This window comes from Zootoca vivipara, chromosome Z1, assembly GCF_965207765.1.
Source record: "Zootoca vivipara chromosome Z1, rZooViv2.hap1.1, whole genome shotgun sequence".
In the NCBI taxonomy this organism is placed as follows: domain Eukaryota; kingdom Metazoa; phylum Chordata; class Lepidosauria; order Squamata; family Lacertidae; genus Zootoca; species Zootoca vivipara.
Genome location: NC_142583.1, coordinates 72,957,961 through 73,099,272, shown reverse-complemented (window position 1 = coordinate 73,099,272; position 141,312 = coordinate 72,957,961). Strand labels below are relative to the sequence as shown.

At 48.2% G+C, this 141,312-nt stretch overlaps 4 protein-coding genes across 10 annotated transcripts; 1 reads left to right on the top strand and 3 right to left on the bottom strand.

Annotated features, from left to right (window-relative positions):
* The first annotated feature begins 19,617 nt into the window (after window positions 1–19,617).
* TEX261 (testis expressed 261) lies at window positions 19,618–26,491 on the top strand. 3 transcript variants are annotated; one of them, XM_035103732.3, is made up of 6 exons: window positions 19,618–19,761; window positions 21,166–21,245; window positions 22,342–22,495; window positions 23,439–23,506; window positions 24,330–24,368; window positions 25,150–26,491. In XM_035103732.3, the coding sequence occupies exons 1-6, from the start codon at window positions 19,692–19,694 to the stop codon at window positions 25,732–25,734; spliced, it is 996 nt and encodes a 331-aa protein (XP_034959623.3). In that variant the 5' UTR covers window positions 19,618–19,691; the 3' UTR covers window positions 25,735–26,491. The 3 variants fall into 3 exon arrangements, with proteins under 3 accessions (XP_034959623.3, XP_034959624.3, XP_088516866.1); XM_035103733.3 differs by having other exon boundaries at window positions 24,266–24,368; XM_088660740.1 differs by lacking the exon at window positions 23,439–23,506 and having other exon boundaries at window positions 24,266–24,368.
* Window positions 26,492–32,433: 5,942 nt separating this feature from the next.
* ANKRD53 (ankyrin repeat domain 53) lies at window positions 32,434–43,238 on the bottom strand. Of its 2 annotated transcripts, none has more exons than XM_088660737.1 (6): window positions 41,816–41,997; window positions 40,560–40,698; window positions 38,960–39,159; window positions 35,678–35,842; window positions 33,782–33,902; window positions 32,434–33,342 (listed from the first exon to the last, which is right to left on the bottom strand). In XM_088660737.1, the coding sequence occupies exons 1-6, from the start codon at window positions 41,854–41,856 to the stop codon at window positions 32,587–32,589; spliced, it is 1,422 nt and encodes a 473-aa protein (XP_088516863.1). In that variant the 5' UTR covers window positions 41,857–41,997; the 3' UTR covers window positions 32,434–32,586. The 2 variants fall into 2 exon arrangements, with proteins under 2 accessions (XP_088516863.1, XP_088516862.1); XM_088660736.1 differs by lacking the exon at window positions 41,816–41,997 and adding an exon at window positions 43,041–43,238 and having other exon boundaries at window positions 32,478–33,342.
* A 518-nt stretch (window positions 43,239–43,756) lies between these two features.
* Window positions 43,757–70,507, bottom strand: LOC118079502 (shootin-1-like). 4 transcript variants are annotated; one of them, XM_088660734.1, is made up of 17 exons: window positions 70,328–70,507; window positions 66,191–66,243; window positions 64,951–65,011; window positions 63,696–63,790; window positions 59,898–60,054; window positions 58,723–58,820; window positions 57,864–57,945; window positions 57,222–57,316; window positions 56,228–56,374; window positions 55,294–55,447; window positions 54,355–54,475; window positions 53,404–53,453; window positions 51,152–51,264; window positions 48,452–48,505; window positions 46,415–46,688; window positions 46,078–46,233; window positions 45,250–45,528 (listed from the first exon to the last, which is right to left on the bottom strand). In XM_088660734.1, exons 1-17 carry the CDS (start codon window positions 70,362–70,364, stop codon window positions 45,389–45,391), a joined length of 1,887 nt encoding a protein of 628 aa, XP_088516860.1. In that variant the 5' UTR covers window positions 70,365–70,507; the 3' UTR covers window positions 45,250–45,388. The 4 variants fall into 4 exon arrangements, with proteins under 4 accessions (XP_034959591.3, XP_088516861.1, XP_088516860.1 ...); XM_088660733.1 differs by having other exon boundaries at window positions 51,152–51,268; window positions 53,405–53,453; XM_035103700.3 differs by lacking the exon at window positions 46,078–46,233 and having other exon boundaries at window positions 43,757–45,528.
* A 2,849-nt stretch (window positions 70,508–73,356) lies between these two features.
* Window positions 73,357–136,765, bottom strand: ATP6V1B1 (ATPase H+ transporting V1 subunit B1). Its single transcript, XM_035103697.3, has 14 exons — window positions 136,639–136,765; window positions 115,173–115,228; window positions 103,280–103,378; window positions 93,302–93,395; window positions 88,164–88,241; window positions 86,377–86,516; window positions 84,987–85,088; window positions 81,550–81,647; window positions 80,606–80,729; window positions 80,351–80,501; window positions 77,448–77,530; window positions 75,538–75,642; window positions 74,409–74,538; window positions 73,357–73,738 (listed from the first exon to the last, which is right to left on the bottom strand). The coding sequence occupies exons 1-14, from the start codon at window positions 136,748–136,750 to the stop codon at window positions 73,575–73,577; spliced, it is 1,536 nt and encodes a 511-aa protein (XP_034959588.1). The 5' UTR covers window positions 136,751–136,765; the 3' UTR covers window positions 73,357–73,574.
* Between the last annotated feature and the right edge of the window lie 4,547 nt (window positions 136,766–141,312).

Below are 141,312 nucleotides of genomic sequence, written 5' to 3'. Positions count from 1 at the left end.
TGGTAAAATCAAATGAAAATGATTTCCCAAAAAAGAGAAACAAATGCTGAACTTTCTTTCTTTCTTTCTTTCTTTCTTTCTTTCTTTCTTTCTTTCTTTCTTTCTTTCTTCTCACATCTATCCCAGAACATGCCAAGTGCTCCAGGAAATTCTGCCGCGTTTGCAGCCTCCCGGCTGTGGGGTCTGAGCTGTCGCCTATAAAGGGAATAGAAAATGTCGCGGAGCATCCTGGAGGGTCCCGTTAACATTTCAGCACCTCGGACGTCAAGATCTCAACCGACAAGTGCCGGGCGACGCGCCTGTTTGCCCCCCTCCCCGCTGAACTCCTCGCAAGGCCTCGGAAGGGGCTTCCGAGGAAAAGTGACCCGGTGGCAGCCGCCGGCTCTCTCCTGAGCCACACTTTGGGTTCCCAGAAGCTCACATGCTGCGCACAGACTTCCTAATGGTGCTGGGATTCAGGGAGTCTCATCTATCCGGAGGTGAGAGGATGGGGGACGAGACCGAGGGGAGACGGCCTACATGTTGCATCTCTGAACTGCATTAGTGGCTCCCAGAGGTCCACGCAGGGACGGAGCCCGTGGCTCTGCGGTGCAAAGTTGCAATCCAGAGAGCCAAGGTGTTTGGAACTTTTTCAGTTGAGAGAACAAGAGGAAACAAGACAAAAGTTAGACATGGCATGCAGAGAGCAGCTAGAAGGAACTTGTGCTCATCCAGTGCTGAATGAATGTTGAGTGTGTGGGAATGTTCAGGGAGGCAGGAGACGATTCTTGTTTATTAATATTCTGCCTAACTTGTGCTAGCAAGTTCTATAACTTAGCAAAGTTTTACATTCCCCTTATAAACGCACAGCGGGTAGCTGGTTGCAGGTTTGTTTAAGCCTCTCAATATCAGATTCCTGGTAAGTCCCCTTATATCCCTCCTAAAAGAATAAACACGCCAAAATCTTGTGTAAAGTATATAAAAGAAGTTTACTCACACATTCAGTTCACAGATGGATCCCTGAAGGCTGATTTAGTTACAAAGTATATACATGTGGATCTAATCTCAGTGACTGCAGACTGGCAGTCACTGTCATTCACATGACAAAAGGAAGATGGAAAAGAGGGAGGAGGGCTGTGTGCCTTGTGGTTTTGTTACCTGCACAGGTAAGGTCATGCCCACCTCTAGTCACATGCAAGAGGAAGTATGTCCCAGTCAGGAGGAAACAGGAAGTTTTCGACGGACTGGACCCAACATTCCCCCGCATTTCCACTCTAGGAAAACTGGGAATGTTGTACTTGACTGCTACTTGTGTATCACATCCCACAGAGTGAAGCTGGATGCTGCGGGATTCAGGACGGAGAAAAGAAATTCCTTCTTCACATAGCACAGAGTTGAACTGTGGAACTCCTTGCCACAGGAGGCAGCGATGGCCACCAACTTGGGTGGCTTTTAAGGAGGATTGGACAAATTCGTGGAGGAGGAGAAGGCTAGCAATGGCGACCAGCTGGCGTGGCTCTGCTGCGGCCATCACAGTTGGAGGCAGCAACGCTTCTGAGTCCCAGGTGCTGGAAACCGCAGGAGAGGATAGTTGCCCTATAGAAAGCATCCTTCTTCTTCTTCTTTTTTTTAAATATAATTTTTATTAGATTTTAACAAGAAGTACAGAAAAAAAGAAAAAGCATCCTTCTTGTGCCTGGCTCCTGCTGCAGGTTTCCCATAATGGGCACCTGGAAGACAATCTTACTCAGCTTACTCAGGAGGAGGAGGAGGAGGAGGAGGAGAAGGAGAAGGAGGAGGAGGAGGAGAAGAAGAAGGAGGAGGAGGAGGAGGAGGAGGAGAAGGAGGAGGAGGAGGAGGAGGAGGAGGAGGAGGAGGAGGAGGAGGCGGCCACTGCGGGAAGTGGGCTCTTCTGGTGGCCCAGTGTTGCAGGGTGCATGGCGGACCCAGAGTACAGGTCTGGAAGGCCCTTCGCTCCCATCTAGGGCCAGCACTCTGCGCATGGAGTGTGCACCCTTTGCTAGTTTCTCCTCAGCCGCGTTGGAGAGCATGGGTTTACTGCCTGCTCCTATTGCCACCCCAAACCCCAGTGCCCCGTGCTCAGCTCCCTCATCCCTTGACATATCTGGCTTGCAAGTTTCCCACAGGCATTTGGTTGGGTGCTAGACTAGGTAGGGCCCAGCAAACTCCATATTTTCGAAGAGCAACTGCAGGGGTTCTGGAGGAAAGGGAACAGTTGCATGGATTGCAGGAACCCCAGTGGTATGTGTGCCCAGCCCCCTGCTCTCTACTGTGGAGCAACAGCCTGGCTGCTGTGCAAGATTTGAGAGAGGAGCCCTTGAGTGTTGATTTAGGTACTTGGTGCCCGGAGAGGAGAGAGAAAGAGAGAGGATTCACATGCCCCTGGCAGACAGGTTACCTTGGAAGGAGGAGAAAGGCAGCCTTTAGCGCTGAGCTGGGATAGATCTGGGGGGTGCTGGAGTGAAGGAATCGTAGAACATCGGTGCCACTTTCTGGATCTTGATTGGTCACATGCTGGCAAACATCATAGCATCTTCAAATCGTAGAGTTGTAGGGGAACCCAAGGGTCATCCAGCCCAAAGCATCCATGGCAGGTGGCCATCCAGCCTCTGCTTAAAAATCTCCAAGGAAGGAGAGTCTACCGCCTCCGCTGTGAGCCAGTGTGGCGTAGTGGTTAAGAGCGGTGGACTCATAATCTGGGGAACCGGGTTCATGTCTCCGCTCCTCCCCATGCAGCTGCTAGGTGACCTTGGGCAAGTCACACTTCTCTGAAGTCTCTCAGCCTCACTCACTTCACAGAGTGTTTGTTGTGGGCGAGGAAGGGAAAGGAGAATGTTAGCCGCTTTGAGACTCCTTCGGGTAGTGGTAAAGAGGGATATCAAATCCAAACTCTTTTTCTACTCTTCTTCTTCTGGTGTTGAACAGCTCTTACTGTCAGAAAGCTCTTCTTGAATAGTTGGACTCTCCTTGCAAGGCATCTAGCCTGCCACTGCAAATCTCCTATACCTACCTGCTCAGAAGGAAGTCTAATTATGTCCTTACTTACCGTAAGGACTTACGGTACTCCTAAGAGCATCTGATTGTAGCTCTTCAACTCTTGATAAACCGCCTTGTGACACTGTCTTCGCCATTTCTCAAACTATTCCCGACCTGAGAGAATTGGAAGCAATGCCCTGCCCTAAGAGTCTTCTCCCTCCACCTGTTTTGGACTAGAACTCGCTTCAGCCCGGCCGAAACACACACAGAGAGTGCTGCCACATTGTACAGCCATCCTGGCCACAAGCGACGGCAGGTGTAGACCAGCCTGCTTGGAGGAGAGCAGTGTGGAGCAGCTTACGCTCTCACAACCAGCCCCAGAGGCTGAGGTACCTCCTGGCATAATGGCAGTTTATAGAATGGGAAGAGGTGTTTTGCACGGGGACCATTTCCCTTGTGGAGAAAATAAATATTTCAAGTTTAGGGGCAGGAGAAGCTTGACTCTCAGTTTCTGGGTGCAATTTCCAGCCTGCAGGAGGGGAGAGTTACTCTCGTGCTCGGATCCTGCTTGCGAGTTTCTTCCCCACCATCGCCAGACTTCTCCTCAATGGTGGTGCTGGCCGTGGGTTTAGTGCCCGCTCCTATGGCCGCCCCCCCCGGTGCCCCCTGCTTGGCTCGCTCCTGGTTTTCATCTCCTCTGCCCCCGCCAGTCCGGCTTGTTCCCATCTGCGGCGAGCTCACGTGTCCCGATCCCCAGTCGCGGTGCATTCACGGTTCATCAAGCCCGTCGAGGCTGAGCCGAGCTGACAGCGAAACCTTTAGTGGAACAAACGGGAATATAGTATCAGGCAAGGCTGACCGAGCCATGAACTGCACGCAAACACGGAGCAAATTATCGTCAACAAAAATAGCAGGCAGTTCAGATCACTTATGTGCGAGGTACCAAATGCAGCTTCCATGTCAGGCCGCATCAGGGCACGCATGCATAAAGAATGGCGACCCGGCCTTGGCCCTGCTGCACATTTCCTGGGAGGGGCATGGCAAACTTTGCCCGTCCCGGCAGGATGGAGTTCATCCCATTGATAAGGGCACAGTTGATCTCCCACACCTGTCCTTAGAGAGGACAGGTGGTCTGCAGGCTCCGTGTGTGTTCCCTGGCGTCTTTGCTTGTGCCAGGGAGCATCCTCAGGGTGCAAGGCAGCCCAAACTGCTCCTGCACATCTCCTGTGGAAACGGAGGCATCTGAGCTGGATAAAGGTCAACGTTACCAAACAACATCACTGTGGCTCCCCTTCGTAGATCGTAAAAGGGCGAGACTAGCCCGGCTGGCGCATCTCCTCCAACCTCTCACGGGGGCCAACCAGGTGCCTATTGTGGGGAACCCTCGATAAGGATCCGAGCACAAGAGCAGCTCTCCCCTCCTGTGGTCTCCAGCAACCGGCAGTCAGAAACATTGCTGCTTCTGACTAGGAAGGGCAGAGCACAGCCATTGTGGGTACTAGCCACCGACAGCCCTTTCTTCCTCTGTGAATTTCATAGAGTTGGAAGGGACCCCAGGGGTCCTCTACTCCAACCCCCTGCAATGCAGGAATCTCAGCTCAAGCATCCATGGCAGATGGCCATCCAACCGCTGCTTAAAAACCTCCAAGGAAGGAGAGGCCACCACCTCCCGAGGGAGACCGTTCCATGGCCAAACAGCTCTGGTCTAATCCTCTTTTAAAGCCATTTGGTGTTTATGTTCATTAAATTTACTATGGATCTGGTGATATTGTATCCAACCAGTTAGATGTTGTTTGATTTTCTCATAATCTTTTAATTTCAGAGTTCCATCTTTCTATTCTAGTAGGTCCAAGTAATTTCCCCATTTCCTCTCTGAATTTACCTTCTTTACTGTAATTATTTCTATGAGGGACGCCCATCTGGGGATTTTTGGTTCCAGCAGTCTCTTATGCTTATTCCAGATACCCAAAAGAGATCGCTTGATAACATGGTTATTAAAACCTTTTTAAGGTTTTAAGGACTGGCAGTGGTTTTTCCTCCTGAATGGAGTCTTGTTTTTCTGTCTGTTTTGTTCTCTTCTGCCATCTGGAAGTCCAGGAGGAGGGATTTGATTCGCCGGAGAGATTCCAAATATCTGCGCTTGTTTGTGCCACCCTTTCTGGCAGAAGCCTCTCTGGAGGGGCCTTGCTCCACACCCACACACCCACACCCAATCCAAACTGGACTGCCAGAAGGGTTGCCCAGAGGTTACATGCAGCCCAACTTTTGCAAGCTCCGTCTGAAATGGAAGGAAGTAGCCCTAGGCAGTGGCATAGCATGGGAGGCAGTAGGGGCCCCTGGTGCATTTTTTGGGGAGGGGGTGCATCTTGGGGCCCCTGCAGCCTCACAGGGTCAGGGCCAATGGGGCTCGCTCCTTCGTGCTCCGGTGACATAGTTTGCCGTGGCTAACGGAGCTTGTTTATCCCTTGGTGTGCCAAGCACACTTCACCCTCTGCCCCCCAACTCCCAGCATGTGCCCCCCCCGGTGCTGTGACCTCACACAACACCCTAGGAGAGCAAGCTCCTGGGAGCCATCCTATGGGTGTTTACTCAGAGGTAAGCCCTGCTGAGGTCAAAAGGGAGCTAGTCCAATATACCCTAAGTCTCGCAGAGGTGCTAAAAACAGCCCATTGAATTTGGTTAGATACCTGATGTGAGCCTCTGTCCTCCCCTGCGTAGGTTAGAGGGCAGATCCTCTAGCTGGGGTGGTGTTCGCCCTCACCTGTCAGGAGTAGGTCAGCAACAAAACTGCCGCTGTGAGTGAAGTTAACTCTTTATTCAAAGAAAACCAAACAGCACGGGGGTGGGTGATCCCTCCTTGCCCCAAGGAGGCAGTTGCGAGAACTGAAGGTGCCTGCCTTTCTCCTTGTCTCGCCTATTCCTCCCCCAGCAACCTGAGACTCCTTCGCCTTGTCTCTCTTTGCTCTGCGCTCTTCATCCCTCTCCGTGTTCTGGGAGACCAGGCGGGAGGGCAGCTGGTCTCACCTCTATTTCCTTCCTGCCTCTGCTTCTGGACTGCTCTTTGCCACAGACTCTTCCTGCTCCCTTGGTCCCGTTGTCTCTTCCATTTTGGACACCTTCCCCAGTCTTCTCCCTGTCCTCACTCATTGCCGTCCCCGGGCTCTGAGCCTTCTTCCCCTGGGGGTTCCCCAGCTCTCACCACTCCTCTCCATCCAGCCAGTCCGTAACATCGACCCCCTTCTGTTGGGCATTAAGTGTATTCCTCTGCAAAGTGGGGGTGAGTTGGCACCTTACGTTCTTTGGGTTCGATGGCCTCATCTTTTTGCTTTAGAAGTGGCTCCAAGTTCTACCACAAAGTTGATTTAATTCACATTCTGTTTACCTGACAATCGAGGGAACTACTTCTAGGTGTGCTTAAGAGCTTTCTGGATGTCCTTCGTAAATTTCCTTAGACAAAACTGGTTCGTTCCAAGTCCTTCAAGGGGGACAGACCACCCGGAGGAGACCCCTCTCGCTGGTTCTGCTCTGGCCAACCTGTAAGTCCAAATTGACTTGGTAAGGCCCCCCATCAGTTTGGGTTTTTGGCAGCCTGAGCTTCTCATGCATGCACACAGCGAGGGCAAAGGAAGACAGGAAGCCTAGAGAGTTGGACCATAGGGAGACAGCGGTGGCGTAGTGGTTAGAGTCCTTGAATGGACCTGGGAGAGACAAGGGTTCAAATCCTCCCACTTGGCCATAAAGCTAACTGGGTGACCTTGGGGACCAGTCACTGCCTCTCAGCCTAGCCTACCTCACAGGGTTGTTGTGGGGATTAAGAGGGGAAGAAGAATCATGGAAAAGTGGAATAATGATGGAATGAACAAAGAGGGTCTCATCTAGCCTAGCACTGTCTACTCTGGCCAGCGGTGCCTCTCCAGGGTGTGTCAAACAGTGAGCATTCCCAGCCCTACCTGGAGATGCCCCAGGATTGAACCCGGGACTTTATTTTGGTTGGAAGAGACTCCACTGGCTCAGCAGCCTTCCTGAGATGCAAGCTGCCCTCGGGGAGATCCAGGGCAGCACACAGTTTGCGTGACCCTCCAAAATGAGGGCACAGATGCGGTCATCATGTTTTATGCAGCAGCCCAAATTGAAGACAGGATGCAGAGAGGGGGAAAGAGGGAGAGAGGGAAGGAGTGCTCAGGTGTGTGCGCGCACAAAGAAAATCAGGAACAACATTACAATCCAATGACCAGACAGGAGATTCCAACTAAACATTAGGAAGACCTTCCTGGTGGGGAGAGCCATTTGGAATGGACTCTCTGGAGGTTCCCAGACGTAGATGGGAGGCCCACCCACCAGAGATCCTTTAGCTGTGATTCCTGCATTGCAGGGGGTTGGACTAGATGGCGCCTGGGGTCCCTTCCAGCTGCACGATTCTATGAAAATAAGAGGGCATCAAGAAACCACTCTGCTTCCGAATACCAGTTGCCAGAAACCACAGGAGGAGAGAGATGCTCTTGCATTTGAATCCTGCTTGTGGGCTCCTCTTTGAGGCATGTGTTTGGCCGCTGTGAGCGAAGGATGCTGGACTCGATGGGCCCCCTTTGGCCTGATCCCAGCAGTCTTTTTGTCTGCTTGGCTGAGCACAGGCGTTTCCTGGAGAGACACCCCCCCCCAATGTGTGAAGGAGGGTGTTTTGAGACAAGTGCTATCTGATGCCAGGGAGAGAGTGAGGTGTGCCACCTTTCGCTTTGCTTTTCGCTGCTCTTCCCGATGGCCTGGAGCTGCCTGGAGGGCGCCGGGGTGGGGGGAGAGGGGGCTGAGCTGCCCTGGGGCTGCCGCGCAGGGGCGTTGGCATTCAGAGCACGGTCAGTGAGCAACGGCACCGCCAGGTCAGCGCGCGGCCAGGGTGACTTTGCGTCAGGGACACAAGTGCCACCCTGCGTTATCTCCTCCGCGTCTCTGCATCACTCACACGGAGAGACGTCGCGGCCTCTGCCATCCGCCCTGGAGAAACACGAGGGCGCTGGCCCCCTCTGCCCCCACCTCAGAAGGAACGTAACAGGAGTCTGCTGGATTGGGCCACTGGCCCTTCTAACCCAGCATCCTGTTCTCACAGGGGCAAGCCAGAGGCCCATTTGGGGAAACCCGCAAGCAGAATTCAAACACAAGACCAGCCCTCTCCCCTCCTGGGGTTTCTAGCAACAGGAATTCAGAAGCATTAGGGGGCTCCAGCTGTGGAGGCAGAGCAATAGCCCACTCCGCTAGATATTGTTGTTGTTCTTTACTCATTTAGTCGTGTCCGACTCTTTGTGACCCCATGGACCAGGCACTCCTGTCTTCCCACAGTTTGGTCAGACTCATGTTCGTAGCTTCGAGAACACTGTCCAACCATCTCGTCCTCTGTTGTCCCTTTCTCCTTGTGCCCTCCATCTTTCCCAACATCAGGGTCTTTTCCAGGGAGTCTTCTCTTCTCATGAGGTGGCCAAAGTATTGGAGCCTCAGCTTCAGGATCTGTCCTTCCAGTGAGCACTCAGGGCTGATTTCCTTCAGAATGGATAGGTTTGATCTTCTTGCAGTCCATGGGACTCTCAAGAGTCTCCTCCAGCACCATAATTCAAAAGCATCCATTCTTTGGCGATCAGCCTTCTTTATGGTCCAGCTCTCACTTCCATACATCATATTTTGCTCTCTCCTCTTTCACCCTCATTAAAAGGTTCTTTAATTCCTCCTCACTTTCTACCATCAAAATTGTGTCATCTGCATATCTGAGGTTGTTGATATTTCTTCTGGCAATCTTAATTCCAGTTTGGGATTCATCCAGGCCAGCCTTTCACATGATGAATTCTGCATATAAGTTAAATAAGCAGGGAGACAATATACAGTCTTGTCGTACTCCTTTCCCAATTTTATTTATTTAGGGTTGCCATATTTCAAAAAGTAAAAACCAGGACATCCCAAAAGTTGTTTAGGAAACCACTGAAATTGTTTAGCTTTTTTAGGACAAACCCCAAAGTTGTGAAAGTTTTTTCTCTCTTTTTTAATATAAATTTTTATTAATTTTACGTAAACATTGTAAAGCATAAACATAACATTTTCAGTCCTTAAAAAAAGGTTCATTCGAACCTTAAGACCTTCCTCCCTCCCTCCATGGGTTCCAATTCTCTCTCTCATATATATATATGCATCTTTTACTGTAATCTATCTTTTATATAATCATACTATCCAAAATCCTTGTTACTTTACAAGTGTCATTATATTCCTGCCAATAATTTCAGCTGCTGAGCTTTTCTCTCGATTTACTTGCTGAAGATCCAGGACAAAGCGCTGCCTCCCGGAAATTCCCCCCGGACATCACTTCCACCTTTGACGTATGACAGCCCTGCCATATATTGGCCTCATCTTCTTTCCAAGCCATCCAGGTTGGTGGCCATCATTGCCTCTTGGAGTTTAAATATACCTGCTCCTCCCTTACACCTGTGTTCTCCTCAACAGGGGCCCTCTCCTTGTCTCTTCCCGCCATGGGCCCAGGCCAAATGGAGCCTTGTGGGCCATGCAAAGCATTCCTTGCAGCTTCCTGCCTCAGCCCAGTCCTGGCAAAGGATGTCTGCCAGCCCAGAAGGGTGCTCCTCCCTGATCCCCAAAGACTGATACGATAGCCATGTTCAAATATATAAAAGGATGTCATATAGAGGAGGGAGAAAGGTTGTTTTCTGCCGCTCCAGAGAAGCGGACACGGAGCAATGGATTCAAACTACAAGAAAGAAGATTCCACCTAAACATTAGGAAGAACTTCCTGACAGTAAGAGCTGTTCAACAGTGGAATTTGCTGCCAAGGAGTGTGGTGGAAGTCTCCTTCTTTGGAGGTCTTTAAGCGGAGGCTTGAGAGCCATCTGTCAGGAATGCTTTGATGGTGTTTCCTGCTTGGCAGGGGGTTGGACTGGATGGCCCTTGTGGTCTCTTCCAACTCTATGATTCTATGACTCGGCTCTTTTTCTCTGCTTCCAGCTCCTTTCCCAGAATGTCCACATCTGCCTTTCCCAACCTGGGCCTCCAGCAGTTGTCTTGGCCTCCGAATCCCATCAGCTTCCCCCAGCGCATCTATTTTGAGTTATTCATTTCATAAAATCCATGCACCGTTTGGTTGTGGAACCCGTAACGAAACCTCAGAGCAGTTTGCAAAAGAAGAGGCAAACTTACCGACAAGAAGAATTAGCAACACCAAGTCAAGACTTTTGAAAAGTTAAAAATAACACCTGGACAACACCATTACTGGCCCCAACAACATCCAACATACCATCTCAGGACTATTTAATTGCTCATCTTCTAACATTGTGTATGCCATCAAATGCCAACAGTGCCCTTCAGCTCTCTATATTGGACAAACAGGCCAAACCCTACGCCAAGGATAAATGGACATAAATCTGACATCAGGAATCACAAGACAGAGAAACCAGTAGGAGAACACTTCAATCTCCCAGGACATTCTATACAAGATCTCAAAGTACTGTAGCTGCTTTATTACAGAAAATTTTCAGAAATAGACTGGAAAGAGAAGTTGCTGAATTGAAATTTATTACCAAACTTAAAACTATGGAGAGACCTGGTCTGAATAGAGACATTGGATTGTTATCTCATTATACATGATAAAGCTGTTTTTAGCCATCTCATCCCTTGCTTCTTCCTGCACGATCAATTGCAGTCGTTAACAGTCGTCAACAGGTTTACCACACCTATCAGCCAATCACCCATTCCTACCACCCTTCTGAGTAATACCCCTCCCCACCCTCTCACTATATAGAAGGGTCTGGTGACTTATGTTTCAGTGTATCTGAAGAAGTGTGCATGCACACGAAAGCTCATACCAACGACAAACTTAGTTGGTCTCTAAGGGACGCGGGTGGCGCTGTGGGTTAAACCACAGAGCCTAGGGCTTGCCAATCAGAAGGTCGGCGGTTCGAATCCCCGCGACGGGGTGAGCTCCCGTTGCTCGGTCCCAGCTCCTGCCAACCTAGCAGTTCGAAAGCACGTCAAAATGCAAGTAGATAAATAGGAACCGCTACAGCGGGAAGGTAAACGGCGTTTCCATGTGCTGCTCTGGAAAGCCAGAAGCGGCTTTGTCATGCTGGCCACATGACCTGGAAGCTGTACGCCGGCTCCCTCGGCCAATAACGCGAGATGAGCGCCGCAACCCCAGAGTCAGTCACGACTGGACCTAATGGTCAGGGGTCCCTTTACCTTTTAAGGTGTTACTTGGAGGAATTTTTTTATTTTGTTAAAAATAACAGATTGAAACTTGCATCGGCTTTCCGAACATCCAGGTAGCCTTGCCGAAACAAACCTGTTTTTAGCACAGTACAGGTATCTGATTAAGTGTGCATGCACACGAAAGCTCATACCAAAATAAAAACTTAGTTGGTCTTTAAGGTGCTACTGAAGGAATTTTTTTATTCTGCTTTTAGCAGGCGTGGAAAGCGAAGGCGCCTGCTTGGTGCCAAAAGGCAAGGAATTACAAAGTGTAACAATTTTTTTGTGCGTGCTAGGGCCCTCTATAGTTGGCACCCCTGCCAAGGGTCATCTAATCTCCACCACCTTCCCTCTGAAAGGGAGCATTTGTGACTGGTCGATCGGTTCAATCTAAGACCCTCCTGCACTTCCTCGCGACCCACCTTGTCTGCAAAGCTATCTGCTGAACTCCCCACCCCACCATCAAACAAAACTCCAATTTGTGTGCACGCCTTTGTCCTCCCCTTTCTGCACCGATTCTCCCTTCCCCCCTAAAAAAACCCGCCCTGCCCAGATTCTCCCAACTGTAGGTTCCTCAGGGGCAGAGACACCCCATCTGGGCTGCCAAGTGCACAGAGAAATAGAAAGCAGGATGCTGGTTATGCAGAAGGAGGGGACTGTGTCCCTTTAAGTCCCCGGATTGGGGGGGGGGAGAGTTCATTAGGTCGCTGTGGCTTTGGATTGATCCCAGAAGGTTCCTGTTTGGAAACTCTGGCGCCATCTGCCACGCACGGCTGCTCTGCTCCGCAGGCGTGCTCCACACGAGGCCGGCTGGTGCGCTCCCTCTCTGGCGCACTCTGCCTTCCCCGAGCATCAATGGAGTCGCAGAAGGCAGAGAGCAAGCGACACTAATTGAGAGAGTGCGTGGCACTGTCTTCCCTTGAGCAGGGTGTGTGTGTGTGTGTGTGTGTGTGTGTGTGTGTGTGTGTCTTTCAGGGCAAAGTCCCGCCAGCAGCCGGCACATGCCAGAGACCTGGCGCATCCAGAAGTACCCCCTCCTTTGCCACAGGCTAGCAGCACAAGCCCAATGGCCGGTGAACAATGGCGTTAGTGCCATGCGGTTAGCTAAGTAAGCAGACGGGCCTGGCGTCCAGGGCTGTGTCGCCTCTTCCCCCGCGGCCCCGCAGCCGATTCCTTCTTCCGCCACAGCGCATGGCGCCACTTCTCCGTTGGTCATGTTATATGAAAAATGCTGCTCCCTTTTCCCTTATGGGGTACCCAAGAGCCCATATAGAGTCCTTATGTAGGTTCTCTATCGGTAGGAGAAAATAACAGAGGCCAACCAGAGAATATTGAGAAGCAAAGCAGTGAGTAAGCCTGATCTTTATTAAACTGTTGCAACAGGGTGCTCACTCACCACACACAGGAGGGAGGAGAACCCCGGACAATGGTGCGCAAGCCCCCCCTATATATACTTTTGAAATTGCCCACCTGTAGCCCAAGACCACCCCCCAAAAAACATACATCACAGGATGCGGTCTCCAGCAGAAATTTGAGAGTGTTGCTTCTCTCCTGTCTTCTCCATCTTCCATCTCTGAAATAATAAATAAATAAGCAAATCAGTGTACCTAACGTTCACATCTTGCGAGCGATCTCCTCTAATACAATGCATTTTTGTACTGTCATTTTCACAAATGCACACCCGTTTTATTGGTTTGTGCATCCTCCTCCCCAGTACATGCGTTTTTGGTTGGAGAGCTGCATTGCAACATTTGGAGCAGCGGAAGAGCATAGGAAAAGCCAGCTGGATTGAGCCAATGACCCATCAAGGTCAGCATCCTGTTCTCTCACCTCTGAGAGATTGCGGGCGGGAACATGTAACAATCTTCCATGCCAAGGCAGTTCAGGCTCTGCACACACATAGAGATGGATTATGCAACGTGTATAAATAATGCATTTTTGCACATCTCATATGGGGCATTCAGAATGCAGTCTTCTACTTCTGCTAATCATGGGATGGGGCAAGGATAAGTTCTGCAAAAGGTGTGCTATAGTGAGTCAGGCCACCCAGCTCAGTACTGCATACCCTGAATGACAGCAGCCCTCCAAAATTGCAGTGTGTGTGTGTGTGTGTGTGTGTGTGTGTGTGTGTGTGTGTGTGTGTCAGGCCTTCCCAGAGATCATGGGAGTTGAGCCATGGACCTTCTGCATGCAACACAGATGTCCCACCTCTGTGCTGTAGGCCTTCCTCTAAAAGTATGATTCTGTGGAAAGTTAAGGATAGTAGGAAAGGATATATTGAATAAGTTTTATCCTTCCTTCATACACACTAGTAAGTGATGTAGCAGAGCAGATTCCCCTCAATATAGCTGGAAGCTAGTTTGCAGATTGTTTGAATCTCTTAGTTAAGATTATTTCCTGGTGTCCCCTTTAATCCCTCTTAAAAGAATAAAGACACAAGAGTCTTTCTGAGTAAAGTAACAAAAAGTTTACAGGACGCGGGTGGTGCTGTGGTCTAAACCACAGAGCCTAGGGTTTGCCAATCAGAAGGTCGGCAGTTCGAATCCCCGCAACAGAGTGAGCTCCCGTTGCTTGGCCCCTGCTCCTGCCAACCTAGCAGTTCGAAAGCACACCAGTGCAAATAGATAAATAGGTACCATTTTGGCGGGAAGGTAAACAGCATTTCCATGCGCTGCTCTGGTTCGCCAGAAGCGGCTTAGTCATGCTGGCCACATGACCTGGAAGCTGTACGCTGGCTCCAGTAAAGCGAGATGAGCACTGCAACCCCAGGGTCATCCGCGACTGGACCTAGTGGTCAGGGGTCCCTTTACCTTTACCTAACAAAAAGTTTACTCACATTTCAGTTCACGATATGATCCCTGAAAGGCAGGCTTTACTTGGTTGTTTAACAAAGAAACTGTTGTTGTTTAGTAGTTTAGTCGTGTCCGACTCTTCGTGACCCCATGGACACCATAGCACGCCAGGCACTCCTGTCTTGCACTGCCTCCCGCAGTTTGGTCAAACTCATGTTGGTAGCTTCGAGAACACTGTCCAACCATCTCGTCCTCCGTCGTCCCCGTCTCCTTGTGCCCTCCATCTTTCCCAACATCAGGGTCTTTTCCAAGGATTCTTCTCTTCTCATGAGGTGGCCAAAGTATTGGAGCCTCAGCTTCACGATCTGTCCTTCCAGTGAGCACTTGGGGCTGATTTCCTTCAGAATGGATAGGTTTGAGTCTCCTCCAGCACCATAATTCAAAAGCATAATTCAAATTCCTTCATAATTCAAATTCAATTCCTTCATAATTCAAATTCCTTCATGGATCAATGCCTTGTCGTGGCGAAGGGGCTTGAATAACTCAGAGAAGCTATGAGCTATGCCATGCAGGGCCACCCAAGATGGACAGGTCATAGTGGAGAGTTTTGACTAAACGTGATTCACCTGGAGAAGGAACTGGCAAGCCACTCCAGTATCCCTGCCAAGAAAACTCCATGGACAAAGACAACAAAGAAACTGAGTTCATCTCATATGGAGACTGAACTCATGTGCTGCTGGCTGAGAGCAGCAAAATTACATTAAGATAATAAAAGGGCTGCATGAGAGAAGCATGGTAGCAAAAGATAGAACAAGAGAGCAAGTGAAGCAAGAATAGATGGAACTGGACTGAGAAAATGGCTGCGTGACCCAGCTCTTTTATGCAGTTAGCCAGAGCCATGCCCATCTCCCAGGTCACATGCAGGGGGAGGATGCTCCAGACCAGCGGAAGAGAAAGTTACCCCTGACTGGGTGTCCCCCTGCCTGTGCCCACTCTAGGGAAATAAGGAATGCTGCATTTGACTGCTCCAATGGATTACATCCCACAGATTCTAGTCCTCATGGTTGCCAAGACTGTTTTGCCCAATGACTTCATGTCAGGAAATACATGGTAACTGGCCTGGTGTGTCTCGAGGGACTCTGGCTGTATCCCTCCGGGGCGACCCACCTGCACCTGACACCTGATCTCCATCCCTCCCGTTTCATCGCTGATGGTAATCTGTGACATATTTCCCCCCCCCCGGTGTGCCAGCTTTGCCTGGCACAAATCCTCCTCCGTGCCCTCGATCTCTCTGCCATGTGAGGGCTCTCTGTCCACAAGCATTAGGGCGAGGCGAGACAGGTGCCGAAGAGACAGACCCATTTTGAAGCCGGGTCAGGGAAGATGAGAGGCATGTGCAAACGTCCCTCTGCGTTAGCCTCTCCGGTGGGGTCAGAAGGAGTGCCACTCACAAGCGCGGTGCTCGTCGCCACTGCTGCCCCCCCGCCTCCTTCCCCCCCCCAAGGGTGGAGTCGGTGCATAAAAGCAAGTCTGGGTGCGAGCGCCTGGAAATGGCATCAGCGGCCTGGAAATGGCATCTGGGTGCGAGGGGTGTGCAAGGGAAAGGAAGGCAAACACAGGGCAGGATTGTGCCCAGGCAAGCTGACGTAGGGTTGCCTTATTTCAAACAGTGGAAATCTGGATAGAAAATTGGCAAAATTGCAAAATGTTTTTGAGCTATTTTTATGGGAAATCGACAGCGCGAAATCCAGTTTGCACTTCTGGGAGTTCTCGGTCCACATACTGCCTAAGCCTGCCTTGTAGAATTTTAAGCATAACCTTGCTAGTGTGTGAAATGAGTGCAATTGTGCGGTAGTTGGAGCATTCTTTGGCACTGCCCTTCTTTGGGATTGGGATGTAGACTGATCTTCTCCAATCCTCTGGCCACTGCTGAGTTTTCCATACTTGCTGGCATATTGAGTGTAGCACCTTAACAGCATCATCTTTTAAAATTTAAAATTGTCTGCTCCATCAGCTCTGAATCTACTTGTCTTTGTCCTCCGCTCTTCCTCAGTAGCATGTTGGGTGCCTTCCGACCTGAGAGGCTCATCTTCCAGCATCATAACTTTTATATGCCTGTTGTCTTTGTCCATGGAGTTTTCTTGGCAGGGATACTGGAGTGGCTTGCCAGTTCCTTCTCCAGGTGGATCACGTTTAGTCAAAACTCTCCACTATGACCTGTCCATCTTGGGTGGCCCTGCATGGCATAGCTCATAGCTTCTCTGAGTTATTCAAGCCCCTTCGCCATGACAAGGCAGTGATCCATGAAGGAGTGTCTCAGAACTATGGCCCAGCAAACCCTCAAGCAGCAAAAATGAGCCCAAGTTCCTTCCTTTAGATGAGCCGTTCTTTCAAGTAAAGGTTCTACCCTTCATTTCAAGATGAAATGATTGATTGGCGTTCCATCTGGCTCTGGCTTCAGCAACCTTACATATGACCACTTGACCTCTTTGATCTGCAGAATGGGTGCCCCATTCAACATTTCATACACTTGTAGAGTTGCAAGGGACCCTGAGGGTCATCCAGTCCAACCCCCTGCAATGCAGGAATCTCAGCTAAAGCATCCATGAGAGATGGCCATCCAGCCTCTGCTTCAAAACCTCCAAGGAGGGAGAGTCCGCCACCTTCCATCCCACTGTTGAACAGCTCTTACTATTAGTAACTTGAAGCCATGAGTTCGAGTCCTGCCCTCCAGAGCAGGAGAAAACAAACATGCTCCATATTCAATGTGACAGCCCTTGAGATATTTGAAGGTGACTCTTTTATTGCTTCTCAGTCTCCTAACCATAGCTACCAAGTTCTCCCTTTTTTAAAGGGAAATTCCCTTATGCTGAATAGGCTTCCTCGCGAGAAAAGGGAAAACTTGGCAGCTATGCTCCTAACTCAGTCTTCTAGTGTGGCAGCACCTGCACTTTGGAACTCCCTGCCTATTGACATCGGTGCCTTCACTATACTCTTTTTGGCGTCTCCTAAAAATATTTCTGTTCACACAGGCCGTGCCAGATGTTTAGAAAACTGCTGTGAGTTTTAATCTGTTTCTAAACGATCGTTGGTTTAACTTTTCCAAAGTCTTACATTATTGTGGTTAATTTTTCTTGTGGATAATTTTCTTGTTCCACCTTTTTGGTAAACCGCTTTGAGGTTGGTTGGTTTTTGCAGTCAAGAAGTGCATACGTTTTATGAAAATAAATAAAAGGGGCTGGAAGGCGGCCTTCCCCAACTTGGACCACCCGCAGATGTTTTCACCTACATCTCCAATTATGCAGCCCCAGCCTGCATAACCAGCTGTGCAAATAGCTGCTGTCGGGCTTCAGGATGAGGCCAACGTGGAGCTGAGTCTGCTGCTCCTCTCCAGCCTTCCTGATCCCAGTCTCAAACCGCGGAGATGGAGATCCGCCTTGACGTCCGTGACAGTGCTATTGCCAAATGCCAAATGCCTCTAATTACCAGTACTGTACGTGCATTTTATGTTCCTTTCCCTTTTCTAAAGGACTTTTCCTGGCTTGTGCCTCCAATGTTCTCTGGCTCTTCTTTCCCGAAGGGGAAATGCTGCGATTGTCGCAGGTCGGAGCAGGGAGGGAAGGAACGCCTGCCTGCCAGCTTCTCACCCAGAGCAGAGGCTGCCTCCGTGACATTTAAGGGGCTCTGATCCGACGCAGAAGGTCATGTCCTAGGCTCCCATGTCTGCTGGAGACCCAGAAAGGAGCCGGTTGGGGCGACGGCTTGGGGCTGGACCAAGAAGTACGCTAAGGATCAGCCGCTTCACATGCCAAGCGGCTGAAGATGAGCACCCAAGCTGCTTCCTGGGCTCAGCGGAAAATATCACATTAACTGGACTTTATCCTGCTGAGGGTCAAAAATATGGGGGGCCTGGTAGGCCCCAAGACCCTCTGGATGTTCTTACATTTCCCTACCATGATACAAATGACAGTAAGAGCTGTTCGGCAGTGGAATTTGCTGCCAAGGAGTGTGGTGGAGTCTCCTTCTTTGGAGGTCTTTAAGCAGAGGCTTGACAGCCATCTGTCAGGAATGCTTTGATGGTGTTTCCTGCTTGGCAGGGGGTTGGACTGGATGGCCCTTGTGGTCTCTTCCAACTCTATGATTCTATGAAATGGAGGGCCACAAAAAGGACAGAGGCCCCTGTGGTGTTCAGTCCGTGGCAGCTCTTTCACACATGAAGGTCATCACTTGATCTTGCTTTCCTGGGCTGGTCAACGTGGAGTTGGGAAAACCCCCGGGAACTTTCTCCCCTCCTCCTTTTAAACGTCTGCTGAAGGCTCTTCTGCGGCTTTTCGGACAATAGTGCAACTAATTTTGATCCAGTTTAGAAATTGCAATATTTATACAAATATCGTATAGCCCAGGTGGCGCTGTGGGTTAAACCACTGAGCCTAGGGCTTGCTGATCAGAAGGTCAGCAGTTCGAATCCCTGTGACGGGGTGAGCTTCCGTTGCTCGGTCCCAGCTCCTGCCAACCTAGCAGTTCGAAAGCACATCAAAGTGCAAGTAGATAAATAGGGACCGCTACAGCGGGAAGGTAAGCGGCGTTTCCGTGTGCTGCTCTGGTTTGCCAGAAGCAGCTTTGTCATGCTGGCCACATGACCTGGAAGCTATACGCCGCCGGCTCCCTCGGCCAATAATGCGAGATTAGCGCGCAACCCCAGAGTCGGTCACAACTGGACCTAATGATCCCTTTACCTTTTTTACCTTTACCTTTTTTAGAAATTGCAATATTTATACAACAGCTGCCTTGATCCCCTACACTTTTCCCTTTCATTTTTTAAAAATGCAGTAGAATTCTGTGTGTTTGCTTGCAGATTGAGGCAAGTAATTAACAGAACAATCCAACAGTATCAGCACACTTCCTTCAACAGGCAACTTCTGCTTATGCATCTACTCATTCCTGAAAACAAAAGAAAGTTACAGGGAACCAGGCAGAGGGCCTTATTGGTAGTGGCACCCGCCCTGTGGAACGCCCTCCCACCAGATGTCAAAGAGAAAAACAACTACCATACTTTTAGAGGACATCTGAAGACAGTCCTGTTTAGGGAAGCTTCTAATGTTTAATAGATTGTTGCATTTTAATGTTCTGTTGGAAGCCGCCCAGAGTGGCTGGGGAAACCCAGCCAGATGGGCGGGGTATAAATAATATATTATTATTTTATTTTATTTTAAGAAAGAAAGAAAGAAAGCACATTTAATTAAACAATCTGTGGCCTTTTAAACTGTTTTTAAATTATTTTTGTTTGCTACCACGGCATGTATTTTTGTGTTTTTATATTGTGATTCCGGGATGAAGGGTGGTATAGAAATTTAATTAAGAATAATAACAACAATTAATTAATTAATTAATTACGTGTGTACGTGTGTGTGTTTGTGCGTGTGCGTAGGCAGCCAGGCATCGCTCGCTTTTGCTTTGCTGGCTGTGAGGAATCGCGGGGGAGGGGGGGGGAAGCTCCTCATGCAGTGCGTCCTCCCAGCCGCCAGAGGCCCCCGCGGCGCGCTCGCTCTCTCTCCCTCTCTGCCGACGCTCCTCTTTGCCGCGCCTCCCTCCGTGACGCACCTCCGAACACTTCCTCCTCGGCCGGAAGTGGCGGGGCGGAGCCTCGGCTGCCGATCCGCCGGGTGAGGCGAGGGGACGACGGCGACGGCGACGATGTGGTTCATGTACGCGCTGAGCTGGCTCGCGCTGCTCATCCAGGCCGCCTTCGTCACGCTCGGCATCGGTGAGGAGGCCCCTCGGGATGAGGCGGAGGCGGCCACCTCACCTCTACCGGTCATTCCCCCCCCCCCGCAGCCCCACAAGTGGTCGCTCCCTCCTCCTCCGCGGCCCGTCCGACCTCTCTCCTCCTCCCCCCCTTTCGAGAACGGCAATGGTACGGCCCGACTCTGGCCTACCAATAGGCGGCCGCGGCCTCCCCTCGCGCCCAAGGAAGGCGCGGGTAGGGGGCGTGGCCGGGGAGCTGCGCCTGCGTGGAGCCTCCCCTTGCAGGGGCAGTCTACCCCTGAGAAGCAGCTGAGCCAGTCGGGCCAGTGGCACATCCAGTCCACCCTCCTGTCTCACTACCAAGTGCCTATTATGGGAAACCCGCAAGAGCCCCGTCTCTCCCCTGCGGTTTCCAACAGCTGCTGTGCCGAAGCATTTGGGTGTAGGAGAAACCCAGCCAGATGGGCGGGGTATAAATAAATTATTATTTTATTATTATAGCCCTTCCTTCCTTCCACGAGTTGGCCTAATCCTCTTCGTTTCTTGGGATCTCCCGCTACAGCCCGTCCCTCCCAGATTAATTCCTCTTCCTCTGAACTTGGCATGGACCATTGCTTCAAATAGGCGGCCGAGGGACTGGCCAGCTGGGTTGAGAAGCCTTCCAAAGGAGATTAGAGCAATGAATGGAGGATCAGCCCCTGGGTCTTGGGCAAGCGAGGAGCTGGTCTCTGATTATCGGTTGCTGGGGGCAACGCCTTCCTGCCTTGCTTGCCAGATTTTGGGGAGAAGCCCCTTAGTTTGCACCCCTGCAGGAGGGGCATGAATTTAGGATGAAGTGAGGATCTTGCTTTCAGTCAGCAGCTGCAGTTGCTCCACCTCTGTAGTTTCACTTATTCTGTCCTGTTGTCTCCAGAGACTTTGTCCAATGCTGGCACTGAACAGACCCTCTGGTGGGATGGAAAGAGCATGGCAAAGGAAATTTAAGCACCACAAGGAAAACTCGCAGAATAAAGCGTTGTTTTGCTTGCTGTGTAACCGTTGGAAGTAATGGAATCCTTGAGTGCTAAGACAAGGGATCTTGAGGGAAGACATTTTTAAAAAGTAACAATTGCTTATTTGTTGGTTTTCTGGAAAAGCTCAGAGATTTGAAATCTGAGGTGACAATGATTGCAAACTGAGTATTTGGCCTCAGCGCTTGATGTGAGCTGGGCATGTGAAACTCCAAGCTCCACCTCCCATGGACCCACCAAAGCCACAAGACCTGGAGTTTCTTACTGTCTTTGGAGTTCACAAATCAGAGGCTATGTGGCAGAAGTTGTAGGAATTGTTGGTCTCAATGCACACACACACACACACACACACACACACACACACACACAGCTGTGTTTGTGTCCCAACCAGCTCCTTTTCTTCTCTCTTCCAGCGGCTGGCTTGTACTACTTGGCTGAGTTGATAGAAGAGTACACAGTGGCAACCAGCAGGATCATTAAGTACATGATCTGGGTAAGTCTCTGCCTGCCTTTGGAGCGAGTTCTCTGCCCTTATCGATGCCACCCAGCGGTGCAAGCCTCGCTGGCACAGTGTGAGACCAGGAAGGCCAAAATAAGTGCCGGGGGAGGAGTTCTTCAGGCGGCTTATTGGGGATGGAGAGAGAGTTGCCTGGCAAGAGGCTTGTTCCAAACAAAAGCTGAACTTGAAAAATAGTTGTTGTGAGAAGCCTAACAGCTTCTATGATCTTGCTGTCATTCCTGCTGGCTGCTCACAGCTGCTTTGTTCCTTTCACATTATTACTATTTATATTTATCCAATGCATTCAGCTGCAATCCTAACCCCACTTACCTGAGAGCAAGCCCCACTGAATTCAGTAGGACTTTTGTGTAGGCGCTCATGGTCACTTTCCCCAAGAAGTCTCAAAGCAACTTACAAAAATAAATGACTGGTTCACTTTTGCTTGGGAGAAATGTCTTTGCCTGGTGCTGGAAAGAAGTCTTTGTCTGTGCCAGGCAAGCCTCCTTGGGGAGAGCATTCCATAAGCCACTACTGAAAAGGCCCTTCCTCTTTTTGGTATCCTCTTACACCAGTGGTTCTCAAAGTGGGAATACCTTGGGGCTAAGAGGCAAGGGCAGGCAGAGGGCATTGGAGGTGTAAATGATTCTCAGGCTTTGAAAAACTGATATCACTGGATCAAATTTATCCATTTTCTTGAATTCATGAAACTAATTGTTTTAATAGGATTTTGAGGGATTGTGAAATGTTGCTATTTTGAATTTTATTGAGTTATTACATTCCTTCATGGGTTGTGTAAACTGCTATTGTGAATACTGTAATGCTTTTTATAGGGTGGGGTGAGTAGCACAGGGATGAGTTTATGGAAGCAGGGTTTGCAATGCCTGCTCTAAACTAAGCTTGTATATATTTGTGTAAGTCCCCCAGAGGGGATTAGTTTTCCATGTGCATCTAAACGGATATAAGAGCTAGCAGGGTGGCACAGACCACAGAGAAACCAGACAGGCTGTTGGGTGAGATGGGGTCTTCCTTTCCTCTGCGGCCTGCTGTTTTCCCCGTGGCAACAGCTTTCACTGACAATGGTGTCTCTCAGTTCTCCACAGCTGTGCTGGTTGGGCTGTACCTCTTTGAGCACTTCCCGGGCCTCATGGTGGGAGTGGGCCTCTTCACCAACCTGGTCTATTTTGGATTGCTGCAGAGCTTCCCTTTCATCATGCTCACCTCTCCAAACTTCATCCTGTCCTGCGGTGAGTGCCTTTCAGATGCTGGGCACCAGATACAACAACCTCTAGTGTCGAAACAGCCTGCCTGTGCTGAATCTCGTCAGAGTCTGGAGGGTCTCAGCTCTTGCTTGAATTGATCTCGTGGCCAAGGAGCAAATTGCTCTGCCCTTGTCATTGTGTTCTTGCTCTCCCAGGTGGAAGATGGTCACTGTTTTTGTCCCAGTGGAGGAAGTGGGAGTCTTTGAGAAGGAGTCTTGTCCCTTCAGGGGGGATCCCGATAGGGAAGTTGGTGCAATGGATTGATCTGGGAAATTATGCTGGCGTGGTATGCCTGTAGACAGGCAAGGCTCCATAGGCTGAGACCGGCTGCTTGAATGCTGCCTGGAAGGCTGGACAGCCCAAATAGGTGCTAGGGTATAGTGCAGCAACTGGGCACTTCCTTGGCGTTGGGTCTGTTCTGGAGGTTTAGGCAACTGGAGGAGGCTGTTGGCCTCATATAATGAGCGAATGAAGCTAAGATTGCTTCATTTATCTTATTTGCTGAGGACAATGTTCGGTCCTTTTAGACTGAGCTCCACCCTTCACTGAAGCAAAGGTTAAATGTGCATATTCTTCCTGTTATCATCCCCACCCACCAGCATTTATAATGCAAACTTGCTTTCTTGCTTATTACTCTGTAAAACACCTTGGACTCTGAAGGTGCCATAGACGTAATAACACTCATTCAGTTGCACCAACAAAACTAGGGTGTTTTCCTCCCCTCCTTTTTGCATAGTTACTCAGTTCAGTTGCTTCTGTTTGAACCCAGGATTCAGAGGTTTTACAAATTTCTGGGGTTGGAGTTTTGATCACAGGAACTAGCCATGGAATTGGTGGCGATGGGCAGGAGGGAGGCATGGCTGAATCGGTATGCTGATGGAGATGCTGCTTCTCACCTTATAATTTGCTTTTTTCCCCCGATTGGCAGTGTTGGTTGTGCTGAACCACTATTTAGCATTCCAGTATTTTGCGGAAGAGTATTACCCATTCTCGGAGGTAAGAGATGCCACTGGCTGTCTTGTGGAGCTTGGGCATTGGGGAGGAGGGCAGAGGTGAGCTGCCATGGTAGTAATTTTAATAATAATAATAATATTATTATTTATACGCCACCCATCTGGCTGAGTTTCCCCTTTTGGGTCTGCACCACATTTTCAAGTTTCTTTGGACCTAGCCAAAAGACACCTGAAAGGTTTGAGAGTCTCATGGCAAAGCGTTTTTCTGCTGGCTCTGGGTTTTTTGCTGGTTTTGATGTTGATCTTAAAGGACCCTTACTGCAATCTAAAGGATGCCACCATCTCAGCAGGCAGAGACAGCTCTGTCCTATCACTATGGATAATAGCAAAATGATCCCATTTCGTGTTGCATGTGTAGCACCTCTGCTAAAAGGAGAGAGGGATCACTCTCCCATCTGATCTCACACTTGCACTGCTAGTTATTGAAACTGCCTCTAATTCATGGAGGAGAGGGATTTTGATGGCTACTATCCAGGATGGCTCTGCTGTGCCTTGGAGGCAGCAATGCATCTGGGTGCAAAGGGCTGGAAACCAAAGGAGGGGAGAGGTGAGAATCCTGCTTGCTGGTTTCCCACAGGCACCTGGCTGGGCACTGTGAGGACAGGGCCAGGCGCAGGGTGCTCTTGTTCCTGGGGACTAAGACTCTCTCTCTCATGTGGCTTCCTGGGACCCTGTGGATTTTATTTGCAGAAGAGAGTAGGTTGCGGCTCTTCTTGATGCTCTCTCCATGTTTCGCCCCCAGGTGCTTGCCTACTTCACCTTCTGCCTGTGGCTAATCCCCTTTGCCTTCTTTGTTTCATTGTCAGCTGGGGAGAATGTGCTGCCTTCCACGGTGCAACCAGGAGGTGAGTTCCGCAGGCGTGGCATTGACAGCCCCTGTCTTCCCCCTAGCCTGGTGTCCCGCAGGTGTTTGGGAATTTCTGGGGAGGGGGCGTCTTCAGCTCAGCGGCAGAAGCACAGGCTTTCTGTGCTCAAGATCCCAGGTTCAGCTCCTGGTGTCTCCCAAGTGAGGCTGCGGATGCCCCCTGCCTGAAATCCCAGAGAGATGCTGCAAGCCAGTGTTTCTGGACCAAATTGTATGCCTTTGTGGACTGGGATGGTGGGGGTTGTAGTCCAAAACATATTTCAGACACCAGGTTGAGAGGCCTGCTAACCAGAATGGTGGGAACTCTGTAGCAGGGTTCTGCGGCTGAAATAAATGACTTGTATTATTATTTTGCATTCCCTAGATGTCTAGCAGAACTTGCTGGAAAGAACGGGGTGGAGGAGGCAGCAGCTGTGGAAGTCAGGGCTGGTGGCAGCTGAAATGGTTGGGGTTGGAGTGGTGGCTTTAGATTTTAGGAAATTTTAATCTTACCAATGCCACCTTAAAGACCAGAAAGTTGATTTTCTGGATATGTGGACGCACAGAATGCCAAGAGAACCCCGTGTCTTACCTTCAGCCCAGCCAACTGATCAAATCTCCTAGGCAAAGGGTCACACTCTGGGCTATTGAGCGATGCCTCTTAGGAACTACAAGTCTCATAGTGCGGTGCTTAAGGGCAACGGCTACGACAGGACCCTCTCTCTCTCCCCCCCCTCCATTGATGATGTGATGACTCCCTGGGTTTTTCTTTCTCTCCTCAGACGATGTGGTATCGAACTACTTCACGAAAGGGAAGAGAGGGAAGCGGTCTGGCATCCTGGTCATCTTCTCGTTCATTAAGGAAGCCATCTTGCCCAGCCGCCAGAAGATGTATTGAGCCCTCCTTCCAGCCGCCCCTCAGCGTCTTCTGTTCACGAGGGAACACACTTGCCCCAAGGGAAGTGAGGGGTCCCTGGGCCTCGGCCTTCCCCTCCCCCTTTCGCCTGCCCAAGGGACGCGTTTGGGACGAACAGACTGTGAATTGCTGGGCAACCACCTCTCCAGGGTGGCTGTGCTTTCTTGGCAGCCTGCTTGTGAGGTGTGTGTGGCCAAGGAAGGCAGCAGCCCTGTCCCAGTCTGGATCCTGCGTTTCTTTAAACTGGATGGAGCCCTGCAATGAGCTGTTTCTGTCTTCTTCACATTTAAAAGCCAAAAACATTTCGCAAAAGGTGCTTTTGTCCATGGACTCGTCTCTTCCTTGGTGTGAAGGTGTTCCCAGGTTTGACCAGGGTTCGAATGGACTCAATGATCGACACACCCAAGCCCCTCCCACTGCCAAGATTCTTCCAAAGAGTTTAATTTGTTGAAATCCGTGGAGAAGCAATGGCGAGATTGGCATTTCAGAGACACTTCATGACTTTGTAGGGGAGAGGTGGGCAGGAGCCCAGACTCCTACGTGCCTCTTTCTCGTTTTTGGGAGGCAAATCTGTGATCAGCATTTGTGGACATGGATCCTTGCCTCAGTGACTAGGAAGCGGGAACCCCCTCTTGCCCCATTTTGACTGGGGAGTCCTTTCTTTCAAGGATGCTTGGGGGGGCGCTGTGTGTGGAGGGTGTAGACATAACTTCATTTGGCAAACTAGGGGTGATCATTTGCACAGATTTCCTAGAGCTGCACTCTTCTTGCAGCACTCGAGGTAATAAATTGAAAGGCCCGTTTTTTTTAAAAAAAGATTGCTGGCATATCTCCTGCCCCCCCTCAATTCAGCAGTTTTAATAACCTGGAAGAACGCCGCCTTGAGTGAAAATCAAGCTTCACAAATACCTGAGAACATCGGGAGAAGCGGACAATGAAAGTGCAAATAAGAAACCTGGAGTGCAAAGGGCTTTTTTGTTTTCATCCAGGTGTGGAATCCGGTTCTTCCAGTTTCCATTTGGTTTGGCACCTCCTCAAGTATTCTGGGATGGTTTCTGAAGAAAGGCTGCTGCTGCTGCCCACTGTGTTGTGGATGCTGACAACACTACCACATTGTTCTCTCTTAAATTAATGGACGTTTTGGTTTCTTTCTGAGCACACCGTCCGTGTTAATAAAGGTGTTAGGTGAAATTTGCCTTAAAAGCGAAGAAGGGCAAGCCACTCTCTCCTCTCACGGGTGCCTGTCGGAAGCAGGAGTGGGCCGTCATCTGGGATGATGAGGTGTTCCTCTCTGGGCTGTTGGTTCGGCCCAAGGACTTGGGAGGCAAGGCAAGGCAAGCATTTGCCTGACCTCTTGGAAGGGGCTACCTGGGATCTGGGCAGTGGACCCAGCGCTTGCTGCTTTCAGGTGTGTTGTGGGCCAGCCCAGAGGTGGTGTGTTTGCTTTCCCCCTCCTTGCCATGGAACCCTGTGAGCTGGGTTTTTTAAAAAGAAAGAAAGAAAGAAAATACTTCCCCTTTATCAGGCACTTCCTTCTGCATTGACAGCAGAGGAGGGGAAGTTAAAGCCTTTGCCAGCATGTCAGCCTCTTCCTCTTGGCTGTAGGGGGAGGACAAGTCTAGCCTACCTAGACTCCCCTGTCTGGCAGTCTGATGTACAGGGGTTTCATTCACTCCTGGGGCTGGTTTTGTGCGTATGCAAAGTCCCAGAAGAGGTCCCCAGTGTGTTCACCTAAAGAGCCTGCAATAGCTGGCTTAGGAAAGCGTTTGGGAGCCCCTTTCAGCCAGAGCAGTCCATTCTGGGGTGAGGTAGACCCTTTCGCCTGACTTGGCAGAAGGCATGGGCAAGGACACCCACAAAGAGGCACCTGTGCCCGCCTGCATGCACATATATGACCCCCCCTCCCCAGCCATGCTTTCTGTCACATGCAATCCAGCACTCTTAACCGTAATCAGGTGGTGGGGGAGAACTTATTGCAGCCTCCCCCCCCCAAAAAAAGCCTATTTGCAATGCAGGGATGGGGGAGGTTAACTTTTCCCATGTGCTGCAAGTATGGTCCTATGCCAAAAACAGCCGCCCGTGCCGCATTTAGGCTTGACAAGCAGCGCTGCTGGAGCTGAGGCTGTTTTCTAATTAGGGTAAGGGAGGGGGTGGTTCTGGCATGGCACACAGAGTTTCTTAACGGCACACTTAGGCGTGATGAAATCGCTGTTGCGGCGCCAGGAGGGAGTAGAGGCGGCTGGCTGAAGAGGTCCCTCAGCCCCAGAGGCAAACCTGGAATATGCTGCCGTAACCCTCGCCCCAACCCGTCCTCCCGGCTGCACCACCCCAGCCCTTCTGCTGCCGCTGGAGCGTCCCTCTCACCAAGAGTTCGCAAGAGCGGAGCGTTGTGGCGGCAGAAGCAGTGAGGCAGGGATGCTATCTCCGGCGCCTGCTTCGTGAGTGGGCCGGCACTGTTCAGTCTCCACCCCTTCTGTTGATGCTGAGATGGGCTCAGCTGCCTGACTTAATACAAGACACATTCCTGGGGTGAGACTCTGCAGACATCCGTGTGCAGCTGCTGGACACCTGGCAAGCCTAGAAGTTTGTGTCTGCCTGCCTGCACCCAAATCCTTTGCAGGGTCTGGCCTTGCGAAGTGGCTGAGAGTTACATCTCTTGCCAGAACCTCCCAAGCCTTATGCGGGAGTTTCCATTTGCTGATGGGCGATTCAAGCTAGATTGTGCTATGCCCCATGTGGACAGCCCACCCCCAGCAGTGCTGCCATGCAAGAGGGGTGGGTGGACTTTATCCAGGCTGCGGACTCTGCTGTGGCAGTGGCTCTCCCCCTTGGCTGTGGGGACTTTCATGGGCAAGGGACAAGGGCACACTGGGCTCCTTACATGCCTTCCTCCTTTGCTTGTATGTTCCTACAAAGACAAATCTGAGGTGGTGGAAGAAACTGGAACTCGCTTCTGCAGGAGGCAGTGATGGCCCGCAACGAGGATTAGACCAGGGGTAGGCAACCTAAGGCTCGTGGGCTGGATGTGGCCCAATCGCCTTCTCAATCCGGCCCCCACATGTTTTTACATAAGTAGAATGTGTCATTTTATTTTAAATGCATCTCTACTTGTGGGGCCTGCCTGGTGTTTTTACATGAGTAGAATGTGTGCTTTTATTTAAAATGCATCTCTGGGTTATTTGTGGGGCATAGGAATTTGTTCATCCCCCCCAAAAAATATAGCCCCCCCCTACAAGGTCTGAGGGATGGTGGACTGGCCCACAGCTGAAAAAGGTTGCTGACCCCTGGATTAGACAAATGCATGGGGCAGAGGGCTTTGAAGGCTGCTAGCCATGACCACTATATGCTCTTGCCTCCACAATTGGAGGCAGCCATGCTTCTGAATCCCAGTTGCTGGAAACCGCAGGAAGGGAGAGGGCTCTTGTGTTTGAATCCAGCTTGTGGTTTTCCCATAATGGGCATCTGTCTGGCCATTGTGAGAACTGGAATAAATGGACAACTGGCCTGATCCAGCGGGCTCTTGTGTTCTTAAGAATCCTCAGTTTTCCCAAAGGTGGGGCAGCTGTACACTAGACTCTGCCCCATAGGAGGCCAGTACTCATTGAGTGGACCATGGCTTTAATCAGCAAGGTCTTTGACAAGGTACCCCATGATATCAATGCTACCATTCAGTGGATTTGTAACCGGCTGACTGACTGAACCCAAAGGGTGCTCATCGAACCAGCCCCACAAGACTGATATGATAGTCATGTTCAAATATATAAAAGGATGTCATATAGAGGAGGGAGAAAGGTTGTTTTCTGCTGCTCCAGAGAAGCGGACATGGAGCAATGGATTCAAACTACAAGAAAGAAGATTCCACCTAAACATTAGGAAGAACTTCCTGACAGTAAGAGCTGTTTGACAGTGGAATTTGCTGCCAAGGAGTGTGGTGGAGTCTCCTTCTTTGGAGGTCTTTAAGGACCAGCCCCACAACTCTTCCCTAGTGGAGTTTGATGCTCATTGTGTCTGACCCTTACAGTGCTGAATAATTCACTTTACAGCTGCAAAACGTTTTGAAAGCCAGCTTCCTCAAGGTTTTTGTGTTCTGCACACTCCTGGCCTCTAGAGGGTGCAAGCAACACACAGTACAAAAAAGTACTACTATGGTACATACGGTACTTTCTCTGCCTGTTGAAACCCTCCAAGGTTTTATTTGGGGGGAGACCAATGTCAGCTGACATTCCCTACAAGGCGACTGTAAGCGTCTGGTGTTTGTATGTCATCTGCCCAGGTGCAAAATTCAGAAGGCATCCCTTTGTCCTAGAAACGGGACATGAGAAGGCCCATTTAAGGGGAGCTTTCTTCTCAATGCATGAGAGAGTACCTACAAGCCTGCACAGAGGTGGAGAAGCCATGCCAGATGGGGAGGCTGCAGTTCAGGGGCCTGGTGCTAGCTTGGCCCATGAGAAGCTCCCATGCCTCTCTAGCTAAAGAGGCAGCAGCAGGGTTAGGAAAGGCCTGAGCTGCTGGAGAGCTGCAGCCAAGAGCGTCGAGGGCCCTGTGGTCCGACTCACTGTAAGGCAACTTCAGGCCTCTGCGCAGATCCTGTGTGTGTGCGTGTGCGTGCGCATGCGCTTAAAGACATACAGAAGAGCCTTCCAGGTCAGGCCAGTGGTCCATCAAGTCCAGCTTGTTCTCAGGGTGGCCAACCAAGATGCCGCCTCTTCCTCCTCTTCTTCTTCTTCTTCTTCTTCTTCTTCTTCTTCTTCTTCTTCTTCTTCTTCTTCTTCTTCTTCTTCTTCTTCTTCTTCTTCTTCTTCTTCTTCTTCTTCTTTATGTTTAAAATAAACTTTATTAGAATTCGAATTAAAATACATTCACAAACACACTAAAGAAACAAGAATATAGAAATAATAACATACAAAAAAATATATAGAAATAATAACATACAAAATCATAATAATGTAACATAATATAATGTAAATAATGATCATAATAATCATAATCATAAAAAAAATCATAAAGAGAACAAACAACAAACCAAAATCGTACATTCAGGCATTCGTTCATACCCAAAATAAAAATAATCAAAATACATTTCAGCTATAGTCTTAATTTCCTTTTTACAATCATTTCATTTAAAACTAAGATTCCTCCCCCCTGTCCCCCCCCCACCCATTCCGACTTCCAGTCTTTCCTATATATTGATTATGTTTCTTTTGTCTAATGCATGCTTAATTTCCAATTTCTCTTTTTCTTTAATTGGGAATCTTTCGAAATATATTTAAAGACTAAGGTAGAAAAAGTGAATCTTGTGGCAGATTTATGAAGGGCAAGGAAATCAAGATGCCTCAAGCAAGATCAGAGCCCAAGAGCAACGCTCTCCCCTCCTGTGGCGTCCAGCAACTGGGATTCGGAAACATCGGTGCCTCCAACTGGACCTAAAGCACAGGCATCATGGCTGGGCTGGGCAATAGAACAATATATAGCCCCAAGCCGGCTTGAAGTCTGTATCGGTTTCATAATTTTTGGCCTGGCAATATATCACAAATTATGACGTGTGTGCTCTGCAAAAATCACAATATGGGAAAAACTGTGAAGCCAGCCAATGCCTCTACATCGCTCCATCCTTAATTCAGATGCCATGATGTATCGGCATATTGTGATGTTTAGCTGGTGATATTTCACAATGTTGAAAACCAGATATCGGCCAGCCCTAGCAGCCGTCAGTCACCCTCTCCTCCAGAAATCCATCTGGTCCTCTTAAAGCCCTCCCTGCCCCTGTGCAACTACGTTGAGTTCAAAAGGGCTCACAGCCCTTTTTAGAGGGTTGTGGGGCTGGGGGCGCAGTGCTTACATGCCAAGAGATCCCTGCTTAAGTTGCTGGTGTCGCCCTGCCCGCTGCTCCATGCGCAGCCTTTCATTTCCTTTTGCACTGGCACCACATTCCGGCATGTTTGCTGCCAAGCTGAGCTTTCTCCTCTCACGCTGCCTTGTACTTACAGCACAGTGGAGCCAGGATCGCCTAGCTGTTAGATTCCCTCTCTCACCAGTTGCCATTTCTTAACTGTGCCAGCCTCGAAGGGTTGTTATGAAGATACAGTGGGCAGATTCCAGTGGAAGAAGGATGGGATGAAAGCACGAATAATACGACTCATGAGCTTTTCTTATACTTGGGCACATGGAAAGGAGCTGGATATGTGATTCTGCTTACCTGGTCACTTTTCAGACCATGACACAGGTGGGATGGGAACCAGCCTTTCCCCAAAGATGGGGAACTTGCTGCCAGTGGAATTTGCTGCCAAGGAGTGTGGTGGAGTCTCCTTCTTTGGAGGTCCTTAAGCGGAGGCTTGATGGCCATATGTCAGGAATGCTTTGGTGGTGTTTCCTGCTTGGCAGGGGGTTGGACTGGATGGCCCTTGTGGTCTCTTCCAACTCTGTGATTCTATGATTCTTTCTCATGAGCTCAGAGTCAATCCCTTGACCTGCTGGATGTATTGGAACTTGAGGCCAGTTTAAGCGAGCAGTTTCCAGGAGAACCAATTGCCCCAATGATATAATAATAATAATATAATAATAATTTATTATTTATACCCTGCCCATCTGGCTGGGTTTCCCCAGCCACTCTGGGCGGCTTACAACAGAAAAATGAAATAAAATAATTAAACATTAAAAGCCTCCTTCTAAAAATCTGGTAGCTGTTTTTCTCTTTGACATCTGATGGGAGGGCGTTCCACAGGGCAGGCGCCACCACCGAGAAGGCTCTCTGCCTGGTTCCCTGCAACTTGGCTTCTCGCAACAAGGGAACCGTCAGAAGGCCCTCGGTACTGGACCTCAGTGTCCGGGCAGAATGATGGAGGTGGAGACGCTCCTTCAGGTATACTGGACCGAGGCCATTTAGGGCTTTAAAGGTCAGCACCAACACTTTGAACTGTGCTTGGAAACGTACTGGGAGCTAATGTAGATCTTTCAAGACCGGTGTTATGTGGTCTCGGCGGCCGCTCCCAGTCACCAGTCTAGCTGCCGAATGATTCTCACAAGGACTTAGAAACCTCAATACCAAATTAGAGCCAAGATCCAGCCTCTCGTAGGGATGACGCTGCCCAAACATATGAACCCTTGAACCACCAGGCCTTCATCCAGGATAGAGGAAACATAAACAAGCATTAAATAAGCTGATTTAATGCCCCGCTCCACCCACCCTGGTGCAAATGTTCTCATATCAAACTGTTTCAATGCAGACTCAAACGATTCTTTCCAGCCCTGTTGGGCTCTGCTGCAGAATTGGGGCTGGCACATATTTTTGTGCTGGGCGAGCGAACTACCCCACGGGTGAATCTTGGAGGCTGCTGCCTTTGCTCTGGGTAGAGGAGGAAGAGGAGATGTCTTTGCTACTGGCGCTGCCAGACTCTATCCTTGGAAAGAGTACTCGGGGGTCGCTGTAGGTGGCAAGGTGGGCGTTCAGCGTGCCCAGAAGGGCAGGGTCCACCGTCTGCCTCAAGCTCAGCGCCATCTGATCTGTCCAGCGATGCTCGGGGCCGGGGCGGCGCCTGCGCTGCAATCCGAAGATGTGCATGGGCCTGAGATCCCCCGGCACATCCAAACGGGTCGCCCGGGTGTCGGGATAGAGGCTCTTCTGGAGGACCTCAAAGGGCAGGTCGGGCATGTCCAGGACCTTGCCGATGCCGTCGACCTCGATCTGTGGCTCGCCAAAGCCATTCTTGTAGAGGAAGAGGAAGGAGGTGAAGTCGTGCTCCGCAGGCGGGTCCGGGTGGATTCCCAGCCGCACCGTCTCCGGCCGGCTGATGCAGGTGACCGGCAGGGAGGCTAAGTTGGTGCTGACGTTCCACGGCCGGCATCGCCGGTCCTTCGGCACCAGGTAAGTGTCGTCCACTCTCAGCGGGACTATTTCTTCGAAGGAGAGGATCGGGCTGGTCTTCTTCCTGGTTCCTCTGCGAGGGAGCACAGACTTTCGCTTCGTGTCCAGGCAGCGCACGATCCTGGCTGGAGGGGGAGGCAAATGCTTTTTGGCCAGCCACTGTTCAAAGGCCATTTTGTTGTTGAGGTTTATCTCCATCTGTAATGAAAGGACAAACAAGGCAGTGGGCGAAGGGGCACAGTCCGTCCTCTTCAGGGGGGTTGGTCAATCATATCTGCTAAGCCGTGGTTTTGACTCAAGTAAGCTGAGACCTTAGTTTACAATCATTGCCTGCATTGTGGCTACTAATGTTCATGATAAAATGTATTTCATTAACACAATTTGCATATTGATATCAGTGGAGAGGAGAAACGCCACATGGCACCTGCAGCAGCAAAACTGGACACCTTCATTTGCCCCAGCTGCAACAAAACATGTCGCTCCCCTATTGGTCTCTACAGCCAGAGACGGCGCTGTAACTCCCCAATGGTTTGACCTCTTTTAAACAGCCCATCCAAAGTATGTGGGGTAAGGAGCACCGGTAACCGAAACGACCACAAAGGGGGCTTTGCCTGTGCCCATCCGTACTGCTTTTTACCTGCTCTCTTTTAAAGAATTCGATTTTCTGCACCTCACACGCCTCCTTGATCTTGTTCAGTTTGGCGATCTGCTGGACAAACTTTGCTTTGTCTGCTTTCCACATGGCGCTGGCGAGAACCCTGCGGAGGCAGAGCACCAGCCTGGATGTGTGCAGCAGCAGGAGGAGGATCTGCCTCAGATGACTGGCAGAGAAAGACCTGCATCATCGTCCCATATCGCAAAGCTCCCCTGCTGGTATCCGTACCGTTTCCTGCACAGATGTTTCTAGAGGCACTTACAGCCTGTAGAAAGACCTGGGACGCATAAGGTCACTTGGCTAAGCAAAGGAGGGACCCCAGTTGCTGGAAAGCACAGGAAGCGAGAGCGAGCGTCTGTTGGTCTCAGGCCCTGCTTCTGGGCTTCCCCTTGGGACATCTGTTTGAACCGGAGCCTGGGCCAGAAGGCCCACTGGCCTGATCCTGCACTCAGACTCTGCTTATTTTCCTATGATGCTCTGAGGATCATATATGTAGGAGCTCCAGCTTCCCAGGGGCTTCTTGGTTGTGCCAGGAATCTCATGTACTGTATACTGAATAGACACAAGGACGTAGCAGATGCTCCAGAGAAGCGGACATGGAGCAATGGATTCAAACTACAAGAAAGAAGATTCCACCTCAACATTGGGAAGAACTTCCTGACAGTAAGAGCTGTTCGGCAGTGGAATTTGCTACCAAGGAGTGTGGTGGAGTCTCCTTCTTTGGAGGTCTTTGAGCGGAGGCTTGACAGGCATATGTCAAGAATGCTTTGATGGTGTTTCCTGCTTGGCAGGGGGTTGGACTGGATGGCCCTTGTGGTCTCTTCCAATTCTATGATTCTGTTCTGAATCGGATCATTGACCCATCTAATTCAGCATTGTCTGCACTGACTGGCAGCAGTGGCCCCAGTGGTGGAGGAAGAGGAGTGCAGGGGGAGCGCACTGCCCCCGGCAGCGCATTCCCGGTAGGGTGCCATTGCAGCTGCCCCCCACCTGTGCTAGGTGCCCCGCCCCCGGGACGTGCGCCAGCCCCATCCCCACCTGCTCTCCGCCCCTCCCCCCATTGCCAGGGCATGAAGCTTCACCACTGAGTGGCCCTCCAGGATTTCAGGCAGGGAGCCCTACCTGCAGGTGCCGGGGATGGAACCTGGGGGTCAAATGTGCTCCCCAGCCAAGGAATGCACACGGCAGAGAGTCAACCCTTTATTGTCCAAGGAAACAGTCGCTTCTACAGCTCTGGAGAAGCATGCACACCAACGTTGCGTCTGGGCAGCTGTTCCCGAGTCTGCGCTCTATAGAGCAGTTGCAGCATCTGGGGACCGCTTCCTCTCCACCGGTTTATGTACCTCCCCCCCCCCAACGGGCTGCATGCATGTAGCCAGAGACTGCGCCTGGGTGGAAGCTGCCTCTCCGCTTCTCCCTGCAATCCCCTCCTGGTTCTGGGAGACAGCAGTGCAGCAGGCAAAGGTGGGGAAGCACCCGGGCCCTTCACTTGCCTGGCCTGCCTCTTCCTCCTCCTCTTCCTCCAGCTCTGAAGCTTCCCCTGCCTCTGATCCTTGCTTCCTCCTGAATCAGGCTCCAGCCTCCCTCCCTGGGTGCGCATTTGTCAGCATCCTGCAGGTCCCTAGCCAAGCGGATGCTCTGCTCAGCTCTGCTCCTTCCCCGAAGCAGAGCTGGGATTCCTTCTCGCAACCCGCAAGCAACATTTTTTAAAAAATCATTTCTATCCACCAAAGGCAATATACTGGTAGCTTTTTGCCAGTTAAGGACAGGACTGAGTGTACTTCACACAGCACACAGGTGGGCACCTGGCGTATGCCCACCACAATGACCCCTGGCATGGCCGCCTCTTGCCCATGTCATCTTGATACAAATACTCACTTGGCACAGGACCTGTGGCCCCACATCCTGCACAAGTCAATGGGCTTCTGGCCCTCATAGTCCTTCATATGCACATCGGCCCCGGCCTTGATCAGGACGTGGATGCAGTTCTCACGCCCCTCGCTGGCTGCCTTGTGAAGCGGAGACACCCCGCTTTGGTTCTGCCTGGAAAACAAGAACCCCGGGGGTTTCATTGCTCAGCTGCAGAATGTTTTCAGAAATCTGCCCTGTGCTCTATGAATCGCAAAACAGTTATGAAGAGCAGAAAACATGACTCTGGAGCAAAAAGGCCATGGTCCCAGAGAACTAAGGGCTCTCTGCTTCTCCAGTTTTAAACGCCTTAAACCTGTGAGCGCTCATCATTACATAAAGCAAATGAAATGGAACCAAAACTTTAGACAAGTTCATGGAGGAGGAGAGGACTATCAATGGCTACTAGCCAGGCTGATTCTGCTCTGCCTCCACAGTCAGAGACAGCAATGCTTCTGTGGTCCCAGTTGCTGGAAACTACAAAAGGGGATATTTGCTCTTGTGCTCAGATCCTGCTTGCAGATTTCCCAGAGGCAACTGTTATCATTATTATTTATTAAATTTGTATACTGCCCTATGCCTGTAGATCTCACAGCATAAATGAGTGGGGTACAAATAAATTATTATTATTATTATTATTATTATTATTATTATTATTATTATTATGTAAAATACATAATAAAAATAACAAAATCAAACCAATAATCCCCCTCCCACAACACATTTAAAAGGGCATGGGATGTCAATCAGCCAAAGGCCTGGTTGGAGAAGCATGGTTTCACCTGGCACCTAAACGTGTACAATGAAGGTGCCAGGCAAGCCTCCCTGGGAAGAGCATCCCACAGATGGGGAGCCACTGCAGAGAAGGCCCTGTTCTCGTGCTGCTACCCTCTGGACCTCTCAAGGAGGAGGCACACAAAGAAGGGCCTCAGAGGATGATCTCCGGGTCTGGGTAGGTTCCTATGGCCAGAGGCAGTCCTTGAGGTATTGTGGTCCTGAATCATTTAAGGCACGGGTGTCAAACACAAGGCCCGGGGGCCTAATCCGGCCCGCCAGACCTCATCATGTGGCCCGCCGAGTGCCCCAGCCAGCGGGACCCAGCAGCGGGACCTTGCTGCTGAAGCAAAGCGCCGACAAACAGCTGGGGCCGGGGGGGTGGGTGGGTCGAAAGTTGGCCAGAGCAGCGCTGCGTGGAGCGCCCCGAGCCACAGCAGGAGAAGGAGGAGGCAGCTTGCTGGGTCAGTGCCCAGCAGCGCCGCACGGAGAGTCCCGAGCCTCTGGGACGCAGCAGTGCTCTGTAGCACTTTGAATCCTCCTCCTCCTGCCACGGCTCGGCGCCTGGAAACGGCTGCTGCTGCTGAAGCACAGACAAAGCACCCAGCAGCGCCGTGTGGAGGAGGAGGATTCAAAGTGCTACAGAGCACTGCTGCGTCCCAGAGGCTCGGGACTCACCGACCCGGCAAGCCTCCGCCTCCGCCTCCTCTTGCCTCACCTCCTCCTCCTCCTGCCGCGGCTCAGCCTCATGAACGTGAGCTCAGCAGCGGCTTAGCCTCTCGAATGTGCAGCTCAGCCTCACGAACGTTCTGAGGCTTTACGCACTTCTCCTAAAACGGACACCCGCTGCCTCACGCTGCACGGGAAATGCTTTTTGCCCCTGGGTCCCTTCGCGCTCTTTTCTGGCGCTGAATCAAGGCAGCGACCCCCCCCTTCCCTTCCTTCCTTCCTCTCTCTCGTTCTTATTCTTTCTTTCCCTCTCCTTCCTTCCTTCCTTATCTCTGTCTTCTCGCCCTCTTTCTTTTTCTTTCCTTCTTTATTCCTTCTTTCCTACTCTTCTTTCTCTCACCTCTTTCCTTCCTCTCTCCCTCCTGCTCCCTCTTTTGTTTCTTTCTTTCTTCCTTTCTTCCTTTCTTCCTTCCGTCCTTCCCATCTTTCTTCCTCTCCCTCATTCTTATTCTTTCTTTCCCTCTACTTCCTTCCTTCTTTCTCCCTTTCCGTCTTCTCTCCCTCTTTCTTTTTCTTTTCTTCTTTATTCCCTTCCTTATTTCCTACTCTTCTTTCTCTCCCCTCTTTCCTTCCTTCCTCTCTCCCTCCCACTCCCTCTTTTCTTCCTTCCTTCCTTCCTTCCTTCCTTCCTTCCTTCCTTCCTTCCTTCCTTCCTTCCTTCCTTCCTTCCTTCCTCCCCTCCCTCTCCCTCTCCCTCTCCCTCTCCCTCTCCCTCTCCCTCTCCCTCTCCTCAGAAACATAGGATGCTGCTTTATACTTCTGGCCCTTAAACCCTGGAACCAGGAGAGCAGCTCCAGTGAGTCAACCTCAGCCAGTCCCTTTGGTGAAGGGTGGTGGCTCACTGGCAGAACATCTGTCCTGCATGCAGAAGGACCCCAGCATCTCCAGGTACTAGTAGCTCTGCAAAGCTCCTGCATGAAACCCTAGCGAGCCTCCACCACCCAGTGCAGTTACCAAAAATCATTTTTCAATAAATTGTACAATAATTTTACATTTGAATATCTACTTGCCATTATTCTGACTATGTTTCTGCTTTCAGAGCTAGTTATTATTTACATTATTACAAAAAACAGTAATAATTGAATGCAGTGACAATAATTTATGATAATAAAGAGTGGACACATAGTCCTACAGATACAACCGGCCCTTTGAGGGTGACCAAACTGCTGATGCGGCCCCCGATGAATTTGAGTTTGACACCCCTAATTTAAGGATTTATAGGTCAAAACCAGCACGTTGAATTGGGCACAGAAACTAATTGGCAGGCAATGCAGCCACTTTTCAGCCCCTGTGAGAACAGGATGCTGGACTAGATGGGCCACTGGCCTGATCCAAGCACAGATCCTGTTCTAAGCATAGACTGCAATGCTCCCCAACCTCAGTAGGGCTGGCTGTGAATGACGGAGATTGGGGCTTGTTCATCACTTAGCCCTCCCAGGCTTCCTCAACCTTGGCCCTCAAGGTGTTTTGAGACTACAATTCCCATCATCCCTGACCACTGGTCCTGCTATCTAGGGATCATGGGAGTTGTAGGCCAAAAACATCTGGAGGGTCGAGGTTGAGGAAGCCTGGGCTGTACCTGCCCCCTTGTCCCGTGACTGAATGACTGCTGCTCCCCCTCCAGGGAAATCCCACTACTTGGTTCCACGAAACTAAGTGAAGGAACGAGGCTCCGCTTTGCCTGCACTTGCCCCTCCTGCACATAGCCATGTGCGCACATGGGCACAATGGGGAGAGGAGGCAGCTCACACATTGACGTCGGCCTGTTTGTGGATGAGGTACTGCAGGCACTCCAGCGCCGCATTCCGGCTCTCCTTGCTCAGCACCAGGTGGATGGGCCTCCAGCCTGTCAGGCTGGCCAGGTTCACGTCGACCTTGAATTTCTCCACCAGCATCTGAATGCAGTCCAGGCGCCCGTACAAAGATGCCGTGTGAATCGCAGAGAAGCCCTGGCAGGAAGAGAAGACAAATGGCAGGAGTGGGCTGGTGGCGGCTTCTGTGACTTCTGCTCAGGCACCGACTCCCAGCCTCCCTCCACTGATGGGCTTCTCTGAGCCCCAGTGGCATGTCTGGAACCTCTGCGGGGACTTCTGCACAGCACAAAACATCCGTGCAGGAACAGCAGCCTTATCCAAATATATTTCATTGCATTTCTATGTTGTTTTCTTTCACCAAGGAGCTCAAGGTGGCGTATATGGGTCCTCATATAACCCTCCCCCCCCCACAAACCCTGTGAGGTTGGTGAGGCTGAGAGGCAGTGACTGGTCCTGAAAGTCACTCCCAGCGAGCATCATGGCCGAGTGGGGATTTGAACCCAGGTCCTAGCTCCACACTCTTAACCACGACACCACACTGACTCTTTATAGGGCTGTGGTGAACGTCAGGTGGGAGAGCCCCATCTGTGCTACTCTGAACTACGCATGGAATAAAACAGACTCCCTCTATGGAACACAAATGGGAGTTTGGAGCTGAGATGGAAATGGGGAGGCGACTTGCCTTCCCTGGCTGAGCTTAGACTTGAAACAGGGGCTTCCCAGCTCAAGCTCTTAGCCATTAAAAATCCTGCCTGTACCTAAGGTTTAGCGAAATCCTCCAAGCATAACCCTCTGCTTTCTGGAGAGGATTTCTTCTATCCATGGGGGACCCCCTGGGATGGGACAGGGAACAAGCCCGTACAGTATTCACACGATCGAGCGCAGTGACATCCTTGTTTGTAGGGGCGTTTCACTAGTCTCCCCCCCCCCCAGCTGTTCACAACAGATTAAAACCCAATACTGGAAACACGGTGAGTGTTAACCTAGCCTTACTCTCTGGCAACACTGCCAGAAAAGTCTGGGTTCGGATCTGCCCCTTTATCTATTCTTGCCTGGTCCCTATGCCACCCTTTGCCAAGTTGGTGAATGCTGATCCGCTCCCTCCCACTGGAATTGCAACCAGAATGGCTTATAGAACAACCTCGGATTTGCACACTTAACACCCGTATATGCTCTGAGGACCCTGATGAGGCAAGTTATTTATTTTCATAAATTTTATACATTGCTTGATTGTGGGGGTGGGGGGTGGGGGGGACGACAAACCTCAAAGGGGTTTACAAAAGGACATACCAATGAAATCAAGGAAGATTTGGAACAATAATATAAAACACTTTTTAAAAAGTTTAAACACTAAAACACCGCTTTCTGAACATCTGGCTAGCTTGCCTAAGGAAGAATGTTTTTAGCAGGCACCAAAAATAATACAGCGAAGGCACCTCCTGGATCTTAATAGGCAGGGAATTCCGAAGTGTGGATCAGACACTGCATGTGCCCCCAATCGCACCCCAAATCCGTGCAAACGAGGTGATATTTACATTAATGTCAGCCTGAGTCGGGCTTTCGGCTTTTTGGATACAAATCTGGAGCCAGTGAACTTGTCCGCTGCTGGCTGCGTACTGCGAGTCTCTCGGCAGGACTCTGGATGGAGTCTTAGACAACCTTCCAGCGAGAACACTGAAGAAGATGAAAAAGGCATGGCCAAGTCAATCACCCCCTTTAGACACATTTGCAAAATCCAAGGACATGGGAGACAAAGCTCACTCCATCATTGGCTCTGCTGCATCAGGAATCCTCTCCCCTCAGCTGTCCTCTGCGGGAACTGGGCGGATACAGGGGCATCTGAATACTCGAATTACTTTCCTTTGGTGTAACATGTTTTGTAGCCTTGTCGTACTTAACCATTATGTCTGTGCCATAAATAGTTCGCTACCTCCCACAAATTCACTTCCTTGCGGTTTATTTATTTGGGTTTTATTTTATGTCTGTATATGGACCACATATTTTGCCATCAGATCCTGTTTGATGATACTACATTTTGCAGAATCTTGTATAATGTTTTCCTGAAAACGAATAACGTGTGTGTACACACACATATACACTTAGCTGCCAACGTAACTGTGCCAAAGGACAGCCTCTGTGGGAGGGAGATGGGAGGTAACAGGGCTCCTTCCTTCAGATATACTGGGCACCATCTGCCCGTAAAATGGGCCAACTGGCCAGTATAGGACCCATGGTTTAGAGATTGGCGCTGGAGCTTTGATGTTCCTCTTCCCTCCCTGTCCCTTTGCCCTTGTGTGCTGTGTCTTTTCCTTGAGGTTAGAACCGCAGAAGTTGCCAAGGTCATCCAGCCCAACCCCCTGAGATGCAGGAATCGCAGCTAAGGATTGGAGGCCTGCCTTGACCGTGCACAAGCCTTTGAGGCGGGAGAGCAGGACGCAAACAAAATAACCAAGCAACCAACCAACCAACCAACCAAGGCAGGTGATGGGCAGAATTCCCCTCCCCAAACAGCCCCCTCCATGCAAGAAGGAGGCATTAGATTAGGAGGAAGGGGAGTGGATGTCCCCTAGGTTTGCCCCAAAAGGATCTATTTTGTGGGTGGGAGATAAGGCAGGGACCTCCAGCCCAATTTCCCAGCGAGGACTGAACATGCTCAGTGACTGCCGGCCGCCCCCCTGCGGCGCGAAATGGTACAGCCCCGCTCCGCCTGCACCCGCTCAGGACCGCACCACCTGCCCTGGCCGAGAGGGGTGGCTGGAGAGAGAGGGAGAGGGAGAGAGACGCGACTGGCCTTGGGGTGGCGCCGAGGCGGCCGCTCTTGGGCCTCGACATCCCGGCGGCGGCGCCGTTGCCAGGGCAACCCGCGCAGGCCGGAAGAGGCGCGCGGACGTCGTCAGGGAGGGGCGGGGGCAGGTCGGAAGCGCCGCCCCCTGGCGCCCCAGGGACACGCGGGTTCGGGCCCCTTAAAATGCCCCCCAAACTTATTTTTTTCTTTTCTTTTTTTGAGATTTTGCAAGAAAACTTGCCCCCCAAATTAATTAATTAAAATTAATTCATAATTAATTATGGCAACCCAAAATGATAAGTAGCCGTGTTGGTCTGAGTCGAAACAAAATTTAAAAAATTCCTTCAGTAGCACCTTAAAGACCAACAAAGTTTTTACCACAATAAAAACTTAGTTGGTCTTTAAGGTGCTACTGAAGGAATTTTTTAATTTTGTTCCAAAATGATAAGAATGCTTGTCACCCGCCTACTGAGAATCATCGTGATGGGTAGAAGGTAATTTGCTTCCCTGGTTTGCTGTTCTTCATTCAGCAACTCTTGCATTTCTCTCTGTTTTCTCTCTGTGTCCACATATTGTATAAATACTGTACATCTATTGTATATGTGTGCAATGTTGTTGTTGTTGTTGTTGTTGTTGTTGTTGTTGTTGTTGTTGTTGTTGTTGTTGTTGTTGTTGTTTATATACCATGCTATGCCCGCAGGTCTCAGGGTGGTTCACAGGATAAAATGAGAGTATAAAACCACAAAGTACAGAATCAAAATAAAAACCACCACCACATAATAACACGGCCCCCTTCCCCACATGTTTATACACACACACACACACACATATATGTATGAATTTATTTGGTTATTTTGCATGCATGGCCTGAGCACCCGCTTGTGGGTCCAGGGGGGGGGCATCTCTTTATCTGCAGGACCGGAGAGTTGGAAGCGAAGGGAGCTCTGTGGGTCAAGCGGGAGACTCTCTTGAGTCTCAATGTTGTGGGTTCAAGCCCCACGTTGGGCAAAAGATTCCTGCCTTGCAAGAGGGTTGGACTAGAAGATACTTTAAAAAATACTTGAGCTAAGAATTGTGCAAATATGATGCACACCCGGAGAAACATGAAAGCATTTAGGGACTGAGACATTTAGCACCACAAACAAGGCTAACAAATATCAAAGGCTTTTATAAAAACTGAATTAGAATGAACACACTAACTACATATACACAATTCACAACTGATAGTAACCTTAAAGAAAGGCATTTACAACTGATGAGTAATCTCAGAATATCCTCAGCTCCCAGGATCATTCATAGTGTTACGGAAAATCTGATAGTCTGCGCCAACTACCGGACAAAAGGGGGGTTAGAGAACCACAAGTTATACCAAGAGAAAAGTTAAAAGGCTAGTTTCATAGATTGGTTGTCCTTGACATGGGCATCTGTCCATCCCATTGCCTTTGAAACAATCTATGTACATTTTTTAAAAAATTGAAGCTTTTTAAAAATTCAAGATTTGCTGATGCTGGAAATACTTCAGAAATAATTTCTTCCCTTAGCTGCTTGAAAGTCAATCATTACTGAGAGTCAGTCATGATCAGCAGCATGACGCTGTTCAAATACTCTTCCAAATACGCTTTCAGGGATTTAATGCAGTTAAAAATAACAGCCTACTTACTAGTTCAAAAGGAGATCTAGGATGGCGTGTCATTGACACGGTTACTTTAGTGGCACTGACCTAGTGCTTCAATCCCAGGATCATAGTAAGACCTGACCATAGGACGCACCTAGTTTTTTAGAGGAGGAAAACAAGGAAAAAAAATATTTTCCTTTCTTTGAATTGTCATATTGAATTGTCATAGGCATAGCAGCCAACTCCTAGAGGCCTATATGCCTTTGCCCCCCCTTTAAATATCTGAGAAAGCTTCTTTTGCAAAGGGGGAAAAGCGCTGGTTTTTTTTTTTTAGGATCAGCTCAAAGTTGTGCAGCTTTTTTTGCAAATAGGTAAAGCCACGTTTTTTGGGGGGGAGGGTCAGCTCAGAGTTGTGCATCTTTTTTGCAAAGGGGGAAAGCTCCATTTTGTAGGATCAGCTCAAAGTTGCTGAGTTTCCTTGCAAAGGGAAAAAATCCTTTTTTATGGGGTTCAACTCACAGTTCTGCAGCTTCTCTAGGAAAGGGACCCATTTCTACAGTTTCCAGACAGATAATCTAATCAGCCAGTCACATGTCTTCCTCTGCAGACAACAATTGAGGCCTAGACAAGGGCCTGGGAGGGGCCCGGAAGGGAGCTAGCTCTCTTATCTCCCTCCCTGAGCTCTTGCAATCAGCTGCTGAGCGGGTTCCTTTCAACGTGCTCTTCCCTCGTGCTAGCCTTTAGCTCTTTCTTTCTTTTTTCTTTTTTAAAAAAGCATGATCTGCCTTTAGCCCCTGGGCAATTCGGCTCCAGGGACCACACATTCGCTCCATAAGACGCACAGACATTTCCTCTTACTTTTTAGAAGGAAAAAAGTGCATCTTATGGAACGAAAAATACGTTAAGCTTAATGCATGCACATGAAAGCTTCTACCCAGAACAAACTTAGTAGGTCTCTAAGGTGCTACTGGACAATTTTTTATTTTTTATTTCGACTGCATCAGACCACCACAGCTACCTACCTGAATCTACAAGCAAGGTCCTGACAAGGACAGACCTTTGCACCATGTGAGGCTGCTATGAGCCGAAAGCTCCACCTGTTGAACTTCCCACAGACCCGTGTCCCAGCTCAGAGCAGCTCCACATGATGCAAAGAGCTGTGTCTGCTAGGAAAGGGACCTGAGCACCCCAAAATCAGGCGAGGGAGGAAGACTCCTGGGCAAATGAATTCAGGCTCAGCTGCAACGGAGCAATTTGCTTGGCGTTTATTTTGTGCTTGTCTTCACCACTTTGCCATTGCCAAGAGGCTGGGGAAGTGGTTCCAGGAGATGGGACGACTTGCAGGCTGCTTCAGGGGGGTCCCGACTCCCTGAGGGGAGCGCGATCCTCCTGCTCATCTGAATGGGCACTGCTCTGAACAACATATTGTACATCTTCCTCCATATTTTTAATACTGTCCTCTATAATTTCTCTTTGAAAACTAGATAGAGTGTAATTAAACCCTTTCTTATTATCTTCTTTAAATACCTCATTTAACTGAAAGTACTGCAACCAATTGTTAACGTTCTCTTGAATCTTTTCAAAATCAGTTTTAATTTCCCTTCCTTTTCTATTAAAATATCTCTATATGTAAACAATTTCCCATCATCATCATCATCATCATCATCATCATCATCATCATCATCATCATCATCTTTTATTGATATTGCTTCTATTGGTGACAACCACAACAGAGTTTTCTGTTCTAGTAAATCTTTATATCTTTCGCAGATTGTTAGAAGTGATATCCTAATTATATGGTTATAGAATCCTTTGTGCACTTTCCCTTTGTCATACCACAAGTACGCGTGCCATCCAAATCTATTATCGTGTCCTTGAAGGTTTAGCAAATCTGTATTTTCTAATTTAATCCAGTCCTGAATCAAAGCAATACAGGCAGCCTCATAATATAGTTTTAGGCTGCTTCAGGGGGGATCCCGACTCCCTGATGCGAACGCGATCCTTCTGTTCATCTGAAGGGGCGCTACTCTGCACTGTGACTGAGCTGGGGCAGGCTCCTTCTCTAAACATGGTGGGATCGAAGCCTCCAGGTTGCCAGGGTCACCTTAAAGAACAAAGAGATGTTGGTCATTGTGAGAGATTAAAAAACAAACACAAAAAACCTGGTTCCTTAATACTTAAAGTCCCAGGACCCAGTATCTGGTTGGCCTCTGTTTTCTTCTACCGATAGGGAACCCACTTAAGGACTCTATACGGGCTCTTGGATACCCCATAAAGGAAAAGGAGCAGATGTTGTTTACAACATCTGCTTGAAAACCTCCAAGAAAGGAGAGTCTACCACCTTCACAGGGAGACTGTTGCAACACTGAACACCTCTTGCCACCATCAAGTTCTTCTGAATGCTTAGCTGGAATCTCCTTTCTCATCATTTGAATCCATCGGTTTGTGTCCTGCGCCCTGGAGCAGCAGAAAACAGGCTTGCTCCATCTCCCATATTGGAATATGGCTGTCCTATCTCCTCTCGGTCTTCTCTCCTCCAGGTTAAACATCCCCAACTCCCCCTTGCAAATTATCTCCTAATATGTTTCTGTAATTTTCTTGCAAGATCAAATCAATATTATTTTGATCCGCTGCGGTGCCTATAGACCGATACCTATTTGGTAATCTGGCCGTGCCAACTCCCTCTGGCAACTCACAGCATCTTGACACCTTTCACCAACAACTGGCAAAAGTAAAGAGGAGCCAGGGACAGCTATTTTGCTCCTTGTTCCTTCCTGGTGATGAGGGCAGCCGGGACTCAGCTCTACAGCTGCAAACAAAACATTATGAATGTGCTGTAAAGTGCATTATACAAATGCAACACTAGATGGCAATGGTGAGCCATGGGAAATTCAATATATTTTTCAAAACTTTTTTTTAAAAAGCGTTTTCACAACCTTTCAAAATACATGCCTAGATTCCACCCTGGTTTCAGCAAGAAGCTTGCGCACCTGTTGGACTTTTGCCAAGATCCCCAGAGCTCTCTGTGGCAGGATGTGGGTCTATAGCAGAGAGGACACCCGCCATGGCCTCCTGCACTCCAATGGGTGTGATGTGTTTTGTGGTCACGACAGGTTGCAGTTGTGGGACTTGGCCCTGCGCTGGGCAGTCAACCATCCGGCGACGTCTCTGCAGGATGGACTCCAGCTGGTTGTCTGTGAGCTTCCTCTGGCTGCCTTTACGTCGGCTTGACCTCCGCACTGGCCTCCTGGTGCCACTCTGGGCCTGAGAAGGTCGGAATTAATTAAGAGAACTGGCGCAGGATCAAGGAATAACATCAACTCCTGATAGCCGGAACATGGGGAGTCTTTCAAAAATGTTTAATTCGGAACTGTTTAATTGGCTCTTTTGATAGGATTGTGATTTGGCATTGTGGCTTCCATTGGATCGTTATTAATGAAAAAGTAATGAAAAATTAATTTATAAAGAAAGAAGGTTGGAATTAAATGCACCAGGGTGCTGTTAGAACCATAGAATTGTAGAGTTAGAAGGGATTCCCAAGGGTCATCTAGTCCAACCCCCTGCAATGCATGAATCTCAGCTAAAGGATTCACGGCAGATGGCCACGCAATCCACTGGTGGAGGAAGAGGAGTGCAGGGGGAGCGCACCGCCTCCTGCAACATGATCCTGGTGGAGTGCCATCACGGCTGCCCTCCTGCCTGCACTGGGTGCCATGCCCCCGTAGGCGGTGCGCCATGCCCCCGGGACGCGTGCCAGCCCCATGCCCGCCTGCTCTCCCCCCCCCCCATGCCGGAGCATGAAGCTCCGCCAGTGACCCAACCTCTGCTTAAAAAAAAGGAAGGAGAGACCACCATTTTCCGCTGTCAAAAGACCCTTACGAAAAGTCTCCAAAGCGCAGAGCTCAAATGACCACTTTTCTTCACATATGGCCTGATTTTATTTCTTATTATACAAATATTGAGGCAGCTGGTCACTCAGTGCCATTGGTATATGCAAAGACTATATAGAGCCCTTATTCTCAACAATAATGGAACTCATAGGTAACAAATACTTCTATTTTTTATATATATCCTTATTATTAGGCTATCCTTGTATTAATAAATACTTTATTAACTGCCTTCTCAGTAGTTGCGCTCATCCTGTAGAACGGTCTCCTGTCAGATGTCAAGGAAATTAACCACTATCTGACTTTCTGGAGACAGCACTATATGGGGAAGGCAGCACTATATGGGGAAGTTTGTAATGTGTGATGTTTTACTGTGGTTTTATAATTTGTTGGAAGCTGCCCAGAGTGGCTGGGGCAACCCAGTCAGATGGGTGGGGTACAATTATTATTATTATTATTATTGTTATTATTATTATATTTCTTTGTCCTTCCAGGCTGTGATGCTTTATATTTTTGATTCTTCATGTGTGTCTTCCCTTTGTTATATTTGCTCTTTGTTGTTGTTAATAAAGAGCAAAAGGTAAAAGTAAAGGTAAAGGGGCCCCTGACCATCAAGTCCCGTCGTGTCCGACTCTGGGGTTGTGGCGCTCATCTCACTCTATAGGCTGAGGGAGCCGGCGTTTGTCCGCAGACAGTTTTTCCGGGTCATATGGCCAGCATGACTAAGCCACTTCTGGCGAACCAGAGCAGCGCACGGAAATGCCGTTTACCTTCCCACCGGAGCGGTACCTATTTATCTACTTGCACTTTGATGTGCTTTCGAACTGCTAGGTGGGCAGGAGCTGGGACCGAGCAACGGGAGCTCACCCCATTGCAGGGATTCGAACCGCCGACCTTCTGATCAGCAAGCCCTAGACTCTGTGGTTTAACCCACAGCGCCACCTGGGTCCCTAGGAATAAAGAGCAAAGCAACAACCAAATGTATTTCGTCAATTAATAAATGACCCAAGGGCCCCCCCCATGCCAGCATTGCTACTGTAGTGCTGGACCCCATCTATTATTATTATATTATTATTATTATTATTATTATTATTATTATTATTATTATTATTATCATCCACCCACGCAGGTGATTCTTACCAGGAGACCCTGCAGCTCCATCGTGGTGCTTCTACGCTTGCTCACGGCGGCTGCCTGCAGGTGGAGAAGACACAGATGGGGAGCCCGTTAGGAAGGAACTTTATCTCATCTCCTCCTCCAAGGAGAGAGGCAGTGTGGAGTAGCGGTTAGAGCAGGGGTAAGCAACCTTTTCAAGCCATGGGCCGGTCCACTGTCCCTCAGACCATGTGGTGGGCTGGACTATATTTTGAAAAAATTAATGAATAAATTCCTTTGCCCCACAGATAACCCAGAGATGTATTTTAAATAAAAGGACACATTCTACTCATGCAAAAACACGCTGATTCCCGGACCATCTGAGGGCCGGATTTAGAAGGCGATTGGGCCGCATCCGGCCCCCAAGCCTTAGGTTGCCTACCCCTGGGTTAGAGCGTCCCTTGAGGACAGGGGAGACCAGGGTTCAGATCCTCACTCAGCAAGGAAGCTGACAGGGTGGACTTGGGCCAGCCGCTGTCTCCTCTCAGCTTAGCCTACCTGGCAGGGCTGTTGTGAGGAGAAAGAGGAGAAGAACCACAGGCTGTGGGATGTGATCCATGAGAGGCAGTCAAGTACAACATTCATTGTAATGCTAGAGAAGACGTGTGAGGGAATGTTTGGTCCAGCCAGTTCAAACTTCCTGTTCCTCCTGGCTGGAGTGTCCTTCCTTTTGCATGTGATAGAAGGTGGGTGTGACCTTACCTGTCCAGGTTACAAAAGGACGAATCACCTCTCTCTTTCTGACTTCCTTCTTTGACCAGCTTTTGGCTAGGACTCTGCTAGCAGAAGCACTGGGATTATTCCCCCCATATGGGGTAGATCCACATGTACATAGTTGTAACTAAGTCTGCCTCCAGGAATCCAACTGTGAACTGATGTGAGTAAACTTCTTTTATTGACTTTAAATAAGATTGTTGCGTCTTTATTCTTTTAAGAGGGATTCAAGGGAACTTACCAGGAATGTACAATTCAATCTGAGACAGATTGGATTGTATAATAGTGAGAGGCTTACACGAGCCTGCAACCAGCTATCTGCTGTGCATGTAAGAAAGGGGAATGTAACTCTGCTACATAAAGGAACTTGCTATCGCAAGTTAGGAAGGATGTTAATCTATCTATCTATCTATCTATCTATCTATCTATCTATCTATCTATCTATCTATCTATCTATCTAAATGTAAAAAGGGCATGTGGGTGGGTCTCCACTTTTCTCCGAAACCGTTTGACCGATTGCATTCAAATTCGGACACAACATCCCATGCCCGAAGGATCTTATAAAGTTTCCTAAAACAAATGTCACACCTGCGCCACGTAAAACACCAAAAACCCTGTGTTTCAAAACACACCACTCAGACGAAAGTGCATGCTGGGAAACGAACTAGGTTGCAAACCAGCGCCCTCTAGCTGCGGTTACACTGGTACTACACATATAAAACCTTCCCTCTCAACAGCACCTCGGCTCCCGTTTAAATATTAGGCCGAAGACTTTACGGACTAGGCCGAATGGAGGTACTGACTCGCCTGGGTGGGGGTTTGGGGGAGGAGGGCACGGGATAGCTCAGGACATGGTGGGACCAGTCACAGGGATGAGCCGGGGGTGGGAGGAGAAGGGGGGTTGATACGTCATGGGTCAGGACGGGGGGGGGAATCATAGGGATAAACCGGGGGGGGGGACATCACAGGGATACATACGCCTGTCTAAACAGAACATGCGTAAAACAGGGGGACTCTGAAGGTGAGGGGAGTCTGAAGGGAGACTCTGAGCCTCCATTTAACAGACTGAGCCACAGCAATGCGTGGCAGGCCCAGCTAGCAAACAATATATCCTCTCCTGCCACCCTGAATATTCCCACACGGGCATCCCCTTGTGGCGAGATTTACAGGAAAGAAGCAAGTGGTTTTGAGGAGGGATGTTGCCACTGCTAGAGAAAGACCTTGCTGGTTCAGGGAATCCCTTTGCTGAGCGCAGGGTTACAGCTCAGAGGTGGAACACCTGCTCTGAAGGCAGAAGGCTCCATCCCTGATGGCATCTCTTGTTGATTATGCTGTTTCAAATGTGCATTTTAAATGTGACTTCACTTATGAAGGTTTTTTTGTTTTGATTTGTTTTTTTTTAAATGTTCAATATTTTTATTGTTAACTTTGTGTTAAATATGTATTGTGTAGTTGACCTCCTTTGTAATGTTTTATTTTGAAATCTTTTAGTTTTCTGTTAATTATGTTGCTTTGACTGTATATATTTGAGTTTCTTCAGATTGTTTCATTGATGTTCTGATATGCCGTAAACCGCTTTGAGATTTTTCTTGAAAATATAAAGCGGTACAGAAATGAAATAAATATAATAGTAATAAATAGTAATAGTAATAGTAATAATAATCTCCAGGCAGGGCTGCGACAGGTTCCTGCCCGAAACCCTTCTGCCGCTCAGAGTGGACAATACCAAGCAAGATGGACCATTGGGTCTGGCTCCTTAAACAGCAGCTTCCCACAATCCTCAGTGGCAGGGTACCTGCCCTGCTTGCAGAAGGACCCAGGTTCAATCCCTGGCGTCCAGATGGGGAATGTCCCCTGCCCAAAACCTGGGATTGCTGCTTCCAGTCTGGGTAGACAGCATTGAGCTAGATGCGCCAATGACTCTGGATAAGGCAGGTTTTTATGTTCTGCGCTCCCAGTCTGCTTCTTTACCTTGGACAAGCCCCCAGCGTCCTTTCTGGCTGGCCTCAGGACCACCCCGCTTTTGATCCTGGCCATCATTTCTTCCACTGCTTTAGACTTCACATCATCCGTGCAGGAGTTTGCTGCCGCCAAGAGGGAAAAGGGATATTTGTAGGGATATTTATTTTTCAAGGGTAAAAACCCAGCCCTGATGTCTTTTCGCCTTCACAGTGGGCCTGGATGCATCCGAAAGGGCCTCCTTCGAAGGGCCTTCGAAGTTTGAGGGGTTGGCTTAGAATCTGGGAAGGGACCCCCAAAAGTCATCTAGTCCAACCCTCTGCAATTGGGGAATCACAGCCCTGACAGTTGGCCATCCGGTCTTTCTTTAGAAACCTCCAGTGAAGGAGAGCTTGACCCACGCCAACAACTTCATCTACCCGGATGTAAACATCTTGGAATCTCCAGGGTTTCCACCCTATTTTGACGACATTTTGGCTGGTCCAATAAGAGACGCAAATTTAGAATCTTTTCAAGAAGACAGAAACCCTCCGTTAAAGAAGTTATTTCCCCTTTGCAAAGCCCACAGCGGGGTATGAGAGATAATAAAAAAGCAGAATATGTTAAGAAACAGGTTAAGGAGCAATGCCCCTGTAATTCTGGACAAAGAAACAATTGAGCACGTGCTTCTCCAGCGCCTATATTATAGAGACAACCGTATTAGCCTCATCTCCCCACTACTCCATAAGTACTCAGGATGCTACAACATACTGTACCATGTTGCCAGGTTCTGCAGAGCAGCGCTCAAAATCCGCCGGTTGATGACCTGCACCACAAACTAGTTTTAATGAACACCCGTATCAGAGTGCTCTGTAAACTGATAGCCAGAGCCTTTTATGCTCTTCCACATCCGTTTAATGTTCCTAATCCTTCTTTTAGCTTCTTATAGTCTTTTATATATACATACCTTCTGTTTTAATCATTTTAGCTTTCCAAAACGTTCTACAGATTTTGAATGGTTGTCTTTGTCATGCTGGCCACATGACCTGGAAGCTGTACGCCAATAACGCGAGATGAGCGCCGCAACCCCAGAGTCGGTCACGACTGGACCTAATGGTCAGGGGTCCCTTTACCTTTACCCCACCCTACTTGTGCTGGTCTATGACCGTAACAAAGATTTGATTGACATGTTAAGGAGGATGAAATTGGATAAGGCAGAACCTTGAAATGCAATTGTGTGTAATTTGGGTTATAAACATTGACACTGGGTGTGTGGGAAGTCACCCGGTTTGTTGAACTGAAATATCACTATTGAGTAACAAATGTAACTTTCAATATGCAGAAATCATCATCATCATCGTTTAGCTGTGATTCCTGCATTTCAGAAGGGTTGGACTAGATGGAAGGGGGGTTATTGGGTTGTTGTTTATATTTTGATTATATATTTTGTGTTTTTATATTTTGATTTTGTTCTGTGAGCCTCCAGGTATATAGTAATAATAATAATATGTAATAATAATAATAATAATAATAATAATAATAATAATAATAATAATATAATATACTATTTATACCCCGCCCATCTGGCTGGGTCTCCCCAGCCACACTGGGCGGCTTCCAACAGAAAAATACAATACAATAATCTATTAAACATTAAAAGCCTCTCTAAACAGGGCTGCCTTCAGATGTCTTCTAAAAATCTGGTAGCTGTTTTTCTCTTTGACAACTGTTGGGAGGGCGATCCACAGGGCAGGTGCCACCACCGAGAAGGCCCTCTGCCTGGTTCCCTGCAACCAGGTATAGGGCGGTGTATAAATTCAATAAATAATAATGATCCTCGGAGGTCCCCTTCGGACTCCACAATCCTGTGACCCTACAATCCTCAACACCATCTCCTTTTAAACCCACTCAGGCAGCGGCGGCTATCATGCTGCCCTTCAGATGGTGCAGGACTACAACTCCCATCATCCTTGACCATTGGCCATGCTTCCCGGCACTGATGGGAGTTGTAGTCCAAAACCTTGGAGGCAGGGGAGGGAGATGGGTGCCCCATTGCCCACCCCAATCTGGCCATCCTCTTTGAGTCACAGATTTCATACGGTGGCCAGTGTGACAAAGGGCTTCCTCTTGTCTGCCTTGAATCGCCTGCCCTGAATCTGTTATTCCTTTGTTGCATCCAGCTGCCTTCTGGGTACGGGGTCACCACCCTGCAGCTGAGCTCGGTGCAGGCAAGTGCTTGAGGGGGGACGCACCCCGAAACCTCCCTCCCTCTCTGATCCACTTACCGCATTTCGCTTGCTGCCTTCCCTTCCTCTGCCTGAGGGCAATCAGGGGGCTGCAGAGATGGAAGGATGGAAGAAGAAATGTCAAGACCGGTCCATCAGAAGAGCCCTGCAGGATCAGGCCCATAGCCCATGTCACCAGGATCCTGGTCTCACTGTGGCCAAACAGGTGCCCACTATGGGAAACCAGAACACAAGCACACGTGCAGGACTCTCTCGTCCCATAGTTTACAGCAACTGGGATTCAGAAGCATCGCTGCTCCCAACTGTGGAATCATAGAATTGCATGATTGGAGAGTTGGAAGGTACACCCAGGGGCCATCTAGTCCAACCCCCTGCAATAGAGGTAAAACAAAGATGCTGTTGGTCTCCCCATTCCGACATCATCTGGCCACCTGTCATGGATAGGGTTGCCCTATTCCTCAAAGTGAAAATCCAGACAGAGTTGTTGAACTTTTATTTTGGGGAGTTTTATTTTTGGGGAACATCTCTCCCCCTCCAAAAAATAATTCATTTGGGGCTTTTCTTTGATTTTTAAAATAATTTTTAAAGACGTCCATGTTTTCCAGGACATTTTGCCAATTCAGCAAAAATCCGCCCAGGCACCATTTTTCTGAGCGATTCCTGGACATGTCCGCGGAAAGCAAGACGTATGGCAGCCCTAGTCGTGGATGCTTAAGCTGAGATTCCTGCCTTGCAGGGGGTTGGACTAGATGACCCTCATTGCTGAGATGAGCCTCTTCAGACATGCATAATTTCAATCTGTGCTTTAATTGTTTTTAAGTGTTTGGAACAGTTGCTTTTATCTGTGTTTACTGATAAGCTTATTGTTTCGCTCTCCATTTCAACCGCTTTGATGGTTTTCATTATATTCGAGCAGCATATAAAGTTTAATAATAATAATAATAATAATAATAATAATAATAATAATAATAAATGGCCAGTGATACTTACTCCACTGGGACATGACATGCTGGAGGGGGAGGGGGAGGAGGAGGAGGAGGAGGAGGAGGAGGAGGAGATGTTTCGGAAGATGGGGTCCCAGTCGCCTTCGCCTCTTCTTCCAGGGATTTCACTGCAATGAGAAAGGCAGGGTCTCAGGCCCCCACAAAGAACGTGGCCTTTTTTGTTTTTTTGCAGGGTGGCAGCCCTTGATAAGGCTGTGTGTGTGCATGGCACTGATTGGCCACTCCTTGTGACGTCACCCACCCACCGCAATCCTTGTAACAGTTCTGCAGTTTTGCAGCAGTTTGAAGAACTGAAAAGGAAAAATAAGGGGTCATCTCCCTCCTGAAAGACACACTGAGAGACGCTGGCTGCACGGCAGAATGACTCAGTACAACCATACAGGGAAAGTGCCTTTGGAAGTTGTATAAGCAAAATTATTTTGTGACGTCTTAATTACTTTATTGTCCATTGCATTGCTATTCTTTAGGAGTTGATGCTTTATAAATACTCCTTTTTTAAAAATGGATGTGACTGTACTTGTTATTTCCTGACACCGAGGTGAGAATGATGATTAATGTTATTTTTTCTTTATTATTGGAATGGCTTAAACACTTAAAAAAAAGAAGAAGTTTTAAGTAATATGTTGATCCTTTTGGATCCCAAGGTTCTGAAGTCGTAGAATCACAGAATGACAGAAGAATAAAGTTGGAGGGCACCTCCAAAGGCCATCCAGTCTGACCCCCTGCCATGCCACAATTGCAGCGAAAGAATCTCTGACAGGTGGCCTCCCAACCTGCCAGGTTGTATATACACCATAGCCTACCTTGGCCAGTAAAGCGAGATGAGTGCCGCAACCCCAGAATCGTCCGCGACTGGACTTAACCGTCAGGGGTCCCTTTATCTTTACCTTTACCTTTCTAATCCATGCAACCGAAAATGCCGTACCTCTCTCTTCCAGAGCCACATTCCTCTCCTCCGCTCGGAGAAGCTTCTTCCCCAGGTGGACCTTCTCTTCCTCCGCTGCCGCCAGGGCAGCCAGGAGCCTGTGGAGTTCTTCCACCCGCGGCCGTCCCAGCAGCTGGGTCTCCAGGTCCTTCACCTGGAGAGCAAGGAGCAACGTGAGCAGACTAGGAGCCTAAAGTGAAGCCCCTTCTCCCAGGACATCCGAGGGATGTGGAGCAGGAAAGAGGCTTCCCTCCCAGCAACACTTGAACTCGGGACTCGCCTCCCATTAGGCAAAGTGAGGCAAGCTGAGATGCTGAGAGAGGCAACAGGGATAGAGCTCCCCCTAAGGAAGCTACCCCACCACCACTTCTGAAAAAGCATTCATTTGCATTGCAGGGGGTTGGACTAGATGACTCTTGGGGGTCCCTTCCAACTCTACAATTCTATGATTGTTGGGTTGGGTTTTGCCCAGGCAGCAAAATGTCTTGGGCCAGCTCTGGGTCACTGGTATCTGAAGAAGTGTGCATGCACACGAAAGCTCACACCAAAATAAAAACTTAGTTGGTCTTTAAGGTGCTGCTGAAGGAGTTTTTTTATTTTGTTTCGACTCAGACCAACAGGGCTACCTACCTGTAACCAGATACCTCTGTGGATGCGCAGGAGATTCAGGAAAGACAAGACACAGCCCCTCCTTTGCATGCTGTAGAGCTGACCTCTGGAACTCCCTGCCAGAGTTCCAGTCTAAACCAATAAGGCTGAGGAAGGGAGTCTGCCTCTCTCAATATTCACATTTAGGCGTAATTTTAAAACATTTAAATTTAAGTTGAAAAACCAAATAAATAAATTTGTAAAAAAAAGAAAGTGGATGGATGGATCAAAAGGGCAGGAACCGGTCTCTGCTGAGGTTCTTGGGCAGGTGGAGCCCCAAACCCACCTTAGCCTGGTGCTCTTGCTGGGCTTCTTCCAGTTCCCGGGTCATCTTGGCCACCTCCTCCATGGCTTGGAGAAGCTGGGTCTCTGGCCCAATATTCTGCATCAGGATCATGCTCTGCCGGTTGGCCTCCTTCTGCTTCACCAGCATCTGTGACATGAGAAAGGGGTGGGTGGGAAGCTCAGTGGTTAGAGCAGGAGCTGCAATTTAGAACCAGTCATTTCCACAGTTGAGCCCTTATTTCAAATAAGCCACAAGGAACATGAGCGACTGCCGGCCAGCTTCCTGAGGCCCAGAGTACCAAATCATAGAAGAGGAGTGGTGGAAGGGACCCCCAAGGGACATCTAGGCCAACCCCCTGCAATGCAGGGATCTCAGCTAAAGTATCCATGACAGATGGCCATCCAACCTCTGCTTCAAAACCTCCAAGAAAGGAGAGTCTACCACCTTCAGAGGGAGTCAGTTCCACTGTTGATCAGCTCTTACTGTCAGAAATTTCTTCCTGATGTTGAGTCGGAATCTCCTTCCTTGTAACTTGAAGCCATGGGTTTGAATCCTACCCTCCAGAGTAGGAGAAAACAAGCTTGCTCCATCTTCAACGTGACAGCCCTTCAGATATTTGAAGATGGCTCTCATATCTCTTCTGTCTCTTCTTCTCCAGGCTAAACATACCCAGCTCCTTCAACCATTCCTCAACAGGCTTGGTTTCCAGACCCTTGATCATCTTGGTCACCCTCCTTGTGCACACCTTCCAGCTTGTCAACACCCTTCTTATATTGTGGTGCCCAGAATTGGACACAGCATTCCAGGTGTGGTCTGACCAAGGCAGAATAGAGTGGTGCTATGACTTCCCTTGATCAGGACACTAGACTTCTATTGATGCAGCCTGGAACAGCATCAGCTTTTTTTGCTGCTGCATCACGTGGTTGGCTCATGGTTGCCAGAGGAAAACAAAGCATGGTAATTGTGGAGAAAGGCTTGCCCCTTGAATTCCTACCTGGCGGGCAAAGGTCTCTGCTTGCTGCCTCAGTTCCTCCTCCAGATCCAGCTGTTGGGACACCTTGCCGTACTCCTCGGTGAGTAGCCGGGACACTGGGAGAGAGGGGGCAGAAGAAGAAGAAGCCTCAATCACCTGTGCATCAAATGAAGGATGGGGAGGAAAAGGGGTGTGTGTCCCTGGAGCGAGCAGAGGCTGAGAGGCCCTCTGGGTCCACTGTGGCTCCTCCCTAGCTTCCACTTTAATTTGGCTTGAGTGACATTTGCTTGGATGCAGCTTCCTCTACCCTCCCCACAAACAAATGGGAATGAATGCAAGTTAAAAGAGCCAACATCGTCTAATCTCCCTGCAAAGAGATCAGGATGGAAATACGTAGCTCATCTGGCAGCCGTGACGGCCCTCCTCTGCCTCCACAGTTGGGGGCAGCCATGCTTCTGAATACCGGGAAACCACAGGAGGGGAGAGTAGTTGCTCTCGCACTCGGATCCCGCGTGCAGGTTTCCCATCATGGGCCTCTGGCTGGCTGCTGTGAGAAGAGGAGGCTCGAGCAGATGGGGGAAAGGAAGTAAATGCCAACTCAAGAAGGGAGGGAGCTCTGGGTGCAGGAAGACCCTCTTCCGGTGACCTTTCCCCACAACTCACCTCGTTTGACCCTCTTCAAAGCCCTCTGACGCTCTTCCACCAGAGCCTGCAGGGATTGCTTCTCAAAATGCTCTTCTTCCACCTTTGCACAAAGGAGATTTTGCTTCTGTTTCATTTTTGTTTTTTCCTATTTTATTTATGATTTTCAGTTGTATACATTTCAATAGTTTTACAAGCATTCTCAAACCTAGACAGCATCTTAAAAAGCAGAGACATCACCTTGCCGACAAAGGTCCGTATAGTTAAAGCTATGGTTTTCCCAGTAGAGATGTATGGAAGTGAGAGCTGGACCATAAAGAAGGCTGATCGCCGAAGAATTGATGCTTTTGAATTATGGTGCTGGAGGAGACTCTTGAGAGCCCCATGGACTGCAAGAAGATCAAACCTATCCATTCTTAAGGAAATCAGCCCTGAGTGCTCCCTGGAAGGACAGATCGTGAAGCTGAGGCTCCAATACTTTGGCCACATCATGAGAAGAGAAGAGTCCCTGGAAAAGACCCTGATGTTGGGAAAGATTGAGGGCACTAGGAGAAGGGGACGTCAGAAGACAAGATGGTTGGACAGTGTTCTTGAAGCTACCAACATGAGTTTGACCAAACTGCGGGAGGCAGTGCAAGGCAGGAGTGCCTGGCGTGCTCTGGTCCATGGGGTCACGAAGAGTTGGGCACGACTAAACGACTAAACAACAACAACAAGCATTCTAACATTCTGAAACTCGACTTCGAGTTGACTGGGGTTCAAAAGGAAGCAACTAAAACAGCTGCAGTTGAGACAGAGCCAGACAGAGGGGGATGCCCAGTGGTTGTCCTGTCCCTGCTGACATAAATCCTGGCTGTGCCCATGGAGTATCCCACAATACCTGTTCCTGGAGCTGCTGGACCCGATCCTGGAGCTCTGTCACTTGCATGGCCAGTTCCTTCTTTTCACCCAGCAGCAGGGAAACCTTCGCTTGAAGGTCTGGGTAAAAAAGGAGGAGAAAGGGAAAGGTGAATTTGAGGGAAGCTGGCTCCTTAGAGGAGAGACGGTTGCCAACTTAGCAGCCAGACCACAGGGCAGACTCTTGGGACTCAGCCATACAGCTGCAAAAGTATAAACTTTTAAGTGTGTTTTAAGTGCATTATACAAATGTGACACTAGATGGCGATGGTGAGCTTAGGGCAATTTCAATATATTTTTCAAAACGCTTTTTTTTAAAAAAAGCATTTTTATATGTGTCTAGAGTCCACCTTGACTTCACCTCCTGGCAGCTGAAAGTTGGAAAAGTCGGGACAGACAAAAGAAAGTTCTTCTTCACACATCGCATGGTTAAACAGGGGAACTCCCTGACACAGGAGGCAGCGAGGGCCTTGAAAGAGGCAACTATGGATGTCTACAAGCCAGGATGGCTCTGCTCTGCCTCCACAGTCAGCAATGCTCCTCGATACCAGTTGCTGGAAATACCAAGTTGCTCTTGTGCTCAATCCGGCTTGCAGGATTCCCTTTGGGGCATTTGGTTGGCCCCTGTAACTTGTATGGATTATAGAATCGTAGAATTGTAGAGTTGGAAGGGACCCCGAGGGTCATGTAGTCCAACCCCCTGCAATGAGGAATAAACACTCACACACACACACACACACACACACACACACACACACACACACAGTTGCACGTGCAGAATAGAAGGCAAGAGGTGAGGGGGGGCACTGGATTTTGGCCTTGCACTGCTGAAATTGGAAAGGCCTGAGTTCTCCCCTGTAGGTCCCCTCCCACCTGGCAAGGCTGGAGCAAGTGGGAGGGGAGAGGCAGTAACTATCCGACCCTCAGACAACACTGCAGGGCTGTTGTGTTGCAGCTGGGCACCGAAGAAGGTGCGAGAGGCTTCTCTTGAATGCCACCTCTCCATCCTTAAGGAAGCTTCGTCTCTTCCTCCAAGGTTGGCCGCCTTCACTGCTGCAGGATCAGTGCAGGATTTTGCACAGTCCCTGCCCATACCTCTCCCCGCCAGCTCCTCCTTGGTGGGCTTTGAGCCGGAGGGGGAGCGACAACCCGACTCACCTTTGATTTGCTGCAGGTATTGGCCCACTGGATCCAGGACTTGCTCGGTGGGGATCTCCTCCTCGTTGCCCGGGTTGATGAGGTCCCCCGGGAGGTGGGTGAGCATGGGCAGCAAAGCCACGCTGATGCGCTTCAGCTTCTTGTTCTCCCTGCTCACCTGTGGGGGTCGAGATGCAACGGCAAAGGTAAGCCCAGGATGATCATGGGAGCCGGGGTGGAAGGGTGGCTCAGAGAAAGAGCTGCAAATCAAGGTGTCTTGCGGGACAGATCAAAGAAAGAGTTAAACTGTGGAACTCACTCCTGCAGGAGACACAGGGCCGGGTTTAGGTCTGATGAGGCCCTAAGCTACTGAAGTAATGGGGCCCTTGATATGTCCAGCTGTCCTTTGCATAGCTGCCAAGTTCTCCCTTTTTTAAGGGAAATTCCCTTATGCTGAATAGGCTTCCTCGTGAGAAAAGGGAAAACCTGGCAGCTATGGTCCTTTGCCAACAACAAATTGTCACTGTTTTTGTGTTGAATAGATGCTATATAGTAATTTATGGACCTAAGAGGTATCTAAAGCCTTTTGCACATAACAAAATATGTATTTTATCAAAGTAATTGTTGAACTGAAATACAAATAATAATAATAATATAATAATAATAATAATTTATTTATTCCCCAGCCACTCTGGGCGGCTTCCAACAGAAAAATGAAATAAAACAATCTATTAAACATTAAAAGCCTCCCTAAACAGGGCTGCCTTCAGATGTCTTCTAAAAATCTGGTAGCTGTTTTTCTCTTTGACATCCGATGGGAGGGCGTTCCACAGGGCGGGCGCCACCACCGAGAAGGCCCTCTGCCTGGTTCCCTGAAATTTGGCTTCTCGCAACGAGGGAACTGCCAGAAGGCCCTTGGCACTGGACCTCATCCGGGCTGAATGATGGGGGTGGAGACACTCCTTCAGCTATACTGGACCGAAGAAGTACAGTGGTACCTCGGATTACAAACGCTTCAGGTTACAGACTCCGCTAACCCAGAAATAGTACCTCAGGTTAAGAAGAACTTTGCTTCAGGATGAGAACAGAAATCGCGTGGCGGCGGCAGCGGGAGGCCCCATTAGCTAAAGTGGTGCTTCAGGGTAAGAACAGTTTCAGGTTAAGAACGGACCTCTGGAACAAATTAAGTTCTTAACCAGAGGTACCACTGTATATTAATATATATTAATACAGTGGTACCTTGGGTTACAGACGCTTCAGTTTACAAACGCTTCAGGTTACAAACTCCGCTAACCCAAAAATAGTACCTCAGGTTAAGACCTTTGCTTCAGGATGAGAACAGAAATTGCGTGGCGGCGGCAGTGGGAGGCCCCATTAGCTAAAGTGGTACCTCAGGATAAGAACGGTTTCAGGTTAAGAATGGAACTCCAGAACAAATTAAGTTCTTAATCCGAGGTACTACTGTAGTGAAATTTTGGGGGCCGCCAAGAGAGTGGGGCTCTAAGCTATAGCTTGTTTAGCTTGTACGTATATCCGGCAGCAATGGCTGCTATCCAATGAAAGAGGATTTATGGAGGAGAGGACTATCTCTGGCTCCTATCTCTGGCTTCTTCAGTGTATCTGAAGAAGTGTGCATGCACACGAAAGCTCATACCAAAATATAAACTTAGTTGGTCTTTAAGGTGCTACTGAAGGAATTTTTTTATTTTGCTTCGACTCAGACCAACACGGCTACCTACCTGTATCTGGCTCCTAGCTTAGCAATGCTTCCAAATCCCAGTTGCTGGAAACCCCAAGAGGGGAGAGTTGCTCTTGTGCTTGGCTCCTGCTTCTGGGTTCCCCATAAGGGGTGTCTGGCTGGCCGCTGTGAGAACTGGATGCAGGACTAGATGGGCTACTGGCCTGATCCAGAAGGCTCTTTCGATGCTCTTTCACCCTGCCTGAAACCCTGGGGAGTCACTGCTGCTGTTCAGTCAGTGCCGGATTTACGTATAAGCTAAACAAGCTATAGCTTAGGGCCCCACTCTCTTGGGCCCCGCCAAAAAAATGTAAAGGAAAAAGAAACTGGATGTACAAAATATAAGATAAAAACAAATAGAATAAAACCTACATACAGCAAATGGCTTTAGATACCTATTAGCAGGGCCAGCCCTACAGCCAGGCTGGGTGGTGCAGGGCGTCAGGGCGCCCGCCCGCCATGGAGGTGCGCCCCCAGCAACCACGCTGTGTGCTGCGCCCGCCTGCCGCGCTGGGAAACGGGGCGAGGCGGGGGCACCGGAGGGATCCGTCGCACCACGGCGCCAGGGCACCAAATATACTTAAGATGGCCCTGCCTATCAGGTCCATCAATTACCATATAGCATATATTCAACAACAAAAAACAGTGACAATTTGTTGTTGACAAAGGACAGCTGGACATAGAAAGGGCCCGTTACCTTCAGTTGCTTTGGGCCTCACCAAACCTAAATCAGGCCCTGCGTTCAGTGCTGATGATTCTGAGCTACATGAATCAATGATCTGACTCTGTATAAACAGAGGGTCCAGCGGTCAAGAAGTCGGTTTCTGCCTGTGCTGCAGAGGAGGAGGAAGCCCATCTAGGAGAAGGGAAACTCTGACCCTAAGCCTCCGCTGCCTTGGGGAAAGAAAAGTCTCAGGAGTAAAGCCTACATAAATCCAGAGCGGAGTCCCTAAGGCGGTTGGATGGCGTCTTGTGTGCCTCCTTCCGGCAGCTCCTGCAGCCAAGCTGGGGCCAAACATCTTGCTCTGCTTTCCTTTGGACCCCACCAATGAGGCCAAGAGGGAGTGGGTCCTGCCATCTTGGCAGCCCAGGACATCCATGTTGAGGTTTTTTCACTGTGTGTGTATGTGCAACTGGTCACATAACAATTAAGAGCTGGCAACATGCCCAAAAGAGTGATTCAGCAATCTCCAGGGCTGGATAATTTGCCTAGTGATAGAGCCTTAGCAACAGCTTGGTGATTGGTTCAGTAATCCTATTAGACTAAGGGTGAATTTGTGGGGTTGTGTGGAGAGTTGGTGGTGTGTTTCTGATGTGGTTATTGTGTTGTAGAGAGATAGAGAGAAGTACTGATCTATGTACTGTTTGTTGTTTTGTTCTTGTAAATAAAGCTGTATATAGTTACACAGTACTAGTGGCAGTGAGTTCCTATGTTCCTGCAACTTGCCTTCATCTTGCAACCAAGAAGTTTCCGCTGTGCCTGCACTACTCTGCTGAGTTCAACTGGTATAGTTGGCTTTTAAGCCAGGTTCAGCCTTGCCGGTCTTTAACAATCCAGACACACTGCCCAGGCTTGTGCCCCAGAGAGATCACTTTGGTGCTGCTAATGCAGCAAAAACATGGGGGGGGGCAGCCTTTATGAATTACCGATCTCTGCAGCCACAGCAGACTCTGCGATTCTCCAGCAGTTTGACTTCACCCCCGGAGGCGCACTCCATTGCTTCTCGGGACAGTGGGATGCGAGCAACTCCAATGATACTTGATGTGGGTGGCAAGGGGATGACAATGAATGACTCATCACAGGAAAATGGGAAGTTGCCTTAAACAGTGCCAGGGCAGGGCCCCCTCTGGCTCAGCATTGCCTACTCTGACTGGCAGCAGCCAGGGTTTCAGACCAGGGACATTCCCAGCCCTCATTGGAGATGCCAAGTGGGGTTGGAGCAGGGATTCTTTGCATGCAAAGCAAGGGCTAGACTCCTGAGTTACAGCTGTTCCCCAGGAGGGGCTGGAAGGAGCCCCCCTGTGCTTAGGACACCTCCAGGTTAGACGCCTTGCCATGTCCACCAGCTCACCCGGCTTACCTGGGCTGCATAGGCTTCTGCCTGCTCTCGGCACGACTTCTCGATTTCATACTCTGCTTCCAGGGTGGACAGCTCAGCGAGCAAAGCCTGCGAAGCTGGGAATGAAAGGAGGGGAAAAGCTGAAGGACATCTCTAGAGCAGTTCCCCCGGACTTTCCCCACTTGGTGACATAAATTCATCCTCAATGCCCATGACCCTACCCTGCAAAAAGCATCCTTCAGAATGGCGGTTTGCAGGACCCACTAAGGAAGATAACTGAAGTGTAGTTGGGTTCCCATGAGGCAAGACACAGCCATAACAACAAGAACCTTTATTGAGCTGCATAACTGGGAAACAGGGGCAAAGCAACTGCTTATATACATTTCTGAAAGCCTGGGCCACACCCACTCCCAACGTGATTGGCTGTCTAAACTTCTAAGCTGCGAATCACGACTCAGAGTTCAAGGGCCAATGGCAGAGGCCCAAATCCTGAAATGTATTGAACCAGAACACAGGAGCTCAGAATCCTTAGTCCAGACTCAAGCTCAGGCTAACACAGGACACTGAATACATAACAATAATAATGCACAATCAAATTCAAAACAGAAACCATTAATTGCACTTTTATTTTAAACTATTCAGGTGTTGTGAACCACCCTGAGATCTGCGGATGAAAGGTGGTATACAAATTCAATTAACAACAACAACAAACAAGCAAACAAACAAACAAATAAACCATATTAATTTATACATTAAAACTATTCTGTTTAATCTGTTGGACAAAACTGGTGAACTTGATCCAATGATACCAGCTTTCCAAAGTCTGATAGTCTTGCATCTTACTGCCCCACTAGGGAATCCCGAAGCCCTTTCAGGTTCGCTACTGCTCACTGTCTGCTGCCGACAAGGGAAGTGTCCTGAGCACATCCACAAATCCCATATGCCTGGGACCTGGTTCTGCACCCTGTTCCCAAAACAAACGCCCAATCAGATTCCTCTGAGATGCCCACAAGCCAGACACGGGTGCAGTCGCCCCCTCTCATCCTGAGGTTCACCACTGTGAACAGTCGGGAGCAGGAAATGCAAGACACTGCTAGGTGCTGCCACCCCAATTTCCGAGCAGTGAGAGGCTCCAGGCATTCAGCAGGTTTGGTTTCCTTGGAATGAGAATCAGCAGAGATTGTGGCGTCTTCGGGATTTAGAGTTTTATTTATAAATCTATGCAACCTGAGCATAAGGGGCTCGCAGCATTAACACCCCAACAGACCATGCTTACCATACTCAAATTCGGCTAGTTTTTTCTTGGCTTCATCCCTTTCCTGACAAGCAGCCACTTCCTGGAGGACGGAAGGGAACAAATGTTTCTGGGTCACTGATGTTTCCGATTCTAGTCCTGCCAGCAGAGTTGCTTTTGCTAAGCAATCATCCCCTCCTTCCCCATCCTCAGCACAGCTGCTCATGCAGACTTCAAAATCATTCCCCCCCAGAATTTAGAATCATAGAATTCTGGAAGGGACCCCTGAGGGTCATCCAGTCCAACCCCCTGCAATGCAGGAATCACAACTAAAGCAACCCTGACAGAGGACAGCCCGACCTTGGCTTAAAAACCTCCAAGAAAGGAGGTGATCTATTCCATTGTTGGACAGCTCTTACTGTCAAAAAGTTCTCCTTTCTTGTCACTTGAATGCACGGGTTTGAGTCCTGCCCCCTGAAGCAAAACAGCGGGAGTGATTAGAAAGCCACAGTGAATGCTTGTGAGAATAGGACTTTCTTTGAGTCATGATTTGCCGGGGCTTCACTCCAGAACCTGACCCTGACACCTATTTCCCATTCTTTCCCCATGAGGACTAGAAGCTTATTTTGTTGATCATTGTGGCGAGATACACCGGTAAAAGGCCCCCGGATGTTTAACGGTCTATTGACCTAATACCTCCCTTGCCTATTTCTTCCCTTGCTGCCACCAACCAGTAAGTCTGTGTACTGGTACACAATTGATTGGAATCCAGTCAGGTGAACAGTGAACAAAACAATTAAGTTTATTTAAGTGAAGATCTTACAAGCATAGAAATTATTATTGGTTTCTCAAGTACTTTTCTTTAACCTTAACCTTTAGTATTAGTTCTCCCCCTGTTCCTCCCTGACGGAAGTTCCCTTCTTATTACTCTTACAGATTCTGCACCACAGCTCACCTCACTAGCTTCTCTAAGCCTCTCTCTATCTAAAAATCCTCTCCACCTCTCTCATCAACTCCCATCAACTCAACTCATCTCCCGGTTATCTCCCCCTTCTGACTGCCTGCTTCTCCTTATATATACTGTACCCCTGCTTCTGCCTGGAGAGCTCCCATTGGCTGTTTACCTCCCTTGCAACTGAACTCTTGCTAGCCCCTAGAGGTGAAACACCACAATCATTGATGGTTTTTTTTTGGTATGGTTTTATGTTTTTATGCTTGAAACTGCATCAAATATACAAATATTTTATAACTGAATTTTTTAAAAATGAAAGGACTCACATACCTTGGCTTCTTCATCTTTCTCTGAATCGGAGTCACTGTCAGATTCAAAAATGGCTGCAGAAGAACAGGAAGAGAACGTCACCACAAAATGCTCAGGGGCAGCACTGAGGGTCTGCTAAGACAGGCTCCCCCAGCCTCCCCCAAACTAGAATCATAGAATCGTAGAGTTGGAAGAGACCACAAGGGCCATCCAGTCCAACCCCCTGCCAAGCAGGAAACACCATCAAAGCATTCTTGACATATGCCCGTCAAGCCTCCACTTAAAGACCTCCAAAGAAGGAGACTCCACCACACTCCTTGGTAGCAAATTCCACTGCTGAACAGCTCTTACTGTCAGGAAGTTCTTCCTAATGTTTAGGTGGACTCTTCTTTCTTGTAGTTTGAATCCATTGCTCTGTGTCCGCTTCTCTGGAGCAGCAGAAAACAACCTTTTCCCCTCCTGTATATGACATCCTTTTATATATTTGAACATGGCTATCATATCACCCCTTAACCTTCTCTTCTCCAGGCTAAACATACCCAGCTCCCTAAGCCGTTCCTCATAAAGCATCGTTTCCAGGCCTTTGACCATTTTGGTTGCCCTCCTCTGGACACGTTCCAGCTTGTCAGTATCCTTCTTGAACTGTGGTGCCCAGAACTGGACACAGGTGAGGTCTGACCAGAGCAGAATACAGTGGTACTATTACAGTAATACCTCGGGTTACGAACGCGATCCGTTCCGGATTGCTGTTTGTAACCCAAATAGTTCGTAAACCGAACGCTGCGCAAAGCGCCATTTTGTGCATGCGCAGACTGCAATTTTCACGCTTTGCGCATGCGCAGACCGCGCGCGCCACTTCTGCGCATGCACGCGCGGCGAAAACACTTCCGGGTTTGCACAGTTCGTAACCCGAACTGTTCGCAAGCCGAGGTGTTCGTAACCCGAGGTACGACTGTACTTCCCTAGATTTACATGCTATACTCCTATTGATGCACTCTCCTGGCACTCTCCAGATGTTCTGGAGTACAACTCCCACCAGCCCATCAATCCATCTGTCCTTGATCATCATATCGCTAGTTAGAAATCTCCTCTCTCCTTCTAAAACACCCGCCTCCCGCCTGGTTCTTGCAGCTCTCTCCCTCTCCACGTTGTCCGCACAACAACCCTGTGAGGGAGATCACTGGCCCAAAGTCATACAGTGGATTTTCTTCAATTGCGATGCTTAAGACCACATAAACATTTGGGGCCAAGTGGTGTCCGAAGGGGGGACCCTTCAAAGTGGAGTCCGCAGGTCGATAAATTGCACGGGCTCCTACAGAGGCATCCCTCCACCTTAGCTTTGCACCTTTGCTTTGGAAATTAAGTCTTGCAACAAGCAGAATTGCAACCAGGTAGCTAAGGAGCAGCCTTATTGCACAAAGCAGAAGGCAACATCAACATCCCAGTGAGGGAGAGCAAGGCCACGGGTTCATCTATTGGTGTCTGCAAATTCCTTCACACATCTTCACGGCCTTCTCAACTTTATACCTTTACAACCTCCTTTCGGCAACATTCTTTTCATTCTTTCCTTCACTGCCTTAACATCTTAGGTTCTCCATCAAGGCACATATCATAACTTGCCCACTGCAGTTAGGGCTGCCATACGTCTGGAATTTCCCAGACACAGACGGGATTCGACCCTTGTAAACATTGCCAGGGCGGAAGTAGCTTGGATTTCTGGGGAAATACCTCAAAACTACTTCTTTTTTTTGAGATTTTGCAGAATAAGCTCAACAACTTTGCCAATGGCCTCTGCCCAGTAGACCTGAAGGAACGTCTCTGCTCCCATCGTCCAGCCTGGACACTGAGGTCCAGCTCCAAGGGTCTTCTGGCGGTTCCCTCACTGTGAGAAGTGATGTTACAGGGGACCAGGCAGAGGGCCTTCTCGGTGGTGGCGCCCTCCCTGTGGAACACCCTCCCATCAGATGTCAAGGAAATAGACAACCGTCTGACTAGAAGACATCTGAAGGCAGCCCTGTTTAGGGAAGTTTTCAAGATTTAACGTTTTACTGTGTTTTTATGCCTGTTGTCTTTGTCCATGGAGTTTTCTTGGCAGGGATACTGGAGTGGGTTGCCAAATCCTGCTTCAGGTGGCAAGAATACACAGAGGAATTATACCAGAAATATATGGAGGTCTCGTACACCCCAGGTAGTGTGGTTGCTGACCTTGAGCCAGACATCTTGGAGAGTGAAGTCAAATGGGCCTTAGAAAGCACTGCTAATAACAAGGCCAGTGGAAGTGATGATATTCCAGCTGAACTATTTTAAAATTTTAAAAGATGATGCTGTTAAGGTGATACACTCAACATACCAGCAAGTTTGGAAAACTCAGCAGTGGCCAGAGGATTGGAGAAGATCAGTCTACATCCCAATCCCAAAGAAGGGCAGTGCCAAAGAATGCTCCAACTACCGCACAATTGTACTCATTTCACACGCTAGCAAGGTTGTGCTTAAAATTCTACAAGGAAGGCTTAGGCAGTATGTGGACCGAGAACTCCCAGAAGTGCAAGCTGGATTTTGAAAGGGCAGAGGAACCAGAGACCAAATTGCAAGCATGCGCTGGATTATGGAGAAAGCTTCATTGACTACGCAAAAGCATTTGACTGTGTCGACCACAGCAAACTATGGCAAGTTCTTAAAGAAATGGGAGTGCCTGATCACCTCATCTGACTCCTGAGAAATCTCTATGTGGGACAAGAAGCTACAGTTAGAACTGGATATGGTGGTGGTCCATTGGTGGTGGAGTCTCCTTCTTTGGAGGTCTTTAAGCAGAGGCTTGACAGCCATCTGTCAAGAATGCTTTGATGGTGTTTCCTGCTTGGCAGGGGGTTGGACTGGATGGCCCTTGTGGTCTCTTCCAACTCTATGATTCTATGAACAGATTGGTTCAAAATTGGAAAAGGAGTATGACAAGGCTGTATATTGTCTCCCTGCTTATTTAACTTATATGCAGAATTCATCATGCGAAAGGCTGGACTGGATGAATCCCAAACCAGAATTAAGATTGCCGGAAGAAATATCAACAACCTCAGATATGCAGATGACACAACCTTGATGGCAGAAAGTGAGGAGGAATTAAAGAACCTTTTAATGAGGGTGAAAGAGGAGAGCGCAAAATATGGTCTGAAGCTCAACATCAAAAAAACCAAGATCATGGCCACTGGTCCCATCACCTCCTGGCAAATAGAAAGGGCAGAAATGGAGGCAGTGAGAGATTTTACTTTCTTGGGCTCCTTGATCACTGCAGATGGTGACAGCAGTCACGAAATTAAAAGAGGCCTGCTTCTTGGGAGAAAAGCAATGACAAACCTAGACAGCATCTTAAAAAGCAGAGACATCACCTTGCCAACAAAGGTCTGTATAGTTAAAGCTATGGTTTTCCCAGTAGTGATGTATGGAAGTGAGAGCTGGACCATAAAGAAGGCTGGTCACCGAAGAATTGATGCTTTTGAATTCTGGTGCTGGAGGAGACTCTTGAGAATCCCATGGACTGCAAGAAGATCAAACCTATCCATTCTGAAGGAAATCAGCCCTGAGTGCTCCCTGGAAGGACAGATCGTGAAGCTGAGGCTCCAATACTTTGGCCACCTCATGAGAAGAGAAGACTCCCTGGAAAAGACCCTGATGTTGGGAAAGATTGAGGACACTAGGAGAAGGGGACGACAGAGGATGAGATGTTTGGACAGTGTTCTCGAAGCTACGAACATGAGTCTGACCAAACTGTGGGAGGCAATGGAAGACAGGAGTGCCTGGCGTGCTCTGGTCCATGGGGTCACGGAGAGTCGGACACGACTAAACAACTAAACAACAACAGCAACATGTTTTTATATATGCTGGAAGCCGACCAGAGTGGCTGGGGAAACCCAGTCAGGTGAGTGAGGTATAACAACAACAACAACAACAACAACACCACCAACAACAACAAAACAACAACGGTGGTGATTTTATGTGTCCGGATTTTCACTTGGAATATGGCAACCCTAAGAACTTCGGGGCCGCAGGAGGATTTGAATCTGCGTCTGCCAGGACCCAGCCTGGCACTCTAACCACTATGCCACCGCTTTTGCCATGCTTTCCCTCTCAACCTGCTTTATGGGCAGGCAGATTTCCCATCCTTACCTGCCAGCTGGCTGAGATCCTCCTCAAGAGGGTCCATTCAGGTCCAGACTGTCTGTGCTCAACTAAGAGCTGCCCAGCCTGGTCTGCCCCTTCTCTCCACAGTTGCATGAAAGGGATGAGGCTTCCCCAGAGAACTGAGAAGTGAAACCTCTCCTCCTCCTCCAGTGTGAGCCAAGTCACAAGAAGCCACAGACCTTTTTGACTTTTTGACCTGGGAATTGCCTTTGCAACAGCACCCGGGATCTCTCTTTTGCAGAAGCTAGCAAGAGGCCAACAGATTTCAGCGCTCATCAACACTTTTGCTTGGCCCATATCCTGATTGTATTGTGTCCCAATTAATTCCCCTGAGTCCGGGAGCTTTTCTTGTCACACTTGCCCTGTGGAACACCCTCCCATCAGATGTCAAGGAAATAAACAACTATCTGACTTTTAGAAGACATCTGAAGGGAGCCCTGTTTAGGGCAGGTTTTAATATTTGAAGTTTTACTGTATTCTTAATATTTTGTTGGAAACTGCCTAGAGTGACTGGGGAAACCCAGTCAGATAGGCAGGGTATAAATAATATATTATTATTATTATTATTATTAATATTATTCTGCAAAAAACTGACTTTACCCACTGAATCATATCATATCAGAATGGAAAACCCAAAGAGAGCTCCGATTCAGTGGGTAAGATCACATTTTGGCAAGGCACAGCCACAGAAAAGCTCTCAGACCCCGTTTAATTAATTAATTAATTGGGACACAATGATCTCAAAATACAGGTCAAGCAGAAGTGTGGAAAACCCTTAGTGCCATCTCTACCTTTGGGACTTCCCTCCCTGTCACTAATGGGACTCGGCACACATGCCCCCCCCCCACCGCCCTGAGGAACCCCCCGAATCCAATCCCCCCCATTTTATTCTTGGGTAGGTTTACGAAAAGGGAAACACACAGTAAGAAATAACTTTTAGAAAGTTATTTATTAACTTGCCTGCATTATTATTATTATTATTATTATTATTATTATTATTATTATTATTAGTGGTGGTTGTGGTGGTGGTGGTAGTAGTAGTAGTAGCATACCGCCCTATACCCGGGGGTCTCAGGGTGGTTCATAGAATAAAATCCAAGATATGAAACTACAAAAGGCATAATAAAACTAAAAACAACCCAATAGCTCCCCTCCCAATAGCAGGCATGTCCAATGTCCGTTTTGGGGGCCCAATCTGCCCCCCCCCGGCCCCTGTGGCAGTTTATTTATTGGGGTCAAATCCTTTAAAAAGCCCAAGAAGTCCAATCCTAAAAAGAGCTCAACAACTTTGGGGTAGAATTGTTTAAAAAGCTCAACAACTTTGGTTGGCCCTCACGCATGCTCACTTCATCAAATGTGGCCCTCTTTGAAAAAGGTTTGGGCCCCCCTGGCCCCTGCCCTAAAGGAACAGAGAACTCTTGCCCAGGAATTTCCTTTGTGGATATTAGGAGTCCCTCCAGGATACGAATCTTGGGTCTGGCACTGCTATCCAGCAGCATTTGCCAATGGCTTCTGCCTCAGAGTTGCAACTTGGGTGCTTCAGGAAAACCAGGAACTGGGTGCTTTTCTTTATGACTTCTGTCATGCCCCCCCCCACACCTCCCCTTTATCTCCTGCAATGTCTCATTTCCTCCAAGGAGATGCCATTTCCTCTTTAGACTTCCCATAAGAGGCCAGCCTTCAGGATTTCTGAGAAGCTTGATTTAGCACCCTCTTCCCCTCTCTCATTTTATTAGAATCATAGAATCCTAGAGTTGGAAGAGACCACAAGGGCCATCCAGTCCAACCCCCTGCCAAGCAGGAAACACCATCAAAGCATTCTTGACATATGGCTGTCAAGCCTCTGCTTAAAGACCTCCAAAGAAGGAGACTCTGCCACACTTCTTGGCAGCAAATTCCACTGCCGAACAGCTCTTAGTGTCAGGAAGTTCTTCCTAATGGGTGGAATCTTCTTTCTTGTAGTTTGAATCCATTGCTCCGTGTCTGCTTCTCTGGAGCAGCAGAAAACAACCTTTCACCCTCCTCTATATGACATCCTTTTATATATTTGAACATGGCTATCATATCACCCCTTAACCTTCTCTTCTCCAGGCTAAACATACCCAGCTCCCTAAGCCGTTTCTCATAAGGCATCGTTTCCAGGCCTTTGACCATTTTGGTTGCCCTCCTCTGGACACGTTCCAGCTTGTCAGTATCCTTCTTGAACTGTGGTGCCCAGAACTGGACACAGTACACCAGGTGAGGTCTGACCAGAGCAGAATACAGTGGTACTATTACTTCCCTTGATCTAGACGCTATACTCCTATCGATGCAGCCCAGAATTGCATTGGCTTTTTTAGCTGCTGCAAAACACTGTTGACTCATGTCAAGTTTGTGGTCTACCAAGACTCCTAGATCCTTTTCACATGTACTGCTCTCAAGCCAGGTGTCACCCATCCTGTATTTGTGCCTTTAATTTTTTTTGCCTAAGTGTAGTACTTTACATTTCTCCTTGTTAAAATTCATCTTGTTTGCTTTGGCCCAGTTGTCTAATCTGTTAAGGTCATTTTGAAGTGTGATCCTGTCCGCTGGGGAATTAGCCACCGCTCCCAATTTGGTGTCGTCTGCAAACTTGCTCAGGATGCTCTCAAGCCCATCATCCAAGTCATTGATAAAGATGTTGAATAAGACTGGGCCCAAGACAGAACCCTGTGGCACCCCAATAAATTACATTTATTGCCCACCATTCTCCCAAGAAGCTGAAGGTGGAAATGCAGTTCTCTCCCTCCCCATTCTGCCCTCACAACAACCCTGCGAGGTAGGCTGGGCTGAGAGTGAGTGGCTGGCCCCAGGTCACTCCCAGCGGGGCTCTTGGCTGAGTGCGGATTCGAACCCTCGTCTCTCTCAGCTCCTAGTCTGACCCTCTAACCACTACACCACACTGCGGTTTTGATTTTAGTGGCACATTGTAGGGAAAGGGGGGAGGCAGGGAGGAAGCATCCTGGGGAAGGCTTCCAAAAATAAAAAATTCAAGATTTGAGTAGACACTTTTATTTTGAATCATGACAGCACTGACAACTGATTATTTCACGGCAATGAAAGTGTGTGTCTACATCCAGGTTCATATTCCTCTTTCTGGCGGCGATGTGTAAATGTCCCCAAAGCCTTGGATCAGCCACCCCACCTCAACCCGCCAAGTCAGTTAAGTGGGTTTAGAGCAACATTGTGCCCTAATGTGGACAAGCCCTGAGGCTCAGAGGGCCGTGTTGGAGGAGCCTTCGGCCCCTCTGGCTTCCCGGGGGTAGTACTCTGCCAGGATATTCTCCGGAATCCGTTTCAGCAGCTCTTTGGGGAAGATCCGCAGCAGCTGCCAGCCAATGTCGAGAGACTCAAAGACGGTCCTGTTTTCGTAGGCGCCTGGGAGAAAACCAAGATTGCCAGTGGGTTAAGGACAGGAGCAAGCCAGCAGTAAATCGCCAGCAAGCAAGGTGGAATTAACTCTTGATTAGCAAAAACACAGGAGAGTCAGGCCTAGTGAGCATAGCAGTTTTTGCACAGTAAGGTAAGTTTAAACATGGGCCTGGGACTCAGCTATACAGCTGCAAATATAACATTTTAAGTGCATTATACACATGTGACACTAGATGGTGATAGTGAGCTTATGGCAAATTCAATATATTTTTCAAAACGCTTTTTTATAAAAAGCATTTTCATAGCATTTTTTATATGTGTCTAGATTCCAACACACACACACACACACACACAAGAGAGAGAGTGTGTGTGTGAGAGAGAGAGAGCCCTTCTTTCTCCATCCAGACAATCAAGAGGCAATAACCAAGTCCAGAGGCACATTCCAGCCCTGCGGAAACCCTCAAGGAGGATGCAAAGCAGAGGCAGCACAAACTTCATCCTGGGGGAAGGCGTGTGGCCTGGGGCTGGCTGGAGATGCCTAGAGGGCCGTGTTTGTCCTGAGTTCCCGTCGCCCTGCTCTAAGGCCACGGCACTCCTTCCCGCCTCCGTGCCAAGCGAGGAGGGCAAAGGGCCCTCCCAGGTCAGCGTTTCCCGGCCACCTTCGTCCCCTGCCTACCTTGTGCAATGAACTGCTTCTCGAACTTCTGCAGAAACTCCAAGAAGAGGAGGTCGTCAGCTGACAGGGCTTCCTCCCCGACCACGGCCTTCATGGCTTGGACGTCCTTGCCGATGGCGTAGCAGGCGTACTGAGCGGGAAACCACAGGGAGGGCATGAGTCAGGGTCCTGCCCAAGGCAACCACCCTGACCCCGAGTCAGCCGTTGAGACCCCAGAACCACCATCAAAAAGAAGCTCTGAAGTCTTAGCTATAAAGGTGTGTGTTTTTTTAAAAACATGGGCATCGTAGATGCACGAAATCTACCCTCTGCATCAAGGCATCTTGTGCATTTAGTCTCAGCGTTCTTATTTGTTACAAGATTTTGGGGTGCCTGGACTCCCCTTCTAATGCCTGGGTGCTGGATTTAGCATGTTAAAATCAAGCAAGTCTGGATTTCTGTGTTCAGGAGATCACTTGGGGTGGACTATTAAGGAGAACGATCAGCCATTAGGAATCTCACCAGGGAGACGGACCTTTCCTTTAGCTCAGAGTTAGATTAGAAGGCAAAAGGTCAGAGTTTCAGTCAGAGATAGTTTAGGATTAGGTTTCTGCAGAAAGGTTCCCGTCGATAAAAGTCAGCAAGCTGGAGAAAAGCTCAGAAGTTTTGGAGCCTGTTTTGAATCCTGGGCTGCGCCGATGGGAAAAGCAAGACCCTTTGGGGGCATCAAGGCTGTGAGCCCCTCCATCCCAGGCTCAGGTTGCATATATGTGTAAATGTGGATATGGATATATGTATATCATAAAGACTCCACAGTCTCTGCTGTGCCTCATTTCTGAAAGGAAACACAGACTCCAGCTAAGTGCCTGGAACCTCGGGTGGCATGCAACAATATTTGTCGCTCTGTTCTCGATGGCTATGTGCCCCCAAGTTTTAGGCAGGAATGCTTCTGAGTCCCAGTTGCTGGAAACCACAGGAGGGGAGAGGGCTCTCGTGCTCGGATCCTGCTTGTAGCTTTCCAGCAGGCACAAAATCATAGAATTGTAGAGTTGGGATTCCACGGGTCACCTAGTCTAAAACCCTGGCAGTGCAGGGGTCCCAAAGACCCTTGAAATGGAAGACCCTTTTCCACGGAGGCTCAAACGCTCACCAGCTGATTGGAGACATCTCCATGGTCTTTCCTGGTCATGCCTTCTCCGATGGCCGACTTCATCAGACGGGAGAGGGACGGGAGGACATTTATGGGAGGGTAGATCTGTGGCAAGAGAAAGCAGATGGGCACCTCTGGTTTTTGGAAATACACTGTGTGTGTGTGTGTGTGTGTTTAGCCTAAGGACCCATCCATGTCTCGGTTTAAGGTAGATCCCAGGACCCCCTGTGCCTCCTTGAATTCCTCCTTGCGTGTGTGGCATACCTAATAGAATCATAGAATCGTAGAGTTGGAAGAGACCACAAGGGCCATCCAGTCCAACCCCCTGCCGAGCAGGAAACACCATCAAAGCATTCTTGACATATGTCTGTCAAGCCTCTGCTTAAAACCTCCAAAGAAGGAGACTCCACCACACTCCTTGGCAGCAAATTCCACTGCTGAACAGCTCTTACTGTCAGGAAGTTCTTTCTAATGTTTAGGTGGAATCTTCTTTCTTGTAGTTTGAATCCAGCTACTCTCCAGCTACTGCTGCTCCACACATTCTCCTCCTTAAGTCTGGAAATTCTCTGTTTATTTATTTGTTACAAGGGGTTCAAATTGGTGTACGTGGTCCTCCTCCTGATTAATCCCCACCAGGGCCGTCTTACCCATAGGTGCTAGGGGTGCGGGGCATCCGGGCGCCAGGCTCTCAGGGGCGCCAGGCCGAGAGTCCAGGGCCCGAAAGTTGAGTCCGGGGAAGAGCCCGTCTCTCACTTGGAGTGCCGCAGCAGGCTCTTCTGCTGCGGGCGGCTCTGCACCGTGAGTTCAGGGGTGACCGAGCCAGCAAGATGCTGTGGTGGCCGGCTGGCTCCGCCCTCCTGCATGCCCGGGACTGGGCAACCTGGGGTGTGCGCAGGCAGATCTTTGCACCCCAGTGGCGCATATACTTAAGACAGTGCTGATCCCCACCACAACCCTGTGATGTAGGTTAGGCTGAGGGGCAGCAACCAGCCTGAAGTCACACCTGGTGACCTTTCCTGGCTGAGTGTGGATTTGAACCCAGATCCTAGTCTGAAATCATGGGCTTAGCCAGGGTTTTTGCTAGGGAAGGGGGCACCACCACTGGCTCGCAGGGAATCTCTCTGACCATCAATGTAACTCTCCTGTTTGGAATTAATGGAAGGAAGGGGTAATACCGCCAAAAGAGGAAAGGCCAATGAATATGTTGAACTGGCTGTGTTAACAAGCAGAAATCGAGACCAAGAGATTTCTAAGAAAGAATGGGGGAAGTGGAATACATGAAGAATTACTGTAAACATCATAAAACGCTAGCAGGACTACTGTAGAATAATCATGAAACAAGGTGAAAATAAAAGGGTAAAGGAGCATTTTGGATATGCAGCCAAACAGGGGAAATATTAACAAACCACAGAAGGTGGGGAAGGGAAGTCATGGATAGTGAGGTGATTTCAATAACCATGTATTTGTTGTAAAATGGAAAACTAAAAATGAATTATTATTATTTTTAAAAAAAAGAAACAGAATTTAAGAGGACAGGGGATCTCTGCATTCAGGGAGGAGACAGCGTGGGACAGCAGGAGGTGAACAACACATGGGCTGAGGGTTCATATTCCACAAAGGGTCCCAAATGCACATTAACCTCAGGTGTGGAAGAGCCCTTAGCTGAAACAGCAGGAGAAAAAGTTCTTTAGGAAGTTTATGATGATGATTTATTGAATTTCTATACCACCCTATACCCGGAGTTCTCAGGGCGGTTCCCAGAATCTCGTAGGGAGTTCCCTATGAATGACTCCTTAGCAGGGGAAGGAATGTCCCACGTTCAATCTGTTCACTTCCTTTTCCTTTGCAAGGATGGAACCTCAGGCAGAGGTGAGGATCAAAGGGGAAAGAGAAGCCCCAGGTAAACCTACCTGTCTGTTGTGGAGCTGCCTGTCCACATAAATTTGCCCTTCAGTGATGAATCCGGTCAAGTCAGGAATGGGGTGAGTGATATCTGTAAGGAGGGGGAAGCAGGTAGATTAGCCGCTGGCCCTGCTAACATTGCAAGTGACTTCTCTGTGCCCTGGGCTAATCTGGTTTCTCACTAGGGGCCCCTCCAGGCGGGTGCGATGCTGGTTTTTTTTGCAAGTGTAACTGATGCAACATATAACATGCAACATGGAACTAATGCAACAGCAGCGCATAGGTGTCGGGTTTTGCACTGAACCATCCACACACACGTTCTGCTTTGTCAGTTCTGCAATGCTCCCCCAGGGGTCACTGCATGATTGCCATCTGGAGGGGCACTGAGAACCACAGAATTGCAGAGTTGGAAGGGATCCCCGAGGGTCATCTAGTCCCACCTCCTGCAATGCAGGAATCTCAGCTAAAGCATCCCTGGCAGATGGCCGTCCAACCTCTGCTTAGAACCCTCCAAGGAAGGAAAAACCTTATGAGGGTGTCTGTTCCAGTTTCAAATGGCTCTGACTGTTTTACTTGTGCATTCTGGCACAACGTTCAAAGCTGAACAAAGAAATGGAAAGTGGCATTTGTGGTATAAAAAAGTATGGGATTCCTGCATTGCAGGGGGTTGGACTAGATGACCCCTGGGGGAACCCCTCCCAATTCTATGAATGCACAATAAAAAAAGACACCTGGAGGGTCTCTATGCCATTCCCCCCTTCCCAGTGCACCCCAAATAAACTCCCATCTTGCATATCCACCTGAATTAGGAAATTTCCCCGCAACTGACAAGTCCAAGGAGAGCTCTGTATTCCTAAAGGATACCTGAGCCTTAACTTACCTCTGTTTGCAAATCCTTACCTCATATCTTAAGACTCTTAACATCACCCCAACAGTCAGAAACACCTCCCCCCTATATTTCACAGGGGTGTGTGTGACTTTTAGAAACATTCATCTCTATCTTATCCTCCAACATCTCCCCCATTATTTCAAAGGCCCCTCCCTCCCTGTCTCGCTTCTTCCCCTGCCGAAATAAATACCTACAGATTTCATCCTAAGGTACGTTTCAACCCTGAGGATGACTGATTCACCAAAGGAACCGAGAGAACGTGCGGAAGACCATATGAGGAACTAAAATTGGCTTTTTCTCGCTTGCTTCTCCTTGATCACGGCTCAAACCGAGGGACTTGGCTCCCCGAAACAGAAGCAGTTCCCTTTCCTTTGCAAAGCTAGGGCAGCTGCTGAGCTGCGGCCAGGAAGGTGGTCTGAACTTGATTGGGCTGAGAGAGATGAAGCGTTTGGCGAGGCTGTGGTTTCTCAGCCAGCAGTGCCTTGAACTGGGAAGTTTGTTGCAGAGGAGGGCGGCAGGAGGCTTTCAAGCAATGCTCCACAATCCACCCCACCCCTCTGGACCACTTGAAAAATGCCAAGGGTCTCGGCCAACCACCAAATGATTTTTCACCCTGTAGTGGCAACTGTAATCAACTGCGCTGCATGGTTTTAATCATGTTTCTGCTGCTTCTTGTGTCCCTTACATCACATTTCATCCTACTGCAATTTGCATTCCACAGACTTCTATTGGAATATATATGATAAGAATAATATTGGAGAAAACCGGGTATTGAAACCTGCTTAACCTAAATCATATATCCCAGTTTTACAGCGGCCCTTTAAAGTACGCTTCACGCAGAGTATACGCAGTCAGAAGTCGACCTGGCTAAGAAAACACCACCAAGAGCGTAGGGTATTATCTCCCTTATGTGAAACCCCTTACTAGCTGCACACTTGTAAAAGTATGCAGATGAAAATACAAACGGTTGGGTTTCTTTAACTGAAAAACAAACTGACTCTAAAGAGACTTTAAACTAAAGATAAATGCTTTCTCTCTTAGCAATATTATCTACCCACTTTCCAAACCTCCCACAAAACTCCCATTAAAACTACCCAAGAATTAACAGTAAACTAGCTTTATAACTAAGCAACTCTCATACTAAGATTCAACTGAGGAATCTCTTAAACTGAGAACAACTGAGAGAGTGATCTACTACTACGAGATGAATCAAACTGAAAGATCTAACTAAGAGATGCAGAAGGCTTTCTGGCAAAGCCTTATATACAAAAAGCAGAGCCCACGCCTGTGAGCAATTAACAGAAACACCGGCACCTGTTTCTCTTAAACAGACAGTATTTACATTAGACCGGCTCTAAAGTAACTTGACTATTCAAAAAATCCAACAACTTCAGGTTGCAATGCAATAAAATTCCATGCAAGGAATGCAGGAAGCAATATGGAACGCCATTAGGAATCAGCGTCGACTTTTGATGCAGAGATGTCGTGGGCCTCCTGGGCGAAGCTCACAGAAAACTTTCTAAAAGTTTAAACAACAATAGGCTAAAAACAGATTAAAACTCGTGCCAGCTGTTTAGAAATCTAAACCAAAAAGAAAAAAGAAAAGCTTTTAGCGGGTGCCAAAAAGAGTACAGCAGCAAAGGTATCTGCCTGGTGTCAATCGGCAGGGAGTTCCAAAGTGCAGGTGCTGCCACACTAAAAGGTTGATTTCTTACCAATGCGGAGCAGGTGTTACGTGGCACCTGTAACATTTCGAGTTCTGCCGATCGATCGAAGCAGACCAGCGGGCATATATGGGATTGGGCAATCTTGCAGATCAACTGATCCCAAGTTGCGTGTGCTTTGGAGGTGGGGGGGGGCATTGACTTCCAGTAAAATTTGCCTCCCTTCCGTCCCCCTTGCCAGCCACCCCTCACTCCCCGCTGCTGTTGCTGCCGGACATTTCCTCCAAACGACTTTCCCCATAGAAGTCAACAGCCCTGGCCTCCCCTGAGCCTTTTCCCAGCCCCCCCCCCTGCTCACCATCGTTGGGCATGGTCAGGATGGGGATCTGAGTGATGGAGCCGTTCCTGCCCTCCACGCGCCCGGCTCTCTCGTAGATGGTCGCCAGGTCAGTGTACATGTACCCTGGGAAGCCTCTGCGCCCGGGGACCTCCTCCCTGGCAGCCGAGACCTGGTGGGGAAAGAGAGGTGAGTTATGGGGCACAGAGAGTGGATCCCTGCCATGTTAGGTGCCCTGGCCCACACCCTCTCCAAGCCAGGGGGTGCCCCTCTGACCTCGCGCAGCGCCTCAGCGTAGGAGCTCATGTCCGTCAAGATCACGAGGACATGCTTCTCGCACTGGTAGGCGAGGAACTCGGCCGTGGTCAGGGCCAGGCGTGGGGTGATGATGCGCTCGATCCTGTGGGAGAGAGGGGGCAGTCAGCATGGGGGGTCTGGGTGCGCTGAGCATTGCAAGCCGAGCATCCAGTCCTGCCCAAGTCTCCTCCTTACTACATACCCTCCAACAGTTCTCTGGTGAAAACAGGACATCCCAACATTTCCCCAATGAAAATAGGACCATCTCAACATTTCTCCAGTGAAAACAAGGGTGTCCTGTTCCATACCCTCCTACATTTATCCGATGAAAATATGGCCATCCCAACATTTATCCAATTTAAAGAAAGATGTTCTATTCCATACCATCCAACATTTATCCAATGAAAATGAGGCAACCCTAGGACCTAAGGGAAAGCGGGACATTCTGGGATCAGATCAGAAACCAGGACAGCTTCTGTAAATCTGGGACTGTTCCTGGAAAATAGGGACACTGGGAGGGTCTTCGTTACAGGGTTCTGTAGCCATTATCTGCACACACCACTACAATAAGGCGGGGGGTTTTGTATGCAAAAATTACTCTTCGCCTGGCGTGTCCTGTGCCACAGATGCCCACGAGGCCCCTGTGTGCTGTTGCATGGATGGGCAGAGAAGTGGTACCAGCCGATGCACAGGTGCTGCTTGCAGGTGGGAGAAGCCCACCTGAGCTCCGGCAAGAGGCTCCTTTGTTCCCACAAGCTGCTGGGCAGGTGGTCTTCCATTGAACTCACAGAAACCCCCCCAGGCTGGACCATGATTTGATCAGGGGTACTGCCAGGCTGCTCTGATTTGTGTATTTATTTCATAAAATTTATACACCGCTTGATTGTAAGAAAAGCCCAGTTTACAAAAAAAAAAAAACTCACGTGGGGTCATTGGCCAGGTTCAGAAAGAGGCAGACGTTCTCCATGGAGCCATTCTCCTCAAAGTCCGACTTGAAGAAGCGGGCCGTCTCCATGTTCACCTGCCAGTCACAGAACAGAGAATAGGCCCTTGAGTTGTAGTTTGCAGTGCAAACCAGATTGGTGAAGGTTTTAGTCAAAGACAGCTAGAGCCAGTTCAGGCATTTAAAGACCTATTTCAGAAACCTACAAACCAACAAATTTCTAAGGACTTCCGACTGCCCAACCAGCCAACATTCCAGAACAGCGCTGCAAATATAAATGGACATAGAATCATAGAATCATAGAGTTGGAAGAGACCACAAGGGCCATCCAGTCCAACCCCCTGCCAAGCAGGAAACACCATCAAAGAATTCTTGACATATGCCTGTCAAGCCTCTGCTTAAAGACCTCCAAAGAAGGAGACTCCACCACACTCCTTGGTGGCAAATTCCACTGCCGAACAGCTCTTACTGTCAGGAAGTTCTTCCTAATGTTTAGGTGGAATCTTTTTTCTTGTAGCTTGAATCCATTGCTCCGTGTCTGCTTCTCTGGAGCAGCAGAAAACAACCTTTCTCCCTCCTCTATATGACATCCTATTATATATTTTGAACATGGCTATCATATCACCCCTTAACCTTCTCTTCTCCAGGCTAAACATACCCAGCTCCCTAAGCCGTTCCTCATAAGGCATCGTTTCCAGGCCTTTGACCATTTTGGTTGCCCTCCTCTGGACACGTTCCAGCTTGTCAGTATCCTTCTTGAACTGTGGTGCCCAGAACTGGACACAGTACTCCAGGTGAGGTCTGACCAGAGCAGAATACAGTGGTACTATTACTTCCCTTGATCTCGATGCTATACTCCTATTGATGCAGCCCAGAATTGCATTGGCTTTTTTAGCTGCTGCATCACACTGCTGACTCATGTCAAGTTTGTGGTCTACCAAGACTCCTAGGTCCTTTTCACATGTACTGCTCTCAAGCCAGGTGTCACCCATCTTGTATTTGTGCCTTTCATTTTTTCTGCCCAAGTGTAGTACCTTACATTTCTCCTTGTTAAAGGTAATGAGAACAGGATGCTGGACTAGTAGGTGGGCTAGCGTCCTGATTCGGCAGGAAATTCTTAGGTCCTTAATAGCTGTTTATAGCTTTCTCCAGGTGTGAAGCGTTCTTCTGAGTCTTATAAAATCACATCCACAAGAGCAGTTGAGAAAAACCTCCCTCCATCAAGATGCAGCTAAATATTCTTAATAATAATAATAATAATTCCATTTTGCCGCAGGTGGAGGGCAAAGCATAGCCATCACAATTAGCAGCCATCAATAGTCCTCTCTTCCATGAATTTGTCTCATCCTCTTTCAGAGCCATCCAAGTTGACGGCTTCACACCTGCCTTCTGTGGCAGCGAGTTCCATAGTTTAACTATGTGCTGTGGGAAGAAGGACTTTCTTTTAACCCACCTGCCGATAAAGATGACCTGGGATGCCAAAAGGAAGCGCTTGCAAGGACGTGACTGTCCACTAGGGGGGAGCAAGCTGCTGCCGGTTAGCTCACCTGGCTGCCTGGGAGATGCTCAAAGCCTGAGGATGTGGCAGGGAAGCTTGCCTTTTCCCAGAGGGAGGTCTCTTGCACCACCAGCCCTGCTGCCTTGGCTGAGCATCCCGCCAGGAAATATTTCCTAGGGCTCTAGAGCCAACATGGGCTCCTGGGTAGGACTGATGGCTTTGGGGCCCCTTTTAAAATCCTTGGGTGCGTTGCAAGCAAGTCTAAGAAATACTGGTGGTTTTTTTAGTACACTTCCTGGGCAGGGAAAACATTAAAAACATAAACAAAAAAACCAGGTGTGCTGGTAGCTTTCTGCGCACATGGCCGGTCCGTACTTAATCTAGCTGTGTTTCCTGCATTGCAGAAGGTTGGACTAGAAGATCCATTGGGTCCCTTCCAACTCCACAATTCTCTTGGTCCTGTGGTCCACAGGCATGCTTGGTGGGGAGGGGCCTCCTTGGTAGCTGCTCCCAGACTTGGGAACTCCCTCCCTAGAGAAGTTCGACTGGTTCCCTCTTTGTTCTTTTGCAAACAGGTGGAGGCTTTCTTGTTGCAAAAGGTGTTTGGCAACTGACTGTTTTTAAGAGCTAGTGCTGTGGTGATTCTATTGCAGGGGTCCCCAAACTTACGTTGCCGAGGGCCGGTGCCGCCAGCGCCAATTGTGCTGTGAGCCGGAGCACGTGGGAGCGGTTTGCAGTGCACTTCCGGGTCACCGGAACAGCAGAAAGAGCTTGTGCGCATGCGCACGGAAGTGCGCCGGAAATGACGCTTGGGCATGCGCACAAACTATTTCCGACGCTCCGGCGACCCGGAAGTGGGCAGCCGCGCCGTTAAGAGCACGCGGCAGGAGTGGGCGGCGGGGGGTGCCGGGGGCCGCATAAGAAAGCCTCGCGGGCCGCATCCGGCCCCCGGGCCTTAGTTTGGGGAAGCCTGTTCTATTGCAATGATTTGCCTTTTTAAAGACTTTCTCTTTTTCCTATTACAAATGCTAAATAATAATAATAATATTAATAATGCCCCGCCCATCTGGCTGGGTTGCCCCAGCCACTCTGGGTGACTTCCAGCACATACAGGAATATAATAAATAAATTCTATAAATTGTTTTAATTGTGTTTTAATGCTGGCCCCCCTCCCACCCCAATGTTATTATTATTATTATTATTTAACAACTTATATACCGCCCTATATCTGGAGATCTTAGGGGGGTTCACAGAACAAAATCAAAATATTAAACCACAAAATATACAATCAAAACAAAAACAACAATCCATTAACCCCCCCCCCCAACCCACATTTTAAAAGGGCGTAGGATGTCAATCAAATCAACCAAAATCCTGGTTAAAAAAGGAACATTTTTGCCTGGTGCCTTAAGGTGTATAATGAAGGAGCCAGACAAACTTCTTTGGGGAGAGCTGTTCCTATTTTATCTGTAAGCCTCCTTGAGTCTGTGTTAGGGGGGAAAGGCAGGGTATCAATAAATATAACAATGAAAATGAAGATATGATTCTTTGATTCTGCAGTAGAACCAACAAATTAGAAGGCAGGGGCAAATGCAAAAAAGGAAGGCTCCTCCCTCACTGGCTAGAGCATGGCACTGATAATGCCAGGGTTGCAGGTTTGATCCCCGGACGGGACACCTGCCTATTCCTGCATCGCAAGGGGGTTGGACTAGATGATCCTCAGGGTGCCCTTCCAACTCTCCGATTCTCCGATTCTATGAACGGGAAAGATCCCCATGGCTCCTCATGTGTAAATGCAAGGAGCGTGGCCTACTCTGGTGCAACGTGAATTTGGAGAAAGCCGACCAACAGCTAAATGATGCTCAAAAAGGAGCAAGACCTTTGGCAGCCTGAGGATGGAAATGTCTGAAGCGACTCACCCCCATGGCAGCAAAGACGATGGCAAAGTTGTCCTCGTGGTAATCCATGACGTCTTTGGATTTCTTCACCAGCCCTGCTTGCCTGCAGATCTGGGCCGCGATCTGAGGGGGGAGGCGAAAGGAAGGCAATGCTACCGTCTCAAGGACAGAAGAGAGGAGATGGCACACCCTCCAACATTCCTCAGGTGAAAACAGGGACGTTACACACACACACACACCCCTGACATTCCTCGATCCCTCTCCCATTTCTTGCACACACCCCTCAATTAGCCGGTGAGTTTTTAACCTTCTGTCCTTGTTTCTGGGGTGTTTTGCACAAAGACATCAGCATTCCTGCCGAAGGAGAATAAGGAGAGAGAGAGAGAACATTTTTTGTGCCATCTTTGAGCCCCTTGGAGGAAAAAAGTAGGCTGTGTGCCAAAAACTGTGATTCTTACATTGCAGGGGGGGTTGGACTAGATGACCCTTTGCAGTCCTTCCCAACTCTGCAACTCTACGAAATAAATAAATGAAGGGCCTTTGCTGGCCTCTCCACCCACCTCCCTCCGTTACTCTCCTGCCAGGCGGCGGAGCGTCCAACACGCCAGGTCCTGAGTTGATCATATTCACTCTCGCCTGTCACTCCCGATTAGTCAGGGCACAGTTTCCACCTGACTTCCTCCCTGGGTGTGTATCTGTGGCAAGGAAACTGGCCTGCTTATTCATTTATCTATTGGATATACACCTCACCTTTTCCTCCACGGGGCACAAGATGGCATGGTTTCCCCTCTTCCTCATTCAATCCTCACAACAACCCTGTGAGGTAGGCTGGGCTGGGAGAGAGAGTCACCCAGTGAACTGCATGGCCGAGAGGGGATTCGAACCCTGGTCTCTCTCACGGGCTGCGCACCCTGTCCCCAGGTGCATTCACACGGAGATGAGCCTCAATGTTTCAGGTCCGTCAAAGGGCACCGTGGGGCAAGGCAGGCTGGCATGTCGGCAGAGGTCCAGATTTCCAGCCAGGAAAGGGACAGGAGTGTCTGTGTCAACCAGGTTCAACGTCCTTAAATTGATTTACAAAAAGCCCGGCGCAACGTCGGTTAAGGGTGCCTCAGCCTGAGCCCTTGTGCCCCAGATGAGATCACCTGCAGGCTGGTTTCAAAACAAGGAGAAGCCGAACCTTTAGTGTCATGGGCCCAGTCCTGTGGAACTCTCTGCCACTGGAAATTCAGCAGGCAACTTTCGTGCCAACTTTTAATTGCCTGCTGAGATCTTGGTCCCAGAGAGCGTTAATTCACTAGCACGTGGCTCTTAGATTTTAAATACGAACAGAAGAATCTAGACAGAGCAAATTCTGGATGGAGCAAAACAGGGTGGGGTTAGGATTCAGACCTCAAATGCATACGCTTACCTCATTGTGGGGGAGACCTGCAGCAGAGAAGATGGGGATCTTCTGACCCCTGGCAATGCTGTTCATGACATCGATGGGGGAGATCCCAGTCTGGATCATCTCTTCGGGGTAGATGCGCCCGTGCGGGTTGATGGGCTGGCCTGGGGAAAACGAGGCAGGAGGAGGGAGGAGGTCACAGAATCGTAGAGTTGGAAGGGACCCCCGAGGGTCATCTAGTCCAACCCCCTGCAATGCAGGAATCGAAGCTCAAATCCAGCAATCGCAGCCGGCCAGTCAGGGGTGGGCTAGTCATCAAGCAGAGAGCAATGGTCATATCGAAGCAGAGCCTATAAGGCTTTGCTGCCTTGCTGATGTTGGTACACCAGCGACTGCCAACCTGGTGCCCTCCAAAGGTTTTGAACTACGTGCCAGGCTGGGGCTGATGGGAGCCTCAGTTCAAAGACTGGTGAAAGATGCTGCAGGACCCACAAAACAGTTGCCATTCCTGTCTTGTTAAAGTGGCAAACACAGATTTGAAGCTCTGTGTCCGAGAACTCCATTCTTTTTCCTGTCCCAGAGCTTTCTTCATGAAACCTGCTCTTTTTCACTCAATCGGAGCAAACGTCAATCCACGGAAGAATTGGCGTTTGTTCTGATTAAATGCTAAAGAGTGGGTTTTTGTGGGGAAAGATTCAGGCCAAAAAAACACCCCACAACAAAACCAAATAAGCTCAGACACGTAGCTTTTAAGTGCAGACTTGCCTGGAAAGAGCAATGCCAAAGGTAAATGTGGAGAAACCCTTAGTCTCAGCCTAACCTACCTCACAGGGGTGTTGTGGGGATTAAATAAGGGGCGAGAGAGAACCATGTAGACCATCTTGAGGGATAAATGCAAAAAATTAAATAAAGGCTCCCTATACCAGGGGTATTGGGACGTGGGTGGCGCTGTGGTCTAAACCACAGAGCCTAGGGCTTGCCGATCAGAAGGTCAGCGGTTCGAATCCCCGCGACGGGGTGAGCTCCCGTTGTTCTGTCCCAGATCCTGCCCACCTAGCACTTCGAAAGCACGTCAAAGTGCAAGTAGATAAATAGGGACCGCTCCGGCGGGAAGGTAAACAGCGTTTACGTGTGCTGCTCTGGTTTGCCAGAAGCGACTTAGTCATGCTGGCCATATGACCTGGAAAAACTGTCTGCAGACAAACGCCGGCTCCCTCGGCCTATAGAGTGAGATGAGCGCACAACCCCAGAGTTGTCCACGACTGGACCTAACGGTCAGGGGTACCTTTACCTTTAAGGTGCTACTGGAAGGAATTTTTTTATTTTGTTTTTTCTATGGCAGACCAACACAGCTACCTGTAACTTTATACCAGGGATTCTGAAACCTGCTTCTGTTGCCTGAACTGGGTCCCTCCCTAAGACCCTACTGATTATGGCACCTTTGGCAAGAAAGGAGAGGGGGGAATAGAGGTGGCACTGAGGTGGGGGGGACCCCAGCAGCCTGATATAAATGCAGTAGATAAATAAATGTGGGGGAACAGAGGAAAAACCGCTGGGTTTCCCTGCCTGGAAAAATGGAGTTCCTTATTTGTGATCATGACATTCTGCTTAGTTGACAAACTTAGTTGGTCTCTAAGGTGCTACTGGAAGGAATTTTTTTATTTTGTTTCGACTCTGCTTCTAGATATGGGAGACCTGTTTAAGAGCAGAGGGAGGTCAGGACTTTCACCGGTTCCCTTTGACGGCGTCTTCTTTGGAACAGAGGGGTCAAGCGGAATCCCTCCCCATGGCACCCCAGACTAAGGTCTCACCGTTAATGTCCAGGAAATCTTCTGCCATCACAGTTGGCCCTTTGTCGATGGGTTTGGCGGAACCGTTGAAGACTCGGCCTGCAGAGAGAGACAGGTGTGAGAAGGAGGGCCTGGTGTGAGACACAACCGCAGGTATACGTGGGAATCATCTTTGGACAGCTAAGAGCACGAGGAGAGGCTGCTGGATCCGGCCAATGGCCCATCTAGTCCAGCCTCCTGTTCTCACAGGGGCCAACCAGGTACCTGCGAGAAGCCCGTAACCATCTCTCTCCTTCCGTGGTTTCCAACAACCGGCACCCAGGAGCAATTACTGCCTCCAGCCGTGGCAGCAGAATAGAGCCATTCCATAGCCTTAACCAATGGGCTTTTGGCAATGGCCTCTTTATAAGGAAAGGGCTGGTGATGTGATGTTTTGCTGCAATGATCGTCAGCTGTTGGTTAGAGAGAGGTGCTGATAATGTCAAGGTTGCAGGTTTGATCCACATTCCTGCGTTGCAGTGGGTTGGACTATATGATCCTCAAGGTCCCTTCCAAGTCTACAATTCTGTGGTTTAATAGATATTTCATACAATCTTTCAATAGAAGAATGGTCTATGTTACAATTCAATCCTAAACTTAAGGCCCATATTATTAGATCCACACCTCTGAAGCCCACCCCATATAGCTGTGTTAACCTATCTTTTATTTTTTCTTATAAACGTTTACGCACCCATTAAAGGTAAAGGGACACCTGACGGTTAGGTCCAGTCGCGGACGACTCTGGGATTGCAGCGCTCATCTCGCTTTATTGGCCAAGGGAGCCAGCGTACAGCTTCCGGGTCATGTGGCCAGCAAGACTAAGCCGCTTCTGGCGAACCAGAGCAGCGCACGGAAACATCATTTACCTTCCCGCCGGAGCGGTACCTATTTATCTACTTGCACTTTTGGGCATGCTTTCGAACTGCTATGTTGGCAGGAGCTGGGACCGAACAACAGGAGCTCACCCCATCGTGGGGATTCGAACCGCCGACCTTCTGATTGACAAGCCCTAGGCTCAGTGGTTTAGACTATAGCGCCACCTGCATCCCATTATCTATGCTTAATTAAGTGTTCTATTTATATGTTTAAATCTATGTTTGGTTCTTGCTCTTATTTATTTAATAATTATTCATTTAGATTCATACTGTTATGCTATTTATTTTGATGTTTTGCTTATGCTGGTCTATGAACATAATAAAGTACTTGACTTTACATACACACACTCACACAGTTTTAATCCTATTAATCTTTAACTGTTTTAAATGTTTTTTTCTCCTATGTTTCTGGCTGTTTCTATTTTATCTGCAGGCCACCTTCAGTGAAGGGGGAAAGGGGGGATATAAATAAATATAAACAGTTAAAAGAGGCTCTTGGGAGGCCATTGCTGGAACAACTCTCGGGTTGGAGCAACTGGCGAAAATGTTTTACAATGTTTTAAATGGTTCTAATTTTGATTCCTCTCTTTTGTTTTTGTCAGGTTGGGGTTGGTGCAATGTTTAGCTGGGGTTGGCGGTTATTTTAATTTGGGTATAACTGTAAACGGTTTATTGTTGTTTTTGTTATTACTGGTTTCTATTGATTGATTGATTGGAATAATAATAATAATAATAATAATAATAATAATAATAATAATACAGTGTGTGAGCTGATAGTCCTGTACAGGACTGTGCAGACAGCAGCCAAGTTCTACCCCACCAGCAGAGGGTGCCGACTGTGTTGCAGAAGTGCCATGGTGTGGGTGGCACACCCTGGGCAGGATTGGCAGGGAGGGGGGCTGCGGCTTGTGCTTTTGCTGCCCGCACCTAATCCTCAGGAGGGGAACGGGCAAAGGAGACTGGGAGGTAGGTCCAAGAGGTATGTGTGTGGCAGGAGTGCCAACTTGGCCCCGCGACTGTGGGTGCCTGGGGCCGTGGTGCCATGCAGTGTGCATGGCCTTGGCACCAAACTTTGTGCCTGGCCCCTTCATGGAGAATTTTGCAGGTGCCCAGGGCCCCAGGGAGTTGGCACCTATGGTGTGCGTCACTCCAAGTGGCTGGCTAAGCCGCAGATCTTGCAAGCACAGGACTGCAGGTGCTTCGATTGAGCAAAGGTTTCCCTCTGCTCTTTCTCCCTTCCCTTCTCCCCCTCCCTCTCTCCTTTTCCTTTTTGTGCTTCAGTGATGTGTGTCTAAGACAAATAGAATGCGTGGTGGTGAATACCAAGCTTACTGGCCTTTCATGGTCCTGTGGCTCCTTCCTCCCATTTCCATCTTGGCATTGATCTTCATTTGCTGTGACAAGGACAGGGCTTTTCCACCGTCCCTCTTAAAGGACCGGAAGAAAGTTGTTGCGCATTGGGGGGGGGGACACTCACTGGCGAGGGGGAGGCAGGGAGGGCGAATGCAGCTGTATTGATTCCTCCCCTGCGGTGGCCGATAGCCAATCTATAAAGGGGGGGGGGAGGCTCTGGCGGATGTTCAAGACAGATCTTTGGGCGAAAAGGTTAATTTGGCCACCTAAAGAAATGAGTCGGTGGGGGGCAGAGGAAGATGATGGGTGGGGGCTAACAGACTGAGGTTGGATCTTGGCAAGACAGAAGTACTGTTCTTGGGGGACAGGGGGCTGGAGGGTGTGGGGGACTCCCTGGTCCTGAATGGGGTAACTGTGTCCCTGAAGGACCAGGTGTGCAGCCTGGGAGTCATTTTGGACTCACAGCTGTCCATGGAGGTGCAGGTCAATTCTGTGTCCAGGGCAGCTTTCTACCAGCTCCATCTGGTACGCAGGCTGAGACTCTACCTGCCTGCGGACTGTCTCAGAGTGATGCATGCTCTGGTTATCTCCCACTTGGACTAATGCAATGCGCTCTACGTGGGGCTACCTTTGAAGGTGACCCAGAACCTGCAATTAATCCAGAATGCGGCAGCCAGACTGGTGACTGGGAGCGGCCGCCGAGACCATATAACACTGGTCCTGAAAGACCGACATTGGCTCCCAGTATGTTTCTGGGCACAATTCAAAGTGTTGGTACTGACATTGAAAGCCCTAAATGGCCTTGGCCCAGTATACCTGAAGGAGCATCTCCACCCCCATTGTTCAGCCCGGACACTGAGGTCCAGCTCCGAGGGCCTTCTGGAGGTTCCCTCACTGTGTGGTGTAGTGTGGTGCCAGTGTGGTGTAGTGGTTAAGAGTGGCAGACTCGTAATCTGGGGAACCGGGTTCGCGTCTCCGCTTCTCCACATGCAGCTGCTGGGTGACCGTGGGCTAGTCACACTTCTCTGAAGTCTCTCAGCCCCACCCACCTCACAGGGTGTCTGTTGTGGGGGAGGAGGGGAAAGGAGATTGTTAGCCGCTTTGAGACTCCTTCGGGTAGTGATAAAGCGGGATATCAAATCCAAACTCTTCTTCTTCTTCACTGTGAGAAGCAAAGCTACAGGGAACCAGGCAGAGGGCCTTCTTGGTAGTGGCGCCCACCCACTGGCAGGGTGCTATTGTGGCTGCCCCCGCCCACGCTGGGCGCCCTGCCCCCAAGATGCACGCCAGCCCTTGTCCTGCAGGCTAATGATCCTTTAAAAAATCAATAAATGGCATGACATGACACGACACACAAGGAAAAGTGCACAGGGATGGCAGTGGAAAACCAAAAGTCAGGCTCCAATTTCTAAGCTGTTGTTCCGATAATGGGCAGCTGGCACAGTCCAGAGGCAAGGAGGTGCTCAATGGAGCTGGGCCTCCAGCAAAGGTGATGAAATGAGAAGGGATAGCAGGTGGGATGGCTGCGCCCGAGGCCTGATGGAGCTAGCCTTTTCACAGTTCATTCATTCATTATATTTCTATGCCACTTTTCACTGACATGATGAGTCACAATGTGGCTTACATGCAAAAAATTGCAATTATATAACAGAACATCACAATTGCAACATGAATCATGTAAAGCAATTATAAACCATCAGCAAAACTAACGCCTTCTATAAAACACTTTGCAAAATGGCTTAAAAAATAGGCTGAAACGCACAACCGCAAGAAAAGTCCTATTATAAACTTCACAAAGCATTACAGCACTCATAATACACAAAACAGCCTGACAGCGTTAATTCACTCTCCCTCTCTCTCCCTGCTGCCATGACTCATAATCTTCCACTCAGGGCATCAAAAGACATATCCACAGCACAGCAGAGTTTAGGATGGAGGGGGCACCGATTCCCAGTTTTCCCACTGCTGGAATCCTCAGCTACACCCCAAGAGGGGAGAAGGACCACCCTAATCCCAGGGTCAGGGTCTAGGCCAGCATTTGCCAACCCGGTGCCCTCCTAATGTTTTGGACGACAACTCTAGGGTTGCCATACGTCTGGAATTTCCCAGACCTTACTGGGATTTGGCTGTTGGAAACAGTGTCTGGGTTGAAATCGCTGAAATGTCCAGGAAAATCTGGGCGTATTCCAACACACGATGGAAGTGTAGATTTTGGCGAATTTACTTAAAAATAGATCCATTTTTATTTTTTGAGATTTTGCAAAGGTCCAACAACTCTGGGCAAAACTTTTAAAAGCTCCACAGCTTTGGCAGCCCCGAACAACTTTTGAGTCTGGATTTTCACTTTTTGAAATATGGCAACCCTAGACAACTCCAAAGCCATGAATGCTTATCTGAAATTCCTGCATTGCAGGGGGTTGGACTAGATGGCCCTCGGGATCCCTTCCAACTCTACAATTCTATGATTCTAACTCCTTTCAGCGCCTCCCCCATCAAACATTGCTGGAGTGAGCCCTAAGATGACTCATGGGGGGGCAGGGAGGGGCAGCTGTCCCCCAAATAAATAAAAATCAAAAAAAATACATAGCAAACTGGGGTTCTGCGCCCCCCCCCAACAAAAATCCTGGCTATGCCCATGGCTTGTATGGCTCAGAGCCAGCGCCCGCCTCCCACTCCAGCACCCGAAAGCCTCTCCCTGTCTCAACTCCCTTGATGGCAGTCAGGGCCATCTCTGGCTGCCCTTTGGCCTTTTCCCTCTCTTTCCTTTGTTCCTGCAGCCTCTTTCGCTCCCCCCACCCTCTTTGTAACGGGATTAGCTCACACTTCACTTTGCAGCTGTAGCAATGCATTACCCCAGACGGATTCCTCCTCCCCAATTCCCCGTTTACGTACCAAGCATGTCCTCGGAAACAGGTGTGCGGAGAATGTCCCCCGTGAACTCGCAGGACGTCTTCCTCGCATCGATCCCAGATGTTCCTTCGAACACCTGCAAGGCAAGGGCCCCAGAGGGCAAGGACCCAATTACGGGCAATTAGGGAGGATTAACGGCAAATGAGGCCAGGCAGGTCCAGATGGGAAGGGAGCAGGGAGAGGGGGCTGCGTTTTGTGCTGGGCAATCTGCATTTGGAGGAATTTTGCCAGCAAGATGAAAAGGAAGCATCTCTCTTATTGCCTCTTTCGCTCCTCCCCAGACACTTTGGCTCTCTGGGTCGCAATCTCCCATTTAAGCCTAAGAACAGCTTGCTGGATCAGGCCAGTGGCTCATCTAGTCCAGCATCCCGTTTTCACAGTGCCGAAACTCTAGGGTTGCTATATTTTGAAGAGCCAAAAAGGGGACACATTTGCCGACTTCTACTTATAACTATGGATTGCTGTGAAGGACTCAACTCACAAAAAGGAGGACATGTCCTGGAAATGGAGGACATATGGCAACCCTACCAAACTCCCCGTAGAACCTAGGAATCCCGATAGACTGCCTCTGGAACTGGAGAAGAGCCTGCCGGATCAGGCCAATGGGTCCCAACAACTCCAGCATCCTGTTCTCGCAGTGGCCAACCCCATTCCCCAATGTCTCGAAAGACAATGGAGTTTGCCTCCAGGGGTGAAATGAAAGCGCTGTGCTAGCAGCACCAAAGGGGCTTAATGAACACATGGGTAATTAATATCAGGGGTGCAGCAATGTCCGAGTGTTTTACCAGACACAGGAGGGCAATTAGAGGCATAATGAATAGAGGCACCTTCCAAGAAACAGGGCCCCCTTTCTTTCACTATGTCCATGGCCCAACTCAAGACCTTGTTATGCCAACTACTCAATACTCTCCATGGAAAGGTTACATTAAGTAACATGTTTGAATGCTGAATGTGTTTATGCCTAGAGTCAATGGATAAAACAAATAACATTAGGTGCACTGCTGCCTAAGTATTTGACGGTTCTTGCATACATTTGTTTAAAAACAAAGAAAAATCTGGAAGGGGAAAAAGGAAAAACAAGCGTTAATGGGACCTTTGTCTCTCTATATTGACACCCCCTTCCTTGCTGCTTGGCGCACCCAGCAGAGTCCGGAAATGAGCAGATAAGGAAGAGCAGCTCAGAGATTCTCCAGTTGGACGTTTTATTGCATAGGGTGTATTTATTGCATAGGGTGTATTCTGCCTCATGTTATGGACACAACAGTACTGTGGGGGATTCATTCCATACCCCTCAACCGTCCCAATTTGAGCAGGGCGTCCCGGAATTACAAGAGCCATCCTGGCTTCTGATTGGATCCTGGAATGTCCTGTTTTTTGGCCCGGCACTCTGGTGATGCGAGTCAGGTGGCTTGCACCAAAGTACAGATGGAAAATTGAGTGTCCAATTTTGATCAGCAGGATTTTGGAGGGCGTGTCCTTCTACCCGTTTGGTTGTTCTTTGTGATGCCTCGTCAACACTACCGTGCTATTGCTGTTACTGCCTCACCATGAAAGTGGGGAACTGCCTCCCCTCTGCTAAACATTATTCATAAATAATAATAATAATAATAATAATAATAATAATAATAATAATACTTTATTTGTACCCCACCCATCTGAATGGGCTGCCACTACCAATCTGGGCAGCTTCCAGCATATATAAAACATTAAGCATTAAAAAGCTGCCTTCAGGTGTCTCCTAAAAGATATATCCTTCTGATATCCTTCTGAATCCCAGTTGCTGGAAACTGCAGGAGGGCTCTTGTGTCACAGTGAGAACAGAGTTCTGGACTGGGTGGGACACGGGCCTGATCCAGCAAGCTCTTCTTATGTTCTTCTGCTAGCAGCCATTCACAGAATCATAGAATTGTAGAGTTGGAAGGGACCCCCAACGGATATCGAGTCCAAACCCCTGCAATGCAGGAACCACAGCTGAAATTTCCCTGACCAAAATGGCCACCCAACCTGTTTAAAAACTTCCAGTGAAGAAGAGTCCCCATCCTCCTGTCCCAAGAGAGGCCCCAAGAGAGGGCCGTCTTAAGCGTATCTGGTGCCCTGGCGCTGTGGTTCGAAGATCCCTCCGGCGCCCCCCTCCGCCCCATTTCCTAGCGTGGCGGGCGGGTGGGCGCAGCCTGCCATGGGCACAGCTGCGTGGCGCCCCCCTGGCGCCCTGGCGCCCTGTGCCACCCAGCCTTGCCTTAGAGCCGGCCCTGGAGGCTGTTTCCCTGTTGTTCACATCAGAAAGTTCTTCATAATCTTGTCGGAATCTCCTTTCTTGTAACTTGAATCTATTGGTTTGGGTCCTACCCTCCAGAGCCTCAAATGACTATCCTATCTCCTCTCAGTCTCCTCTTTTCCAGGCTAAACACACCCAGCTCCTTCAACCATTCCTCATAATGCTGGGTTTCCAGACCCTTGATCATCTTGGTTGCCCCCTACCCTCTTTGCCTCCACGGCCCCCACCCAGTTGGTTGCATGAAGAGGGAAACTGAGGTGCGCAAACCCCATTGGGTGACCCAATGCGCCCTCCTCTCTCTCCCACACATGATGCGCTAAGTTTGGAGCAACAGGCCTGGATCCTTCCCGGCTTCCTTGGGGGAGAGGGGCCCCGAGTCGCCAGCCTCCCTTCTGAGTTGGCATTTTTGGAAAACCACCGCAACAGAAGGAAGAGCCCGGTGTTGCTCCCATGGCAAATGCAGTCCGCGCTTAGCCGGAGGAAAAAGCACCTTCTTCTAATTGGATCCAGCATGCCTCCCCCTCCCCTATCCATTCCGAAGGGACCCCCGAAAGGCTCCCTTTGATCGGAATAATATTTGACACCGTTTGAAGGCAGTGACCTCCAGATCGCCGCTTTAATTAGATCTGTGTGGCCCCTTGCGAAAGAATGTTCACACATCAGCCAGCTGTTGCAGTGGGGTGGGGTGGGGTGGGGGGCTGGGAAGGGTGGAATAAGCTCCCCACCCCCAGATCCACGTATATCAGGCTTTCCCTAAGCGGCTTCTGCCAAAGGCCGGGCAGGGGGTGCTGGCGAGGCTGACTCCCTAATAGGATTAGAAGGGCCCTGCAGAGGTCTCCGTGGCATTAGAGGGCTGGAGTCTGGCCGCTCGCCAGCAGAGGTCCCCCGCAGGTCAACTGCACGGGTCCCTCGCCTCCACAGGGCTACTAGGCTCAAGGCGTTGCTCATCAGAGCAGGGCAGGCGGAAAGGGCATACCGGGCACTCCCAGAGGGCGAGGAAAGGTCAGGGGGCTTGGAGAGGTGAGCATCCCTGGGGAGGAACCTGCTTCTCTGCACGGAGGGGTAAACTGTGCAGCCCCTTCCCAGAAGATAGAAGATGACCCTCTGCCTTGCTGGTCCTAAGTCCCTGCCAGCCACTCACCCCCAGATCCAAGGCACGGGGGCTGCGCTTAGAGAGGGTGCCCTCCTTTCATGGTCTGGCCCTCTGGATAAAGCAGCTGTGAGGTCACAGAATGCTGACAAACATTCTGGGTGCTGGCAGGGAAAAGGTCTGTCCTTGTACATCGATGCTGCGAAAGGCCAATGTGGCTGGAAGAAAACCTGCAGGGTTGGGATTGCCAACTTCTCTTTCTTTCTTTCTTTCTTTCTTTCTTTCTTTCTTTCTTTCTTTCTTTCTTTCTTTCTTTCTTTCTTTCTTTCTTTCTTTCTTTCTTTCTTTCTTTCTTTCTTTCTTTCTTTCTTGGCACCACAGTTTAAGAAGGATACTGACAAGCTGGAACGTGTCCAGAAGAGGGCAACCAAAATGGTCAAACGATGCCTTATGAGGAACGGCTTAGGGAGCTGGGTATGTTTAGCCTGGAGAAGAGAAGGTTAAGGGGTGATATGATAGCTATGTTCAAATATATAAAAGGATGTCATATAGAGGAGGGAGAAAGGTTGTTTTCTGCTGCTCCAGAGAAGCGGACACGGAGCAATGGATTCAAACTACAAGAAAGAAGATTCCACCTAAACATTAGAAAGAACTTCCTGACAGTAAGAGCTGTTTGACAGTGGAATTTGCTGCCAAGGAGTGTGGTGGAGTCTCCTTCTTCAGAGGTCTTTAAGCAGAGGCTTGACAGCCATATGTCAAGAATGCTTTGATGGTGTTTCCTGCTTGGCAGGGGGTTGGACTGGATGGCCCTTGGGGTCTCTTCCAACTCTATGATTCTTTCTTTCTTTCTTTCTTTCTTTCTTTCTTTCTTTCTTTCTTTCTTTTACGGGCGCCACTACCTTTAACAACAGCCAGATGGCGGAGGGAATTTAGCAAGGAGAGCTGTTCCCATGCAGGTTGTCTCCAAGTGAGGTCTAGCTTCATCTGCCAAGTCTCCACAGCTCAGGCTTCTGTTAGAGACACGGCAGCACTGCTAGTGAAATAGTTGGCAACCCTCTCAGGGGTAGGAGGGGATGCGCTCATGATGGACGGGCGCAGGTTGGAAGATTGGGGTAAGAAGACGGGTGGAGCTGAGGCAGCCGAATGAGAGGTACAAGTGCCTAGGAGAAAAGCAACCTTAAAGATGAGAAAAAATGGTTGCTGTTTTTTGAAATCTCCCCAGTGCCCCAGTTCAAAAGTCGCCCCTGTGTGTGCGTCTCTGTGGAGAGACTTGGCTTCCCTTACAAAGGGCCCACCCACTTTTCCCTCTGGCCCTCACCATGGCTATGTGGCCCCCAGAAGGTTACCCTGAAAGGGATGTGGCCCTCAGGCCCGAAATCTTCCCCACCTACCATCTGGTTGTGCAGAGGAATGTCCTTTCCAGTTTCCTGATTTCTCTATCTGCGCTAGAGCTTTCGATTTGACTTCCGGAGATCTGAGCCTTCAATTTGCTTCTCCGAGTCTCAAGTCAGGACCTTTCTCAGTATCCCTCTAGACTAGAGCATTATGTATTTCAGGTCTTCCTCGCCTGTCCAGGTGTCTCAGCCTTGACTTTTGGCTTGCAGTTCAAGAACAACATGAAGCATCAGCTTCTCTCTGCTGCGGAGACATCTTAAGGGGAGGATGAACCGCATCCTGAAAAGACAAAGGGCGAAGGCTGCTGCCTTGTCTGCTTTTACTCGGGAGTAAGGAAGGGAAAGAATTCTGCCCCAAAGGAAAACAGAAAACTGCTGCAATTTGGATGGATAGCATTCAAAACTTTGGCAAATTGCACTTTTTGAAATGATATCCCACAGACTGAAAAGTACTGTATATGTTATTTCTTATACAAATATTGTGTGTGGCTCATTTAAATCTATGTAGAACCTTTATTGTCAATAATGGAGCTCACAGGGGAAATACTTTTATTTTCATTCATCTTTTCTCTTACGCAGCTCCATCTGGTACGCATTCATCTTTTCTCTTACGCAGCTCCAGAGTGGTGCATGCTCTGGTTATCTCCCGCTTGGACTACTGCAATGCACTCTACGTGGGGCTACCTTTGAAAGTGACCCGGAAACTACAACTAATCCAGAATGCGGCAGCTAGACTGGTGACTGGGAGTGGCCGCCGAGACCACATAACACCGGTCTTGAAAGATTTACATTGGCTCCCAGTATGTTTCTAAGCACAGTTCAAAGTGTTGGTTCTGACCTTTAAAGCCCTAAATGGCCTCAGTCCAGTATACCTGAAGGAGAATCTCCACCCCCATCGTTCTGCCCGGACACTGAGGTCCAGTACTGAGGGCCTTCTGGCGGTTCCCTTGTTGCGAGAAGCCAAGTTGCAGGGAACCAGGCAGAGGGCCTTCTCGGTGGTGGCGCCTGCCCTGTGGAACGCCCTCCCATCAGATGTTAAAGAGAAAAACAGCTACCAGATTTTTAGAAGACATCTGAAGGCAGCCCTGTTTAGGGAGGTTTTTAATGTTTAATTATTTTATTTCATTTTTCTGCTGTAAGCCGCCCAGGGTGGCTGGGGAAAGCCAGCCAGATGGGCGGGGTATAAATAATAACTTATTATTATTATTATTATTATTATTATTATTATTATTATTATTATTATGTAAGGGGGATCTTTGTATGAGCTGATACTTCTATCTCTTTGGAGCCGTGCTGGATTCTTTGTGTTTTTGTCCTCCCCCCAAAATGGTTTAAATCTGCCACAATCTGCATATTCCTACAAGAAGCTTTCGCTACCATGATTTTCTCTGGAGCCTTCAAACGTTCTGCAAATAAATACATTATTTTCTGCATTGTTTTTGACGTATCCCTGCCACTGGAATGCGTTGAAATGACATAATTAATTATATTGGCTCAGCCATAGCAGATAGGAAGAAAACAGCATAGGTTTTGGCAAAAGGAAAGTTGTAAATAAAAATATAATAGCCTTGCTCGATTGGGCCAAAAGGACTCATCTGTTAAAGCCAACAAAGTCTGTAGCCATCCAAAATCAGTGGAGTTTAATATAAATAGTAATGGGATCAGAAGGCTGATCGCTGAAGAATTGATGCTTTTGAATTACGGTGCTGGAGGAGACTCTTGAGAGTCCCATGGACTGCAAGAAGATCAAACCTATCCATTCTGAAGGAAATCATCCCTGAGTGCTCCCTGGAAGGACAGATCGTGAAGCTGAGGCTCCAATACATTGGCCACCTCATGAGAAGAGAAGAATCCTTGGAAAATACCCTGATGTTGGGAAAGATGGAGAGGAGAAGGGGACGACAGAGAACGAGATGGTTGGACAGTGTTCTCGAAGCTACGAACATGAGTTTGACCAAACTGCAGGAGGCAGTGCAAGACAGGAGTGCCTGGCGTGCTCTGGTCCATGGGGTCACAAAGAGTCGGACACGACTAAACCACAACAACAACAATGGGAACCACTGTGGTTCAGTGGTTAGACTACTGGGAGAGACCAGGGTTCAAATTCCCCCACAGCCATGATGCTCACTGGACAAGCTTGGGCCAGGCACTGCCTCTCAGCCTAGCCTCCATCACAGGGTTTTTGTGGGAATTAAATGAGGATGTGGGAGAATTCCACTCTCCTTCCTTGGAGGTTTTTAAGCAGAGGTTGGGTGGCCCGCTCTATCATGGATGCTGTAGCTGAGATCCCTGCATTACAGGGGGTTGGACTAGATGTCCCTGGGGGGTCCCTTCCAGCTCTCCAGTTCTATGATCCTCTGATTCTGAAACTGCCTTGGTTGCACTGGTCGATGATCTCCGGTGGGCTAGGGACAAAGGTGAGAGCTGTTTCCTAGTTCTGCTGGATCTCTCAGCAGTTTTTGATACCATTGACCATAAAATCCTTCTGGACCGTCTAGAGGGCTTGGGAGCTGGGGGCACTGTCATACAGTGGTTCCGCTCCTTCCTCCTGGGCCGTGTTCAGAAAGTGGTGGTGGGGGATGAGTGTTCAGACCCCTGGGATCTCACTTGTGGGGTGCCTCAGGGTTCTGTCCTCTCCCCCATGCTTTTTAACATCTATATGAAGCCGCTGGGAGAGATCATCAGGGGGTTTGGGCTGGGTGTTCATCAGTATGCGGATGATACCCAGCTCTACCTCTCTTTCAAATCAGAACCAGTGAAGGCGGTGGTCCTATGTGAGTGCCTAGAGGTGGTTGGAGGATGGATGGCGGCTAACAGATTGAGATTGAATCCTGACAAGACAGAAGTACTGTTTGTGGGGGACAGGAGGCGGGCAGGTGTGGAGGACTCCCTGGTCCTGAATGGGGTAACTGTGCCCCTGAGGGACCAGGTGCACAGCCTGGGAGTTATTTTGGACTCACAGCTGTCCATGGAGGCGCAGGTCAATTCTGTGTCCAAGGCAGCTGTTTATCAGCTCCATCTGGTATGCAGGCTGAGTCCCTACCTGCCCACTGACTGTCTCTCCAGAGTGGTGCATGCTCTAGTTATCTCTTGCTTGGACTACTGCAATGCGCTCTACGTGGGGCTACCTTTGAAGGTGACCCGGAAACTACAACTAATCCAGAATGCGGCAGCTAGACTGGTGACTGGGAGCGGCCGCCGAGACCACATAACACCGGTCCTGAAAGACCTACATTGGCTCCCAGTACGTTTCCGAGCACAATTCAAAGTGTTGGTGCTGACTTTTAAAGCCCTAAACGGCCTTGGTCCAGTATACCTGAAGGAGCGTCTCCACCTCCATTGTTCTGCCCGGACACTGAGGTCCAGCGCTGAGGGCCTTCTGGCGGTTCCCTCGTTATGAGAAGCCAAGTTACAGGGAACCAGGCAGAGGGCCTTCTCGGTAGTGGCACCCACCCTGTGGAACGCCCTCCCACTAGAGGTCAAAGAGAACAACAATTACCAGACCTTTAGAAGGCATCTCAAGGCAGCCCTGTTTAGGGAGCTTTTAATGTTTGATGGATTTCTGTATTTTAGTTTTTTGTTGGAAGCCGCCCAGAGTGGCTGGGGGAACCCGGCCAGATGGGCGGGATATAAATAATAAATAATAAATAATAATAATAATAATAATAATTATTATTATTATTATTATTATGTGTACAGCGCCTTGTGCTTCTTAGAGAAAAGGTGTGATATGCAAAGTGATGCAATGATGGCTGTGCAGCCACACTTCTGAGTACCACTTGCTGGAAACCTGAGGATGGGGAGAAAACTCTTCAGCACAGATCCTGCTTGAAGGGTTTCCCACAGTCGAGTCAACAAGAGAGCAGGATGCTGGAGGAAATGGGTCATTGGCCTCATCCAGCAGGCTCTTGTTATGTCCCTATGCCGCTGTCGAAATGTCCCAAAGACGAGCAATGAAAGCAGGGGACAGGCTTATACCCTCCAACATTTCTCCGATGAATACAGGGACGTCCCATTCCATCATGATAATTTTCCTATTTACACCCCACACATCTGACTGGGTTGCCTCAGCCACTCTGGGCAGCTTCTGACATATGTAAAAACACAACAAAACATTAAACATTAAAAAAACAAAAAACTTCCCTCTACAGGATTGCCTTCAGACGTCTCGGGGGTCAGATAACTCCATACCCTCCCATGAAAATAGGGACATCCTAAGGAAATGTGTGATGCAGCAGCTAAAAAAGCCAATGCAATTCTGGGCTGCATCAATAGGAGTATAGCGTCTAGACCAAGGGAAGTAATAGTACCACTGTATTCTGCTCTGGTCAGACCTCACCTGGAGTACTGTGTCCAGTTCTGGGCACCACAGTTCAAGAAGGATACTGACAAGCTGGAATGTGTCCAGAAGGGGGCAACCAAAATGGTCAAAGGCCTGGAAACGATGCCTTATGAGGAACGGCTTAGGGAGCTGGGTATGTTTAGCCTGGAGAATAGAAGGTTAAGGGGTGATATGATAGCCATGTTCAAATACAGTGGTACCTCGGTTTATGAACACAATTGGTTCCGGAAGTCTGTTCATAAACTGAAGCGTTCATAAACTGAAGCGAACTTTCCCATTGAAAGTAATGGAAAGTAGATTAATCCGTTCCAGATGGGTCCGTGGAGTACTTAAACAGAAGCGTTCATAAACTGAAGCGAAAATTCATAAACCGAGGTTCCACTGTATATAAAAGATGTCATATAGAGGAGGGTGAAAGGTTGTTTTCTGCTGCTCCAGAGAAGCCGACACGGAGCAATGGATTCAAACTACAAGAAAGAAGATTCCACCTAAACATTAGGAAGAACTTCCTGACAGTAAGAGCTGTTCGACAGTGGAATTTGCTGCCAAGAAGTGTGGTAGAGTCTCCTTCTTTGGAGGTCTTTAAGCAGAGGTTTGACAGGCATATGTCAAGAATGCTTTGATGGTGTTTCCTGCTTGGCAGGGGGTTGGACTGGATGGCCCTTGTGGTCTCTTCCAACTCTATGATTCTATGATTCTATGAAATGTGGAACATTCCAGCATCAAATCAGAAACCGGGACAGTTTCTCTAAATCCGGGACGTCCCTGGTAAATAGGGACACGTGGAGGGTCTGCAGACTGAGTCCTGGTTCAAACCGAGTCTCATTGAGACACAGGGTCAACAGTCATTCTCACCCACCTGGATAATGGCTTTGGAGCCAGACACTTCCAGCACCTGGCCACTTCGCTGTGTGCCGTTCGGGAGGGTAAAGTTGACAATCTCCGCATACTGGGCAAACTGCAAGGAGAGAGAAGCAAGGCAATGGTCAGAGGATCGACAGGAGCAACGCCAGGAAGAGCCAAAGATGGTAGCAGGGGGGTCATCCTAGTGAAATGACACTTCCATAGGAGGAGGCTGCTGGATCAAGCCAATGGCCCACCTAGTCCAGCCTCCTGTTCTCACAGTGGCCAGACAGATGCCTGTAGGAAACCTGCAAGCAGGATTTGAACGCAAGAGCAGCACTCTCCCCTCCTGGGGTTTCCAGCTACTGGGATTCAGAAGCGTTGCTGCCTCCAACTGTGGAAGCAGAGCGGAGCCATCCTGGCTAGGAGCCCATCGATAGCCCTCTCCTCTTCCATGAGTTTGTCTGATCCTCTTTTAAAGCCATCCAAGTTATTGGTCATCCCTGCCTCCTGTGAGAGGAGATTCCATAGGATAACTGTGCATAGACTGACCGCCGAAGCTGGATGAAGGAGACAAGGGCAAAGATGTGAAGCAGCTGCTCCTCTAGTGATTTTAAGGCACAAACAAGCTCAGGAGATCTTTTCATAGAATTGGAAGGGACCACGAGGATCATCTAGTCCAACCCCATGCAAGGCAGGGATCTTTTGCCAAATGTGGGACTCGAACCCACAACCCTGGGATGCGAGTCCCATGCTCTCCCAACTGAGTTGTCCCATGCCCCAGATTGATGTTTAAACAGAGGCTGACTTTAATCATGTTACGGATTTTGTTGTTGCTGCTGCAAGCCTTTCGGAATGACAGGAGTGTTGCGTACTTTAAACAAACACGTTGCAATATTTTAGTCAGAGCACCTCACCCCATGGCGCTCACAAGCCAGCCATGAAGGTGGAAGCCATCCCATTGGCCCAGGCTATCTGAAGGACCATATTCGGGTCCCGTCCCCCCCACAACCTGCTTGGGCTCTGAGCTCTTCAAGGGAGGTCTTGCTCTCGGTCCTGCCACCCTCACAGGCACACCTGGTGGGAACGCCGGACAGGGCCTTATTGGTGGTGGCTCCCAGACATTGTAATTCCTTCCCTAGAGAAGCCAGCCAGACTCCTACTTTGCTGTCCCTCCTCCGGCAGTGAAGACCATTTTATTCCAACAGACCTCTGGGAACTGATAGTTTGTTTGTTTGTTAAAAAGAAAAGGGCTTTTTAATAGTGCTGTGCTTTTTTAACCACCTGTCTTTTAACAGATCCATTTTTATATTGTTTTCATTCTGCGTAGTTTAATTACTCTTTCACTATTATCTTTTGTACGTTTTTAGATATCGTGCTGTTTCAATTTGCGTAAGGTGCCTTGAGTCCCTGTCACGAGAAAAGGCAGGGTATAAAAAATATAATATTGATGACAGCTATTGACACTTTGCCCCTAAAACCAACTACTCAGTGGTATAGTGCACTGGGACTTGGAGACTTTTTTTTTTTTTGCTTTAGCCACCCACAGACTGCTCCTTAACTCTTGGCATCTACTCACACCCCCAAGTTTAGCCTCGTCCTGCCCTCCTCCATCCTCCCAAACGTGCCTCTTCTCTGCTGAGGCTGTACTTTGGACTTTAAGCCTTGCCAGCCACTACAGCGGAGGGGGGAAGCCTCTGTGATCCGGCTCTTTAATTGATCTTATTAATCCCCCTTCCTGCACCTATCAGACAAAAGGGCCGCATAGAAACGGGGTATTGTGCTGGGCACGGCCCCACAAAGCTTTAATTCACCCCGGAGCACATTCCCTGCTTGAATTTGGAATGCGGGTTTTTTAATTGGCCGTATCATAGCTCACTTGGAGACCTGTCAACTGGGCAAGGAGTGTCAGAAATTAGGTCCTTTCTACATTCCTACTGTTCCTCACTCAGGGACTAAACAGATTTGTTGGGAAGTAAGCCCCTTTGATTTTAATGGAACTTATTTCCAAGTAAGCATGCTCACCTGCCACCCACTACGACCTTTTGCGGCTGCCAGTGGATAGAAGTTATGATGGCTCAGTGGAACCTCCATGATCGGGGGCAATCTATCTTTGGACCCCCGGCACTGCGGACAAAGGAAAGGAGCAATTCATGCCCAGCTTTGCAGAGGCAGCTGGCTTGCTGCGGAGGGGAAATGTTTGACCATTTGGAACCCTCTTTTGACCAAAGAGCTTTTTAGCCAATAATGTAACTACGGTTGACAATAATGACCACTTGGACATGAATACCCCTTTCTTGGGCCAGGCGGTGGAGAGAGCAGCGGGCAGAGCAGTGGCAGGAGTTTCTGGAGGATATTTTCGAAGTGGGTTCAGGCAGGGTTTGGGGACTGAGCTCCATCGTGAACAAAGGTGGAGAAGGTGTCAGAGGAGGGCAGCCAAGATGATCGAGGGACCGGAAGTTGAGGGTGTTGCGTTCTTCCGGAAGCGGGTGAAGAGACGCACCTCTTCTACGAGGCTTCCGGAAAAGGGGACCAGAGACCCAAATAATTTGTGCCTTGCTAGTTAAGAGATCTTAAGCCTCGGTTGGGGTGGGAGGGCGGCTAGGTCTGAATTAGAAAACAAAAAGATTGAGATGCAAGCGAGGTAACAGGACAAACAAGATCTTCCAGTAGAAGAAATTTTGAGCCAAGTCCAGCATTGGATAGAGAAATCCCAAATTTGAATTAAAGTCAGAAAAATAAGCAACTGGGTAGACTTCTGTTATTTTTATCAGACCGCTGTGCTTGCTATTCTCGTTAGATGCTATTTTTTGCAGTTGCATTTTTTTGTACTTGTAAGCTTTTAAAATTGCTTTCAACGTTGTCTTTTCAATTGCTCTGGGACCTTAGGGTGAAGAGTGGGTAATTAATAAAATAAAAACTAAAAACAATGCACTGCTTATTATGAAATATATTTATAGAACCGTTTGAATTCTCCTGTGTTTTATGGGTGTCATGTGATTGCATGGATGCTATGCTATTTATTTATGTGATGTATTTCTGCACCACGCTTCATTCCAAGTGATCCCAGGGTGAGGCACAATAATTCAGTTTAAATTTAGTTTAATGCACCTGCTTTATATTACATTGAATACACCTCCTTGTATGGTATGTTTCTCTTATTATGTTACTACGTCGTAAACTGCCCTGTGGCATTTCAGTGAAGGGACGTGAATCAATTAATTAAGTAATTATAAAGAAATAAATCAGGACTCTGCATGTGCTCATTTACTTGTTTACACAGCTCGTTGTTAAACTATGGAAATTGCTCCCATGAGAGATGAAGATGGGTTAATTACATTGATTTTTATTTCTCTCGGTTTCTTCCCCAGTTCTACGTTCGGCTCTTCACATAGCTCCCTCGGTAGAGCAGAAGTCTCTTAATCTCAGGGCTGGGAGTTCGAACCGCACCTTGGGCCAAAGATTCCTGCGTTGCAGGGGGTTGGACTAGATGGCCCTTGGTGTCCCTTGCGACTCTACCATTCTGTGATTCTATGGTTTTCACATTCACCTGTGAATTTCTGTTCAAACAAATCCTCGTGAAAATTCAGCAGCATTTCGGTGCAAATTTCTCGTAACATACACGTGTTTGCATAAAATCACCCCAATATACACATTCCTGCAGAGCAATTGACCCTAAAGTAATGCACTTCTGCATGTTATTTCTGGAAATATGTGTGTGTTGATAAGTAAACTGTACCCTTGCAGAGACAATACGGTACACGTTGCTTGGCTGAAGAACTACACTGCAAAAAACTGGAGAGGTGAGAATTTTGCCTCTGCTTCGATTCGCACATTGCTTAAATAGCTTTAAACAGCAAGTTAATGACAATATCCTGTATGAATAACTATGCAATAACATTAAGCAGTCTATGGATAAATCATAATAAGATAACAAAAATAAAGGCAAAATAGTGCATCTCCAAAACTAAGTCTCGACTCCAGCAACCACCCCATATAATTAAAGGTTTCCATTTGCCAGCTGTTTATGACAAGCTATTTATTTATTACCCACTTCATGACATTTATGTGCCTCTTGATTGTAGAAAACCTCAAAGCGGTTTGCAAAAAAAATAAAAATAAAATTTCTTACGTCTTGTAAACGTTTGCGAGTTATTTGCAAGCTTTTCAAACTACTTTGAGCGTGGAAAAGCAACATACAAATTGATGGTGATGATAAATATGCAACATTCTCCCCTCCCCATTTTTACTCATTTTTAACCCCAATAATTAAGCTTTATCAATTAGCCAGCTGGCCCAATAAAATGCAACTTTCCCTTCCCTTGATGAGGCATGGCTCCCTTTGGCCACTAGAGGTCACTCTTTCAAACCAATATGTTTTGTTGCCTTCTTAAAATACTGTACAGGTAAAGTGTCCAACAGACCTGGATGAGATCGTTACGGAAACCAGGCTTCCGTTTTCGGTGGGGAGGCGGGACAAGGGGGCTAGATTCCCACTTTTATCCTTGTGGAAAATCCAGGGGGGAATTCTTCTGCTCTGCGGCTTTACACCCCAGTAGGATTTTAACTGTTGAGGGGTTGCTGGTGTTTCCTTCAACATGCCATGGATGCATTTTTTGGTGGGGGGCTTTTATACTGCACCGTCTGCACAAAATTCCACTTCGTTAGTTGTGTTGCAAGGCTTTCCTGGCGCTATGACATTATTGCCCTCTGGAGGGGGAACCAGTGATCCATAGCTGGACAAAAATTAAATCAGAACACTTGTGATTTAAAAGGATGCAGGATTTCAGTAGTAACTTAGGGGCCATGCAGGGCCAGATTTAGGTTCGATGCAGGGCCGTCTCAAGCATGTCGGGCGCCGTGGTGCGGAGATCGCTCCGGGGGCCCCGCCCTGGTGGGCGGGCGCAGCGCACAGCACAGCTTCCACACGGCTTTGCCACGCAGTGCCCCCCTGCCGGCCCCGCGCCACCCAGCCTTCCCCTAGAGCCGGCCCTGGTTTGATGAGGCCCTAAGTTCCTGAAGGTAATGGGGCCCTTTATGTGGGATGCAAAGGGTTAAGTGCAGTCAAGTCACAACAATCCCTAGATAGTCCACTTGGAGGACTGAGGAGGAGGATATGACTAAGCGTAGTTTCCTCTTCCTTCACATGCAAATGAGTTGAGGAAGTGGCAGATAAATCCTGAAGGAAACAGCCATTTCCCCTCTCTTGGACCAGACCTCTTGGACTACACACATCTTAGTGAGTCTCTCCCTCAAGGCCTCCAGCCTAGAGAGAGAGATGAGATGGAGTCTCACTTCTTATAAGTGAACTTCACAATGTATATATTACCTTTTAACTAAGCAAGTCTACCTCTTGAGTGTGCTGTACCTCGAGATGCTTGTAAGTAAACATCTTTTATACTTTTAAGAGCATTGTGTTGTGTCTTTTCTTTTAAGAGGGAAAAAGGGGAAATACCAGGAAAATACACTTTATTTTAGTGGCTTAAATCAAGCCTGCGCAAACGTTCTTCTGCTGTGTATTTTGCAAAAAGGGGAATGTTTTTACTCTGCTAAAGTTTTGTGCTTGCTAGCGCAAGCGGGGATAGGATATATTAAACAATATCTCCTCATCCACATTCCTGAACATTCCCACAAAGGGTTATGGCGGCCCAGAGTTGCGTATTTTGTGTATTTTTGAAGGATTGATTTGGATTGTGATTTTGAGCTGTGTAGGATTTTTCTGTTAGAGTTTCCTGGTTGAGCACATGGTCTCTTTGTTCTGCAGTGTGCTTGGGGGATTAACTACCCCTCCCCTCCCTCAGAGTTTGCAGCACTGAGATAGCTCAGAGGTAGTGAAGATATTTTTGAGATTTGAGATTTTGATTTTGATTTTTGAAAGATTTTAAATTTTGGAAATTTTTGAAGTTTTAAGATGGCAAGCTCCAGTTTTGGTAGTGAGGCAAGACCAAGTTTTATGCTGCTGGATGACAATAATTTTGTGCAGTGGAAGCAGCGCATTTTAGTTTATCTTGCTGCTAGGCGTGTTCTGCAGGCCATTAAGGAAGAAAAGCCTACAGGAACCGATGCAGAAGCTTTAGCCAAGATAGAAGCTTGGAGTATTAAAAATGATGAAGCCAAGCACATAATTTTGAGCAGTTTGAGGAATGAGCATCTATCGATGATAGATTTTGAAGATGATGCATCTAAGATCCTAGAGGACATTGAACGCATTTATGCACAATCTACAGAGAGTTCCTATAGATACTTGTTGGATAAGTTACTCAAGTTGAAGATGAATTCTAGAGAAGAGTTTACAGAGCATTTTAAGAATTTTTCTGAGATTGTTCAAAGAATTGCCCTTACTCCTAGAGCCTTTGATGATGTGACTAAAGTAACGTTTATGCTTGCATCATTGGGACCTACGTTTGCTCCATTTAAAAGTATAATGGATCACACGAAAGATTTAAGTTTTAATGAGCTTATCAACCATTTAAGAGAGGAATGCAGAGATAGCCTTGATTCTCAAGAAAGGAATCCAAGGAGGAAGGATAGCAGCTATGCATCCAAGCATTTTGGAAAGTCCAGAGAGACATCTAGAGAAATAATTTGTTTTAAATGCAATGGGAAAAACCACATAGCAAGGAACTGCAAGGGTTCAAATGAGGATAAAGTTGAATCCCACCCCTCAAAACCACAAGGCGTTAAGAAGGGGAGTCATGAGCAAACCATGTTGATGCAGGAGAGGAGTCTAGCTGTCCAGAATCGTGAAAATAAGCGCAATAAGTGGATTCTTGACAGTGGAGCGAGTTCTCATTTCTGTTATGAAAAGGAGTATTTTAATGAGATTAATGGGGATGAAGCCTCTGAAATTGAGATTGCTGATGGCAACATTGTAAAGGCAATTGGTGCAGGAACTGTGAATTTGAAATTCAACGTAGATCATGAAACAATTAATACTAAGATAACTGAAGTTAAGTTTGCACCAAAGCTTAATTGCAACTTACTCAGCGTGTCCAGTTTGGACAGGAAAGGATTTAAAATTACATTTGAAAAAGGGCAATGTATTGTGACTAAGCATGATGAAGTTTGTGCTCAGGGCACACTAAAGGATGGTGTATATGAGCTTAATGTTTCAGAGAACCAGCAGAACCAGTCTGCAAAGGTGGCGCAACCAAGTCAAAAGGACGAAGGAAGTCTGGAACTCTGGCACAAGAGACTTGGACACAGAGACACCAACGTTATTCTGGAACTACAGAAAGGTGATCTTGTGAGAGGTCTGCAGGTAAAGCAAAGCAACACAAATACACCAACATCAAAATGTATTACTTGTGTTAGTGAGAAAGCAACTAAACCTTCTTTCCCACGTTGTGCAGAGAAGAGAAGCACTAAAGTATTGGACATTGTCCATACAGATCTATGTGGACCAATGAATGTATCTTCTCTAGGAGGTAATAAATATATTTTGATATTTTTGGACGATTTCTCGAGATTCTGCGTAGCATACTTTATCAAGGAGAAGAGTGAGACAGTGGAATTGTTCAGGGACTATCTTAACATGGTCAAGAACAAGTTCCAGCGAGCCCCTTCCATTTTAATGTCCGATAATGGTGGGGAATTTTGTTCACATGAGATGCAGGCCGTCATGGCTAGGGAAGGCATATCACACGTGACCACAGTTGCCTACACACCCCAACAAAACTCAATTGCAGAGAGGAAATTTAGATCCATTTTGGAAATGACAAGGTGCATGCTAAAGGAAGCTAACTTGTCACACAGGCTGTGGGGTGAAGCGGCTCGTTGCTCAGTCTATCTTCAGAACAGACTGCCCACAAAAGGCGCAGAGCGCACACCATTTGAACTTTGGCATGGAAAAGCCCCAAATTTGTCACATATACGTGTATTTGGAAGTTTGTGCTACTATCATGTGCCCAAGGAGCACAGACACAAACTTGATTCCAGAGCGAAGGCAGGGATCCTAGTTGGGTACGCTTCTGGAGGAAAAGGATATAGAGTCTTGGATCCGCAAACTGGCAAGACAAGTTCGCAGCATGTAATTTACTTCGATGAGCAAGGCAAAGTTGATACAAAGGACACTGCCATTGATTGTTCCAAGGAGCCACAGGATGAGGAATTTGTGATTTTTCCTTTTGAACCAATACAAAGTACTAATCCAACTTCTAGTGTCGTAGCACCCCCTATAGGTGACACCCGAGAAGACGTGGAGGTCCAGGCCCCTGGCAGCACCAGAGACGAAGATGATGACGAGCAGCTGTATGGGGATATGCCACTGCTGGAGGAGGATGAGGAAGCTGATGCGGTCGAAAGACCAGAGGTCAGACGCTCATCCAGAACCAACAGAGGTGTTCCACCATTACGGCTGTCCTACCTTACAAGGTCGGCGTCTCCACAGGAACCTTCCAAATGGGAAGAGATAGAGAGGATGCCACCAGATGAAGCCAGTCTCTGGAGGAAAGCTGCTCAGGAGGAGATAGATGCACTTCATCGGAACAGGACCTGGACACTCACAGAACTACCTCCTGGTAAGGAAGCAATTGGAAGTAAATGGGTGTTCAAGGTTAAAAAGGGTTCAGAAGGGGAGGTGCAACGCTACAAAGCTAGGCTTGTGGCACAAGGTTTTTCCCAGAAGTATGGAGAGGATTACGATCAAGTGTTTGCACCGACAGTTCGATACAGCAGTGTCAGACTACTTTTAAGTATTGCAGCATCTAAGCAAATGTCAGTTTACCATATTGACATTGCGACAGCCTTTCTTCACGGCGAAATTTCTGAGCAGATTTATATGAAGCAGCCCAAAGGTTTCATTAAACCAAATGAGGCACATCTAGTGTGCAAGCTGCAGAAAGGACTTTATGGTTTGAAGCAAGCAGCGAGGGCTTGGAACCAGAAACTCCATGAGATGCTGGTGCAGCTTGGGTACAAGCAAGGGACTGCTGATAAGTGCTTGTACACCAAACAAAGGAATGGACAGTTTTCGTACATTTTAGCCTTTGTTGACGACCTTTTAATTTCTACGTCAAATGAGAAAGACTATAAAGACATAGTCAAACACCTCAACAGGGAAGTAGAGGTCAAGGAACTTGGAAAAGTGAAATACTACTTGGGAATTCAAGTTGAGAGAGAAGAGGATGGATCGTTCTTACTCAGCCAAAGGCAAAAGATAACTGAACTGATTGAAAGCATGCAGATGCAGGACGCACACCCAGTTGCGACACCGATGGCCACAGACTTCTTGAAGAATCAACAAGGTTCGAAGTTGCTGCCAAACAACACGCAATACAGGTCAGCGATTGGCAAACTTTTGTATTTGGTTACCACATGCAGACCTGACCTGGCAAGTGCAGTGGGGATCCTAAGTAGGAAAGTAAGTTGTCCCACTGAGCATGATTGGGCTGGAGTTAAGAGGGTTGTTCGTTATCTAAAGGGAACCATGGACTGTAAATTAAAACTGCCAGCTGTCAGAGACCCTAAACTGCTTGGGTACACTGATGCGGATTGGGCTGGGGACAATAAGGATTATAAATCCACAAGTGGCTATGTTTTTATGTATGGGGACGGAGCTATTGCATGGGGCAGCTATAAACAGAAATGTGTAGCTTTATCGTCCACAGAATCTGAGTACATTGCGGCTTCGGAAGCTTGCAGAGAGATCCCCTGGCTGGATCAGCTCCTGAAGGACTTTGGCGTGCCAAGAACGGGACCTGTCAGCTTGATGGAGGACAATCAGAGCAGTATGAAGCTGACACAAAGTGAAAAGTTCCTTGCACGCACCAAACACATTGGGGTCAGGTACCACTACATACGCCAGGTGATCGAGGATGGACTTGTTGAAATGTGTTACTGCAACACTGACCAGATGACTGCAGATGTCCTAACAAAGCCCCTGCCAAGAGAGAAGTTCCAGGATCTTCGTGGCAAGCTGGGACTCTTGGGTGGTTGATTAAAGTTATTTATGTATGTTTTTGTGTATGTTGTGAATTGCCTGAGAAGGGGTTTGTGGGATGCAAAGGGTTAAGTGCAGTCAAGTCACAACAATCCCTAGATAGTCCACTTGGAGGACTGAGGAGGAGGATATGACTAAGCGTAGTTTCCTCTTCCTTCACATGCAAATGAGTTGAGGAAGTGGCAGATAAATCCTGAAGGAAACAGCCATTTCCCCTCTCTTGGACCAGACCTCTTGGACTACACACATCTTAGTGAGTCTCTCCCTCAAGGCCTCCAGCCTAGAGAGAGAGATGAGATGGAGTCTCACTTCTTATAAGTGAACTTCACAATGTATATATTACCTTTTAACTAAGCAAGTCTACCTCTTGAGTGTGCTGTACCTCGAGATGCTTGTAAGTAAACATCTTTTATACTTTTAAGAGCATTGTGTTGTGTCTTTTCTTTTAAGAGGGAAAAAGGGGAAATACCAGGAAAATACACTTTATTTTAGTGGCTTAAATCAAGCCTGCGCAAACGTTCTTCTGCTGTGTATTTTGCAAAAAGGGGAATGTTTTTACTCTGCTAAAGTTTTGTGCTTGCTAGCGCAAGCGGGGATAGGATATATTAAACAATATCTCCTCATCCACATTCCTGAACATTCCCACACTTTATATGTCCAGCTGTCGTTTGTCAACAACAAATTGTCGCTGTTCTTGTGTTGAATATATGCTGTATGGTAATTTATGGACCTAATAGGTACCTAAAGCCATTTGCACATACAGAATGTAGGCACCCTATATATATCCACAGACAGCTTTCCAGGTCATGTAGTCAGGAGGACTGAACCACCCCTGGTGCAATGGAACACTGTGACAGAAACCAGAGCAGCGCACGGAAATGTCGTTTACCTTCCCACCGCAGCGGTCCCTATTTATCTACTTGCACTTTACTCGTGCTTTCAAACTGCTAGGTGGGCAGGAGCAGGGACAGAGCAACAGGAGCTCACTCCGCTGCGGGGATTCGAACCACCGACCTTCTGATCGGCATGCCCTAGAGGCTCCTTGGTTTAAACCACAGCGCCACCTGCATCCCTACCTGTCAGGGGGACTCCCTACAGGGACCCTCCCCCAGTCATCCTGACCAGCACTTCACCCAGTGACAGCACAAGCAGCGGGCCAGGAGGAGGGAATGAGGAATGGAGCGGAATGGAGAGGGGCTCCAAGATGTATCAGAGCCTCGGCACCGACCCAGCTGGCCAGAGGAGGAAGGACAGCGCCGCGAGGTGTCGGATCCTCAGCAACGCTCTAGCCAAAGGACTGGAGAAGGAACGAAGCCCCTTCCGGTGCCCATGTTGGGTCACGCACCCAGACATAGGGCAAGGGGGTGGCGTTTTGGGGTTCCCAGACTATTAAAAAGGTAAAGGGGCCCCTGACCATCAGGTCCAGTCATGTCTGACTCTGGGGTTGCGGCGCTCATCTCGCTCTATAGGCTGAGGGAGCCAGCGTTTGTCCGCAGACAGCTTCCGGGTCATGTGGCCAGCATGACAAAGCTGCTTCTGGCGAACCAGAGCAGCACATGGAAACACCGTTTACCTTCCCGCCGGAGTGGTCCCTATTTATCTACTTGCACTTGACGTGTTTTCGAACTGCTAGGTGGGCAGGAGCTGGGACCGAGCAACAGGAGCTCACCCCGTTGCAGGGATTCGAACCGCCGACCTTCTGATCAGCAAGCCCTAGACTCTGTGGTTTAACCCACAGCGCTACCTGGGTCCCTCCCAGACTATTATGCTGGCGCAAAAGCAGACAAGCGCCATTGCCGGGTTCTGATGTTTTCTGATGTCTCTGCACTGTAAATAGTATGCACAATAAAGCTCTTAAAGACAGAGCAGACTGGAGCGTCTTTACTCAAGAGTAGCTGCAACAATCCCCTGACACTACCATGTCCATATATTTATCTCAAATGGCATATGAAAAGCAATGGACTCATACCTTAACATTGTCCAGGACAACCAGTGGCCCATTCACGCCACTCACAGTCCAGTAGGCTGTGGAGAGAAAGTGGAGGAAGAGAGAATTATGGGGACGTCCGGAGAGGAAGGAAAACATGCACAGATTGGGGTGGGGGGCTGTTATGTATGGAGACTGATAGGGGCTGTTCAGCCACCTAGCAGGGTCTGCCTCCTGGTGCGACCCAACCAATCACAGAAGAGCTAGGGAGGTGAACAATCCAATCAGAAGCAGTCTAGCTAATGCGCGGTTGCTTATGAGGACAGCTTTGGGCGTTTTCTCTCCGGCTAGGTGGCTGAACAGCCCCTATCAGTCTCCATACATAACACCGGTGAATAAAAAAAGTAGCTGTGTCAGGCAGCGGCAAAGCAAGCTAATCGGGCATCTGGGGCGGCGCATGTGCTCTGCGCCCAGGGGCGGGGGCAGCTGGGGCAGAACGCACCGCAGGGCCTCCGAGGAGTCTGCCTGCCTCCTCCCACTCAGCCACCCTACAGCTGGGGGGGGGGAGAGGTGGCGGGTGAAGCGTTTGGGGCAGCGTGGAGCCTGCGGGTGCCCAAGCCACTGTGCCACTCCCAGGAGAGACGCATGGCTTGGGCATGCTGCAGGTCCATCGGGAAGTACCGCCCAGCATTTTGTCACCCCCCAGGAGAGACGCATGGCTCGGGCATGCTGCAGGTCCATCGGGAAGTACCGCCCAGCATTTTGTCACCCCCCTCAGTGGGGACACCTAGGGCGAACCGCCCCCACCACACCGCACCCCCCTTCCTCCACCCCTCCCTTGGTGTCAGGCACCATGGATGTGATTTCAGGAGGACTAGAGTAAGGAGAATAAGGACTAGAATAAGGAGAATAAGGAGGCATTATATGAGAATAAAAAGAAGTAAGCATTAGGGAGCAGTACGGAGGTCCAGCACCGAGGGCCTCTTGACGGTTCCCTCCCTGCAAGAAGTGAGGTTACAGGGAACCAGGCAGAGGGCCTTCTTGGTGGTGGCACCCGCCCTGTGGATGTTAAGGAAATAAACAACTATCTGACTTTTAGAAGACATGTTTTAATGTATTTTTAATCTTTTGTTGGAAGCCGCCCATTGTGGCTGGGGAATAAATAAATTATTATTGCATTATTATTATTATTATTATTATTATTATTATTATTATTAACCTATTTAGGGAAGTTTTTAATGTTTGAAGTTATTCTGTTTAATATTCTGTTGGGAGCTGTACAGAGTGGCTAGGGAAACCCAGGCAGATGGGTGGGGTATAAATAATAATAATAATAATAATAATAATAATAATAATAATAATAATAATAATAATTTGTTGTTGTTGTTGTTGTTGTTGTTGTTGTTGTTGTTGTTGTTATAGCACTAAACAGGTAAGTTCAGAGGAGAGAGGAGCTTTGCATTTTGCATGAATGTACACGGCACTTTCTGGGAAATGAGATGAAGAAAAATGATGAAGATGACTTTTACGAAAAGAAACAGAAGCTTTTCTTTTAGGTATAATCCTTGGGAAAGTACCCAGCAAACAGAAAAAAATTCTTCAAGTATAAATTGCTACCATGACTGCTCAAATGATTTATGCCCAAAGATGGAAGGAAGGAACAGTTCCGACAAAGGAAGATTGGCAACTAAAATCCATGGAGTACGCAGAAATGGCGAGACTCACCGGAAGAATAAGAAATCAAGCAGAGAGGCTTTTAAAAATTGAATGGGGGAAATGTATGGATTATTTGAAGATGCATTGTAAAAAAATCCAAACATTAGTGGGACTGATATAAACACGGCAGTAAGAGATATTTAAGGGGAAGATAAGGGGAAATTGGCTAATAGAATTGAATTGGATATGCAGGAATAAAAAGATATGAAATGAATAACTACAGAAAGGAGGGGAGGGAAGACGAGGGGAAGCTAAATTAGATTTGTAAAGGTTCTGCTTTTATTGTTTAAAGTATTTGTAAAAGGTGAAAATGAAAAATTAAAAAAGCAATTTGTATCTATAGATAACAACAAAAAATGTTTGATTATGCAAAGTTCGTGTTTCCTTGGAATGAAGGACAGTAGCGCAGTTTCTGAAAGATATATACGCCGGAAATCGCTTCTGTGCATGCCCAGAGGCCGGAAATTGCTTCTGCTCATGCGCGATTTTCGACGTCTGAGCATGCACAGAAGCGATTTCCGGTGCCGCAGACATGTGCAGATGCGATTTCCGGCGTCGTGTTGCGCCGGCCCTGCCCACAGAGGATCTCCACAGGAGTGATCCGGCCCATGTCCGATAAGTCTTGCCGACCCCTGCTCTAGATGACACACAGCCACAGCTGCTTGTAGCAAACCTTTTTTTTTTTCCCGGAAGGAAACCCCCACAAAAAAAGACAAGATCCCTTGCTTATTTATTGACACCGTTTGCTTCCGATCTGGCGACTTCCCAAGCTCAACAGCGATGGGGTTCTCGCAACCGAAGGCCGCGTCTCTCAATTTGCCGCAGCAGAAGGCGCACAGTGACATTTTGAAGCGTGCACAGCTAATCTCTCGCCCAGTCACTCCACTGTCACTGCAAATGATGTCACCAGAAACCTCAGCGCAGAGAGGAGTGTGTGTGTGTGGTGGAGGAGTGCTAATCCCACGTTAATTACGCATTAGGCAATTTGGCCAATGGCAGGGGTTGCGGGGGGCATCTGTGGCGGTGGAATGTGGGCGCAGGATGGGGTACATGGTGCCGTGGCCCTTTAAGGAGAGGGCCAGTGCTGAGGCTGTTTATTTATTATCCTTATTTTGTCTATTAAATTTGTTAGTCGCTTTGGTTCGATGTTTCACTGTGTTTTTAATTTGTCGGCATATAAATAATAACTTATATTTAATAATAATATTATTAATACCCAAGGCAACCCAATGTGACTTACAAACAAGCAACCAAACCAAACCAAACAAACTGCTTATAGATTTAGTTACAGGTAGGTAGCCGTGTTGGTCTGTTGAAGTCGAAATGACAAACCATACCAATGACAAACTTAGTTGGTTTTTAAGGTGCTACTGGAAGGAATTTTTTTATTTTGGTTATAGATTGATAGCGAGATAGATTGATAGATAGATTCTATTAATGCCCTAATTGGTTTTTAATGTTGACTTCCCTGCTGCCTCTCTGCTTTTAGCTGTTTCTGTTTTAGCGGTAAAGCCTCCCTGTTTGGGGACGGGGGAAAATGGGAGTTTATTTATTTATTTTTTCTATACTGACCTATACCTGAAGGTCTCAGGGCGATTCACATAAAATATCAAATACACATAAAATCGAAACAAAAACAACAACCCAATAAAATAAAATAAAACCAAAAGAACCAGCATTTTAAAAAGGGTATAGGACGTAGATCAAGTCAGGCAAAGGCCTGGTTAAAAAGGAACGCTTTTGTCTGGTGCCTAAAGGTGTACAGTGGACCCTCCGGATACGAATTAAATTCTTTCTGGGGGTCCGTCCGCAACCCGAAAAATCCACCGACAGAGGCACAGCTTCTGCGCATGCTCACGGTGCAATTGAGCGCTTCTGCGCATGTGTGCGGGGCGGAACCCGGAAGTATACACGCGGGTTCACCGCATTCGTAATCCGAAAGTTACATATCCTGAGCGGTACGGAACTAGAGGGTCCAGTGAAGGCACCCGGCGAATTTTCCTGGGGAGAGCATTCCACAGACGGGAAAGTATAAATATAAATATAAATCCAGAGACACAGGCCACACTCTCCATTTATTTATGGGAGAAAGAGAAGGAATTCCCTTCCTCCAGAAGCGACAGGGGAAATGCGCCACCCCAAATGCGTCTGTCCTCCTCTCCGCGGGGCAGTCTAGGCTCCAGCGCACAGATGTGTGAGCTCAAGGAACCTGGCCTTGCCGAGCCCTACTGGGCAGGTTACGACCTTTACAGAAATGGTGGCTGTACGTGTCAGGCCTAATGGAGCTGACGCTGCGAGATGTGGGCGGACGGGGGGGGGGGAGCTGCCCGAGAAAACGCGCCTCCCGAGAAAGTCCTCAGAGGCCAATGCTGCCGCCAGAGGAATTTCTGGGACACAAGGCTGCTATTATTATTATTATTATTATTATTATTATTATTATTATTATTATTACCCTCATCATTATCATTAACCCCTGAAATGAAAGAGGGGATGGATCCACCCAACTCATTTTCCATTTCCATCTGGCACAAGAATAGCTCCCCGTTTGGAGAGCTGCTCTTGGAGACCTTTGCAATCTCTTTTGGTTTTAGAAGCCCTGAGGAATTTAGGAGCGTCTGCAAACTTCGCCACTTCACTGCTCTCACTCAACTCAGTGGAACGGTCTCCCTCAGGGGGTGAGGGTGGACTCTCCTTCCTTGAAGGTTTTTAAGCAGAGGTTGGATGGACATCGGATGCTTGAGTTGAGATTCCTGTATTGCAGGGGGTTGGACTAGATGTCCCTTGGATCCCTTCCAACTCTACCATTCTAGGATTCTAAAGGTGTAAGTACCGATCCACATCTCACCATTTGGAGATCTGCCCATTTATTCCTCTCTGCTTCCTGCAACTTAACCGATTCCATGCCCTCAGATGAAAACAGAGGTGCTCCATTCCAGAAGGATAATTTTCCTATTTATACACCACACATCTGACTGGGTTTCCCCAGCCACTCTGGGCAGCTTCCAACATATATATAAACATAATAAAACATTAAACATGAAAAAAACACAACACTTCCCTATACAGTGTTGCCTTCAGACGGCTCGGGGGTCAGATAATTCCGTTCCCTCCAACATTTCTCCAATGAAAATAGGGATGTCCTAAGGAAAAGCGGGACATTCTGGGTTCAGATCAGAAACCAGGACGGCTTCTCTAAATCAGGGAAATCCCTGGAAAATAGGGACACTTGGAGGGTCTGCATTTCCTGATCCGCAGGAGTCTTTGGACGAGTTCTTTTTTGTCGAAAGCTTTTTGTCTGAGTATAGGCTCACTGTTATGTGCTATGTTCTGCAGAATGTGGTGGTTTACCTTCTGCCCACATTGGTGGAACGTGACGTCCACCATCGTGGCACAGTGGAAAAAGTGTTGGCCTTTAAAGCCCTAAACATTGTTGACTCTTTATACCTGAAGGAGTGTCTCCGCTGAGGTCCTCCTCCGAGGGTCTTCTGGTGGCTCCCTCGCTGCAAGAAGTGAACTTACAGAGGGCCTTCTTGGTGGCGGCACCTGCCCTGTGGAACGCTCTCCCATCAGATGTCAAGGAGATAGGGTTTCCATACGTCCGGGAAAACACGGACATGTCCTCTTTGGGGGGGCCAACATCTTTTTTTTTTTACATTTTACAAGGTTTTTTGGGGTGGGCTTTGGCTGCTCTGCACGCTGCAGCCCCTGCCAGCCTAAGCACACCTCTTTCCCTGTCTCAGGCGGGCAGGAGCCCAGGCTGCCCTCTTTTTTGCTCTTCAGGGTAGCGGAACCCTAAAAACAACTATACAACTTTTAGAATACATCTGAAGGCAGCCCTGCATAGGGAAGTTTTTAATATAATGATGTTTTATTGTGTTCTTCTATCTGCTTGAAGCCATCCAGAATGGCTGGGGAAACCCAGGGAGATGGGTGGGGTCATAGCTGCCAAGTTCTCCCTTTTTTAAAGGGAAATTCCATTATGCTGAATAGGCTTCCTCGCGAGAAAAGGGAAAACTTGGCAGCTATGGGTGGGGTACAAACAATATAATTGTTGTTGTTGTTGTTGTGCTGTTTTAGACACCGGCTGAAAGTTTTCCTGTTCCAGGAAGCCTATCCAGACAGGAAGATTTAATGAAAGCTTCTTTTAAATGCTTTACTGATATTTTTAACAATGCAAATTTTGTTTTTGTTTTTAAAAAAATCGGTTTGTGTATTTCAGTCATGTTTTTTTATACATTTGAATACTTGTTGTCTTTCCACCAGCAGGAGAAGACAATTTCCTGACAGTGATTTAAAGGAAAGGGTTGATCTACAGATGAAGGGCAGTACATATACAAATTTAATTAATTACATTAATGCTAATAATAATAACAATAATAACAGTGCTGTGCTGTTTTTATTATCTGTATTTTAATAGATTTGGGTTTTTTTAAAAAATCTTGTTTTAACTATTGTAATTTAATTACTTTTTAATTACTACCTTCTATAAGTTTTTTTAACTTCTTGCATTTTATTTTATTTAGCTGTTTCTAACTTGCGTAAGCCGCCTTGAATCTGGGGGAAAGGCAGGATATAAATAAATATAATAATGATATGGATGATAGGCAGCTTGGAAGATATTACCGTATTTTTTTCCTTCCTCTCTTCGGAGCAAGTGGTTTATAAGTGTTCGCCAAATAAACCCAAAGCAGATAAGCCGTAAGCAACGGGACTTCACAATCCCATTCAAATCACCGCCCAGCAAATGTGCAGAGGGAGAATCGCTCCTCTCTGTGGGAGACGGGAGAGAAGTCGCAAGACGGAACTGCCCACCGGGCTGGATTTTGTAGAAGGAAGATTTTCCATTTTTCATTTTAAAGAAGGAAAAGGAGGTGGGGAGAATGCCCTCCCACCCCCACAGCCCCACCGGAAAGCACCAATTCAGATCATTAAGGGCTTGAGTCGCTGCAAAAAAGAAAAGGGAATTCCAGGCTTCCTTGGGGGGGGGGGGCTGCAGAGTGGGTGGGCCGTGGGGTTCCTTGGCAGAGGTGAAGGGAGTCAGGAGGAGAGGGGAAAAGGTGTCTCCAAAGCTGTTGGGCCCAATTGTGGATGCCGTAAAAAAAATAATTTAAAAAGGAAAATGTGTGTGTGTGTGCACAGGGTTGGTTCCCCCCCCCTGGAGGTTGCCCTCTGCCCGCCCTCCTCCTCCCTCAAATTCACAGCTCCCATCCTTGACAATCTGAATTAACCCTGACCATTGTGTCCGATTAACTCCCATGGGGCGGGAGGGATAGGCGAGGGGGGGGGCAGAGCAGGGAGCAAAGGAAATTGACCGTGCTGACAAAGGGGGCAACCAGCCCAATGACACCAAGTCGCTAATTGCTTCCACTCCGCCAGCCCCCCTCTCCTTCCCTGGCATCTGTTGGGTGGGTTCCCCCTTCTCAAACAAACTTAAGGGGTCCTCTGCAAAGTTCAGGCTTCCCTCTAGGCCAGAGAGCATCTCCTTGTGCCTTCAGCGGTGGCACACAGACTCTTTGTTCCCCTTTTTCTGGAGAGGGCCACATAATTAAGGCCACTTGGCGATTTTTAACCTGCTGTTACTTGATTCGTTGCCTGGTTTTCGAACCAACTTATCAGTCAACTTTAAATAATTCTGCATATCCCCAAAACTTCCTCTCGAAGGAAACACCACATGGCAAAGAGAACCTATCACTCCTCGTGAAACAAAAAGCTTCCTTTATCAGAAGAGCTAAAATGGCTTCAGTTAATCAACTGAAATTTTGAGTTGATTAAGGGGCTGGGAATAAAGGTTGACTTTGGTGGCCTGGTTTGCAAACCAGGTCACAAAACGGCACTGCGTTTCTGAATTCTGGATATCTTGCTTCTTCTTTTTGGCAGCGTAGTATTTACAGGCAGTAAAAGTGCAAGACATTTTGTGGTAGATAAATGCACTTTCTGAATCAGTGGAGGAGAAGTTCAGTTCTTAAAGGAGAACGGACCACATTTGCTCTTCCAGAAACGATAACCTGAAATGCAGCCATCCTGCAAAATTCGCACTTTGTTGAATTTTGCAATGCAATTCCCCGTCTGACTAATGTGCTGTATACAAAAATGCAGGTATCAGTGTGCATATAACTGCTTGTATTGGTAAAGGAGGGGAAACAGCATTGCAAAAAAAGTCTACATTGTGCAAGACTGTGTATAAAAATGTTTTTCGTGTGAGATAAAACTCATAGTGTTAATCTGCATCAGGGAAGATTGAATTCATAAACCGATGCGAAAGTGCGGAGATCTGAATTGATGACTGTGAAAAAATCAAGGCAGCCAGAATGGACAGGTATGTCCTTCTGTACTCTGGACATCCGACAAAAATGGCTGCTCTGTGCTCCTTTCCAATCCCGACTGCTCTCCTTTAGTTGCTACCATATTGTTGTTGTTGTTTAGTCGTTTAGTCATGTCCGACTCTTCGTGACCCCATGGACCAGAGCACACCAGGCACTCCTGTCTTGCACTGCCTCCCGCAGTTTGGTCAAACTCACGTTCGTAGCTTCGAGAACACTGTCCAACCATCTTGTCCTTTGTCGTCCCCTTCTCCTAGTGCCCTCAATCTTTCCCAACATCAGGGTCTTTTCCAGGGATTCTTCTCTTCTCATGAGGTGGCCAAAGTATTGGAGCCTCTGTCCTTCCAGTGAGCACTCAGGGCTGATTTCCATAAGACTGGATAGGTTTGATCTTCTTGCAGTCCATGGGACTCTCAAGTGTCTCCTCCAGCACCATAATTCAAAAGCATCAATTCTTCGGCGATCAGCATTCTTTATGGTCCAGCTCTCACTTCCATACATCACTACTGGGAAAACCATAGCTTTAACTATACGGACCTTTGTCGGCAAGGTGATGTCTCTGCTTTTTAAGATGCTGTCTAGGTTTGTCATTGCTTTTCTCCCAAGAAGCAGGTGTCTTTTAATTTCGTGACTGCTGTATTGGGACACCCTTGTCTAGCGAGAGCAAAACAAGCACCGCCGTCTCTGCTGCCCAAAGTTGGAGGGGATGTTTTCTGTCAACGCTGCTTCTTGAGAATGATACAAATGCACTTAAGCACCATGGATTTCAAGGGGGCTTAAGGACACTTCATCTGCCCAGCACCCGAGATGCTTCTCGCTGAACGGCCTTGCAGCCTTCGCAGTGAATTAGCTGGTATTCAGCCTGCAGAGGTTTCATTTACTCAGAGGCAGGAGGATAGGAGTGTCACTAGGAGGGTCTTGACCACCCCTTTGCATGGCTCTTATTTAGGCTTGCCATGTGTCTGGAATTTCCCAGATATTGCAGGGATTCAGTCATTGGAAACAGTGTCCGGAAATCCCTTAAATGTTTGGGGAAATCCAGACGTATGGAAACCCATGTCGGAAATGTCGATTTTGGTGAATTTCCTTAAAATTTGCTCAAAAACATTTTCTTTCTTTTTTCTTTCTTTTTTGGGGAGGGGAGATTTTGCAAGCAAAGCTCAACAACTTTGGCTCAAAAAGAAAAGTTCGACATCTTTTGGGTCTGGACTTTCACTTTTTGAAATATGGCAACCCTATGACTTATTTCTTGGAGCAAGAGGCAATATGCTATAAATTTACGAAATTATGCATGGCATAGAGGAGAATGGCTGGATAAAAGTGTTTCTATTCCTGTCTTAATGCTAGAACTTGTGGACATTCAATGAAGCTGAAGGCTGGAAGATTCAGGACAGATAAAGGAAAGGATTTATTATTCATGCAGAGAAGAGTTAAACTATGGAACTCCCTGTCACTGAATGCAGTCACCTAGATGGCTTGAAAAGAGGATTAGACAAATTTATAGCATCAGGTTGGCCATTGCAAGAACAGGATGCTGGGCTAGGTGTGGGTCATTGACTGGATCCAGCCAGCTCTTCTGGTGTTCTTAAGGGGGCCATGCAGCCCAGGAACAGTTTTACTATCTGATCCTGGCACTATTCTGTCCTGACAAGACTTACTTAGAAACTTAAAGGCCTGCTGGGGCAACCCAACCAGATGGATGGGTTATCATCATCATCAGCAAATAATAATAATAATAATAATAATAATAATAATAATAATAATTTATTATTTATACCCCGCCCATCTGGCTGGGTTTCCCCAGCCACTCTGGGTGGCTTCCAACCGAATATTAAAAACAGTATAGCATCAAACATTAAAAACTTCCCTAAACAACTAAGCATTTAAGCTTAGTTGTAACTGTCATATGGAAGAAGTTAGCTATTGATTATTGAGTGCTCTCTCTCTCTCTCTCTCTCTCTCTCTCTCTCTCTCTCTCTCTCTCTCTCTCTCTCTCTGTTTACACACACACAATTACTTTGGGAAAGCATTATAAAACTGTGTTGAACAAATAAATAAACGAATTGCATCAAGAGCTATTCTCCACCCGCCCCAGAATTGATCCCCAGGAGTTTCACTCTTCTTCCAGCTGTATCCCTGAATACATCGTTGGGCTTTCTTCTTTTACTATATGTATGAATTGCCTCTCTTCCAATGGGCTGGGGGCAGAATCTTCCCTCCTCTGGCGCTGGGGTGCGTGTTGCTGCCTTCAATGAGAAGACCTATTGGGGAGAAACCAAGCGCCTCTCAGTCTCCCCCAAAGGGGTCCTTGCTGCCTGGTGTCTATTTGATCACCTGCATGGTATTTTCACGTTGTTTCGGCATCTTCATCCTTGGGGTCTGATGCTTTGGGGATTTCCATCCTGTTGTTTTGAGTGATCATCAGAAAAGTTGTCTCCATTGCAAGCCAACAATTAAATCAAGCCTCTTGTGTTAATCTCTTAAGGACCCTCCTTCCTTCCCCAGCACCCCAACTTCAGATGCTAGGTAGGTGGTGAGTGGCCTTTTCTATCGTCAGTCACCTAATATGTCATAGAATCATAGAACTGTAGAGTTGGAAGGGACCCCCAAGGGACATCCAGTCCAACCCCCTTCAATGCAAGGAATCTCAGCTGAAGCATCCATGACAGTCAGCGATCCAACCTGCATCCTGGTTCTTTCCATGCTTTCCATGCATCTAAAGCCCTTAGTGGCTTTCATTACTCATTTTCTCTGTCGGCTGTTTTAATATTGTATTTTACTGTCTTTTAGCAAACGGGTGCTTCAGGCTGTTTCTATTTTTTGTGGGAGGGATTTGATCACATAGCAGCAAATTCAAGCTGTGCAGTTATAGTTTGTCTTGGGCAACAAACCCACTCCCCCCCCCCAAAAAAAATCTGTCTTTTTGCAATAAGGAAAGTGAGGGGAAACGGATTGAAAGTGTGAATCACACTTGCTTTGATTCAGTCCCCTTGCAAACAAATCATAGTGAATGCTCAGGAAGTAGCCAACGTTGTCTAACTTCCTCTGCAAACAAATACGGTAAGTACAAAAGCTTCATAAATAGCCAACTCTAACCTCCCTGCAAACAAATTGGGACGGATGTTCCGTAAGCAGGCTGTTTGGAACCAGGAGGGTACAATCAAACTGATAGGGCGTTGGAGTCCAAAACCTTTGGCAGGCACCAGGTTGGTGAAGGCCGGCTTATAACCCCGCCAGGGCAGCACATAGGGACATGGGAAGTTGCTTTACTGCTCCTTTTTGTCCTTCGGAATTTTCTGCAATTTATTCTTTTCCTGGTATGCTTCAATTTTTCCTTTATCTTCCTTTCCTTCTTTATACAAATCCTTATAAAATTTCTGGAAATTCTTCCTGATCTCTCTCGGATTTTCAATTATTTCATCCTCTATTTTTAATTTACTTATAATAGTCTTGTAATATTATTCGGGGAAAATCCAAAACCAGCATGGTCAAGCCTTCTAAAAGACCCTTCTAAAAAGTCAATTAAAACAATATTTGAATGACAATGTCGACAATTAACAACACTAGGAGGATTGCTGTGAAAAGACTCATAATGTTGATAATTGTTACTCTTTTTTTTTTACATTTATTTAAAAACCTGAGATCACAGGTAGGACTGAAACGTAAAGGGGAAGATGTTTAAATGCCATGGCAGAAAAATGAATTATGAAAACCATGAGGCGGGAAGGAGGGAAGTCGATAAGCTCGTATGAGCAAAAAGTAAAGAGTATAATAAGGTATTTAAATACTGTAAAATGGAAACTTAATAAAATATTATTATTATTATTATTATTATTATTATTAAAAGATTATTATTGGTATCTGAAGAAGTGGGCATGCACACGAAAGCTCATAGCAATGACAAACTTAGTTGGTCTCTAAGGTGCTACTGGAAGGAATATTTATTTTATTTTATTTTAAAAAGAGTTAGTCCATATGCAGCTCAGTACTGCTTACTCTGACTGGCAGCTCTCTGAGTTGCCACCGCGGCGGGGGACTGAACCCAGGAACTTCTGCACGTGCAAAGCGGATGCTCTCTCACCGCCCAGCGACATCTCCGTCCTTCTTCCCCCATCGCCGTCAGAAACTTTCCCGATGGTCCCTAGTGCGCCCGCTTTCCCGCCGCCTCCCTCCCTCCCTCCCTCCCCGGCGCAACCTGCTCATCATTGTGCGATGTGTCACTTCGCGCAGCGCTGTCAAACACATCGGCCCGTCCAAGCCGAGCGGAGCTTGTGAAAGGCCCAGCGGGGGGGCTGCACATTATGCCACTAATTAGGACCCCGCAGCAGAGGGTTCCCATACACACCTGCACGGTCATGTGACTCTACGGGGTATCCCCCCCTTTCTTTCTTTCTTTCTTTCTTTCTTTTTTTGGAACGGGGGAAGGTTGCAAAGAATGAACGCTCTACCCGAGCGTGAACATAAATGTGCTGGACTGCCAAAGTGAGAGAGAGAGGGGAAGATCCCAGCTTTTCAAAATAATAATAATTAATAATAATAATAATGCAATAAACAATTTGCTGCGCTCAAGGCTGCAGCATTTGCAGGGATGCAAAACTTTCCTCGGGACATTGAGCTGCGGGAGGTGGGAGCATGAGACGGGGGTGGGCCCTTCCCCCAGCACTTGGCTCCGGGGAAACGTCGGCAGAGTCAGGACAGGTAAAAGAAAGGAATTTTCCATGCAAACGCCTACGGTAGTTCTGTGAACCGCCCTGAGACCTCCGGATATAGGGTGGCATATAAATTCAATAAATAAATAATAGTTCACCTGTGGAACTCGCTGATACAGGAGGCAGTGCTGGCTACTATGCTCAGAGACAGCAATGCTGGAAACCACAGGAGGGGAGAGCTGCTCTTGGGTTCAAATCCTGCTTGCGGGTTTCCCATGGGGGGGGGATCTGCTTGGCCACTGTGAGAACAGGAGGCTGGACTAGATTGGCTACTGGCCCGAGCCAGAAACCTTGGAGAGCCTGTGCCTGTGCCCTGAGATCTTCTGATGAAGGGTAGTATATTAATCTAATAAATAATACTGATAAAATCCCCAAGGGGTATGGTACTTCTGGGTGTTCCATCTTGGATCAGCTTTTCTGCATCGCAGGGGGTTCGGCTAGATGACCCTCGGGGACCCTCCCATCTCTACAATTCAGTGACTTGACAGAACAGAGGCAGATGTGTGAGGCCTTAGTTATCCTTCGCTCAGGGATTGTTTAAAAGGGAAAAGGCAAGTGCTTCGCAGCCAGTTCTTGTGGGTTGTCCTCTCACAACAACCCTGTGAGATAGGCCACCATAACTTTCCTTTTGCAGATATCTGGGGAATAAGGCAAGGCTTTTAGTCCAAGCACCCCTGGACATGAACTGGGACATGAATGCTCTCCCAAACAAAGCCCTCTTGGCACCACCATTCACATCTTTTCAGAGTAACTTCAGAGGAAAAATGACTATTACTCATACTTAATTTAAGCACAACCCCAAGGGCTCTTGATAAGGCATTCTAGCTATGTGATGCTATCTGTTTGCTGCTCCTTCTCCTTTGTCACTGTTATTGCTTTCCTTTAAACCTTTCCACAAACCAAGAACTTGTACATTGACCGCTAATAAGGAACTGTTACGTCGTAGGTATCACTGCAAATTTATCGTGCTATTTTTGTGATGTACAAATGACACAGAAGACCTGGTCTGTTTATTTGTCTCATTTAAATAACTCCTCGGATCCCTATAAAACCCACTAAAAAGCTTTTAAAAAAACCATCTTTTCAGTGCCAAGTAAAAACATATCTCTTACCTCAGCCATTGGACAGGTCGGGATAATATTTTTTTTGCTGTGGCTTTTTTTTGGTTCTGTTTTATAGACAATTCCATGATGTTCTCTAGATATTATGCAATACAACTCCCATTGTCATTGACCATTGGACATGCTGGCTGGGGGATGAGGAGAGTTGTTACAACAGCTCCCCTGGCTACAGGTCTGTTTCCAGACAGGGCTGGCTATGATAGGGCTTCCATAAGTCTGGAATTTCCTGGACATAGCCTGGATTTGGCCATCAGAAACTGTGTCCGGGCTGAAATCGCTCAAATGACCAGGGAAATCCAGCAACCCAAATCCAACAGCAGCAGAGATTTGGGTGAATTTCCTTAAAAATAGCTCAACACCTTTGCGTAGCTCAACAACTTTGCCAAAAAAAGGTAAACAACTTTTGCACCTGGATTTTCACCTTTTGAAATATGACAACCCTAGGTTATGACCCATAACAGTGGTTCTCAATTAGCTAATTACTGAGGACCCCCTATTTTTCAAAAGCCAAACCACAGACCCCCTACTTTTGAAAATTTTGATCTCTATGGTAGTTATCTCTGCAAAGCATTTTTTAAAAACAAAATGTGGGGTAGCCCCTAATAAGCAAATGATTTTAGGTGTAGTGAAAAACAGAACAGCCTGTAAAAAAAATGTGATATTACGTGCAAAAATGACAAAAATTCAGTTGGGGGGAGGCAAAGGATGGGGCCACAGACCCCCCCCAGGTGCATTCTGTGGATCCCCAGGGGTTCTGGGAACCCTAACTGGGAACCACAACTATAATGCCCTATATGGCTTAGGTGCAGGTTATGTTCAAATATATAAAAGGATGTCATATAGAGGAGGGTGAAAGGTTGTTTTCTGCTGCTCCAGAGAAGTGGACACGGAGCAATGGATTCAAACTACAAGAAAGAAGATTCCAAACATTAGGAAGAACTTCCTGACAGTAAGAGCTGTTCGGCAGTGGAATTTGCTGCCAAGGAGTGTGGTGGAGTCTCCTTCTTTGGAGGTCTTTAAGCAGAGGCTTGACAGGCATATGTCAAGAATGCTTTGATGGTGTTTCCTGCTTGGCAGGGGGTTGGAATGGATGGCCCTTGTGGTCTCTTCCAACTCTATGATTCTATTTGAAATACTGTACAGTATTCCTCATACAAGGTTTTGAGATCTTTAAGAGAGGCCCTTTTCCCAATCTCCCTACCTGCCCAAGAAGGGGGTCTTCTCAGTGGTGGCTCCTCCCAGACAACTTTGGCACTCTCTCCCAAGAGCAGTTCGACGGGCTCCTCTCCTTGCTGTTCATTTGCCGGACTTTCTTGTTTGGACAGGCTTTGGGGGGTTGTCTGGTTTCAAGTAATAATGATAATCTGGACACGGAATTACAGTAAGCTTTTTCCCCTCTTTTTTTGAGCAAGTATTTTCTACATAATAGTAGTAATGGTAATAATAACTATTACTGTTACCTGTAAAATCTCATGTAGAATATACAGCTAATGCTGTATGCTAGTTATTTTAATGTTTTGTTTTTCTGATTTCATGTTCTGCTTTTAGCTCTTACTCTTCTCTTAAATTACTTGTTCTATCTATTCATTTCATAAAATTTATCTACCACCTGATTGCAAAACAAAAAACCTCAAAGCAGCTTATAAAAAGCAAACAAGGCCAAAACAATCAGTAAAACCAGCTGAAAGCAACTGTTTGAAATATTCAAAAAGGAAAATCTCACATAATCTCTCTAAACCTCTGGGTGGGCATGTCTAAACAAAAATGCTTTTAGCAGGTGCCGAAAAGAGTGTCAGGAAGGTGCGTGCTTGGTGTCAATAGGCGGGGAGTTCCAAAGTGCAGGTGCTCATGTACTAGAAGTTGATGTTCTTATAAATGCGGAACAGGTATTATGCGGTTAAGTGGGGGAGAAGTTGTGAAACCAGCTCTCTAAAATTTGCTGGAATTCTGAATATAATCCCTTTTCATCCTCCACCAGGAGTGCCAGCTTGGCCCCTTGACTGGGGGTGGCCGGGGTCATGGATGTCCATGGCCCTAGTGCCAAAATTTGTGGGTGGCCGGCCTCTTCATGGGGAATTTTGTGGGTGCTCGGGCACCCACGGCCCCGGGGAGCTGGCCCCTACACCCTCCATGCACATAAAGAGTGCCAATGTTGCCCTCCGTTTTGGGTGGTTCTGGGGAGCTGGGACGACTAAATGCGAAGGGTTTTTCAGCAAGGTCCAGATGTGTCTCTTCTGCCAAGCCAGCCAGATTTGACCTCCTGGGCCTTTCCGCTCTCCCTTGTGCCCCTTGCCACTCTTCCTCCTCCTCCTCGTCCTCCTTTACGCTGGTGTGAACGCCTGCCCTTGAAGGGGAGGGGGCTTCAATTGGAAAGACACATTCTGACACAGTCGTAACCCCCTGACCCTGCCGTGGCTGCGCCCATTAAGAACAGTGTGTGCCTTCACGCCTGGCAGAAGACGGGTCTCCGGGGTTAGGGGGAATGGAACGGGAGGGGGGAATGTTCTTCAGCTCACCCATGCACTATCCTTGCCTGTGCCCGTGGAGAAGAAGCCTATGAACACTTCCTTCCCTATCCACCTATAAACTCTGCCTTTTTTGCCGGGGACACAACCCCCTGTAACTCCGTGCGTTCCTGGTTCATCCTACCCACCCCCCTTTGTGGGTTAGCCTTTGCTCCTGCTGGAGTTGTCGCCCTTCTGCCATGCATGCTTCAGATCATAGAAATTAAGGGTGCTTAGATTAGGGCAGGGGTCAGTAACCTAAGGCCCATGGGCCGGAAGCGGCCCACAGAGGTCGCTTGACCGGCCCACGAGCCACCCCTGAACCGAGCTGCCTGCTCACGCACTGCGCTAAACCGGTGCAGCACAGGAACTCGCTTCCATGGCACCGGAAATCGCGTCTGCACAGACACAGATGCCGAAAATCTCAGGCACGTACGCGATCTGGCCCATGGAGGGATCTCCATGGGACTGATCCAGCCCAGGCAAGGTAAACCTTGCCAACCCCTGGATTAGGGTTTCCAGATTTCAAAAAGCAAAAATCCAGACACAAAAGTTGTTGAGTGTGACATGGGTTGCCATACAGTCGTATCTTGGAAGTCAAACGGAATCCGTTCTGGAAGTCTGTTCGACTTCCAAAGCGTTCAGAAACCAAAATGCGGCTTTTGATTGGCTCCTGCAGCCAATCGGAAGGCCGTGGAAGCCCCGTCAGACGTTCGGCTTCCAAAAAAAGTTTGAAAACACTCACTTCCGGGTTTTGATCGTTTGGGAGCCAAAACGTATGAGTACCAAGGCATTCGACAACCAAGATACAATTGTACTTCCAGATGTTCCCAGACACCAGCAATTTCTGCCTGGACACTGTTTCTAACTGCCACAATCCAGCTACGTTCAGGAAATTCCGGACATATGACAGTCCTACTGTAGTAGATGTTAAATCTCAGAACAGCTGAGGGGTAACCCAAATGCAACGCCCAACTTGACACATCACTCATTGCAGCTGGCCTGGTCTGCTTGTTTGTTTATTATTCATTTCATACAATTTATATGCTGCTTTATTGTTGTTGTTTTTAAAAACCCAACATGGAATTATAGAACCATATCATGGAATCAACCCCTCAAAGCAGTTTACATTTTAAGAAATAAGTAAATTATTAAGGTCTGTGGGGTTGCACTGTTAAGAAAAATATTGCAGACAACTTTGGGATTTTCAATTAGATCAACAACAAAAACATGCTCTGAGTTTCTCTGAATGGGAGCTGACTGGCTATCAAAAAATAAGCTAATGCAGCTTTAGCGACTGGCAGATCAGTCGACTTCTGTTTCATGTCAGCTTTTGCATATGCTTGATCCTGCATTTGCTGTATCCTACTTTTTGGCAGATTAGGAAAATGGACCAAAGAATCACATCTAGGTTATACACAGGCTATACGCATTTGAAACATGCTTTTCAATGCATTTCCCCTAAAATATACTTTTCCCCCCTCCTAAAATATTTCTATGCACCCCCCCTCAAATATTTCTTTTTCTGCCAAACATGGATTGATGTGCAGACGTTTTGCACAAAACTATGTTGCAAAATTCAGAGAAGTGTGCAATCCAACTCATATCTTTAGATCGGAACACAGCTAACTCTGGGACCGCTGAATTAAGTTGGTTTCTTTTAAAATGTGGACTGAATGGATTTTCCTCCATGCAGTCATGTGTCATAAAGTATGTGTGGAAGAGGTTGGGCAGTGACACTGGTTGGGTTATGGGCACAAACCTATGTTCACCCATGAGATGCCCCACTGGTTCTAAGCAGGGAACAGAAGTTAAGAAGAACCATAAAGTAGGAGGACAACCCGCTATTGGCCTCTGTTTTGGCAAAATTATGCAACAGAGCAGTTGGAACGGACCCAAGCCATTATCTCGTCCAACCGTTTGCAAAGCACAGCGTGTTCAAATTCTCCCTACCATCTAGAGCCGTGATGGGCAATGTGTGTCTCATGGCAAGTGATCGGTTCAGGCATCTAGCAAGCATGATCTCTTCCTCCTGATGTATACCACATTCAGCCCTGCCAAATCTCCTCCTCTAAGCAACCAAACTCTCCTTCAGGCCAGCCCTGTTAGCTTCATTCCATCCCTGGTCTCTCGTGCTGCCTCCACCTTGCCCGCCAATGTGAGATAATAAACCTCCCAGGCAGAAACGCTTGTCACCAGGAGTGCCGACGTGGCCCCGCAACCGTGGGTGCCCGGGCACTGAAATTTGCGGGTGCCCTGACCCTTCATGGGGAATTTTGTGGGTGCTCAGGCACCCAGGGCCTGTCAGGGACTGGACAGAGGAGGAGGAGGAGGAGGAGGAGTTTGGATTTGATATCCCACTTTATCACTACCTGAAGGAGTCTGAAAGCGGCTAACATTCTCCTTTCCCTTCCTCCCCCACAACCAGGGCCGTCTCTAGGCCTGGGTCCGGTGGCGCGGGGCGCCGCTGCGCCTGCTGAAAGTTCAGCGGCTTCAGGCTGCTCTCCAGGCTGGGTTGTGCAGGGCTCCGGCCCTCCAGGTGGCAGCTGCGCTGGAAAATGGGGCGGGGCGGTGGCGCCGGAGGGATCCGTCGCACCACGGCGCCAGGGTGCCAGGTATGCTTAAGACGGCCCTGCCCACAACAAACACTCTGTGAGGTGAGTGGGGCTGAGAGACTTCAAAGAAGTGTGACTAGCCCAAGGTCACCCAGCAGCTGCATGTGGAGGAGCGGAGACGCGAACCCAGTTTCCCCAGATTACGAGTTTACCGCTCTTAACCACTACACCACACTGGCGTAGTGATGGAGACCACCTCCCTATCCTTACCCTTCCAGGGAGGAGGAAGAGGAAGACAGTATAGATTTACAACAGGGGTTTGAGGGAGGCCACAGCTCAGAGGCAGAGGAGGGGGAAAGTTGGGAAATCGTGGGAGAGCCAGGACAACACCTGGCTGACAAGTTGTCATTAGAAAGCATCCCAGACCCTCCCTCTCCCAAAACCCAGTGAGCGTGAGCCTTAAAAGCAGGAGAGCAAAGAGCTCAAAAACAGAGGGAACACAGCAGCACCCGTCGAGGAGACAATGAGAATGACGAATGAGGAAGTGGGTGGAGATTCACTCGGGGCAACGCCATTATCCAAGAGAGAGGTTCTATAGCCTCTCTCTGTAAGTATTGAAATAAAAAAGACGGTAGGAAACTTTTCCTTGTCATTATAATTTCCTGGGGAACCAGACGGGAGCCGCAGGGAGCACCCTGAAAGGGCCCCAGGGAGTTGTCACCTCTGCTTGTCACTATGTACCAGGGGCAGCTCAAGGCATTTGAACACCCTGCTGCACAAACTTTGTAAGTAAAGATCCTTTCTGTATCCTGATTGGGGTGGGGGGGAGAATCTCCCCTCTCTCCCCAGTGGCTAAGCTGGGAGGCAAAATGAGCAGGCCGGCTCTGCTATGTACTGCACCTGGCACCTGCGTGGAAAACAAATAGTGCCTGAAATAACAGTAGCAGCAATATTCTGTTTCTCTCTCTCTCTCTCTCTCTCTCTCTCTCCCTCTCATGCCCCAGCCAGCTCACCTTCAAGACCTGGGGGGGGGGGGGAATACCAGCCCTCCTTGTGACTCGAGACTCCGCCTGTTTGCTGTGGTTAATAATAAAACCCTCTGAGCCAGCGGGAGCCCAGGAGGACTGGGGCAGCTCGGAGCTGTTTCTGACCTGCTGGAACTGCAACTGGGAGATTTCAGGCCAAAGCTGTCACCTCGGCCAAGGTCACTGGGGAATTGCCTTACCAAAGGTGCGTGTGTCCCATAGGTGCTACTGCCCCCTTGCCCATTGACTTTGTGGGAGCCCAGCCCCACAAATATATTATAAGTCCAGTGTTGCAAACTTAGGTGCCTGTTCTCACATGTATGGAGCTGGTTTCTTCAAACAGGAGAGAGCGGCTGAGGCAGGCCAGCCAGATGGGTGGAGGATTATTATTATTATTATTATTATTATTATTATTATTATTATTTCATGTTTCATATTCACACACAGAGAAGCATGAGCAGGCGGCAGAATTGAGAAGACATACTCATGAGCTACCCAGCCAGGGACACATTACTTGAAACAACAATATCTGTGTTCCAACCGGATGAGGGACATGAGAGCCAGTCTGGCCTAGTGGTTAGAGTGTTAGGCTAGGACCATGGAGACCAGGGTTCAAATCCCCACTCGGCCATGTAGCTCACGGAGTGTGACCTTGGGCCAGTCACCGCCTCTCAGTCTAACCTACCTCACAGGGCTGTTGGGATTAAACAGGGAGGGGAAGAACCACATATGCCAACTTGCGCTTCTTGGAGGAAAGGTGGGATATAAATAAATGTAAAATAAAAATTAGAGTAATCAGTGCTTTTTTTCTGGGGGGACGCATGGGCACGCATACCGCTAAACATTTTGTGAATCTTTCTACTTTTGTCCATTTACTGTATTTATTTTCTCCGATTTAAACTATAAAATGGTGGTTTTCTTGAGTCAAAATGAGAGTACCCCTAAACATATTTTTTTAGAAAAAAGCACTGAGAGTAATGATACAATAACCACTGCCTTTCATGGGCATAGGGACGCGGGTGGCGCTGTGGTCTAAACCTGGGCAGCACCCCGAGGCTGAACAGCACCGAGAGAGAGAGAGAGAGAGAGAGAGAGAGAGAGAGAGAGAGAGAGAGAGAGAGAGAGAGAGAGATCTCCTGCGCTAGTTTCTCACACCCTTCCTCTTCAGTTTCATAATATGTTTTCCATTATCCTCAGCTTCCAGGTCTTCTACCCTCCCAGGCACTCTCCCCCAGGAGAAGGAGGAAGCCACGCAAAGTGGGAGAAAGCGGGCAGTTTTGGAGAAGGCAGGGAGGAGAAATGGATCCTGCGAACGAGAGGCTTCTGGATCTCCTCCCCTTGAGATCTTCAGCAGATCCACAGCCTATCTTTGAAGCGCATTTAAGGCATATCAGTCCCTGCAAAGAATTCTGGGAACTGTAGTTTTTTCAAGGGTGCTGGGAGATTCGCCTGACATGAGAAGTCTTGGCAATCGCAGCAGCATCCTTTTCGAAGTGCTCACGGGCAAGAGATTTCTCCAGCTCCCTGCCTGCTCCTGACGCCTCCCGAAAATACTCACTCAGTCTCGGGTGGGTGATATAGTTCCTGGTCACTGCTTGGACGTGCTCCCTTGCCCCGGCCAGGACTCCTCCTGGGTGCCCGTTGACCCTCACTTCCACCTTGGTGGCCATGTCCTTGGGGAGTCCAGGCAGACGCGAGCCGAAAAGCAAGAGCTGCTCTCTGAAGTTTTTATACCTGATCTGCCTGACAGAGGCCAGCTGCAGTGATCTGCCTCCTCCTCCTCCTCCGTGTTGTCCCTGAACACAGAATTATTTGTTGCCTGTAAACTGTCTGGCAGCTGCAGGTTTGAGCTGCAGCAGGTTGCAAAGGTCTCGCTGAAAAAATCTGGCATGTCTGCTTTGGGGAGGAGTACACCAGCTTTCTTCAGGAAGGAGGTTGTGAAGGTTCAGAAAAGGGCAAGCGAAATGATCGAGGGGATCCCCTACAGGGAAAGGTTGCAGCCCTTTTTAACTGAGCAAGAGGCGACAGGATAGGAATTCACCTCTCATTTAAATCTCTTTTAAATCGGAACCGGTGGAGACGGTGAAGGTCCTGTGTGAGTGCCTGGAGGCGGTTGGAGGATGGATGGCGGCTAACAGATTGAGGTTGAATCCTGACAAGACAGAAGTACTGTTCTTGGGGTACAGGGAGTGGGCAGGTGTAGAGGACTCCGTGGTCCTGAATGGGGTAACTGTGCCCCCGAAGGACAGCCTGGGAGTCATTTTGGACTCACAGCTGTCCATGGAGGTGCAGGTTAATTCTATGTCCAGGGCAGCTGTCTCCCAGCTCCATCTGGTACGCAGGCTGAGACCCTACCTGCCCGCGGACTGTCTCGCCAGAGTGGTGCATGCTCTGGTTATCTCCCCGGACTACTGCCATGCACTCTACGTGTGGCTACCTTTGAAAGTGACCCGGAAACTGCAACTAATCCAGAATGTGGCAGCCAGACTGGTGACTGGGAGGGGCCACCAGGACCATATAACACCGGTCCTGAAAGACCTACATTAACTCGCAGTATGTTTTCGGGCACAATTCAAAGTGCTGGTGCTGACCTTAAAAGCCCTAAATGGCCTCGGCCCTGGATACCTGAAGGAGCGTCTCCACTCCCATCGTTCTGCCCGGACACTGAGGTCCAGCTCCAAGGGTCTTTTGGTTGTTCCCTCGCTGCAAGAAGCAAAGTTACAGGGAACCAGGCAGAGGGCCTTCTCGGTGGTGGCGCCTTTCAGATGTCAAGGAAATAAACAACTATCGGACTTTTAGAAGACATCTGAAGGCAGCCCTGTTTAGGGAAGCTTTTCATACTGGATGAATCATTGTATTTTAATATTATGCTGGAAGCTGCCTAGAGTGCCTGGAGAAACCCAGACAGATGGGCGGGGTATAAATAATAATAATAATAATAATATATTATTATTATTATTATTATTATTATTATTATTATTATTATTATTATTATTAAGGCATGGTATAGAGAAAGTGGAGTAAGGACAGTTTTTCTGCCTCTTTTATAACACTAGAACTTGTGGACACCCCCAATGAAGCTGAAAGTTGGAATATTCAGGATAGATAAAAAGAAGTTCTTCTTCCTGCATCATGTAGCTAACCTACGGAACTCACTTCCACAGGGGGCAGCAATGGCCACCAACCTGGATGGCTTTAAAAGAGGTTAACAGAAGTTTTTTTATTAGGAATTCTAATAAAAGGAACAGAAAAGATTGTTTATGTATGCAATGACAGTTACGCGGATGCTGCTAGCCCAGAGATGGAAAGAAGACAAAGTCCCTACCAGAGAAGAATGGCAGATCAAGTTGGTGGACTATGCCAAAATGGCAAAAATGACCAGGAAAATCAGAAACCAGGAAGCCCAAAATTTTAATAAGGAATGGGGGGAATTTATAATTTACCTTAAAAACCATTGTAAACAGTTAGTAGGATTGGAATAACACTTGTAGTTTAATGGTGAAATTTGGATATTATTACACACACACATGCAGTAGAAAATGTTTAATAATGGGACCCACAGAGGAAGAGGAGGGAAGTTCAGAGATCCGTGAGAATCTTGTGCCTATGGAAGGTGTTGTGGTATGATTGTAACCTTTAATATGTAAAATCAAATAAATAAATTTGTAAAAAAGAAAGAAAGAGGTTTATCTTTTGTTTTGTCCCACAACTGGTACTGGGCAAGCAGGTTCTGGCAGGTTCAACCAGGTTGGGCAGGAGTGATCTAGCCAGTGTCCGGATGGGACACCCGCCAGAAGTTCCCCACCTATGACCACCTTGAGCTCTGTGATGGAACAAAAGGGGTGATGGACTTGGGGTGTGTGTGTGAATCCTTCCAGCAAAGGTCAGTTGCTTCAAGTGACGTTGTTCTTTCCAGAGGGAAATACTAATGTTTCCTTGACTATGTAATAAGATTGGCCTGTTAGAAGTATAAACAACACATGTTGTGAATGCAAAATATTGCCAGAGGGGGAAGGAGCAGCACAGAGGAAACCAAGAAGGAAGAAGTGTCCATATTTTCCAGAGACATCCCTGATTTAGAGAATCTGTCCCAGTTTCTGATCTGACCCCAGAATGCCCCGCTTTTCCTTAGGATGTCCCTATTTTCACTGGAGAAATGTTGGAGGGTATGGAGTTATCCGACCCCCGAACCATCTGAAGGCAATCTTGTATAGGGAAGTTAATGTTTTATTATGTTTTCATGTATGTTGGAAGCTGCCCAGAGTAAGTTGTGAGGGATATAAATAGGAAAAATTATCATTATGGAATAGGACGTCCCTATTTTCAGCAGAGAAATGTTGGAGGGTATGTGTTTGCAGACATCTTTGTAACGCAGAGTTGGTCTGCCAATGGGCCTATTGCCTGAAGCCAGCTCCCCACAGAGCCCGTCCTTGGGGATCCTGCCATCTTACATGTATATACAGTAGTTTCTTTGAATCTTTTAGAATAAAACACCGCAGCAGAGCTGGAGGAGGCATTAGCACCACTGTAGCCCTCCTTGCAGAGGGGCCGATCCTCTCCTCCCCTGCTACGGAGGGGATCTTAATGTATCTTAAGGGTTGCACTAGGCCGGCAGGAGGAGGGCGTCTTTGCCCAGGAATATTATCTCGTACAGGGCTTTGCTTTTAGCACTTTTTCCAGCAAGGCGCCCCATTCTGCTATAGACAACGCCAGAGGAGGAACGGGCTGCCCACTCAGCCATGAGGTAACTTCAGGCTCCAGCTGGACCACCAAACCGTTGTGCTAAGTGGCTTGGAAGTGCCCGTGTTCCCTCTCTAACTTGATCCCAAGAGGGACAACGCTGCTAACTCTCTTTGCTTTCTGCTTTCTGCTAAACCACCAGCTGATTGCAAATGCAGCCTTTCTTCTGTTTGCAAAAGAAAACACCAAACAGGGATATTTTGGCAGCATACCTGAAAGACTTGGGGGCTTTGTACATCCACTGCTGTTGGTTAAAAATTCATGGAATTCCCAGGCAAGGAATGACAACATCCCTCTCTTTCTCTGCCCCTGAAAAGGCCAGGGAATTTCCTTAAATTGTGACTATGTCAAAAGTTGTATTTCACTGAGACAGAGACTGGCAGGCTGGTCTTGCAAAACAGAGGCGTCCAAGGGCAGGATTGTATCTTGCATCGGGCTTCGAAGGCTGCAAGCTTTGGAATCGCCCAAACTCTTCATCCTCACATCAAGCAGGAAAGCTTCTCATTCGGATCTGTTGCGCATGGTGTATAATTCCTACAAGGACAGCTCCTCTGTGTAAGCAAGCCGTGTGATGGTTGCCATGCATGATTATGACAGATAATGCAGAGTTCCAATGGCCTGCACATGGTTCGTTGCTAATGCTTTACGGGTCCTGCTGATGGCTGCTTGTCTCTGCGCAGAGATGGGAGAGGCCGGGAAACCTCATTGCATGCTCCCTTTTTGGTTGTCCAGCTGACCTTGAGGGAGAAATGCGGGCAGCAGAGAAACATGCCCGCCAACATTTCTCCAATGAAAATAGGGACGTCCTATTCCATAATAATAATAATAATAATAAATAATTGTATTGTTTATACGCCACCCATTAAACATTAAAACAAAAACAAAAATCTTCCCTATACAGGGCTACCTTCAGATGTCTTCCAAAGGTTGTATAGTTACTTTTTCCCCCTGGGTTTGCCCATTTTATATTTTATATATATTTTTAACACACATACATATATATATATATATATATATATATATATATATATATATATATATATTTACCGTAACAAAAAAACCAAAAACATTTAACACACATACATTACATTCTACAGATCAATACCGAAACTCGATCGAACCTTTGACTTCCCTCCGTCTCTACTCAGGCCTGGCTCTAGGGGTAGTCCCGGTGGCGCGGGGCGCCAGGGTGCCAGGCCGGCAGGAGGGCGCTGTGCGGCAAAGCCGCGCGGAAGCCGTGCTGCGTGCTGCGCCCGCCCACCAGGGCGGGGGCGCCAGGGCACCCGACCGGCTTGAGACGGCTCTGTCTCTACTGTTGGTTTTCAAGTCCATACTCAATTTACAGCTTTCCTGAGTTCGTCTCTAGCCTTTGATTATATTGTATACTTCTCTCACTTATGACTGGTTACAGGTAGGTAGCCGTGTTGGTCTGATGCAGTAAAAAAAAAAAATCCTTCCAGTAGCACCTTAGAGACCAACTAAGTTTGTCATA

Bases quoted from the DNA above. Each gene is read 5' to 3' on its own strand.
- ANKRD53 (XM_088660736.1), bottom strand. From the start codon at position 43,102: ATGATCCTGGGAGCTGAGGATATTCTGAGATTACTCATCAGTTGTAAA. The intron at 39,160-40,559 runs GTAAATATCACC...TCTTCCTGCCAG, and splicing joins CGACTCAGGCTGACATTAAT to GGCTTCTCTGCGATTCACAC. The intron at 33,903-35,677 runs GTGAGTATTTGT...CTGCCTCCGCAG, and splicing joins GGCCACAGGTCCTGTGCCAA to GGTTCTCGCCAGCGCCATGT.
- TEX261 (XM_035103732.3), top strand. From the start codon at position 19,692: ATGTGGTTCATGTACGCGCTGAGCTGGCTCGCGCTGCTCATCCAGGCC. The intron at 23,507-24,329 runs GTAAGAGATGCC...TTTCATTGTCAG, and splicing joins AGTATTACCCATTCTCGGAG to CTGGGGAGAATGTGCTGCCT. The intron at 24,369-25,149 runs GTGAGTTCCGCA...TTCTCTCCTCAG, and splicing joins TTCCACGGTGCAACCAGGAG to ACGATGTGGTATCGAACTAC.
- ATP6V1B1 (XM_035103697.3), bottom strand. From the start codon at position 136,750: ATGGCCACCAAGGTGGAAGTGAGGGTCAACGGGCACCCAGGAGGAGTC. The intron at 80,730-81,549 runs GTGAGTTTTTTT...TCTCTCCCACAG, and splicing joins AACCTGGCCAATGACCCCAC to GATCGAGCGCATCATCACCC. The intron at 77,531-80,350 runs GTGAGCAGGGGG...CCCTCCTTACAG, and splicing joins CCTGACCATGCCCAACGATG to ATATCACTCACCCCATTCCT.
- LOC118079502 (XM_088660733.1), bottom strand. From the start codon at position 70,364: ATGGACCCTCTTGAGGAGGATCTCAGCCAGCTGGCAG. The intron at 57,317-57,863 runs GTGAGTTGTGGG...CCTCTCTCCCAG, and splicing joins TTTGAAGAGGGTCAAACGAG to TGTCCCGGCTACTCACCGAG. The intron at 46,689-48,451 runs GTAAGAATCACC...CGACCTTCTCAG, and splicing joins TGGAGCTGCAGGGTCTCCTG to GCCCAGAGTGGCACCAGGAG.